Source organism: Amblyomma americanum, chromosome 6 (genome assembly GCF_052857255.1).
Source record: "Amblyomma americanum isolate KBUSLIRL-KWMA chromosome 6, ASM5285725v1, whole genome shotgun sequence".
NCBI lineage: Eukaryota > Metazoa > Arthropoda > Arachnida > Ixodida > Ixodidae > Amblyomma > Amblyomma americanum.
Genome location: NC_135502.1, coordinates 20,578,037 through 20,720,419, shown reverse-complemented (window position 1 = coordinate 20,720,419; position 142,383 = coordinate 20,578,037). Strand labels below are relative to the sequence as shown.

General features: G+C 45.2%; 6 protein-coding genes and 1 long non-coding RNA gene across 9 annotated transcripts in view; 4 read left to right on the top strand and 3 right to left on the bottom strand.

Annotated features, from left to right (window-relative positions):
• The window catches only part of LOC144094587 (uncharacterized), a 13,121-nt gene extending 7,818 nt beyond the window's left edge, over positions 1–5,303 (bottom strand). Inside the window, exon 1 of the long non-coding RNA XR_013306524.1 lies at positions 5,173–5,303. This is a non-coding gene — a long non-coding RNA (uncharacterized LOC144094587). The remainder of the gene's footprint in view (positions 1–5,172) is intronic.
• LOC144094586 (neural cell adhesion molecule 2-like) overlaps positions 1–23,874 on the top strand; it is a 54,581-nt gene extending 30,707 nt beyond the window's left edge. Inside the window, exons 6-14 of the mRNA XM_077628505.1 lie at positions 5,189–5,443; positions 7,707–7,991; positions 8,604–8,939; positions 10,963–11,088; positions 13,678–13,705; positions 14,331–14,422; positions 16,344–16,459; positions 18,226–18,393; positions 23,440–23,874. Coding sequence (XP_077484631.1) covers positions 5,189–5,443; positions 7,707–7,991; positions 8,604–8,939; positions 10,963–11,088; positions 13,678–13,705; positions 14,331–14,422; positions 16,344–16,459; positions 18,226–18,393; positions 23,440–23,466 — 1,433 coding nt within the window. The 3' untranslated portion in view covers positions 23,467–23,874. The remainder of the gene's footprint in view (positions 1–5,188; positions 5,444–7,706; positions 7,992–8,603; positions 8,940–10,962; positions 11,089–13,677; positions 13,706–14,330; positions 14,423–16,343; positions 16,460–18,225; positions 18,394–23,439) is intronic.
• Positions 23,875–44,733: 20,859 nt separating this feature from the next.
• LOC144094585 (uridine phosphorylase 1-like) lies at positions 44,734–53,326 on the bottom strand. Its single transcript, XM_077628504.1, has 8 exons — positions 53,247–53,326; positions 52,174–52,318; positions 51,562–51,726; positions 50,880–50,997; positions 48,981–49,051; positions 46,604–46,745; positions 46,073–46,219; positions 44,734–45,253 (listed from the first exon to the last, which is right to left on the bottom strand). Exons 1-8 carry the CDS (start codon positions 53,270–53,272, stop codon positions 45,099–45,101), a joined length of 969 nt encoding a protein of 322 aa, XP_077484630.1. The 5' UTR covers positions 53,273–53,326; the 3' UTR covers positions 44,734–45,098.
• A 5,088-nt stretch (positions 53,327–58,414) lies between these two features.
• On the top strand, positions 58,415–76,077 carry LOC144136435 (L-asparaginase-like). Its single transcript, XM_077668748.1, has 10 exons — positions 58,415–58,785; positions 62,413–62,530; positions 64,221–64,332; positions 66,164–66,289; positions 66,795–66,878; positions 67,316–67,442; positions 69,068–69,180; positions 71,936–72,121; positions 72,770–72,883; positions 75,872–76,077. The coding sequence occupies exons 1-10, from the start codon at positions 58,623–58,625 to the stop codon at positions 75,989–75,991; spliced, it is 1,263 nt and encodes a 420-aa protein (XP_077524874.1). The 5' UTR covers positions 58,415–58,622; the 3' UTR covers positions 75,992–76,077.
• A 4,994-nt stretch (positions 76,078–81,071) lies between these two features.
• Positions 81,072–88,500, top strand: LOC144136434 (vacuolar protein sorting-associated protein 26C). The gene is made up of 8 exons (XM_077668747.1): positions 81,072–81,229; positions 82,548–82,841; positions 84,291–84,371; positions 84,685–84,759; positions 85,577–85,657; positions 86,495–86,591; positions 87,674–87,799; positions 88,389–88,500. The coding sequence occupies exons 1-8, from the start codon at positions 81,176–81,178 to the stop codon at positions 88,469–88,471; spliced, it is 891 nt and encodes a 296-aa protein (XP_077524873.1). The 5' UTR covers positions 81,072–81,175; the 3' UTR covers positions 88,472–88,500.
• Positions 88,501–93,727: 5,227 nt separating this feature from the next.
• TBC1D5 (TBC1 domain family member 5) lies at positions 93,728–129,218 on the top strand. Of its 2 annotated transcripts, XM_077668734.1 has the most exons (19): positions 93,728–94,191; positions 97,493–97,589; positions 98,890–98,998; positions 99,879–99,968; positions 101,224–101,366; positions 101,984–102,086; positions 102,690–102,778; positions 105,147–105,167; positions 105,255–105,305; positions 106,731–106,797; positions 108,606–108,772; positions 110,617–110,759; positions 111,680–111,786; positions 119,297–119,406; positions 119,705–119,802; positions 122,834–123,105; positions 123,935–124,111; positions 125,836–126,045; positions 127,076–129,218. In XM_077668734.1, exons 1-19 carry the CDS (start codon positions 94,173–94,175, stop codon positions 127,109–127,111), a joined length of 2,109 nt encoding a protein of 702 aa, XP_077524860.1. In that variant the 5' UTR covers positions 93,728–94,172; the 3' UTR covers positions 127,112–129,218. The 2 variants fall into 2 exon arrangements, with proteins under 2 accessions (XP_077524860.1, XP_077524859.1); XM_077668733.1 differs by having other exon boundaries at positions 93,729–94,191; positions 125,836–129,218.
• Positions 129,219–129,315: 97 nt separating this feature from the next.
• LOC144136431 (acetylcholinesterase-1-like) lies at positions 129,316–140,089 on the bottom strand. Of its 2 annotated transcripts, XM_077668737.1 has the most exons (5): positions 138,346–140,089; positions 136,466–136,881; positions 131,593–131,742; positions 130,568–130,732; positions 129,671–129,745 (listed from the first exon to the last, which is right to left on the bottom strand). In XM_077668737.1, exons 1-4 carry the CDS (start codon positions 139,507–139,509, stop codon positions 130,576–130,578), a joined length of 1,887 nt encoding a protein of 628 aa, XP_077524863.1. In that variant the 5' UTR covers positions 139,510–140,089; the 3' UTR covers positions 129,671–129,745; positions 130,568–130,575. The 2 variants fall into 2 exon arrangements, with proteins under 2 accessions (XP_077524861.1, XP_077524863.1); XM_077668735.1 differs by lacking the exon at positions 130,568–130,732 and having other exon boundaries at positions 129,316–129,745; positions 138,346–140,086.
• Between the last annotated feature and the right edge of the window lie 2,294 nt (positions 140,090–142,383).

The following is a 142,383-nucleotide window of genomic DNA, read 5'->3' as shown; positions in this document are numbered from 1 at the left end:
TTCAACACTCCTGGCTAAGTTTTCAGAACACAAAAGCCAAGAAAGAACTCGATTTCTTTGAATACTAAGCCCGCATACCCGTGTTCTCTGCACGCTTTTTCGCGACCTACGCAGTGCACCCTTCTATACCAGACTGGTCAGTAAAGCTTTGTGCTGGGCGAGCTAGTTCATTGCACTATTAGGAATGCATACAGCGCACCCGAAAACTGAGGTTGTCCGTGTGCTGTCCTTTGTTGTCTGTGTACCGCTACATGCATTCCCAAATATCCAAATATCAACGGCAGGTCGCACCTCCAGGCGCTGAGTAAATTCAACTTTGTCTAGGTTTTCGTGTTCGAAAAATTCTGCGCGTATTGGTTCATACGAAAATCGCTGCAGGCTGCACGGCGCGGATTTTCGCGGAATGTGTTGAGTGAGCTTAGGTTTTGTCGTTGTGGCGACGCAACCGATTCACTACCGCTAACGAAATGAAGATGTTATCAACCACTTGTTAGGAAACGGAGAATTCAACAAGAGCCCTCTACTAACTTCTCCGCACTATTCACTCTTCAAAGAAGTTCGTGGTTATCCCTTTATCAGAATTAGTGTCGCGTTCGAATTTGCAAGCAAAGCTTGCTTGACAATCTGCTATTACGTCCTCCAGGCGGCCGCCCCAATTCATTGCAAGTAAAGAAGCGAATGCATGGCTCACCAAATGTAAAACAAAAACTGGAATGTGTGGCGTCTTTTTACTGCAATTTTTACGCGATATCGGCGCTGTTTCTGGTGAAATATGTCGAAACCAGCACAATGGCGAGCAGTTGACGCTGTGTTCAGCTTTTACTGCCTTGTGGGCGGCATCCAGCCGGCATAGAGATCTTCTAGTTTGTTTCTCCGGTGACCCTATCATCGCTTTGTTGACCATTGTACACTGGGTTCAATCCTGCCGTTCCGAAAAACAATGACCTGAGCTTCATAACTAAGACCGAACTATCCTAAAACGCTTGGAAGGAGTAAAATATACCGGAACAAAGCATGCCTCCAGGGAGAATCGACGAACGGAACTGCATGATGACACAGCCGCTCAGCAAACGAAACAGTAACGTTTGCTCTAGCTTGAATCAAATAATCCAGGATGTCGGAAGCTGTCCCATGGCTGTACGGATTATGTACGCAGTTTTCCGATCCGTACAGTGCAAGACTGCGTGCATCCATATTGTGCCGTTGTCAGATGCAATGCGTAGGCCCGACGAAATCCCAAGAGCGGGTGGCTTCTGGCGTTAAAAAGCCAGACAAATGTCAAGTTGCGTTGTTTCTTTTCTATTTTCTTCCATATATTAGCGTTAACTCCGAGCCACGCCTCACCTCTTAAAAGAAACCCAGAAAACAACCGCGGTGAAAACAAAAAAAAAGTGTTTCCTGTGGCATTTTGCCTACGCTGTCGTGTACTGCAAGGTACAGTAGACGTTAAAGCTTCTTTTATTTTATTTTTTGTACTGGGACTGTTGCGAAACGGATGCAACAGCGCGTGCTGTGCTTGCGGTAGGTACACACGAGTCGATCGAGCAATATGCGATGCCCGGGGAGCACTGTTTGGAAAACGCCCTATTTTGTATACGTGGGGAGGAGGAATGAGAAGAGGTGAGGGGGAATTCAGTACCAGTCATATCGCTGGGCGCATCAGTAGTCACGCTCCCGCTATTCCAAAAAGCTTCCATGAGAGATGCCAAGAGCGCTGAAGCAGCTGCTCTTTCTTTGTGAATCCTCGGTCGGAGGTTTCGCGGCTTAAACCGCACCTGCGGTCGCCAGACATAAAATCTTCCGTCCGAGGAAATGCCGCTTCGTACCCCACATTCACGCACTATATATTACATTCAAATATCTGCACGAGAACAGGTGCATTCAAATATGCGCAATGGCTGAGCGGCCAGCTGTCAGTTCAGTGGCTTCATTTCTGTCAGGCATCCTAGAGGCAGGCTTATGACCAGAGCCGCAAATATTGGCCTCTGTGGTGCGTGCTTTCTTCCTCCCGTATCTCTATTCTCCGAGCAACAGTCGCTTCTACTTAATGCTCGCTCAAACGCCCAGAATATTTACTCCTTAGTGGGACGACTGAAAGAGTAAAAGCAACGGTGGCAGGTGTTTCATCTCTCAAACTACAGTCCCAGTTATCCAGTCTTTTCCTCCGTCGCCACTTTTCTAGACTGTGTTTATTTCACAAATTTTATTATTCCAAACGGAGACAATAACCATGTATATGCGCACCGCCATCACACACGTCTCACAGCATTGGTCATCATTTGAAATTTTAAAGCCAACTTGCCCGTACGACTACGTTTTCCAAGTCATTTTTTCTCCAAGTATCAACTGACTGGAACGACCTTCCCCATGAAATCGCAGCCATCACCTGTCCATCACCTGTCGCAGCCATCACGTCGCACGTGTCATCATGAAGAAAAATGTTATACAGACTTATGCTATCCCCACGCCTTACGTAATACCCCCGAAAAAGGTGGTCTTTAAGGAAATATAAATTAAGTGGAATGAAAAACCAAAAGCTATTTTTTAACCGTCATCCACAGGAGCTTGGAGCGGAGGAGGGCACGACTATGAAAAATTTTCCGGAAAGGGCTCGAAAACTTTCGCACTCGATTGTCGGTTCTCCGTTGCATGTAGAAGTGTAATATTTGGCTCAGATGTTCAAGACAACACATCGTAGTGATTTAGCGAGTTTACTTTCCTCAGAATGTCTTTCAAGGCCCCTTTAACTTCTCAGCCAAATTACGTAATTACGAAACTACCGAACCATGGGGGCGCGGGTTTCTCGCCCCTAGTCATTGATCCGTTGTTTTCCACTTACCAGGTTATCCAGTTTGCTTGTTTTATTTACAAAACTCAATTCTTTCTTTCATGCCTATCACGAATACATCTTCTACCAAGCGAAAATTACTCGCACGGTCACGTCTTTGTCTTCTTCATCACGTCTATGTGAATGTCACGTAAGAAGAGCTGAAACAGCAAGCAATAGCGGTGCCGTTCATGTCGTCGAAAGAGGGAAAATTAGACACGAGATTCAGCTGTCGAAATGACTCCGAAGATCAAAATTTGGATAGGTGTTTTGGTCCCTGAACAACTTCTTGGTGCAACGCTTCAGTGTGCGATGATCAGTAAGGGTGGCACCGTGTCATGAATCCTTGCAAACGTACAGGGTCGATAATGATAATGACTTAAAGATGAAGCATCATCTTGTTGACTTTCTGCGTATCTAACGGTGGGCGCCATAAGCTACGGGCCTGAACACACTCCAGCGAGAGCACCGGTCGCGCCCAAGCTGACCTGCACGTTCTTTACTAATACTGTGCAGTATATTTATTCAGGTACCCTAATAGCCCGAGCCGGCACAACATAGGCACGAGAGAAGAAAGGGGAGGAGAGGATGGAGTAACGATTTAGAACACGCAGAGCAAGAACGCATTCAAAGCACGCAAAAATTGATAGTTTCTACATAGACCAATTTGTGCATATAGACATTTAGACAACAACCCTAACATTCCACAGTGTTTAACAGAAATTCTTGCTGGACAGGTGATTGTATTTCCTCAGACGTTCTAAGAGAAGAAGCGGTGCTTAATTGAAAGCACCTTGCGAATAGTACACACGCCTGCTAATCTGTAGAATCTTGTATCTTCACGCGTGGCTGCGCAGAACTTGTTCAGTTTCATTCTGCTGCAACTGCGTTAGCTTCGATTGAACTAAGTCAAATTGCATCAATCAGTAAATGGCTGTGATAAAGCACTGCAATACTAATCGAAAGCACACCCTCGCCTATGTCCATGCGCTTACGCTTGGCCTCATTTCACAGTAGCAAGTCGCTTCGAGCAACTCCTCTGGCGGGGATTTCAGCCGGACACTCGGTTGCCTCAGGAGCACGGTGACCTGAGGCAACGTCGTACTCTTCGCAACCACGAAGAAAGGCAAACAAGGGGCCAGTGATAAAAGCAGCCAATACTAGCCAACCAAAGCACAACAACAAGCATCCGAGCGAGATGCCTGCAAACAAGCCCCGAGATTGAAACCCCTCAAGCAACATTCCCTGCGGGATCAGGCAGCCGGACGCACGAAGATGCCAAAACTCATGTTTCATGGCACGAACAGCGAGACACGAAAGCCACGCTCGCTGGCTTTGGCGCAAAGAACGCATATGCCTTGGGGCCCGAGTCCGATTTCAATTTACGCGTGCATTTCTGGACGTACAACTTCTCGCACGACGTAGCAGACATGAGTTCTTTTTTTATTTTGTGTTATTATTCTGAACGACTACAGGCCAGTGCCAAAACAGCATAAGTCTAAGAATAAAGTTCGGTCACAGTTGATTCTTTTCTGTCTACTGCTGTGAATGGCGCCGCAGGTGCAGAGTGTGAAATGACATGAAGCATCCAACAGGCATGCGTGTCACGTTATTATGACTGCTTCCATTTTGTTCTCATCATGTCGCTGGATATAGAACTGCGAAAATAAATAACCTTTCACAAAACCTTCTGCAAAGCTTCCTTTCTCGGGCACCGTCTCAATATAAGCGTTGCGTTGATAGCGAGCACCTCTGTCTCCCAATAATCATGGTTTCATCATCACCGACGCTTTCATTATAGCATAGCCTTCGGTAGTATGTGAAACCTATAATAGTTGAAGCTTGAAGCTTGGAATTGTACTCCACATGACCTCCTACGACGTCATACGCAGCTATTCAAGCTGTAGTGCCTCCTGATGTTCCCTTCAACCTTTTGTTAGGAAACCAGCGCACTGGTTGAAATACACTGGTCACTTGCACTGCTTTTTCCTGCAGCCAGTCATGAGGCAAGGTGCTGCCTCGCTGCCTACGGCTGCCTTGTCTGCGGGTCTCAATTTTAACGCATCAGTCCGTGATCCGCCCTGCCACGGAATAGGTTCTTGAAAATTTGTTTACGAAATTAGTCGTAATCTTTACAAACTTTTCTGAGCCTTTTTGATCGTCCGTTGCCCGAAATTTGATTCTCACGGAATATTTCTGGTGCCCTAAACGCCCTTGTTTTGATAACAGCATAGCTGGCCCTTAGTAATTAGTTTCTAACATAGCAATGTCGTTATAGTTCAGAAAAATGCAGTGGGTACGCCTTGCTAAATGAGGCTTGTTTTTCTAACACCCTCTCCACTTACCAATGCTGTTCCGCAGACGCACCCCAGATGTCGCTGGTCGCAACAAACTTGCGACCACGCGTCGGCGACAATGTCACTCTGCGCTGCGAGTGGAAAGCCAACCCTGGAGTAACCGATGTCTTGTGGCGTCACGATGGTCAGCTACTGTCGTGGCGTGGTGCAGTTGTGGCCATGGGTCCCGTGACAAGGGCGCACGAAGGCTTGTACGAATGCTTGGCCTCCAATGAGCACGGCGAAGGCTTCAGCAACCAACTCCACCTGTCCGTGCTTTGTAAGTAGCCGCGTGCTTTCTGAAGTAACAGCTGAGGCCAATGGACGTTTCCTATAATGAACAACTTAAACCAAGTGTCACTCCACGCAGGAGCTATTCTATTAAATATTGTTTATGCATATTGTGCTAGGAATATTGTGTCCAAATCATGGATGGAGGTTTACCAGTACCCCTCAAGAGAAAGGTGTATAACAGCTCTATCTTACCGCTGCTCACCTGTGAAGTAGAAACGCGGAGGTTAAGAAATGGTTCAACTTAAATTGAGCACAATGCAGCGAGCTATGGAAAGGATGGTGATGGAGGTAACGTTAAGAGGCGGGAAAAGTGTAGGGTGGATCAGGGAGCAAATGTGAGTTAATCACACCCTAGTCCAAATCAAGAAGAAATGAGCAAGAGCAGGGCATGTAATGTGAAACCAAGATAACCAATGGTCATTAAAGGTAACGGACTGGATTCCAAGGGAAGGCAAGCATAGCAGGGGGCAGAAGAGAGTCAGGTAGGCGGATGAGATTAGTAAATTTGCGGGGATAAGGTCGTCGCGGCTGCCATAGGGCAGGATTAATTGGAGAGATGTGGGAGAGGACTTTTTCCTGCAGTGGACGCAGTCTGGCTAGTGATACTGATGATGGTGGTGAATATGATGTTTGCGTTCGTGCAGTTTTATCAATCTGTGGAAGACTTTTAAAAGGTCATCTCATCTGTTGAAGCAGATATACCCACACTAAGCGACGGAAAGCAAGTTTAAACCACTAGAAGCACCGATACGACATCTCCTGGGTGGTATTCGATCTGACCGTTAATATCTTGCATGTTTGCGCATTCTCTTATAGAGTGGCTTGCCCGGGCATTGATTCTGTCCTCTAGAGCGAGGTAAACTAAAGCAGTAGAAAGACGAACTACGAACGATGGTGTCATTGCTCCACCTGTTCAAACGTCCAAACGTTTGGTCTGCATAGAGGTAACAGTGTGAACTGCTCTGCGGTTGGTACGGAGAGAGTGAAACGACAATAGGCTCAGTGAAAGGCATGCTCGGAAGCCGGCTGTTAAACCAAGACGGTTGCTGGAACCCTTCTTTTTTGGCGCTATACGTTTGTATTTACAGCTTTTATGCGCTGGCTAGACCGAACACAGCTCTGGGCAGTGCTGGGGTCATGTCTCATTGTTTGCATGGTTCACGCCGTTGCCTCCTGAAGGGCTCCTACTTGCACGCGGCAGCAGTTGCGCACACTCAAGAGCTTTCGGAAGACTGGTTTATCATGTTTTATTCGACCCTTTATGACAGAAAGATCGCGAACAATTCTTATCGTCAAAAATAATCGATAAAGCTTGATGTGCTTGCATCGAACGCTTTAGCTCATACAGCGCTGTACCAATATGTAGAAATAGAAGCCTATTTTCAAGATCGTTCAATGTAAAATTGTGTTTCAGAGGTCAATAATAAACCGTAGGAAAAGTCATTGGCAATGTACGTTTCCGTATCCTTCATGTTGCATGCCTTCCTTGATGTTAAATTGCACTCGATACATTTCTCTGCGCACAAAGCCGGATACTGACCACTTTCAACTTTTAACTCCATCAACCTGTTAAAAAACGTGTGGACCACATCGCCCCTTATCGTGCGCTTTTCACGCATATGGCATACTTGCGTGGCTGATGGTAATAGTTGACCCTCGAAGTAATACGCTGACGCCTTCGAACTAGTTGCCCGTGGAGATAATTTTTCGCCGCCTTGCTTTCTCTAGCAAAAAAAGAACGGTCATCACCAAAATGGTTGCAGCTATCATAGCTTTGCATGCCTGAGTTGAAGCTGGTGTACCTGTCTTGTTGTCAGCGTTCAGCCGAACTTAGGTTATTCAACATCCGGTGGGTCATAATTGTAATTTTTTTGCCAGCCTTAAAATTACAGTTATATGTTAACTTGGTAAATGCCTTCTTGGTCTCGTTGTACCCGACATAACTGCATCACCTATATTCCGATGTAATCGCCTACTATTCGTGGCCAAGACGTAAGGAAATGTGTTAGCTACAACCGCCTTCATGCCCTTAAATACACCCCGGACACCTGCCGCCGGCCACTTCTAAAGAAAATCTAAGGCTTCCAAGCGAGTTGTGCGTGAAGAGCAGGACATAACAGTGCAGACATTGTTCAGCTTGACTCTATCTTTTCCCTTAGTACAAGCACAACTAAAGTACAGGCAGCGCCGTTTAACAATCTTGCTCTTTCGCCAACACCTCGACCCCTTCTAATCTCATCCTCGCACAGACGCTCCGGAGTGTGCCGAGGGCGGGACAGCAGAATACGCAGCTGCGCCCGAGCTTCGGGTCGCGTGCGAGGTGCGCGCCAACCCCGACGACGAGCTGCGCTTCGAGTGGCTGGCCAACACCACGAGGCGCGTGGGACGCATCGACAGCCTGGCAGTGAACGGCACTCGGGCACTGGCTCGAGCTGTAGCCAGCAGGGAGCTTGAGTACGGCTTGCTCCTCTGCTGGGCATCCAACAGCGTGGGAAAGCAACCGGAGCCCTGCGTATTCCGCATCGTACAGCCCGGTACGTGTTGCCCTGGTGCGCGTTCGCGAAAAAGTTTCGGCTTTGGCATTTTAGATATCACTAACCGCATGAAGGAGTAATCTTATGACTTCGTGTTGACACATCGCCTGCTCAGTAAGGCATGTTGCTGGGCTAGTTGGTTTAGCATTTTTTGAAGCTTGAAGAAAAAAACCACCTTAACGCAAATAAATTCACACAGACAAAACAAAAGAGACGCCTGTACCTTGTCTCTCTTGTTTTGTCTGTGTGAATTTATTTTTGTTAAGGTGGTTTTTTTTCCCGCTTCAAAAAACACCTGCTACTTAGCTAATGAAGCAGTAATCTTTTGATTTCGTGTTGTCGCATCTCCTGCTACCTAGAGCATGAAGGAGTGATGTTATTAGTTAGTGTTGTCACGCCTGCTGCTACTTAGCGCTTGAAGGAATAATATTATGACTTCGTGATGTCACGCCTGCTGCTACTCATAATTTCTAGCTTTAAATCCTCCCTTTCTATAGTCAGGTCTTTTCCAGAGGATCCATTGTAGGCTTCTGCATATGTGTGAGCAACAATAATATAGTCTCATCTTTTCTCACATGCTGACACATTTTTCCGCATTTTTTTTTCTTTCAGCCCCGCCTGGAAGCCCACACAACTGCACAGTAACGCGGCAAAGCCAGGATGACGTCGTGGTCAGATGCCTGCCTGGCGTCACCGGCGGCCTGCCTGTGACCTTCTTCGCTGAGCTGCATCGCGCAGGACCCGCTTCGTCAATCCTGCTGCTGCCGCTACGGCGCAATACGAGCGACACGCGATGGCCCCAGTTTGTCTTTGCCGGTATTCCGCAGACGGGTCCCCTGTTAGTTCGCGTGTACGCCGCCAACGCGCAAGGGCGTAGCGGAACAGCTGAAGTGCGTTTCCTGGAAGATCCACGACAGCTGCACGACACACAAGGTTCAGCCGGCTTGGGTGAGCGCCTTCTGGCATTCTTTGGTTTCCAGATGTTTGGCGTCGATGGAGCCAAGCCTTTGAACATCGCTGATGAATGTCCGCTACCTAGAGTTTCCTCAATAGCCATGTTCAAAAGAAGTAATTCTTTCCTACTCGGAGTCTGGCCGCGGAGCTTCCAGTTCGGAGCCGAACGCTGCGAACGAATTATTTCGTCTGCCGCTCAAACGAAAGGCGAAAAAAAATTGTGTTGCTCTGCGGCATCGGCATTCTAGGTCACTCTCCACTGTGTGGTCTGAAAGCCAAAGCATGCGCCAAATACTTCTCTTATGTCCCTCAGTGCCCGAAATTCTCTTATAAATGTAGCCCTCCGGGGCTCTATGAGAACACCTCAGTGTTCTTAACATGTAAAAAGTGTTAAATGTATGTAGAACATCTTCGAAACGCACCAAGGAGAAAGCTTTTTTTTTTACTTTTTTGCCTAGCGGTCAATAACAATACCATCCTTTCTTCTTTTGCCCAGCTCTTTCTGATGTGAGCTGAGTTTATTGAAGTACCTATCGAGATCGCGTAAAAATCACAAAACGGTAAACAAATGTAGCTTTAGTGACATTGTATCCACCCCTATCTATGGGCATCCTTAATAAGCGGTGCAATTTTAAGAGTGGAACGCTACATGCAGTGTGCACGTCGAACCCCATCAGTACCCACAAAGTGTGAGACAGAATAAAATAGCTTTTCTGCCTTTGTATAACGGTCTTAAGATGTATACAAATACTTAAGTCGGAAGCAAGCCAGAAGTTGCCGTGCGGCAAGCGAATGAATGATTCGAATTATTCTAATCGATTCGAGTGGTTTAAATGAATTTATGAATTCAGCCGTATGAGCGAGTAGAAAAAATGTACAGCACGTCGCTAATGTATGTGCACGAAAACATGAACGTAATTGTCGCCTGAGCAATGGAGCTCATTTTTAAGAAAAATTCGACGTGTTATTCCGGAAGAATCGGTGCTTGAACAACTCGTCCTTTCGTTCTCATGGAACTCGCGCGGCGATCCCATGCGAATGCTATAAGCAAGCCATAATCTTGGTCAGGTTTTGTACTTTTTGTCGATGCAGTGCTTTCAACTAGAAGCAAACTAATGCTGGAGCTAGAGCTAGAAGTAAACTCAGAATAAAATTCATAAACAATGCGACCTCCGTGGTGACATTTTCACTTGCGTATTCTGTAGTACACCGGTGCACAATGCAACCACCAAAATAATAAACAGCTCCTATGACCACTGGGTGCCACGTGAACTGTTATCGCACAAGCTCAACTGTAATCTTTTTTGTAAGATGAGAACAGCAGATATTGGGATGCCTCATCTCAGTGAGTTGACTATAGCAAAATTCTGTTAAGCGCTTTCATCCAAATACGCAATCGGTGCAGAATGAAATTTCCGCGGCTGTTAGCCTAAAACTCCTCAGCAATTCAGGCTTACTAAAATAGCGCAGCAATGCTCAAAGTGCTGTGCACTTAAAGGGACACTGAGCAAAAAAAGAAGTTTGCCTGTATCGATGGTCTACGGCATTATAGCGACAAAGGAACCGCTCTCCCCGAAAACGGACGTTCTATAAGCTACAAAACAATTTTTTCAAAAAACGAAAGCAGGTGTCGCCATCATCGGCCGGTTTCGCAAGTAAACTAAATGCGTCAGCACCTGATACCATTACTGATCTCGCAGGCAATGCTACACTGCCAATCTCTTCAAAACGGCGGCAACCAGTTCATTTCGGTGCAGACGTCACGAGTTTCAATCGAGTGGCGGGAAAACTTTTAAACTAAATTTTCGCATGCATAACTTTTTTTTTCTGCTGTTGAACAGCCGTTAAATCGTTAAATTACCCGGACAGATCCAGATAGTAACTCTTTACTCGGAATATTTAGATTGAGTCCTCAGTGTAATGGATTGGAGCCCTAGTAGCACATGCTAAGCCTTTTGTATCATCCAGTGAACTTATTATCGCATGATCTGACGAGTTTGTCGCTATCTATGCGCAGACACGAGCACGGCGAGACTCACCAGGAACCTTCTGGGCTTTCTCACCGCGGTGGTGGTCGCGCTCACTTGCGCGATCGTTTGCCTCATTGTGACCAAGCACCGAAAACACAGCCGCAAGCGAAAAGGTGGGCGTCGACCGCAGTGTTTAAACGGGTCCGCTCAAGCCATATTTCTCTTACAGCGCACTTGTTATCGCGGGTTCTGCACAGGTGTCCACAGAGCATTGCGAGGTTTAGTACCTGGTTCAACCCAATTGGGTTGAACCAGGTACTAAGGCGAAGCTCTTAGCCGCCTATTCGTGGCTCGAGCAGCGTCGCCGCCGTCGGTATAAACGAGTGAAACCATAAATAAATAAAAATATTACCGCGACTAGGATTCGAACCCGCGGCGCCGCGAACACATAGGCTTTGCTGGCCACTGCACGAGAACACTAGGCAATCGACGCAGTGATTTATGCCACGTGTTGAACTGCAACACACTCTCGTGCTGGGCATTGCACGTCGTCGTCTTCTTCAACAAATACTGCTATCGGGCTAATACACAAAGTCGCGCGCGCGGTGCATTCCTAATCGTCGTCTTATAAACTACTACTATTATCAACTACTACTATTATCAAGCTGATATCGTCGCCGGACGGACCGACGACCCACAAAAGCAAAACAATGAGCCTACATAGACACTGACAAAGCAGAGCTCAAATTTCGTATGAGGGAGAATAGTAATCGCCCTTAGAATTTTTTTATTCTACTTAATAAGTTAATCAGCTAAAATTATTTGTGCAAAAATTTAGTATTTCCTTTAGGATCAAGCGCATTTCAGTAACAAGTAGAGGAGGTTAAGAAGCAACCAATCCGATTTTTTCTGCCAACGTTTCTTCTCGGTGGTCCTTTTTTCCAGCACTTAAAGAAATCCCGAGAAATATTTTGAAAAAAAAAACACGCGATTGCGTTCTTGCGCTACCGTACTGTTCGAACCCGACCGCGGCGGCTGCGTTTTTATGGAGGAAAAACGCTAAGGCGCCCGTGTGCTGTGCGATGTCAGTGCACGTCAAAGATCCCCAGGTGGTCGAAATTATTCCGGAGCCCTCCACTACGGTGTCTCTTTCTTCCTTTTTTCTTTCAGTACCTTCTTTATCCCTTCCCTAACGGCGCGGTTCAGGTGTCCAACGATATATGAGACAGATACTGCTCCATTTGCTTTCCCCAAAAAAACAATTATTATTATTATTATTATTATTACCGTACTATTATTATTATTATTATTATTATTATTATTATTATTATTATTATTATTATTATTATTATTATTATTATTATTAATATTATTATTATTATTATTATTATTATTATTATTATTATTATTATTATTATTATTATTATTACCGTACTGTAGCTCCGCCAAACGGGTTTTTAACGAACTAAGCGTGCGCGCTGACCGTCTCGAGGTGAGCGGCCGACGCCGGTGTAAGCATTTTTGAAAGCGCGTCAGCACATTGCCGCGCGCCGTCATTTGCGATAAGTGATGGGCACGCCACCGAGAGCCATTTCAGATTGAGTTTTCACTGAGCCATCGCACAGACGAAACAAAAAAAAAAGGAAGGGAAAGCAGTGAAGTTGCGCAGTTAGGGGTAGCCTGTGTTTTCTTTTATATCCCTGTATATTTATATCGATGTGCAGCCCGCCAAACTGAGCGGTGGCCGCTTACTTGGGCGTGGTCAGCGAGCACGTTTCGTTCGCTCAAAACGCGGTTGAGAGCGCGGCAATATTGAAGCGCGTGTGCGTAGTCGCGTGATATTTTTTTTTTTCATATTTCGCGGGCTCTCTTTAATTGCATAAAAAAAGAGAAACACGCAGGAGGTACATTTACACACAATCTGTTCGCTTGCTTCCTTGTTTACTCTTTCTAGAAGTCACCAAAACGCACTTGGCCCCAACGTGAACATTAAAAACTTTGCATGACTCATTTTGGTTAATTAGGCAATTAAGGTAAACAATGTGTCTTTAGTTTCACCCAGCGGCGGTTTCCCGCGTTTTTTGATCCTTAACTCAAGTTACGTGAAGCGCCCTTGAGCAGCAGCAGTTTTGGCGAAGTTAGTAGAATGCACCTGTTTTTTGCTTGACTGATATCTATTTGGTAGTTCAAATATTTTAGCTGTGGGTGAAAATTTTTTTGTGCAAAAATATTTAGCATCAACTTCTTTTCAGGGATGCCGTAGTGTTCGCTCTAGTCGAGGAGTTAAACATTTACAAATTTGACTGGAAAATAAGAAATTAAAAGTTTACGTTACTGAAGGATGTGAGCAGGCAGTGTTAACAGCGAGCCTTTTAACAGAAAAAAGCTGTCAAAACAGGCACAGCTGATGCATGCAGTAACCATAGATGAAGACAGTCTATTAATGGCACACAAAACTTTGATCAAGTACCTTCACAATGTTGATGTATTTTGGTGCAAAAAAAAATGCTTTCAAGTTACAGCTCGCATGGCCTACTTGGCATGTCAACATTCACTTCAGCTGCATGTCAACGGCTAAGACCGGACGTTTATTACAACCCTCAAATTATATACCATGTAATACGACCGATGACGAGAGAACTCTGCATAACGCTGTCCTCCATTTCATCGCATTCGTAGAGTTTTGGATATATTGGAAGCCGCTGCTATCATTAACGTCTGCTACAGGGCATACATGTCTTCGTATCTTTTTTTCTGTCCAGGTTCTAAAGGGATAGTCAAGCTGAAAAAGTAAGTCGCAAGCTCCGCAAGGCAAGCGCGCACATTTTGTATATTTGGTCGTTTTAGCGCCACGTTTTCATTTTTTGGAAAATCGATTGTTTTCTAAATGTGGCTGCATATGCGCATGAGCATAGTTGCACCAGCTGGCGCTGCGAAGACGCAACGTGAAAACGACGAAGCAGCAGCCAACAAAAAGAAACTGGATGCAACTCGAACGATTGGAGTACTTCTCACCCCGAAGGAAGGATTAGCGAGAAGATTAAATGAAGGCTTAACACCAGGAGCGTCGAGTTCGGAACAAGATTTAACGACAAGAGCGTTTACTCTCGTGTTCGATTATCAGCGACAGTATGGTCATTACGGCTGAAGCCTTCGCGCGCGCCCCTTTTAACATTCTAGTATGTAGTTTAAAAACATACGGAACTAGTGGCACATAAACCAGCACAACGCTGTATCGATCCGCAGCATATATACGCGGTGCTCGAATCGCTGTCTTTCTTAACGCGAGGCGCGTTAGGAAAGACGTTGACTGCTTCGCTTTTGTATTTTCTATTATGCTTGACGTCACACAAAATCGAATCGGACTTTCTGTAAAAGGCAAACACCAAGAAGAGTTGACGCTTGTCTTGCGCAGATGTTCTCAAGAGGAAACGTTCCACGATTGCGCTTCCAGCGGCATCGTTTGCTTGTCACCAGATCTAATCACAACCAAGTACTGCATGTCAGGCGAGTAGCACAGCACATGCCAGCATGATTTTTTTCCCGGAATCCTGCATGTGTATGCGCGTGCGTGCGTGCGTGCGTGCAAGATTACGTGCGTGCGAGTCTGTGAGCACAAGGCAGCAAAGAAAACAGGCCACCTTGGTCTTAAGAACATGACTGTTTCAGAAGGAAAACCTCCGTGATTTATAGAAAAGACATAAGCCAACCTCTGGCCCCACATTGCACTTACCTCGAAGTGTCTTGTTAGCAGATATGTATGGAGATGCTTCGGACTTGCGTTCTACTGTTGGGGAGAAAAGTGTCCGGAAGCGCAACTGCCCGCAATACACGCATCGCTTGAGGCGGTATACTATTGTATCGCCGTGTTCATTCCTGCAGAAGGGACGATTGTCCGAGTGTGTCCCCGGAACAGTGTTACAGTCCTTTGGCTCCATACTGCGTAGGAACGTTCCGCAGGTTGCCGGCGCCTTATCAGAGCGGCGTCATACGCCTAGAAGCTCAAACTTGTCGACTCATAACGTAGGCAGCATCTCGCACCAAGCCAAAGGAATGCAGAAAAGAGGCTTCCAAACGATCACCCTTTGGCGCGCTAGTGGGCGCGCCATTCTCGGACCACTAGGCGACGCTGGTGACGCAGCGATACATTCGAGCCACCGGCTGCGCGTCTTGAGCCCTTCTGTCCCAGACAGTACGCCCGCCATAGCAGCAAACGAAAGAACACCGGTCTGGCTGTCCGAAAATAATAGACCTCAGGAAAGCAATAATTATTTCAGTGCCAGATCAGCAAAGCTAGTCCCACATAAGAACAAGTCGCGGTTGGCCGGCGCCCATGAGCTGACCAATGAGCTGCCCGAAAGGATCGGGGCTTAAGCTGACCGGCAAGATATGCTGCAGGAGTACCTTTATTCAAGGGCACTTAAAAGCGCCATTTGCCGATCACCCCCGCCCCCTAACCTTCGAACAGCTTAATGAAATCGGGCTTAGAATAGCTGACGCCAGTTACAGCCTCTAGGGCGGTGCATGCAGCATGCATAGGTATGTATGTCATTCTACCACCTTGATGCATAACGATGGTTAGCCTGTTTAGGAGATAGAAAAGGTGATCGGCGAAACGATCGGGAACGTCGTTGGTCGTCTACCTGGAAAATCCGTCGAAGTGAAGTAGGTTTCAAACAAGGAATCAACTAGAATGCCTGCGCTGAGGAGGCGCTAACTGCACTTAATGTTTTGTTTGAAACACACTGTACGTGAACCGCTTTGGGACGTTAAACCCCCATAAACCAAACGTGCTGCTCTTTGGCCAGAGTTGCCACACGCCATTAAAATTAATCATAATCATTATCGAGTACAACCAGCTAGGTTCTCTCACTAGTATAGCTTATATCTAGAGCGAGTTAATAAAAAATTACTCTTTCTTGGTTTTCTGCTCTTTTGCTAATGTTCTGTTTTCAGGTCTGCAGCATAATTAAGCTGTGACAGGAAATTTCACAGTGACTTCACTCAGGTGGCGCAGCGGTCAGAGACAATCGCACTGAGAGGGAGGTCACGGCGCTAAATTTACCGCGTTTTTTCTTAACGTTCTTTAAATTATTCCATTGCGTTGTTGCGATCTACTATGCAGACAACCAGGCAGACCTCTCCCGTTACATTAAAGTTCTCCCCCTCCTCCTATGCGGCCAACTAGGCTTGTCGAAACGACAACCGACACACGACGCAGCGCAAGGTCGCCCAGCAGATGAAGAATAACACAATGCACTTCTCAGTACAGCCGCTTTATTTATAAGCCCTTAGTTTCTAAAGTCGTCTTGACTGTCTGTTCTGTCAGGCGGTGCAAGCAACGCGATTTATTTCATCATCATATGTGCCATAGCGTCACCCTTATAACTATTCCCTGTCTTGAAGTGTGCAAATTTTACCTAAGCAGATAATCCTGACACGGAGGCACCCTCACCATTGATGCATGACAAGATGGCGGCCGAAACAGCGTTGGATGCACGGTACATGAGCAAGGATTCCCTGCACCCTGTCGCGTCCCTTCAGGTGAGCACTGGTTGGAGCGGCTGCTTCGCAAAGAGCTTTTAAGCGTTTGCTTCATCCCGACGGCTCTGTGTACCTCGTACTGATACCACTGCAACTTATTGCCATTACAGTCAAACGTGAGGATATTTGAGGTGCTTCAGAAGTAAGCACTAAGATAATCTTAGGTAGCGGACGTTCGCGCACAAGTGCAGGTGTTGGAGCACGTATTTAGTCTCATTCTTGCCCTTCGTCTTACTCAACCTTATTGTTTAGAAATAATTTTATACCAGTTCATTGCAAAGCACTAATGCTTGTCTTTCTTTACGCCTTGCGTGTGTTCTTATGAAACGTGTGGTGAGCAGTACCATTACTAAATGCTGAGGTTAAGCGTATATAAGGTTTTAGAGCAGAGTTCTTAAGCGCCCGTCCCTGAGTTCCGCGTCGTAGTTGTCGGCGCAGTCGTCGCCATTGCCGGCGAAACCGGTTGTCCAGGTAGAAAAGAGAAGCACCACCTGGAAGGTGGCTAGCAGCGTCATACGCCACCTGCCAGCGGTGGAAGGTGGCCTATAAAGCGCTGCACTCAAATTTCACATTACCGACTACCGTAATTATCTGTAAAATTTTTTTTAAGTACGAATAGCAATTAGGAAATACAACCGAATATCTAATAGTGAGGCTCAGGTGCATTTATTCAGGGAAGCATTTTTATTTGCACGCGCCGCAACATTAAAGTGCAGCGCTTGTGTTGTCTTTTTTTCTTCCACCGTACATCGTCTGTTAAAGTTGTTGCTTTCAAAATCCAACAGCAACTGTCTCGGCTGTACGCATTGCAACAATTGGTTGTTTGAAAATTGAACAAGTAAGCCTTAACGCTAACTTCAAGCCCGGATCGGTAATATAACAGGATGAAACATAATTCTTAATCACAAAAATATATCTTAATCTCAAAAGACCCCAGTGCAGCTGAGAAAAATATTTCGGTTCGGAGCACACTACTTTTTTTTTACAAAAACTGCAAATACCAAGTTCTAATTATGTAATGTAAATCAATGATCACAGGCTTTCATGAAAAAATATATGAGCATTTTAAACTTATATACCGAAAAATTTTAACCGTGCAGGACCAAGGTGTCCATGACGCTCTTGTGCTGCAGATTACGGCGTCTAAATCTTTACTTACGTCTATCGGGGCTATCTCTGACCAACTTCTGTGAGTCTCATTGCGAAATTGAGTCCATAGATCAATTTTTCCTCGTTTGCCGGCGGCTCGCTTCTCTCCGTAGTATATACTCGGAGATCCCCCTCGCTCGACTAGGGCTTCCTCTATTCCGATTGTCTTCTCCTCCGGAGCATGCGCCAAGGAATATGCCCTGAAGCCAGTGTGCGATTATATCCACGACAATATAATTGCATCAAGTCGACTCCTCTACTAGAATGAGAATTCACGCATTTTTCATTTCTGTTTTTCTTTTCTTTTTCTTTTTATCCAAATTCCAGTCTAGGACACCAAATAATGCAATTACTCCACTCCTTGCCCATTAGTGCGTTTGTATCCGCAATGCACCCTGGCCAATCCCCCGTCGTGGGTATGTACCGTTAAGCCTGAGGTCATCATCATCATCAACCCACAACTCTTGCCAGCACCTACTGTTCGCGCCAAAAAATCAAGTTCCTCTTCATCTTTCTTCTGAATCACTGCTACCTTGCATGAGTGTTACAGGAAAAGGTCATCTTATTTTACATTCTTGAGCACTGCTCTGCTTTTCTTGCTTTGTCCTTCTTTTCAGTTGACAACATTCGTCGGAAGCTGCTGCACCAAGGTGCGCAGGCCACTTCCAGGTTCTCCTGCTTTCAGTGGCTCCCTCTCGTCGTCCAGTTTTCGGCGCCATCACGAGCACCCCTCCGCAAGAAACCAGGCTCCATACACTATTCGCGTGATGCACACGGATCAGGAGGTGAGGGTGTTCAATTTCCCAGACACATAGTCTTCTTCCTCGCCAGTTAAAATTGCTTTTCTGTCCATCGCTATGTTTTTAGATGTGTGCAATTGAAATGAAGCGTGACATGCAATGGACTATTTCAGTTTCACGTAAGTAATGGCCCAATTCCAGGACTATCGACATTTATTGTTGGTGCAGATGCCACAAGTCTAAAAAGTACTTGATATCGAAGTTCTAATTATGAAATATTTCTTTACTTTTTTCGTGCTTGTTCTTTTAATACCCAGGGAAGCAGTGGGGGAAACAAACTACTCCTCATATTGCTTCTGAGCGAAACAGAAATCTAAACGTTACAAGGTCTGAGCGAATTCCCCTTTGTACCGGCACTAGAATCCGTAAGGAATAGAGGATATTTGAGAAAAGCAAACGGAAACCGAAACCAATAGCTTGATCCCCGCTTCGCTCAACCTCTCGTGTATTTCTCCGCACGTTTATAGACTCGAACGAAAACAGTACAGCACATGCGTTTCAATAGATGTCGCACTGTTACGATGAGTGTTCTTGCACTCTCAACCATTTTGCGAATGTGTTTATGTTTCTTCTCATGCAACATCATCTTCAAAAGATATCATAGCTATGCGCACAAGAATAGCGCCTACAGTACTAGGTATATGGCACTGAAGAAAAGCTTTGTAATTTTTACAAACACCAACAGCGACAGCCAGCCCATCAACATCAACAAGATGCAGAAGCGCAGAGAAGATATCGTTACGCAAAGAATACTGTGCCAGTACAGCAGGATAAAACAAAATTCTCAAACACTTGAGAGTAGTCAGTATACAATGCGCCAGGAGACTCCCGCCTTCCATAACTCACGATTACTTGCGCGTGAACTCGGTTCCGCGTCGGTTCCCGTGAGAATCCGCAGAGTGCATTCTTGGCGGGCCGTTTCAGCGGCGCGCTCACCGAATCGTAAATCAATAAGCCGGCGCGGCTCCTTTCTAGAAATAACTCCGCGGCTCTCGTGTCCCGATCTCGTACGCGCGGCGAATGCGCGCTCGTCTTACGCAGATGCCCTGAGTGCTGTGCAATGCGCCGCTGTTGCGTGCCTGCCCGAAGAACTTTGACACGATGTCGCTCTTTCGGGAATTCCCAAGCGATTTCGAGATAGCACGTTACTACGGGGACGTGAAAGCCTCCGTATTAATTGAGAGGCCTACTGGCCATTAGTGCAAATTCAAAGATGCCACTTCAAGGTACTGCAGAGAATAGAAAGCCTGTTGATTCATAGTGCGCGTGCGGTGTTCATTAGATAACGGAGCAACATGAGGAGTGCGCCATAGATTTTTCCGGAAGCAACGTGTGATGAAGTACAGATATCTATATAGCGCTTTAGGGAAATGTACTCACTAATGTATACTTAAAAAGTGGAGTTTGTAAATATACTGAACGCGGTATGGTCTAAATATTGCCCGACAAGACTCGAGTACAACTGTCACCGGTGTAGTAGTCTGCAGACAATGCAACCCGCGGAAGAGTTGTTCCTGGTTGCGTGTCTAGCAACCGGAACTGCTAGCAGTGGGCACTGTTTGCCATAGTTGCCATAAATAAAACACCTGCGTTTCCTCTCCATTGACTCGAGTGCGTGTGCAGCTCCCCGAAATATGTATGGCGCCTAAGGTAACGAAGGGCTGACCTTGTACGGCACCAATTGTTTGAAGATTGCAGTCTTTCATTTCGTCTAAGGTTACAAGATGACAACGGTCTAAATACGTTGCCTTATAAAGTCGAAACCTTTCTTGGCCCCATACGTTACGAGGTATGTGACGTTGATGGCATGAGGCCCATTTAAGCTTTTCATGGCAGCTTTTCTTCTGACGTAAATCAATGAGGAAAGCGTGGCACTTTCTTTTTGTATTTTAAATTTGTCACTTCATGCAGACTGCTGAGAGTCTTGTGCTGTCCAGGATAAGGCACACTCCTTAGGAATCTGGCACCACCCTTAATGCTCCTATATAGCGCAGGATTAGTAGCTTGAGGCCGGCAATTTTTCTCACATAACAATCCAACTACTCACTGCTTCGCAGTGCGCACCTCGGTTCGTACATCGTCATTACGTGCGGCGTATTTTTCTTACTTGTCGACGATTGTTGCCAGGTGCTGTGAAACTGAGAATCCAGCATATTATCTATCTTTCCCCCATTAAACTTCGTCTAAAGAAGATGACAAAGACAAAGCAGATGACTCGTGACGACGAAGAAGATAGCCCTGCGAGTCAGCCGTATTGCTATCGCCACGAGTGTCTGTGCCCGACATGGTTGCCCTCAGACTGCTTTCGCCGCTTCTCCCGTCCTCCCAGCTCTTTTAAATAAACCACCGCCTTACATGTGCTTCGGTATTGCTCCTGTGCATAGCTTCGGATCTAATATTCTGCGTGCCCTGATTAGAGCACTCAGTGAAAGAAATGCTGTGACCTGGTCCCAGAAACCGGCCACACGTTCATTGTGTACCTGGTTTTTGGTGTCATAAGAGACTAGTCCTAATCACTGTAGTTGGATCTAGTGGAACGAAGGCGCCTAAAAATAAAATTAATTCGCTTTGTCCACAGTAATGCGGCAAAGAAAGGAGCACTGATTTCTAGAGATCAGGCAACAGAATTCGTTTCTTTTATTCGTACGCTGCTCGGTACGACGAAAAGTTATCCCGTAAAACCTCGTTATTCCGAACCTCGTAAATCTGAAAAACCTGGGTGATCCTGACAACCCCTCTGGTCCCATTAAACACATATACTATTCTGTGACGTCAAACTCTCGCTAATTTGGAGGAATTCGGCCGCGCTTCGGTTAATCCGGACAGACGGCGGGGCTCACATGTTGCTCTTGTCCTCTGCACAGAGCCAGGAGATGGGATGATGAGGATGGTGAGTGAGCCACTGAAAGGTCTGGTAGCACTAGTGTGTCTGGTGCCCAACCAAAATGCAAAGCTGCAGTGTACTCATCGCCATGAACATGAGTCGCAATACCTGAAGCTGTTTTTTTTTTCTTTTGTGAGCGCTCAGCCATTCCCTTTGTTTTTGTTGCGTGCATGTCGTGGACCGTGCTGTCAGCGTTCTTCGCATTATCGCTTAGCCTGTAATTGTTTTACATTACGTCGTGTGCGGCTTTTAATGACTCGCGTGTCCCAGAGGATAGCTCTGTCGGTTCATCCAATGTGCGCATATTGTATCAGCGGGTCTGACTGCAAAAATAAATCGTAACTGCTAAGTAAATTTCTCGGACAAGGCGATCAACGATCGCAGTTCTTATTTTCAAGAAATAAAGATATGTTGACGAGGTACACATTGTCGCTTTTTGTTATTTACTCCGATAATTCATAATTCCTATAATTATGACATCCTGCCTGGTCTTGCGAAATCATAACTAACGGAGTTTAACAGTAAATAACAACGTTGCGCATAAAGCGCTTCCCCTTTAGTGAAGAAAATCCATTTTTCAGGGCTGCGGCAGGCGTTGGTTCTTTCATACCTTATACCACCATAGCTATTAATTTGCTGCCTCGCGTAACTATCTTCAGAGTCTTATAAAAGCCTTGCTCCTAAGACGTTTATAATTTACTTCCCCAAGTCTGTTTGCTTTTTCTCCACATCTGTACAATAACAAATAACTATGGCGAGATTTTAACCGCAGCTTCCAGCCGTCCATAGCCATTTCTGAAACTTGAAAAAAATTTTGTAATTAGTTACTCGGTCATCATAAGCTAGTCTTTTTCCTGCAGTATGTTGCGCAGTGTTGTCTTCATACTTCATAAGGTAAAATAACGAGATAACTTGCCTAGCTCACATAATCATTTTATAAAATCCTGGAAAAATATATTTTAGATATTTATTTTACGGCCATACGCCAAGTGGCTTTTAAACATCTGCATCACTCAACCTGAGATTTTCCTGTGTCTCAAGAGCGATCATTAAAACACCCACGAAGATTCAGACCTTCCCTTGCGGCGAATCGCTTAAATATCTCCCTATCTTATAACGTTCCGCAACGCTAGCTTGCCCCAGGTAGGACATGCGCAGTTGGCACTTCATGCACCATACAGCCTCACGAACTGCTGAGACGTCACTTCCTGGGGACAAGGCCTCGTTTTGAGGATTTCATTTCTGCTTATTTCTCTCTCTTGCGCGGCACCTTCTTACACGTGCATTGCCCCTTCCGATGCGCTTGTCTGTCATGTTCGCAGAGGCCCAGAGATGTGCGAAATAATCAGCAACTGATGCGCACCGAAACTCGCAGGAACTTGAAAGGAACACTGAAGGCAGCTCCGTGTAATTATTTTTCTCGGTAAAAATTAATCCTCCGCCTCTTTCTGCAGAAAAATACGAATTTACGGCTGAAAAATTGGTTTAGACCGTTTTCTAGACGCTCCATTCAAACTCGCTATGTCTACGCCGAGAAGGACTGGTTGCTGCCGTTTCGAAGTGAATGGCTGTATAGCATAGCCTTTGGGATCAGCATCAAAATTCTGTGCCGAAGCACGCAGTTTACTTGTCGAATGGACCGATGATAGCGACACCTGTATTTATTTTTTTGTTCCTTGCTAGAAAATAAAAGCCCCGTTTTCGGTGAAGTGGTCTCTGTCGTTATAATGCCGTAGTCTATTGACAATGGCCGACTTCAGTGTGTCCTTCGTATCCTTTTATTGTTCTCAAACACCACTGTACTGATTTTTTTAATATGGTTAGAGTAAACGTATGGCCGCCACTTGGAATACGAAATGAAAAACCAGCTTTATCTGTTAATTTTCCTGTCAAGTTCAAGTCATGTATGAAGTCATGAAGTGTTGCGACACAACCTTCTCATGACTATAGTTCAGACGCATGTTTCCGCATCCAGTTCAGGACAGCAAGCTGCCGGGCTAGTTGGTGCTACGGGATGCGAGATGTAACTTTCATCTTGGCGTCTTTTCTCTTCTCTCTCGTCCAGCTTTCGCGCAGACTTTCTCGCATCATTCTCGTAACCAGATACGTGTGTTACAAACATGTGCCTTCGCCTTCTCTGCTTTCAGCATGAAAGATGCGAGACACTTGCATGATGACCCACATCCCTAAGCGCCCGCCTTAAAGAAAGAAGGATTCGTCTCTGTTGTTCCGGCGCAGTCGGCAAGACCATCTATGCTGGACTGTGGGCACAACGCTAGACGTCGACGCATGACGCCCTGTACTGCAAGCACCTGTTAAAATGCTCTCAAGAAATGTGTTTCGTGCGTTCAGACTGCCATAGGATTAACTTCAAAGTAGGCCCCGCAACAACTGAATCACCTTTCGAATCTTCAAAAAGCCGTCGGTTTGTCTTTCATTATGTGGGTGCTTACTACCGATGCACGGCGTCCTCTGATCAAAATGGTACTGCATGCTCGCCACAGAGTTCTCACTCTCGGACATTTTTGGTGGGAAGACGAAACTGAACCAACTCTTTGAGCCAATAAAATGTTTAACCAAGTAAACAGTCTTTTTGTGTTCCTAAAGCACAATTAAGCGCCGAGTCACCATTCTTGCATCAACATGCGTTACAAAACAGCGACCAGTAAGCGAAATCCGCTAAACATCCTGCAACGCGCGTCACGCACGACCTCTCATGTCGAACAAATTACCTTAAAACGTGAATACTATGTATTATAATGCACAAATTATATTAAATATGTTTCGCTTGCTTTTCTAGAACCAGCTCCCCACGGCATTCTCATGCCATAACAAACGAGATCCGCAGAGACCATGCACTAGAGACTTCAGATATTCAACACTGATGTTTATAATCTTCAAATACACTCAAACGGCACCACACTTTACCCTACATTTTATTCCATTTCATTCCGTATTGCTCTACGTCTTGTTCTTTTACGCCCCCCTCATTCCTTTCCCCCAGTGCAGGGTAGCCAACCGAAACATTCTTCTGGTTAACCTCCCTGCCTTTCCTCTACCACATTTCTTTCTCTCTCTCTCTCTCATTCCAGCGTCCCTAGTGCATGCTTCTCGTGAGTGATCAATGAACACTCTGTATAGCCCGAACACGCAGACTCATGTTCACCTATAAGTCTAGATGAATACAAGCCTTCCCGGGATGACCCAGGCGGCTTTACCACAACAAATACCTTGTCAGTCCTCACAAAGTTTCGTACAAATATCCTAACACGAAACTTACAGCCGCCGCGGTGGCTCAGTGGTTATAGCGCTCGGCTGTCTCGAAAGACACCGGCTCGATCCCGGCCGCGGCGATCACGTTTCGATGGAGGCGAAATGCTAGAGGCCCGCGTACTGTGCGATGTCAGTGCCCGTTAAAGAACCCCAGGTGTTCGAAATTACCGGAGCCCTTCACTACGGCGTCCATCATAGTCTGAGTCGCTTTGGGACGTTGAACCCTCCTTAAAAAAAAACTTACACCCCAACCCTACTCTTCAAACAGTGCTTGTAATCCTGTGAGACCTGTCACGTTTTGTACAGTGACCGCGTAAAAATATATTACCTGCCCCTTTAACCAATTACGAGTACTATAGCTTAGAGCCTCATAGTTGCTGTACACAGGTAGCTACAGGTGCCCAACATTTGACACAAAAGTCAAAGGATCCTGTCGGTATCTCATCTTACAGTTACGAGTTGGAAAATTTTTATTATTGTGTTCACAGCTCCTAAAAGCCGGAATGCATATGGGAAAATTTACCTCTCCACGATTTTGTCTGGTAGCACCCATTAAAAAAAAAGGAGAAGCACCTGCAGCTGCGTGAGCATCGAAGCACGTCGAGCATTGGCAGCAGAAAGCTTCGAAGACGCTGCCATCGTTAATAATAAATAACAGATGCAACTGTCAGGAAACACAAAGATTCCTGGAAAGAAAAAAAAATTACCCGCGGCACTTAAGGAACTTACGTGCGAGTAATGCAGAAGCATTGCGGTTCTATTCCAATTATTTTCGAACTCCATTCAAATTCTATTCTAATTATATTCCTATTCTGTTCAAATTTTACTTAAATTCTATTCTTCTCATTTGCAGTTGGCGCAGTTGTAAGTACTAATACTAATTAATACTGGCTAGTATTTCGTAATCGCGCGCCTTTGATGACGTCACGCCGTTTCGACCAACCGCGAGTTTTGTAACGCCGCCACTTTTCGTGCAACGCCAGGTTTTACCGTCGATGAGCATTCTAATGCTTTCTCGTCAGTAAACGAGGCAGGGCATAAGGATTACATCTTCAAAAATTAGACTTTCAGACTATGGTATTAGTATGGCATGTGGTGTTTAACGTCCCGAAGCGACACCTAAACTAAGAGGGACGCCCTAGTAGAGGGCTGCTGAACAATTTCGACCACCTGGGGTCCTTTAACAGGCGCTCACACCGCATAGCACACGGCCATTTTTGCATTTCGCCGGCCGCCGTAACCGGGGTTCGATAGCGAGACCTTGGGATCAGAAGCCGAAGCCAAAGCCAGTGAGCCACAGCCACAGACGGTGGGTGTTGGTGAACGAGTAAGACATACTCTGCATGTTTCCCTCTTCTCTTAAGCAAAGCATTCAGGGCGACGATTCCAGTGTCCACACCAGTGTCCACAGCGGGAATGCCCGTCTGGAGCTAACAACTACAGGGCCCGCTATCGACAGCAACTACTCCCTTTTTCACCTGGTTAGTATTGTGATGTGCCGGCAGATGAGTGCAGAAGTTTTCACTCACTACATGCTATACCTCCAGCTACGGGGACGCCGACGCATTTGTACCCAAGCCAAGGCATCCAAACAGCTACCACTGCGATACCATCGACCAGATTTCGCTCGGAAACAGCTATGTCACAAGGAATAACGATAAATGCCCGCTAAACTCAAAAAATCTCGTTGGTTTCAATGCTGGGCACACGTATAGTCAGTTTTCAATTATGACTTATACGTGGAACTGCTGGTTGACCGAAAAACTTTTTCAGCACCACAACGGCGTCGTAATAGAGTAGGCTTGATTCCACAGAGGCACACAGAGCAATACCGGCGGTACCTTACCTTTCTCTGCAGGATTTTCTACAGGGCCCATGCGGCCAACAGCTCCAGCCGGCAAAGTGGCAACACAAAGGACGTAGAAAAGGCGCCGGTGGCAGTGGAAGTTTCTCTGCCGGATATCGACTCTTGCTTTTCTAAACTCCAGGTGCAGAGCACGCGATACGGGATTGAAAGAACAAGCACAGTGTGCTGACAAAGACCAGTAGGTTGCTCCTCGTGCGCTGATAAAAGGATTGTACAGGTGCTGTTACTTTTACCTCACAAGTTTTATCTCTACAGACGCACACTGCTTCTGGCTGCTTTCGAGTTTTACTTTGCATTTTTATTATGTTACTCTGCTGCTGTTTTGATGCGCCAGAATAAAAGCCTTAAAGCCGTGCATTTTGCTGTTATTCTGTGGTTCTTTATGGTTTAGTAAACCAATGACCGCAAAAGAAGTGACAGCTTCACAACGGTTCTCTTTGTGTGAACGTCGAGTGTTCGAGTAAATAGTGCTTTCAACTCTGCACACTAAATTCGTGCAATATTTTTCTTGTCGTACCTTTCGCAGTGACAACTTGTCGTGATAGCAGCGCGGATGTTTTGAAAGAGTTTTTGCTCATCGACCGGTATGTAGCGATTCTTGTTTCAGTCCTGCAATAAAGGGAGACAAACCTGCGCTTGTAGGAAATTATCAACACCGCTTGCAACGTTCAAATTTTATTTTCGCTACAATATCACCCGTGTCTCTGCTTTCTGCTAGTGGATAAAAAGCACGCAAATAAAAGCTATCTGTATCTATTCAGGGCTCTAAGCTCTTATAGTTGGTGGAGTATACAACCTATAAATAGTAAATAAAAAGCGTCAATAAAAACCCTCTTTACATTGCATTCAATGCTCTACTGATAGCTTCTGGCTTCTAATTATGATTGCCGCTAAAGACAGCATTGTAATTTGTACACAATTTGGCTGTTGATGAGACTGATCACTATACCTTAGAAAAGCTAAGTTGCACGCAAAGCTGACAATCTCCGCTTGTTCCTCAGTTTGAAAAATCTCGAAATTTTTTCTGGAAAATGTGGCACACACATATGTCCTCATTACAAGCGTACGATTTGGTTGTATCCATGCTACGGCAACACAACTCTTCATGTTCAGAGACGAGCATCACACTAAAGCCCTATTAACCGCAGGGAAACACCCATAGCTTCTATTTCGAGAGGTTCTGCTAAAATACGTAGAATTTTGCGCATTTCGTTCAAGTCCCGTATTGGTGCAGCTGGCATCTTCGACAATAAACGTATCCGAGTACAGTGCTGCTCCAAATGATGACCACATTTTTATCTTTTAGTAAAGCACAAGTAAAGATGGATTCCCATAACTAATCGCACCCAGTTATGACCCGCACGTCACCCGTTAAGTTGCACAATGACACCAAATCGCATCATCCTCAGGCTTTTAGCCGATGAGCAGCGCGATTCGACTTTCATTCAATCGACATCGCCGAATCGCACGACGCATACCAGCGTCCGCACATGTTCTAAGCTAGAAAATTGTTGACTTCCGTGTAACTAAGAAAACGGCACCACTCTTCCAAAGTCTGCTGAAAGGGTCTCATCCGTTTTTAAATCTCCAATGAGGTCAGCAGTCTCTCCACTTGAACACTGGTCGTCGGAAATACAGACGCTCTCCAACGCCGCTAGTTTTCTTGCTGAATACCCTAAGCCGTTTTATCGCCGTCCTGTCGGCGGAAAGAAAGTGGCTGTTTCCACGTCACCGTTGCATATATAAAGAGCCCAGTTTAAAGAAATTTGGAGGTGCAGAATAAAAGGCCAAAAGCCGCTGCTAGAATCTCTGCGGGCCTGCTGTCTGCCCATCAGTCATGGGATGACGCGTCGGAAGATTGCGTTTTGTTGCTGCTGCTTCTTCTTGAAACTTCTCCGTACTTTGTGCTGCACCCCTTAAGGTGTTGCCCAGTGGTCTGAAACGAACACGCCATCATAACTGAAAGATAGAAGAGCAAGGAAGCTGTCTAAAAAAGGTGGGTTAATTTTTTTTTTTTTGCACGCCTTCCAAGGAAAATTCACCGAGCTTTACAAACACCTCTCAATGCTTTCGCCGCGTTATTCAGTTTTATCCTCGAAAAAATAAGCAAGGAGCACATTTCTTTTCAACGCAGTATGTTCTCTTTTTTTTTTCAAGCATAACTTAGACTCTTTAACGCTTAGTCAACACATGAGAAACAGCTCACTCTTTCACTATTGCTCTTATCTTAGGATGCTTTCACCTTACTATACCGGTTTTTTTTTAGTTAGATGAGCGCTTTTTCCGCATAGCATTGTGAGCGGTGTAGCGCATCAGAATACAGCTATGACGTGCTAACTAGTACGATAGTTGACTAATATTGGGTAGTTAACGTCTTAACTACTACTTTTCGTATCCTTATTTACTAAAAGGCATGCAGCCCACCCGAAGTAATGTACTTATTAGTTTTTTAGAATTTCTAAAACAGTTGCCTTCGGCGCTGTGGCCCAACAAATTTTGGCTCTCTCGACGAGTTACGTGCACTTAAGGGGTCCGCTTTGCCTTCAAGCTTCTGGAAAGCGCATGTATTTTGGCCCTATGCAGCCAAAATTTGTTGGGCCACAGCACCGAGGGTAACTGCGTTTTATAAATTCTAAATCTTGATAAGGATATCACTTACGGCGGGCCTCATGCCTCTAAATAATAATAAAGGAGGCTTGTAGAAGTGGTTGTAAAGTTAACTTTCAGTATTAGTTAACCAGTCTTCTAGTTAGTACATCTTAGCTGTATTCTGATGCGCGTCACCAGCTGACTGTGATATGCCAAAAAAAAGCGCTTTTCTAACTTAAAAAGCCCTTCTTTAAAAATTCCTGCCCATTTTAGGTGAAACAGCCGGTATAAAAGATAAGAAGAGGGGAAGTCTTTCTTGTCAGCTGCGAAATCGCGGAGGACGTTTTCGGAAGGCTTGACGTTATTCGAGGCCCTATCTGGCGCTGCATTTGGGCACAATGGCGTCCATGCACAATCAATAGCCAGCGATGTCAACGCTAAAGCTAAAGATCGAGCTTCGATCGGAGGCAAAACGTGCGTCGCGCAACAACATGAATGTGCAAGATCCTCCTTTGAAAATTATTGCCTGAAGTAAGGTAAACAAGCACGCGTGAAGCAACGGAACGGCGCATTTGACCGCTCTAGCTGCGTCAGCCGCAAGCCACTCGCGAGTAAAACACAACCGCCAAGTAAATAGCGCCGGGTGATCATCAGCGGCAACGCAAACGATCTTCCCTGATGACGCTCCCCTCGAGCTGCTTGTTTCTCCCGGCAGATCCCTAACAAACCTCGGGACACGAGTCACTCGTTGGGTAATGAGCGCATGGGGCTAATTTACCACCTTATTTAGCAACCGGATGATTTAGCCACAGCTACGAGGCAGCATCAGAGCGGCAACTATAGTGCGAAGCCAGGTCACTGCATAAAAAAAACTATGCTCAATGAAAGCAGCACTTAAAAGCAGCGTTTTCGGCAGTCGTCTACAAGCCGCAGAGTGCCCCACTGCTTATGCACTTGTAGCGCGAATGGCGCACTCTCCGACCCCGTCTAGTTGATCGACCCGGGTCAAACGTGGGCGCTCCGCATAAACACCGGTGGCTCGACTTTCGGATAGGCCTTTTTATACTGCTACGCGGAAGTTTCGTACAGTTCTGCGCATACAGGCATACATCAGTTGTGGACAGTTGCGGCTTTCTCAACGTTTAGAGACAACGCGCGCAAGTCGCAAAAGCCCGCTGTTCTATATAACCCTACCTTTTTGCAGGCATCCTTGCCTTGTACTGCCTCAGACAGACGTCTAAATAGTTGGGTTCCTAATGCGACGGTCAAGGGAATAAAGAAAAAGTAATCTGCAGACACTCCCATTCCGCCCACACGAGGCACTGTTCTGCCCAGTGAGTGGACTTGTGTTATCTGCGGAAACGTTGTTGCACAGAATTTCGGGCAGCGAACGAAGAGCCTATACGGGCTCAGGCCGAACGGCGCTGAGCCAGCAGGACAACGTTTTTCGCGTTACCGAGAACCCATCTCTCTGTCTCTCCGGGGCGCTGAAGTTTTACACCCGGTTGTCTAGACAACGCTGTCAGGACGGCAGCATCTGCCTGTCATAGTCAGTTAGGAACTCGGAAGTAGTTTTCTCTCTGCGGAAGCTGCACTCGTTTGCTCGTACTGTTCGAACCTGGTGCTTCTGTGCTAAACCGAAATCGCTGTTGCCTGTTTGATGCTCGCAAGGTGCGGCTTCGTTGCAAAGCGCTGAAGCGAAGTGGGTAAAAACGGGTCCCTCTCCACGTGCTAAACTGAAACTCGCTCCTGCAGGACATAAAGCGATAAAGATGGAAATGGAGGCTCGCTGAAGTAATGAAGTTGTGATTTTATTTTACCGATGCACATACACATGTCTGAACTAGTTTTCATTACTCCCACTGGTGAAGTGTTCAGCGTAAGGCCCCAAGAGACCACCATCATGGGCGATGTGCACGTGGCTAGCGTGACGTCGTCGAGCGCAGTTAAGGGACTGTAGACACCGCATTTCAGTTGCAAGTTTTCATCTCTTTAATGATGTGTAAGAAATTGGTATGCAATGGATCGCTCCACTGTGCTCAACTGCGACTGCTGGATAGTTTGTAATGCATTTCTTCTTGATTCTATTTCGGCTTCATCAACCGAACGATGGATGTGACGAATAAGAAGTGCTCACAAGTGAGGCATCAATAAAAACGCAGTATAACTGTTTATACGTCGCTTGTTGTCATTCCAGCTCTAGAAGCACACTGGCTCAATCGTCGTTGCTAATTAAAATTACGTATCAGCGATTATATTTCCTTTTTTTTCATTCCTCACGTGGCCTAAACTGTTATACTTCAAAGCCGTCGTTCGGCTGATGAAACCCATACAGCATCTAGAAGAATTTCAATTATTAATTATTTAGCGATCGTAGGGGAATACCACGGGGTGTCCGACGTACACCAATGCCTAACCCATTGTTTGAAAGAAGAAAACGCACAACCAAAATTTTGGTTTTATACTCATTTAAAGTTTCGACACACACCTGGTGCGGTGTTTCACAGCTCGTGCGTTGAACGCACCTAGAGCCTCGATCGAACCACTACGTGGTCACACGGTCATGTAGGTATTCGAAGCCCTTATTCGAAGCAAGTATCTACATAGTAATCCACAGCCGATGAGATCCATATGTAGCCGAGCAAAAAACTAGCTCGAGTACATATTTCCAGTTCATTAAATGTTAGACGCAAGTCAAAGTGACGAATATACACACGCCAGCGCTCGACCTGTATGTGTCCTTTTTTCGTGCGTCTAACTTTTAAGGAGCCTAAAATAAGTTTTAAAGCTGCAGCGACCCATCTAGGCAGTATTTATGCCTAAACAAATAACTAAATTTTAAGAGAGCTCCGGCTCATGTAATAATTTATCCACATTAACTCATATATGCCTTGTGCCTATTTATTTATCTGTTTACTTTTTTCTTGTGCATACCTTCAAGTGTCGTGGGCACAACAGAAAGTAGCGGTGAAATTATCACACGATTTTGCTGTACATAACGAAAATATGCATGACGTCGCTGTTTTGCACAGTAACTCTAAAGGTTTATTTTATGAAAGCTTCCGCCCCCTGGAGTAGGCTCAAAAGGCTCTAAACTTTCCTGTGCAAGCGTTGCTCTGTGTGTCTTCAGTTTTGTGCTTTGTATGCGCTCAAGAAGAGCCACCAGCCTTCTCTGGATGCGGGGAACGGATTCTACCGCATCGACTACATTGCGAGCCCGCATGGAAAGCAAGCAAGATCTGCCCACTGTCGTCTTAAAACCGCCCCACGTGATAAGAAATGTGACATAAGAGTCGATGTCAAATGTTTCTAGCTTTATCACATGCAATAGGCAGTGTATTTGCTTTGTGTCCAACATTGTAGTAGGGCTTAAAAGACGGTGTGTAGAAAAATATTCACGTCAATAATAGGATGGCTTTGAATTCTCATGTGAAATAAAAAAATTTCATCAACATATACTTAAATTATAAAGGGCTTGCGCTCTAATAGCGAGACCCGACTTTGTGGTTAAAGCGCGCGAGGGTTATAGCTAGCTGGGACAATGTAATCGTCGTGTTAAGTTGTGGCTCTTCCAAGAACAGGACTGGTACAATCTTGTAACTTGGAGAACACCCTGGCGCAAAAAAATTCACGCACACAATAGAGACGAGGAGACGGCGGAGAGGTGCAAACTTCCAACAGTTTATTGCGCGAGAACAGCACATACATTTATATCCTCAAGCTATAAATGTGCGTGACTGATACGTCAATCAAAATGTATGCGGCGGAGTACGATTTCTTGTGCAAAGATGATAGTGCGAGGCGATAAGTCACAGCTTTGATAAGGCACGTGGAGTGGAAGCGGGCGGAGCTTGAGTCTATAAATGTGTGTGCTTTTCTCGTGCAATAACCAGTTGGAAGTTGGCGCCTCTCCGTCGTCTCGCCGTCTCTATTGTGTATGTGAAATTTTCTGCGCCAGGATGTTTCAAGATGCTAAACCATCTAGCCCGGCAACATGCTATACTGTGGTACAATCTAACGATTGCATCTTTCAACTCCATTTCATTTTCTTTTTTTCCTCTTCGTGATTCGCTCCAGCGGCGCTATTCACTGAGTTCTCCCTTCTCCACGGGCTCACACCCAGAAATGGCAGGCGCATGGCGTCCCTTGAGCCAAGCACACAGAGAAAAAAAACACTAAGATCGGGTGGGTTCATCAATTATACCAGCCCAAAAGATACCAGAGCACTTAGAAGGGAGCCAAAAGCGCTCATGCCCCTTGCCACGAATCTTATGTCGCCAGCGGTGTTTTATTATGATTATCGTTACACCCACTCGGCACCCGCGCAGCAGCAAAACAAAAAAAAAATGCAAAGCAGTGAGATGTAGTATATCTAAGGGCTGCACCCATGACGTCATCATGGCTTTTAACGCACGAATGTAGTCCGACGTAACGTACGCGCGCCCGCCGCAATGTAATGTCTTACTGGCCTTGAACTGGCAGTGCGGGGCTCCGGTGCAGCTGTCCGTCTGTGTAAACGGTAATGCCGCCCTTCACACTAACTGCCAATGCCATTAAAACTAGGTCACCTGCCTGTAACATTGCACTGGTGGCAGATCCACTGAGTTCTGCCCGTTATAAAAATGTGTCATGCAGCTGGAAAGCACATAAGCTGTTCTCCTTAATGCATTGTTTTATGTTTAGGGAAGACCCAGGCACAAAAGTGCATGCGACTTTTTATTCTGAGCATTTTTATTTCCCCAATGCGACTTATCCGCGGCAACGGAGGAAGACTATATTGGAGTGGAAACTCCGCTGTCTGCGGTGACCAGAATAAGTCACAAGCCCGCGGTGCCACTATCATGCTGGCGGTGCCTGGCGGCCTGGAAAGAAACTACTGCCGTTTCGGTTGCCAAGGCAACCGGTCGAGCGTGTTGCTCCCGTTCGGCCGCCCGCGCCTGATTTCTGTTGAGGGCACTCTCGCGCGCTTCTTTACCGCTGGTAGCCCGAAGTGCAACTGGTGCTACGTTTCAACCTTTTGAGCACAGTAAAAAATAAAACGGGTTCTTTTTCATGACCGCTATACGATGATCTGTAGTTTCTGGCTTTACTCAGTGATTTCGTTTGACACCCGCGCGATGACTTTGATTGGATGGGCATAAGCGCTGCTGGCATTCGTCGAAGGCAAACATGCCTTCATAATAATAATAATTGGTTTTTGGGGAAAGGAAATGGCGCAGTATCTGTCTCATATATCTTTGGACACCTGAACCGCGCCGTAAGGGAAGGGATAAAGGAGGGAGTGAAAGAAAGGAAGAATAGGTGCCGTAGTGGAGGGCTCCGGAATAATTTCGACCACCTGGGGATCTTTAACGTGCACTGACATCGCACAGCACACGGGCGCCTTAGCGTTTTTCCTCCGTAAAAACGCAGCCGCCGCGGTCGGGTTCGAACCCGGGAACTCCGGATCAGTAGTCGAGCGCCCTAACCACTGAGCTACCGCGGCGGGGCCTTCACGTTCGTCGAGTATGTGACCACGCTAAGTTTCATCTCCTGGAGGAGAACACGGGTGTCGAACGGCGCAGCGTATATGACTGCACGTCAGCCGAGAAGGCAACAAGCGGCTACAACTTCTCACCTTGCTCACCTTCTCCCTGCAACACTTGTAACCGCTTTTGCAATTTTGAACAAAACACCTGCGTCCCATCTTAGTCTAGCAAATTCCGAAGGAGGCCACACTGCGTGTAGCAGCGCTGTTAGTATTACGGCCCTCGAACAGACACCGACAAGAGCTGTTTGACTTAAGGGCGCACAAATACAACGTCACGGCGTGCCCGCTGAAGCAAACACCCGCTTCGTCTGCTTGTCGTCTGCTTTGAGCTCGCGCCGCCGGAGCCGCCTGCCCGGGCGCTGCATATTTCTTTTTTCGCTGCGGCTTCTACGAGGCGCCGCATGGCGCCGCCACTGCATACAATTGTGACTTCATCTGGTCGCCTGCGCTCGCTCGCGATGACGGGAGTTTCACCTCCTATATAGTCTTGCTCCGTGTCCGCGGCTAAAAATGAGAATGGCTTCTGCGTCTGAATTTTTTCCCGCGTCGTCCTATTGTCCTAGTTTGGTCAACGTTAAAATGGCAGCGTGCTTTTATATCTTCTTGTGTCTCTTCTCTTGGACGGTTCTTTGTGCGAATTACTGCCAGACTGGCTTCAAGCAAAAGCTATTAAGTTACTTTTGGGCTGATGAAGAAGCAGGATCATTAATGACTAATGATCCATGAAATCTTTGCTGCATGAAGGTCTGAATGAATTTTTGTTCTGTTCTAACGTTTGTTTTCTTTTGGGATCATTTGTATGACACTGCGTTTCAGCCGTCAATGAAAATAAGTGTAGTATTCACTGAAGAACTGATTAGTATGGAAATTCTATCTGAGCCAACTCGGGTGATCAAGCTAGGCTGCGCATTCAAAGACAACGTTTTCTTTATACCCTTCTGGAGAGACCCACTGGTTCTACGATCAATAATCTTCCTTCTTGCTTTATGCGTGCCAGTTTTTTTACCATCATTCAAATACATCACGTCTCGAGTAACCTATATCATAGTTTTAGTAAAGTCGTTGTTTTCGCTAGCACGATAATCAAATAATATTCTATGGTGGTCTTGTTTTATGGTGCTCTTCTTTTATTTCCTAATAAATTGATCATTTTATTCAGACTAGGTATTGGCTTCATAACTACTGGAGGTTAGCAACAGGAGCCCACTGTGAAAAATTTAACGTCAAGAGAAAATTTAACGGAAGGCCCACCTTCATCCTGACCATTTTTCAAGCTCGATTAATTGAGCTCACATCGATCCCGGCCGCGGCGGTCGAATTTCGATGGAGGCGAAATTCTAGAGGCCCGTGTACTATGCGATGTCAGTGCACGTTAAAGAACCCCAGGTGGTCGAAATTTCCGGAGCCCTTCACTACGGCTTCTCTCAGCCTGAGTCGCTTTGGGACGTTAAACCCCCATAAACCAAACCAAACCAATTGAGCTCACAGAACGGCACAGGCACCCGGAAATGCGACGCTCGAGCACATTCATAGCAACTGCAGCTTTGCGATTGCAGCTCCGCCAATGTCCGGTACCATTAAATTCGCAATTGGCTGAGGGAATAAGTGAAATGCCCTTGTGAAGTCGTCACAACCTGCCCACCGAGTTGTGAGCAACCTAGATAAAGAATCGAAATAAAAAATCTGAAGAAGAAAAATGTGGCACATGCAAATGTCGGCACCATCAAAGCACAGCGGATGCCTGCTACTGATGCATCTGTCCAAATATGCGTTTTATACACCAACAATTCAAAGAAACTCACGCAAATACACTCAGAAGTTTCAGCAGAAACTGCGACAAATGTGAAATCTAATGCTACCGCAGTTCACACTTAGTTTTTAAGTTTCACTGCCACGTCCATTACATCTGCGCCCAGAAGCACGAGACTTCCAAAGGTTCATGCTACGAGTGATTTTGCAACGCGTTTTCTTCCCGCTCGGAATAAAAAATGAAGGTACCAGAGCGACGCCATTCGGAGGTTTTTTGTCGTGCTCATATCAGGTACCTAAAGCGTGTAGAAATTCGAATATTAACCCTAACTGTAAGTTCATTCCAAAATTGAAGAATGCTCCTAAATGAGCCGGCAGACATTAAATTACTGTTCCACTTCAATGTTTGCAAATTTCCCCTCTCCATTCCTCACGGGTACTTTCGTAAAGCATACATGAAATTCTCATCGCATAGGCCGCTTCAAACTTCCAACACTGATTAAAAATTCGGCTCTGAATATAGCATATGCGGTAGTTCTTATCTTGCATAATCGGCTTCCTTTGCTTTACTCTTTTACGCTCACTGAAACAATTGCTTCATAAGGGAGTGACTAGTATCTTTGAGATTTCTGGTCATCGACAGCGTACCGCGAGCACAAAAAAAAAATATAGCGCTAATAACCTAGCCATAAGCTGTGCCCCCCAATGCATTAAACAGCAGAGCAATAACGCCCTCTTGAGCAATTACCCTGTCACCCCCGGACCTAAACATACGTTCATTCGACTTTGACTAAGCATAGACGAAGGAATAAGCAGTTTTTATGCAATAACCTCAAGCTTCGTGAGAGGTTGGAGGTGCAAGGTTTAGAAATAAACAAGCACCCATAACTGGCACCGTTAACGCCGACAATATTTAACCTGTTTTTCCCAGGGCCTTCTGCTGTTTAAAGGCTCATAAGCCGCCTGCAAAGTGACTGCAGAGAAACCTGGTTCTCTTCAGTTGGGTTCCAAACTCCGCCTGACTGAACAGAACACCTGCGCCTGCCGGATTTAGAAGCAATACAAAGACGAACGAGCCTCTGATACTCGTTCTCACTATTACTGTGCACCGCTACGGAAGCTGCAGGTTACTCTTCTACCATTCAAGTGCCCGAATTGTAAGGCTGTTTGCATGTAAGGACGATTCGTTATTGACTAGGCGTCCGTACAGTGCCTTGTCGGGACACGAAACAGGGTGACAGCCAAGCCAGCGGCCAATCACGAGTCGCTCTTGAAGACGCCCAGTGCCACGGATTCGCATTCTGATTCGCTGAAATTGGCTCCAGCGTTCGCAACACTGCATAGTTCTATATGTAGAGTAAAAGCGTACACACGCTAAGGAGTCGTTGTTGCAAAGTCTCGAGAGAAAGAAAACCAAAGGAGAAAGTGGGAAGACTCCGAGCTGCGAGCACAACACCGGAGTTCCGAGACGCACAGAAGAGTGCCAGCTGCCTTCGGCGAAAACTCGGGGGCCAAATCAAATTGATATTGATTGACTAAGCGGGAAACAGGCAGGAGCACCCGCCTTCTAAGCCCCTGCTTGAAACTTAATTCTGTTTTCTTCGCTCAAAGGCAAGGCTCCATCGGCAGGTCAATTACTTACTGCCAGATGGAGGGATGGAAGATCAACAAAAGTTTGTTCCTCGCGAAAACTGAAAAATGAGCTAAGACACTTAGATAAAATCGATTGTATCTTTTGCACTTATACCTGTGAGCTTTTCAGCGACTGCCCTCTTCATGGTTGTTATGCTGGTATTTTAGCGCCATGGCGTTGAAAAAATATATATTGTGCATCAAATATTACTGTGTAAGCCTGTTATTCATTGGAAGTTCAGCCACTGTAATTATTCACCTATTCGTACCGCGAAGCCTGAGGGACTTGGAAATCTTGCTTTTCTCCTCCAAAGCTCGTCAGCGCTGTTTTTATTGCTGGAACAGTAATCTGGAACTGTAAATAAGCCCTGAAGATATATTAAGCATTCCTGTAATAAATACAAAATTCTGTCTACGGTCCCTGTGCATTCTTAGGGCCTTGTCTACATCGATGTGAGCGTTTTTTTTTTATCATTAACCGTTCATAGTGCATGACCAGATACTCATATTTCCTAATTATTAGGGGTTCCTATTTCCTGACAGTTTAGTCGGCACGCATGCTTTCTCGTCGCATTCACATCTATGCCCTCCAATTTACCTACAAGGTATGATGCATTAACTGAGGTGCACGAGAAGTGAGAATATTTACTTTTCTTCGATCACTACGAAGCGTTCTGTAGCTCTTTCCTCGTAATTCCTGAATTTTAAATCGATTAAGTGTCGGTGGGAAACTATAGGCATTTTTGCGACTTAGAAACAAATGTACAAGCATGAACAATCTCCGGAAAATAATTTGAAGAGCTTTCAGCAGCGGAGCTTATACTTTGTGTCGATCTCAGCAGTGTGTCTCCTTTCTCCATTCGACAGAGGACGAAAAAACAGTAAGAGAAGCTTCATCTCGATTCAGTCTGGAAAAGTAAGGTGTCTGCGGAATAAAAAAGGAGCACTCTTCTTTTTTTCAAGAAACAAGACAAGCTTAGCTTTGAGAGAGACTATGGAAAACGAAATGAAGGTGAACAAGGATTCAGCAGCAAACTACGTAAGCAAAATAAAGGATTTTATTTGCATGAGAAATGATGTAAAACTGAATTATTATGCACCGCGAGCACCCTATGGCGGTGCGTATTCATTATTGCTAAATAAACCCCTTATCTCTGCGGTGGCGACTACTGCGTGCCTTCTGCCTATTGTGTGCGCAGCTTTGTAACATGCCACACACAAAACCTGTTTGCACATTTCTGTCCCACTCGGTGCGATATGTGCGAATGTCCTGCAGCGAGAAGCCACCAGCACTTAGCCTAATATTCGTTCCAAATACATCGCTGTGTGTCAGAACTTCCCCCTCCCATCCAAATAAACACTTGACAGGCAAAACGTCTTCCTCTGTCTGCCTGTTTCCTCGTGACTCAAGTGCGACACACACTACGGGGCACTTTGACTGTATTCTTCACGGAAAGAAAGGAAAAAATAATTTTTTTCCTCGTTATTTATCTCGCTGAAGCAAGACTTGATTAATATATACGCTTTACTCTAAATGTGCGACATGTTGTGCAAGTGGCAACCAGTCTAAAGTAATGACAATAAACCGACGACAGGGGCTAGTTGGTATAGCATTACGAACTAGTTCCTAGCATTAGCATTAGTAATGAAGGGTACGATTCTCAAAGGATTCCCGCACAAATCAACTGCTCGATTACTAGTTTGGTTGTCCTGCCGTTGCCAGCTGGAACTGTCCGCCGCACTGGCGATGCCAGATAATTAAATGTTAATTTTATCCCATAAAAGTACATGTTAAAATAAAATTAAGTGTGACGACAAAGGAGTCAACACCATCTGCGTTGACACCCTCCTTTCTTGGTTTGGTTTGATGGGGTTTAGCATCTCAGAGGGACTCAGGCTATGAGGGACGCCATAGTACACGGCTTCCAATGATTTCGACCACCTGAGGTTCTTTAACGTGCAATGACATTCTAGAATTTCGGAATCGAAGGCACGTATTTCAAGTCAGCAGCCGAGCACCATAATCACTGAGCCACCACGGCAACTTCTCTCTATTCTTCAGTGGGTCCATTTTCGCGTTACATAACTCTCTTTGGCACCTCGGACCACAAGCTCTATTCTATCGCCGTTTTTACACGCGAAAAGCTTTGTTTGGTGCTATTACGTGCCCCAAATTCCGAAACGCTGCTTGGTTTTGAACCCAACGTGAGGGTGACGCGCGCACAGAGATGACCATCGGTTCGCATTTTCCTTACCATCGTCACTTTAGGAGTTAAATTTTTTAGCTGTCTTTCTCTTCCTCACAGCGTATTTATTCCGGCAGAACCGCCGAGAGAAAGTTTCTTGTAATAAAAGTGGGCTTCATAGCCAAGTCAGCAACTGCCAATTTATCACTTCTTTTGTGTGAATGTGTGCGTGCGTGCGAGTACGCACACGGCATTTCAACAGGCGCACCTAATGCAGAAATACAGAGAAAAAGTACAATCTTTTGCGCAGAATGTTCCAGTGGAAGTCGGGCGCTCGGAGGTCACCTTCACACCAAGCGAGATAGTTCAACCGCAGGATTACACTTTGCGGCAAGCGTCTCTTCAAGAAAGTTGCGGAGTCGGCTCATGCATTAAAGAATGAAAGTGGGGGCGATGGGATATTTTTAACGTTAACTTGCAGATTTAAAAAAGAAGTCGAATTTATGCGGCCTCCCATTGGGCTCTAACTTCTGGCCTCATGCGAAGAAGAAATTGCGCTTGGTCTCTTTCACTTAGTTTCTAAATCCAGGGAAAGGAGAGCTCGCCTTCGTCTGCAACAAGCATGCGAATCAGCGAAACAGAAAACTACTACTAGAGAAAGCGAAAAATAGGCATGAAGTGGCGAAACTAAACCCAGAACTAAAATGAAAAATAAAAACATAACAGAACAAAAAAAGAGAAAGGAGCTTATTTACGAAGCTAGAGTACTCAAATTTTAAGCTAGCCTTTCCAAATCATTTTCACCTAATAATGATGTCTATTTATCGCTTTTTGTGCTCGTAAGTGTCGCCAAACCCACTTTACTGCGCTGTTTTATTGACGGCTTTAAAGCCGCTCCGCATTTTTAGCTTTCCTGACATAAAAAGCGTTTTTTTATGTAAATAAACAATAAATGACAGCACTAAGTTACGTCGGCACGTAATATTAAAACCAACAGTTAAATAGCTAAATTTCGAACCGAAAAGGACAAACTTAACGAAATACGTAGAACACGAAGAATAAAAATCACAGAGACACATAATTTAACTATGTCAGAAATGCGATAACATTCGAAGCTTTTGTTGCCTTTGTTGGGCATGACTGGTGGGGCTTGAGGGACCCAGGTTGCTGCTCTTCCCGCTCGGTGTTCTTCCCGAGCTCTCCCCGTACACCTGCCACGGTTGACAGGTGGCAGGCAGTTAGGTGGCATGTGACGTCACCTGAGAATTGTGAGGCCGCTTTCTAATCTCGATGTGGCTTTTAATGATATCGCATTAGAGAGAAGGTTCAGCAGGCGCGGACCGCAAACTCTAAAAAGCTGGAGCAAACGTACAACCTTTGTCAAAAATATACAGCCCAAGGGAGGGTTGAAGACTTAAGTTCCTCCCGCCTTCGTGAGATTAGGGTTACTGAGTATGCAAGAGGATCCGCGCTGCATGGCTCAGAAGCAGACCCCTTGGGCTGTATACTTTTGAAAGAGACTGTACATCGTGGCGTATTCTTCGCGTGTATAGACCGAACGGCAGCTTTGTTCCTCGCGTGTACCTTGCATTTACCAAAAGCAGACGTCAAAGTCAAACGCGAAAAAGACGACAGGACGGCGACGTCTGAAAAATAACGACCCTAGCCGGTGCTACAGTTTTGGACACCTGCGTAATGAAGCGGAAGCTTCTGTCCTTCCTGTCTCAGCTTTGGGCTCCGAGCGGCAATTCCTTGCGCCCTCTGCGACAGCGCACGGCACGCTTCCTATAGAATACGAGCAGCATCGAGCAGAGGAAAACGGAAGAGGTCCGGAAAGGTGAGAGCCGGAGATAAAGGATGGTGTTCGCAGACAATGAACAACATCAGTAAGGCCTCGCCGTTAACGGTTTGCCGCTTTCTTTTTATTTTTTAACAGTTGTCGTGTCACAGCACCTCGCAAGTGGTCCATTTCCTGAACTCCCCTTGCGTCCGCTCGGAAACGCCAACCATTTGTCAAATAAGGGCGAGACAGTTGTTGGTCGTGTCGTTTTCAGCTTTATGGCTCGGACTAGACACGGCACATTCACGTTGTGCTTGAGGTGAACCACCATTGAAAGTTTTTTTTTTTTTCACTTTTGATGCGTACAAAAACTTTCACTGACGCAGTGTTCCTGCGGCGATTCGAGTTGCGCGCATCCGTCCGTTTTTGTTCTATTGTGTCGCCCGATGGTTGCAGTTTTCGACAACAGTTGTCGAAGCCACCTTTAAGGGTTTTCCTTCGAGTTAATATGAATAATCTTCAAAGCACCAGTGCTTCTTTGACGTTTCTCATAAGCGATACAAACCGCCTCTCGCTGCGTAAAACTATATAAAACAGACAATGAATTGCAGAAATTCTCGCTTCACAGAAAGAAAACAAAGGTGTATTTTGCAGACAGCAGACACTTTTTCACTGCACCTGATTGGCTTCTTTCTGTCCGGTAAGTAGCCTCAGACGTTGTGTGCATTACATTACTTAGCATTCGTGCTGAAGTCGCTTCATTAAGAAATAACCTGACTTTTCAAAACTCTTTAGAAATTCCCACCCCCGTGAGGTGTATATGCACAATTGAGACTTCCCTGCTCCCGGAGAAAAACTAACATATACATGCTCCTGTAGATGTTTATACCCAGTGGCGCGTTCACAGCCTATTGTTGATAGCAAGCAAAAAAAAAAGGTGGGGGGGGGGGGGGGGGGGGTGGATTAAAGACGCTTAAAAGTTTTATAAAGAATGGTAATAGTCACGAATATTTGGTGTCAGTTGAAAAACCACTTAATGAAACGCTTACAAAGAGGCGGCCGAAAGACAGGTAACGAGCTCAACACCAATAAGCTTTAAACAAGATAACAGCTTGGAACAAGTGGGCGGCTTCAGATTCGCGAGACTCGAAGCGGCTCATTCGCGTTTCGGACGTAACGTGGAGAAGTGGTGGATAAGAGAGCTACGGAAGGGTCAAAGGCAAACAGTGAGGAGAGCAAACTTTGTTAAAGAAGCGAATTCGGTACCCAGTTAAGCAACTGTCGCAGAGACTATCTTAAAATAACTTCAGCCTTTTATACGCTTCCACGAAATTGGCGATGTCATTTTTTGCTCGCCTCAAAGAACTCGAATTCCTAGCAACTAAGCGCCTCCTGGTAAACTTCTTAGTATTTATTGCGAACGAAACGCTGCGTCACTATATACGTCGATGGTAACCCGGGCTATTCTAACAGAAGGAACACAGCAATCCATCTACTCCTTTTTTCACGCCGTGCTGCTCGAATGAAAGGAGTAAATTTACCTGAGACAGAAACCAGAAATCTTGAATTTTTCCTTTTGAACGGCGTGTATCCTTGTTGGCTCACATTTGCTTGTTCTTAAAAGCCCTAATAGTGCAATACGTAACAGTTCACAAGAAACTGCATGTCCTCTTTTTAGAATATCCTTTTTTTTACATTAAAACCTCAAAGGCGCATCCTTGGATATCTACCTCTCTGGTCTCTTCACCGTGCAGCGTTGTAAGCTGGCTTTCCAAGCAAGCAGTGCACTTAAGCGCGGGTTGCTTGGTCTATATATTGTACTACCCATGGTTCATTGCTCCTTGAAGTCTATAGACAGTTTTAGCTGTGCGTACGCAAAGAGTTAGCGTACGCGAGGAGTTTGCGGGGACGGTAGTGCGCATGCGCAGAACGCAAGCGCAAGCCTTGCGTCTTGCGTACGGTAGCCTTGCGTACGGTAGCCAGCGGAGTTTGCGTTGCGGCGCTTGCTTGGCTTGCGTACGCTAACTTTGACAAGATGGCGGCGCCCTGCTCGCCCGCTTCGGAATAAATACATGTCGCCGCTGGATTCTTCGACGCAATAGCTCGCTCAAATGGTAGCGGTTCGCTTTTATTTCGCTTAATCTTGCCCACACGTAGTGGTATAAGCGATAACTAGCCCCTGTTTTTCAGATAATTTGGCGATCTTCAAGCTCCTAGGCCTAACTATATTCAGTGTGTTTTCCTCGTAGCAACGACACCTGGCGAAGCAGTTTTCTAACTTTTAGCCAGATCTTGCATTTTCTTCGGTTTGCGTAGTTTTTCTTCTTGGAACAAAAAAGGCTCCCAATGCACTCACAGTAGTTATCAGTAATCACGGATGAAATTTTCTTCAACCGAGCGTTGATGTGGTTTGACTTCTTGTCACTAGATGGCGCCACGTGCGCCTGAGGGACGCTACGGCACGGTTAGCTAAAACTATACTTCGGAGCGGACAGCGTAACGCACGCAGCGCCGTAGCTCTTTGGGTACGCAAGCACTTGCGTACGCACAGCTAAAACTGTCTTATGACGAGCGCCGCAGTTTAGATTACGGCATATGATTTCGCCGGTGTTGTTCCTGGGGCTGTAAAGCCCAAAAAATGCTGCATGAGTACAAAACCTACCAAAGCGTTCCATATGTCACCGATAACAAATCATGCTCTAAGTATTACCAGCATATGAAAGTGCGAACTCGTTGTTGTAGTTCTCAGCAAAATCAGTTTTCGTATTTCGGCACCAAAGCGTAGTTTTGCTGCATTCAGCCACGCGTTACAAAGTTCATGTGCCTGAAGATCTGAGGCCAGCCGCAGCTCGAGAGTAAGACAAATTTATTGCATTCGTGTGGCTCGCATACCGACAGTTACAGCAAACAAGTACGCAGCCTCTACAAGGCTCTAGTATATTTATACCGGCCGAGCTCAAGCTGTCAAGTGACGCAGACGTTGACAATGACCACAAGCGGTAGCACTATTATTTGGAACGGAGACCTTCCACCAATATGAATGGACGTCCAATGGGACTCGGTTCATTTCGCTTCGTGCTTGAACTGCTCGGTGCTCGGCAACACGAAGCATATTCCAAATCATGCCGCCATCGCGGGACCATGAGACGGTAGCCAACACCGATGGCAGAGGAGCCCCGTGATACGGCGTCTCACACCGTCTATTTTTTCGCGGTGGGTTGCAAGCCTAGTCTGTTGCGGATGAACTGGAGGGCAAGCTCTTGTATCTGATCCTGCCACTTGGTCATATCCGTGGCGGCGGCGGTCACCTGGTCGCCCTTCATACGGTCCACAATGGTCGCGCACACCACGGCCCCTGCGCGCGCCAGTAAAGAAGAAACCCATGCTGCTGACATAACAATGACGAAGATAAACGTTTCCTAAACTACAGGCTCGACACGTTTAACTGTTCAAGCTGCGGAAGACACCGTGTAATGGTAGCCGCCGTGAGAAGAGTAGAAAAAAATTTACGAAACGACATTACTGCAGAGACCGCTTTCTCGACGAAGCTAGCGTGAAAAAATTGAGTAGAGTAACCTCACAAAAGAAGAAAAAAAATAGGAAGAACTCGTCTGAGCGTACGCCGAAGCGCGAAATCCGGCATTTTGTAAACACTTCTGAACTTCAAACTTGAAGGTGTACAAAATGACGAATTTGCAGGCGTACATGAGCCCAGTCTGCTAAGCACGACGTCTCATTTTGAATTAGCTTAACTCAGTGTCGTTAATTACTGGCACGATGTCTAGCGTCCTGAACTGGCTGAAGCAAGGCCATCCCACTGTCAGCGATGCGTGCAAGGTAAACAATGAATTGGTACAGTAGAATCAGCTTGTATTGATATTTTTCTACTCGCCATGAATCTTCTGTGTAACGTATGTCTAAAAAAATTAGCAGAAGGACGAGGATGATGGAAAATACAAACTTGGGCACTCGCCTCCTCCCTTGTCCTGTCTGCGCTACGCGTCGTCTATGATGCGTGACGTCGCAGTCATGTCGCGTCATGTTCTGTGTTTCGCTATTTTTAACTACATAAAACAACTCTCAAATTCGCGTAGTTTTGCATTACCGGATTGGAAATTGAGTGTCACTGCAATTTTTCTGCTCGCTCTCATTTTCGGACCTGAAGTGCCCTGACCTTTGATTCCTACGTGGTGGCACATGGCAGCAAATTGGCAGGCCTCCATCTCGATGTTGCACACGCCCATGGCTCGAATCTTCTCCATGAACTTGCGCTTAGCCTCCTCCGTGTATTCGCACACTGCGCCGTCCAGTCGACCTTGGCCTGCGCATTGGAACACTTTTAAGACGTGTTGCCTTCCACTGTGGCGCTCACGTACGCACAAAAAGGGGTACGCACGATACAAGGCACGCTCGTGTAAGACCCTGATATAAGACATGCCCAAAGGGCGTCAAGTCTTGTGATGAGAAAAAAATATCAATAACTTCGTTTACTTCAGTTTCACTGTGTCACAGGAAGGTTATTTGGGCTGTGTTTAGAGGAAGGCGGCACTGTAGACGGTAAACATACATCGCACCTAACCCTACTGAGAGAAGTAGTCAGGCTCAAATGTACAGTGAACTTCGTGAAGAATTAAAAAGCGAGTCGCACATTTCCTTTTGCGCTTGCGTATCTAAGGCTGGCACGTGTTGAGTGAGGGACACCTACCTTCGTAGAAGTCGTCGGTGGAGAGCGTCTTGCCTTGAACCAGCCGCACGGCGGGCAGGAACCGGCCGCCAACGTCCATTATCTCTCGCACCAGGTCGGCATCCAGCCGACAGGGCCGGGACACACGCTCGCCCAGGATGAACTGGGGCAGCAGGACACGGCGAACAGCACTGTTTACCACAACTCATGCCGCTGGAAGGAAAAGAGAGTGGCTAACAGAAGCATGCTCTAACACTGGCCGTGTAAACACTTTTACACCCATCAACACTAGAATTCTGAATGGTTCATAAAGAGTATCGATGGATAAAACGTGTGTCGGCGCCATAGGCAACTTCGTCTTGCTCGCGTGGCTATAAGTGATGACGAGCGTTTGATGACTGTAGCAGATCCAAGGCTAGTCTGACGACGAGACAGGTTTCTTTCTCGCGTAATGCCTCCAAAAAAGCACCTCTGAATATTTTTATAATGCTGTCATATATAGCGCCACCGGCGCGGGAGACACAAACTCTACATTCAATGCGCGTTTATCGTGAAACTTTGAACGTGTACGTACTGAACGCAGTAGGCGTGATCTATCCTAAACATGAATAAGCCTATAGTGTGTGTATATATATATATATATATATATATATATATATATATATATATATATATATATATATATATATATATATATATATATATATATATATATATATATATATATATATATATATATATATATATATATATATATATATATATATATATATATATATATGGTGGGAGTAGAAGGGGAGTAAGCTGTCCTCTGGCACAACACTCCCTCTTATGGACAGGGTATGCTGCCAAAGCTCTTGAGTAGATTTCGATCACTAAACATACGAAATGATTACACTCGGCAACGGAGGTATATTCCCACAGCAATGTTATGAACGGGATGCATAGCAGCCGAAGACGATTAAAGCGAAGATTCCATCGACCATGATGACCACGAGGTAGCAGCAATTTCGACCGGTCGTTTGTCCCCACGAGGACCCCTCGAAAAAAAGGACGTGCTGGGAACCTGCCTGCGGAATCTTTTCCACGCTCTTCAGGAGGACGGGGAGACGACCTTCCCTTTGTCTGCAGTTCCTCACAAGACGCGACCGACGGTGTACAGTCGACGGGGGAAGAAGGGAACGGTGACTTCCAGTAATTAACCGTGACTGACAAGACCCGTCCCGACCGGAGAGAGCCCGCCGAAGTTGTAGCCACGGCGCCATATCTGTGTTTGGATGGACACGTGCGGCTTGCGGCGAAGTAGCAGCGGACCTCCGAATCCTCCTCGCCCATTGCCACGGTGCTCCGCGTGCTATGTGCTGTGTCACTCTTCCGATATGTGCCTCGTGTTCAATTGGCCACCGCCTTGTGAAGGGGCGGAACCTTAGGGTATTTAACAATCGTCCTGAGTAGGAACGTTCCCTCTGGCCTTGGCCATAAGGCCCATCAGGTCGCCCGACGCTACGAACTGTTAATTCTTGACTCTTTGTTCTTTCTTTCGTAAAATATGTAAATAAGTTTCCCTAAGTGCCAGTAAACCTGTTTGTGTTTTCGTTGCCCCAATTGTCAGCTTCCATTCTTCCTCATCCGTTCTCCGGCCAAACAACGCTACTCTGCATCACAACAGCAGGTCTTGCTACCCTCTGCCCTATAACAACTGGTCGCAGCGGTGGGATGCTGCTACCCGAGTTATAACAGCATAATAACTTGATGGAGTTAGCAATCGGAGAGGGTTTTTAAAAGCGGCACCGGAGGTCTTGAGGTTAGCAAATAGAAGAGGTTGAAACTTCAGGTTAAAATCTTCCTAATTGCTTGAACCTCACGCGTTTTCAAAAACGAATTTGTTTCCGTCTCTAGCCTTAAATATTGTGCATTTTTAGCGGTGGAAATCTTCCCCGGGGCTTGGGCAGCATATCCTGTCGCGTAAACGGATCGCCCTAGAGTGGACAATATTTTTTTTTTTTTTGCTCACTTCGTGTTTGCACTGTAGATACTCTAAATCCTCTTTCTAGAAGCAAACTTAAGATGTGTAGGATAGAAGTTTTTATTCTATTGCGTTAGCATCGATCCAGCAAACACGGAAACACACATTTGCTGCTGGCAGACTAGCCGTATTGTCTCGCTTCTGATCACCGCAGTGTATTAACATTTTTAATACACCGTAGTGTATTAACTTCTGCATTAACAGCCCGAGAAAGTTGTACATGCTGATACAAATCAAAATGCCTGCAATGCATCAGTGACGTGCGACAAAGATTTAGCTACCTACGCTCCCGAATCAGCCGGCAGACGGTCTGGTTCCCGTATTTTAACCGGAAGTGATAATACAAAGCCTGAGAAAACACAAAGTGCTCACGACTTCCAGCTCTTCCCGCAGGAGCCCGTTCACGACTCCTGTGCTGACGACGACCGATCCCGGGGGAATACCTGTGAGAGAGGATAGGTGAGGTTATTTGTATTGGCGACTAGGCTATGTGAGCAAGCGCACTGGAGATATAATCAATAATCGTTCTTTTGTGCGCGTTAAAAAAAGCTGCATTCGGGCTGGGTTAGTCGCGGTTACTTCGATATCATTAAAGAGCTTTACTTCATATTATGTCCACCTTAATATCGTTGTTAGATTTGCAGACGGGCAGCTCTCAATAACTTCAGTGAATTTCCAACTTACGCAAGAATGCTTATTCTCGTCAAAATCGCAGACCTGATTTGTATGCACCCTCCTTAAAATGCGCTGTTAAGTCTGAAAACAACTTTCAGGCCTGAAGGAACATAGAAAAGGCCTTGGAAACTTTGAACAAAAACGGTGACAGGAGAAACGTTTCTTCGGCTATTCAGGGTACTACCACACAGGTGCAGACAATACGAAAGGAACCACCTTGATTGCATTAAAGTTATCAGTGCTCCTTAAGTATGCGTTAGATACTTGTGTTTTTTTCTCTAGATACGAAAGGAACCACCTTGATTGCATTAAAGTTATTAGTGCTCCTTAAGTACGCGTTAGATGCTTGTGTTTTTTTTATCTACATAGTTTTCCTCTGAAAAATGAATCCCAAGGCACTTTTTTTTTTCAAAATTAGCACTGAAGTAAATATTATTTCTTTTTCCTGGGTGCGAGCTGAGTGCTCCCGTTCGTATTTCTTGTAACTGTATGCCTCGCCTCATGAGAAATGAATGGGGTGATAAAGAATTTCCAGGGATCTCCAGAGCTTGGACCTGCAGTCACAGATTGTTAACTCAGCTACATTACCAAAGTGAACAACAATATCATGGGCCAAGTATGAACTACTGTTTTCGCTATGGTTAACGGTGAATCAACAAGAAGCTCTAACCATTTCGTGAGGTTTCTTCGGTGTCCTATGCATATTTTGCCACTAATAACCTGAAGTCGGAGATCTGGCGTAAAAAAAATAAACAACTGACTTTTTTCTGGTCTTTTCCCGAGAAGCTAACAAATGAAAAATGTACGCCAAAATATTCACATAAAATGGCTTAACTTTTACAGCGCTTTGACCTCTAACAATTACAGATAAAAAATATTTGTAATAAAAGGGTGAGCCTTAGGTAATGTTCGTCACGGAGCATTTAAGAAAGTGTACATTATCATGATCAAAATGAAATTTATCACTCAAGGAAAGGAGAAAAAAATGCAAAAGGTTCAGTCCTGCCAAAGACTCGTATGGAGCGCCTGGGGAGTGCTTACTTTATGCTGTATTTTTTTTTTTGAGAAGTAATAAATTGGGGTATTTTCTATTTTATTGGCATTTTTTTTCTTTCAGCAAAATAAAGGAAAGAGCTTAGTGGTGCGAAGTCCCGACATACGTCGAGAGTGAAAATGCTAAAAACGACGAGCGAGGTATACTGCTCTGCAATGCTTTTTTTCCCTTAGCCTCCATTTACTTATGCAAGTGACAGTATGATACTAAAAAACAACGCGCAATTTCTACACCACCAACAATTAGAGTTACTGTGTGGCTATTTCTCATGCGCCATTTCCTCACTGACAGCAGATAGCAGGCACGATATACAGCTTTTACATTTTCTCGACTCTCGACTGCAACTAACGCCTTCCCTCAACAAGAGGGCAACACTAACTAATAAGGATAGACTGCATGCCTTCTCCGGAGATTTGCACTATCTGCTTGATTATAGGTGCACTTGCTGTTCGCTTCCGTGCGTCAGTTCTCCAGCGTCATCAGCGTAGCATCTCTGGAGCACTTTTGCTGGAGTTTGGTATAATTCGGCGCGCGATGCGTACCGATGCCACCACAGGTCCCAAGGCGCATCATAACCACGTCAGCGGTGCAGCGAGAGTAGTGCAGCAGCTTCAGCAGCTCGTGCATCACGATGGACAGCGAAGGAGAGCCCATGCCGTGCTGCGCCACAGAAAGTGATGTGAGGGGGCAGTTTGCACAAGCATAGTCGGTTTCAGTGCTACTGTTGCATGGCAAGCTTGTTTGCAGAAAACAGCCTCAGTAGTGACGTTTAATTGACTTTATCGCCGCATCACAGATGTCGTTCGTTTTACGCCAGCCCCGGACAGCGTCTGGTTCCTGACCTTCTATTGCTAAGGTATTGGAGAGAACTTTAAAAAAATTGTTTAATGCGAACAAAAGACTAATAATCATATAAGCTGTACCCGCGGAACTGCAAGGAAGTTTTACTGATGCCTCACTGAACTTGAAATGTAAGTAAATGAGGTAAAAATTGCAGTGACAATTTTTTGCACTCAAATGTACTTAGATACCATCTGCTGCTAAGTTCTATACGCCAAAGCTTCAGTGGCATTAGTAGGAGCTGTTTCCCGCTGCAGTAACGCAGTGATTGTGTCCACTGGCGTTAGAGCCCTTTAGCCCGGCATTTACGGCGCCCGCGTTAGTATGTTTCTGGCCACGAGTAGTGACGACCCGTCTAGGAGGCCCGCGACAGGCAGCACTCACACTGACAGAGAGCACGGGCCCGATCTTGTACATGGAGTAGCACTGCGAAGAACGACTGCAGATGTCGTACAGGTCGGCGCCCGTCGGCAGCTTGATGTCCAGGCCGGCCTTGATGAACTGGGCGAAGCGATGCATCCGCGTCGAGGTGCCGCCCATGCACACGAACTGCGAGCGTGTGCAGCAATGGCTTAGAGACTGCACAGTAGAGTAGCGGTATCTGTGGTGGCTTTCTATGGTGACAGTGATTTGAAAGGCTGCTCGAGAGCGTTTCTGTAGACAGTGTCTACCAGGGGGAACACAGGCACAACACTGCTTCGTACAGGAGCCTGTAAGGTATTTATAATAAACATAATAAATCAGACAGGGCGCATAAACTGTGCACATTCGGCCGTTTCCGCGGTTAATAAGATAAAGTAAAGAAAAAGGCTAGAAATTTTGCATCCCAGTTACAGGTATGCGATTGTAAGTCTTTATGTTAATGTAATGTTACGAGTCAGAGAAAGGGCCTGTCAGTCTGGTCACTCGTTACCTACTCAAGTTTGCTTTCTATTATTTTTTCAAAATGGACACCTTTTTGTTAAATTATCGATGTCCACTGCCTCTAGACGCTACCTTGATGTCGCCGAACATTTCCTTCAGGTTGTGTGTGCCGGTGGAGAGTCCAAGGTAGTAGAGGACATCCACTTTCATGTCCTTCAAGTGAGGGTTTCGTGGCTGGACTGTGCGGCCCCCGTCTAGGTCAGTTCGCGTGTGGGCCCTGCGCAGCACAATGACAAAAAAATTATTGTGGGACTCAAAAAAGAATGAAGAATAAAGTGTCCCGGCCCGTACCACTAAGTATAAAGGGCTTAACAGCACAATGACAGTAGATTAACGCGCTTGTTTTGCCTTGACAAGCACTACGCTTTCTCTTATAAAAAGGGGGCGCCATTGTCAATGCTGAAGTTGGCGCCAATCGACTAAGAGTAAAGTTCACTAGGCTGTCTTCGTGTAGACACGGTTGGCGACTGTCTAGAGCCCATGGGTTTGTCTGTGACGATGGCTGGCGATACGACATCCAAAACACAAAATCTGTCGCGAGCCGTTCATTGTGTGAACAGCTCCGTGTATTCAGCTTTTCGTTAATCGATCCCAGCAGTAAATTCTACGGGGCTTAATGCTGCACGCTTTCAGCGTAGGACAATACAGACCATTGCTATGTCTCGCTAAACATATTGCACTTGCATTCTCTCTCTCTCTCTCTCTTTCAGTATAAAGAGTTAAGCTAAAGCAAGTTAATTCCATTGGAACTAAAATCGTACAAATGGTGGATAAGAAACGGGCAAAGAGAAAAGGACAGGGAACAGAAGATGAAGGGCAGTGCTGTGTCCTGTTCACTTCATCCTTCGGTTGTACCAAGACTGAGCGTTTCGGTATACAATGGAACAATTTAACTAAGCGGCCCACCTTCATACTACGTTAAGCTAACTCCGTGCTATTTCCATCCCCGTCGAAACACGGCCGGTGCGGTCAGGAATTGAAGCTCCGAGCTCACTCTGAGCACCAGAGCTCCATAGATGCCGAGACCCCCTCCCCTTCCAACGGTTCGAAGTGGCCTCTCTTACAGATGCTTGAAATATACAGCTTTCGGGCAGTGGCTCAAAGTGAAAGAAAATTCAAAGTTGTTGCAGCGTCGATATACGCACGACTCCGGGTCGTTGTTTGTTGCCATGGCCTTCTAGGGGCAGTGAATGGAAGCAGGTAATCTTTCAGGGCTTTGTTCTGGCAAGCAGTCTTCTTCTTCGCCGATACTCGCTCACGCGTCCCACAATACGCATTATGTATGAAGGAAACCAACAATCACCGAAACGAAGGAGCGTTGGGGAATGTCCCTATCATTTTTTTATTTTTGGTGCTGATTAGTGGCAAATTAATAGGCCTATTTTTATCGCTGAAGATTAACTGATCCCAAAATAAAGGAAAAGCAGCCACATGCTGCATGCAACCTAACCTTGAGAGTGTTCAACTGTTCAACAGCGCCACCCTCGTCCATAGCTACGGACGTAGTGCGTCCTACATTACCGCGGGAGTCACGCGGAACGTGATCGACCGGTGAAGGCGGAAGCTGTTCGAGAACTCTCTTATGCTACCTATGGCATCAAGACTGCCAAAACCGAGACTCTCGTTAAGCTATTAGCAGACAAGGTAAAGGAAATGAGGGGCTCGTTATGACATACACATGAAGGAAGCCAGCATTCATCGAAACCAAGAAGCATATTGGAATGTTTCTGTCGTTTCTTTTCTTTCCAATGTTGATCGATGGGAATTTAGTAGAGTAATTATTTCATCGCTGACAGTTAACTGATTTAAGAGAAGAAGAAAAAACAACCACATGCCGCCGGTGGGTTCAACACTACGTGACAACACGCATTGACATCCGCTCTGATACTTTCTGTCAATTTCAGCTCGAATTCACCAAATATTATCACTCACGCAAGCAGTTCTCTAAAAGCGTCATTTTTACTGCGCATAAATACAATGAACATAGTTCAAACGTGGCTTGCCATGGTCCTGAAACTGCTTCCAGCTGAAATTCAAAAGCACACGCTCTTTGCACTTTTTTGTTTTTCCTCTGAATGAAGCCTGCTGAGCGACACTTACTGCGTCGCTCGATAAAAAACAAGCAACACTCTCATCAAACATGGCCCCGAAGAAAGGAAACGAAGTACTGAAACGATCAAGTCATGCTAACTTCCGTCTTTTGTGACGAGCTCTTAGATAAACGTCCTAAGCTGCAGCGCTGAATTGGACACGACTAAAATAAAGTGGCGCACCGGACATGAAAGGTCGCCGCCGATCTGTGCAAACTTCAAAGCCACGACCACGTCTTGACTAAACAGAAGTAAGCAGTTTTCGAAAACCTGGCGCCTTCTCTGTTGTGGCTTGTTAAATACTGGATACCAACATAAAATACGTCCTAAAAATTACCACGCACCACCACTGAGCTTTAAATTATCTTCGTGCACTGCTGAAATTGTAGCACCATAATGTTGCACCACATTGCAAGCTCATTCATAAGTCAGAAACACCTGCTCCGGTGCGGACCTTCCCCAGGCCGACCACCGGAAGTAAAAGTCTGGATTTTTGGTTCGCACCACCTGACGTTGCTGGACTTCCTACGAGAGTCCAGTGTGTATCTGTATTTGTAAATAATACTTTATGCCAGCAGGCACAGTGTCGCAATAAAAAAAAAATACCGGAAGCTAAGCTAATGGCTCTGCAAGAGCAGACGCCCCACCGGATAGTCGCCTGTGAGACCCCCAAACGGGCCTGTGAAACGACACTGCAGTTCGGACCTGCGGTGCCCTCGGCAGAGGCGCGACTTTACCCCCATGTCATTCAAAAGAACTCGAAAAGGCGCAAAAACAGTGCATGTAACTCGCGTTTTAAGTATTAAGCCTATTTCGATGAGAACAGAGGTAAAACAGGTTCTAGCAAAATAATTCCTGAATTAGTCAAAGTTCTTTATTCGCTTTTTTTTTTTATGAGTAAGGAACGTAAAGACAAAACTCTCGGCTGCGCTCCGGCTGCCAGCGCTGGCTTTCAAGCTAAGCTTTGCGGTCGGGTGAAGCTCTGAAGTCAAGCGCATAGCCGACCCCTCAATCCCTCAGTTGAGAGTCGCTATAAACGTATGACACCTCTCGGTGTAGTAACAAATACTGTGACGTGGAGACGCAAGTTATTCCCGTTGTAATGTTCGAAATACAAGCGGATGAAAGATCGTAGGAAATAATATCACACAATTCAAGTCGCAAGATAGGCCGCTACTGCTCAGTACCGCGTTTTCAACGATCGCAGCAGGCATTTGCATGTAATGATTGAACCACCGGGGCACCAGTAACCGACGACATCGTCACGCCTTTTTCACTGCGTATACGTGGTTCTCAAGCGTACAGGTGGCGCGAGCGAGGATTCACGAACACAGCTTGGCTTCTCGGTCCATGCATATATATATATATATATATATATATATATATATATATATATATATATATATATATATATATATATATATATATATATATATATATATAATCCTCTGTTATAGAGTGATTGTTGTTGTTGGTGGTGGTGCCCACGAAACATTATTGTTGTTGTGGTTCTTGGCCTTATATAGTAGTGCATTGTACACCTTTTTCCTCCTCCTTCAACGCCGTGCCTTCTTTATTTATTTTTCATGTCCCCGCTCTGGTCAACCAGATTTCTTCGCTGTCTTCGCGCCGTGAGCAGCTCGTACGCCAGCTCTCCGCTGTGAACAGAGTTTGGAGCGAATTAAGAGAAACCATTACTATTTCTATTTGTATTCTTTTTTCATATGGCTGTAGTGTTCCTTTTGATATTGTTTCCCAGACGAACGAGCTATACAGCCGAAGGCAAAAGCAAAATACTACATAAATGGGATTCCAAAAGTCCAACTGATTACCGAGGCAGTTGTCAAAGGCTTCGCCACTTCAGATGCACTGCCTAAATTTACTGTTACGAGGCGACACCATCGACCTGTAGCGGGCATATCCGGAGCGGATAAAATATTTTACAATCAAAAATATTTACAATTACGATATCGGTACTCCTAAGGGGCTGTAGGCAACACCGGGTCCTACGCTATTCAAACAAATGATACCAACTCTAAAACCACCTAGAGTACAAAGAAACCACTGTATATATGATATATGAAAAGTGGTATGCGATGAGAAACATTAGTTTTCCAATTACTATTAGAAATCATTCTCGGCATAAATACAGTACTCAACAGGATGTGCCCCTTGGGCATATCTCGGTGATGCAGCCAGCCAAAGGATGACGGATGATAAAGAAAAACTTCGGGAGAAGAGATTTTTCAGAAACTTTCTCAAAATATGCACTGTAAGCGACTAAATGAAACATCTAAGGAAACTGTGACAGTTGAAATGGGAGCAGCAAGACAGCAAGCTTTTACTTGGGACAGACAGACTATTAGTTCATTCGGTTTTAACTTTGATTGCACGGAGACCACTGCGCATTAGTTTTAATAGGCCCTGCGTGCATTCCTTCTCCAGCAGCAAATATTTTTGAGTTCTTGTTTTGACACTTACGTTTTCTTGTTCGCGTTTTGGGCATACGCTGATGGTATACACAAGCCGCTGCTTACTGAGAATCTGCGTTGCTTTAAATGAAGCAGTCAGCAGAGATAACAGAACGAAACTCACACAACCAAAAACAGGCTGCAAGAACAATGCATTGACGCAGTAGGCGATCAACAGTTTCTGAAAGATTACAAAGACAAAGAAGTGTGACGCTAAGCGATTTTCTCGTATGAGAGCTCAGAAGAAAAGCGCTGTGATAACCGATTTGTGTATTTGTTATTACCCCCTAAACAAAGCTTGATCGTTACACTACAATACAACTTGAATGAACTTACTGTTCGCTGAATTGAAATGAGCACGCAGTAAGCCTTATATGTTGAACAGAAGTAAATGGCAGACATAAAAGTAGTTCCTTAAGACCTAAGGTGACTTTACTGAAACTTGACTTTACTGAAAACTCCATGTATCTACCGTGTACTTGGCACTTTCTAAAAAATTCAGTAATTTTCTGCTCAGCTTTTGCATTCATCCTACCCAGCTTCGTAAGCTTGGACAGTTCGTCGATGCATCTGTGCACCTTTTTTTTTCTTTGTTTCTTCAGAACGGCACAAGCTTTCAACTTCCACACACACACAGTATGTCTCCCTCGTTGAAACCCCTTTTGGCTTTCTTGAAAAATAGGTTCTTTTAGTTTTAATCGTGGGACTTGGAGATAGGCAAGTACGATGGCGAACAGGTTCCGCTACTGCTCAAGCAGAGAGCTCTAATCGAATACAACTCAAGGACGAAGCGGCTTTTCCCTGACAAAGGACCCTCTTCCAGCCACTGGCGTCGGCCGATTCTCATGGCCCTGCTAGCGTGACAATGCAAGCAGCTCTCTCCCCCCATGATCGGGGATAGTGCCTTCCCTGGATCGTCGCACCGCTCCCTGTATTGCCACTCTAACAGGGCCCCACCCTCAGTTTTTCTAATCATCATCAGGAAACACAAGCAATGAGTGCGTCATGCAGGATAAATCCTCCGAAATTCCTGCACGGTCAATAATATTTTATTCGCATTAAGCCAGATGGGTATCTCATGCATGCGAGGAGCGCAAAAAGGCATTGCGACCCTTGCCACTGAGAGTACGGCAGAAGTCACGTGCTACACGGAAACGCCTCAGCGCCGCAGTCTATGGTGGCATCAAGAACTGGTTCTAAATGCAAGGCATCAGGATCCAGCAGTTCCGAGAGGAAAAATGTTATTTTTACTTCATGTGTACAACGAACGTGGACACGTACAGCCGTTCTGGAAAGTTTATTGGCCTCCAGTAAATTTTTCTGAGTACGCTAAAAAGGCTGAACTCTCAAATAAGAGAAGAAAACCAACAGTACACCGGCATGCGTGCTCCCTTTCTGTTCTAGTGCAAAGCGCCATGACAGCTCAAGCAGTGAGGCAAAGCGAACAGTTTCAAGGATTGCGCTTTAGCATCAGCACTTTAAAAGTCACACGTGGACAGGGGCAGATAAGGATGTCAAAGCGTCTAGTTGGGCTACATCGTGATGGCGAAATAAATATTCCGCGAAGCTGTCATCTCGCTTGCAGTGCGTCCCGCAACAATCTTTGAAACAGCAATAACATGTGAGCAGAGCGCGAATGGCAAGCACTTTGACGATAAACATAGTCTGCGCTGTCATCTGTTTCCTGTGTCACCCCGCATATTTGAACGCCTGCAACTTGTGTACACGCTTTTTAACGCAGGGAAAACTGGAAACTACCTCTCGAGGCGGCCTGCAAGTTTCCGTATCTTTCCTATCTTCTGAAATCTTTGCCCTGGCCTTATAGGGGGGCAAAGTCCCGCAGCGCTGTATCGCTCTCCCGCACCGAGGGGCGGAGCCGTATTCGAAGCCTACATAACCCCAGGCAGCTCGCTGTTCGCACTCACTCGGGCCGCCGCGTAGCCGACTTCCAGTTTCCACGATGGCTGTCGTTGCTCCTATGGACGCCTCGTACGTCCCCAAAGTTCTGCACTCGTTGACCGACGAGAGCGAGGGGTGGCGTCATTATGCCACCAATGACGAGTCCCGCGTCCTCGTCATCTACACCGGAGGAACCATCGGCATGGTCAAGGACGATGACGGAGGTAAGAACCGGGCATTATATTCCAGTCATTCGCTAACGGCAGAAGAAACGGTAGTTTTGAAACTCATTCAAGCTGTACGCATACTCGGAGTCATTGCTGGGAAGAGCAGTGGGTTCTGGTTTCGCCAACCTGTACAGCAGCCCGCCTGTTCGGAACAGCACTGATGTTTTGTTTTGTTTTTTTCGGTTGGCTCTGAAAATTAGTTTTATTTTCAAAGTTCTTCGGGGGCAGTAGTTGGGATGTCCAGCACAGATTCAGTCAAATCGCAGGCCAAGGACGAAAGTTTGGAGCTTCAGAAAGGTGCGTCGTGGCCTGCATGACACTATGCGTAAAGCACTATGCAGCACCGACAACAACGCGCTTTCTTAGCCTGAGTTTTTAGCCGGTAACTGTGCTTTAACAGCAATACTCATGCAGTGTTCGCATAGGGCCCATCTGCGACATTCCCTGTCTCATATTTGGCCGTATGATTGCCTAATATGGAAGCGTTAGCGGCAATACCTGTGGCGCCTAGCTTTGACTGCTGTTTTTAATTATCGCATTCAGCACCTGATAAAATGCCTGCGCATGCATATCCCCATACATCTTGAGGGCCTTGAAGACTCATCGCATTATGCTCTTCACAACTCTGAGTACGGTGCAATGCTTCCACAAGCAGACGCGCGAGTAATGACCACAGCCCAGTGGTTAGAGAAAGCCGTCCGCGGTCTGCAAGTCACTGGTTGCTTTGCGCGACTTTTGTCGTTTTTCTTTCGGGCTACGTGCGATATCTTCGTGTCAAGGATCGCAGACCGAACGAACCCGTGTTAATCGGGGCACGTGTCCTCGCTGTAAGATGTCTGCCTGGTGCGCGACGTTAGTGCACGTTAGAGCTCCCCAGGTGGCCGAATTAACCTGGAGCCGCCCACTACGGCGTCCAACACAGTGGTACAAGCATTGTACGATCCGGAAGTGCGTGAAGAAACATGGTCCGCTACATTTCCTGCAATGCGTCCGAGTTTAAACAGCTGTTTTATATTACATGCAAACTATTGCACCACGTAGACTGCTAAATCCACGTAGAGAACGAACACCAGTGTAGTCGATGCCTTTATTCGGGACGTTTTTCATCGTTGTTGATTTATTGTGCCATCTACTCCCGTTTTTTTAATATAATTCCAGCCGAGAGCACTAAGCTCTCCACTGCATATCATTATTGCACCTGAATCCGTTTCCCGATTTTTCTACCGTTGACGTGTGGCGCCAGCAGAGTTATCCCGAGACGGACAGCAACAGTGGCCTAGTGCTTGAGCATCCGCCTCGCATGCAGCAGGTGCGGGGTTCGATCCCCTGTGCCCTGTGATACAATGGCTACAAGCGTCTTCTAGCCTGGTGCTTGACTTAAACAGGGTTAAATGCTTGGTAAATGGGTATTTGACCCCACCTTGTGTAAAACGAAGCTACCTTGTGCCATGGCGCTCTTTGGCCGCAGATACCCTTGAGCCATAAAAATTCATCATCGTCTCCCGAGGCGTACCAACTATAGGAGCCAACCCACCCAGAGGAGCTCTCCTAACCTACTTGCATCATCACAGAACCTCCTCGGATCTAAGACTGATAACGCCTTCCAAAAATGGATTCCTTTGTCGCATTATCGCTCGTGGGCTGACTGCCTCTCAGGGTCGCTAGGCATCCTGGGTAAACTAAGCGTGGCATTCGTGGGGCAGTATCGCTTGCCAATACAAGCTTCATGTTTTCGCCAAATTCGCTCGAAAACATCCTGCGGAAGCACCTTTCTTGGGCCACCTTGGACGCAAGACGAAACTATCTGCGCTAGATCGACTTTCAAGACACGCTGGCCTTGAATGGCTTCCAGCCGCACACGTGTCCTCATTCGCGTCCGTCAAGAGACTCATCGATCACTTGCTTATCTAATCTGTGCTGCTATTTTCTCTGTCCCCTCAGTTTCACGGTACATAAGCTTCTTCTTGTGTCTCTTCGTATTTTCCCTGGCGAGAAGCATGGATGGCCCAGAACACTGCTACTGATGCCGACGCCTCTCTTTTGTCTATTCTTCTTTCTCCTGAATCCTCGAAAACACTGTCCACTCAACTGTTTCCAGTGGGCGTTCCAGCTAACGTCGCTGCACCATATCGGCTTGGACAGATGGATGAACTGGTCCTTTGTAGTAGACACGTGTGCTTGAAAAAGCAATAATTCGTCTCCTGCTGTGTCCTTGCAAGGAACAATGAGTGTAGCGGCGCCATAACCCTTATCGATATTCAGCGCTAGCACTAATTTAATAGTTCATGGCCTGACTTCCTTATTTTCTGACTTGCTGAGAACGCATGTGCTGGCTGATGACTGGCTGACCTCACTGCGACCTGGGATTCAGACCAAGGATGAAAGGCCAGCTCGAAGTAGTCCTTTGCGAAGTTTTCTAGTTGTGAGGCAATTTTTTCTGCTCGTTCAACGGAAAATTATCATTTCGGGTTTAAGGAATAATGCGCAGTTTTTAAGCGCCACGCACTGGCGGCGAGACATGGTCTGGAAGTGGAAACTGGACACGTAGACTTGCAAACTTCGTACAGCCTGCTCTCTTGCGCGCAGCACTTGGACATACAGAGTAAGGGTGGGTATTAAGGTGGGCTGCTGTATTTTTGTAGCACGTGGTTCTGTGGGATTGATCGCTGTTGTATTAACTGCTTCTTTATCAATTCTTTATTTTCCTGCGGGCTTAGCCCCGTGCGTTTGTTTGTTTTTCGCACACTAGTTTGTTTGCTGTGCATAAACTTCGCTTGACTCTTCAACTCCTCGAGACGCTTCGCATCAGACATAAACAAAAATAAAAAAGAATTTGTGTTATTTTTTTCGAGAGACTACGTTCAAACGCAATAGCATTTCTGGAAAGCTATTCTTCTACTCAATTATTTGTCTTGAAGTCGCTGGCGAAATAATTAAACCTAGAATAGCTGGCATACAGGAAACCTACTGCGCGTCAATAGCGGGATTTTACCTACTACTTGAACTTAATACTAAACGCGTTCAAGCAGGCAGTAAAGGTGCTGATTTTGCATTATGGAGTTGTTTTTTCACAGTTTATTCTTTGAAATCCGCCTTAGGCTCCGAAATTTTCTGTAGGAACAACGGAGAGTAACGGTCGATGCCGAAGCACTTAGACGCCCTTACCACCTGAATCAGAGATAATTTTATTCGCTAATTATCATCATTCATAACCCCTCTACGGTGACAGCTATTGCTCACTGCCTGAAAGTGACAAACCGTTAAATATGATATTCTCGCAAATTATACTTACTGCTCATTTAAAAACTTTCGCTAGATGCTCGCAAATTATTTCAGCTCGGCAATATTTTCATCCCTAGCATATTAGCTACACTAATTAGTTAAGCGAAACATAACTTTAACCTCCCCGGTCCCCCCCCCCCCAAAAAAAAAAAATGTTGCATAGCGATTCATTACCAAGACGGGTTCACTCCCATCGCGCTAAAAGAAACCCGATCTGCCTTCCCAACCAAGATGCGAGGGGGGCTCAATCTCTGCCACAGCAAGCAGAATGTGACGTGTAACCATGGTGCTCCCTGCGTCGCGTATATAGAAAACTCCTCGCTGCTGATTCCTTGCCCACAGTTCTCAAGCCGGCGCCGGGGATCTTGGACAAGCGGCTGCGCGAGTTTCCGCAGCTGCACGACCCCGAGTACACGAAGAAACAGTTCGGCGACTGCGAAAAGCCTCCGCTGGTCCTGCCGTGAGTGAACGCATTGGGAGATGCTGCAGCATAGGCCGCACTTTGTGCCAGAGGAATGAACGGCCATATTTAGGAAAGCAGAGCTTAGGGGACGCAACACAGGAGGAAAAGAAGTCGACAGGCAGCACGCCTCTTGTCAATCTCGTTATTTGCGTCTTTTTTGCTGTTTCCGTGCGTATAAATACTTATAACGACCTCGTCTTTACTTCCTTCTACAGTGATGAACAGAGGAATTTGAGTGAGTCAGATACACGTCGATCAATGATCCCTATCGATTTTACCAGATATGCTGACCAAATCAACGGTCCACCGTTTCCTTCAAAAAAGAAGGAATTAGATTCCTCCACGTTTCCATTGCGCTACTGTGTAAACACTAAGGCTCCGGGCTACCTGCCAGGCTAAAACACTATCCCAGATTTCGCTCGGAGAACCACTCTACACTTGATTTTCAAGAAGCAAAAAATAATCGGCTTCCACCTTGCAGGAAAAATTAAAACCGCCGAACCGCATATAATGAGCGGGCGCATGCGTGTGGCCATATTTAGTACGCCCTCTGCTGGGCCCTTCTTTCACAACGTTGCGATAAATATCTTGTATGTATTCTTTTTATAACTACGTTGTGTTCATGTTATTTCCTATCGGGATGAGAAGAAAGGTACAACTGTAAAGCAAGGTTAAAAAGCAAGCCGGGCATATGCGCACGTAATATTTTTGGGAACGTGGGTACAGCTCCAAGACTCAATTCCTACACAAAAGTCACGCACGTATCGAAACCTACAGCCTACGCTTATACGTCATTCTGCCTCGGAGCATCACCTGCTTCCAGGACAACGCTCAAAACTCAGAGTGAAAATTTCTCCCTCTTATTATTTATCTCTTTCCACTTACATGTATTATCCCGAGGACGCGTGCTCCCCGCTGTACACGAACAAAAATAATTGGATCCTGACCTCGAGCAATCAATATGCTCCAGAATCGCTGATCGCGTTGTCGTTTACAGACGCATTTCTTCCGAGAGCCAAAGTTTTCAGCATGTTGCGCCGTGTATGCAGGCGCCGTCTGGAAATTATGAAAGCTTGCTTGATGTTTTTTTGTGCATTCATATCTCTTTCAGTTATAGCATGCTAGATTCGATTTTTGAACGCAGTGGTCGTAATAAATTGCTTTGAAAATGCTTCTTGGAAAACACTGCAGTGACTCTATCCAGGCTGCTAACCTATTTCTTTAATGCATAAGCTACCAGAATAGTGCGTCGTAAGAGTGTTCCATGCATTACGTCCACCGTGCTTTCTGCAGGTAGCGTTTAATGCATTTTCAGCGAATAATAAGGAGTTTGCTGAGAATATTGATTTTACCTTGCCCTGACATATTCTCATTTCTTCACAAATTTAATAACGTGATTATTGCGTCCAGTGGCTTTCCAGCAATTGCTGCTCGTCTCTAACTCTTGCCTTTGCGTGGAAGTTGTTCTGCCCATAGCTTGAAGCTTCCAAAAGGAAATGTCATTTGAAATTAGAAGTGCATAGGGCTAAAAATAGATAACTTATGTTCTACTCCATATTAGATGGCGTTATGCATAACACACTCGAGTAAAGAAACAATAAGTGCACCCAGAACTTGGCGGTAGTACCTAACCCACCATCACGCATTCCTGTCCCATGGTGCACGTTTATCGGTCTTGTTCACTCAGGGCAACGGGAGATCCCCGGCGTGTCATCTACACCATCTCCGAGTACACCCCACTGCTTGATTCATCCAATGCCACCATGGACGACTGGCTCCAAATCGCTCGAGACATAAAGGTAAGAGAATCGCGTTGCGAAGAAGGAATTCGTGTGTGACCTCAGTGTAAGCTTCCGTCATTTAAAGCTTATCCAGAGGCGCCCACTGTACTACTTAAGTTCATGTCCACAGTATTTTACGCCAAGTAAACCCAGCCCGGATATATCGATTTGTTGTTTATATCCAATAGTAGCAGCACCCACTTGAAATTCCGTGCAGAAATATATCGCTATTGTTCGCGTTTATCTAACTCTCTTTCGCCGGAACGTTCGATATATCGAACAGTCTGCCGCGCCCCTGTAAATGTCGGTTCTCCTAACCGCGCTCTTCGATCACTTCTCGCGCACGGAGACGGGTCAGTTGTGCGGCCTTGGGCAGCGCTGCTAGAAGCAGTAAAATGGAAAATAAGTCGTATCAATACCAGAAGCCCCTTCCGCGATCAGGATGAACACGTGTGCAGCCCGTCTATCGCACTTACCAAAAAAATAAGTGTGCAGTCTGCAATCGCGCAGCCAAGCCTCCAAAGAAAACGTTCCCAACACTGCGCCCACGTGATTGTTGGAAGAAAATGCTATTGTGCGTGCCCCTCCATCTGGAATTAAGCGCTCGTCCGTTTTGTATTCTCTACTTCGTCAAACTTCGACAAAGGTAGCACTGCCTGCTGTTACACGGCGTACCAAATAGCCTCAACCGACGGTCTTTGGCTGGAGGGTATTGGGGCAGGCATGCCCCAATACCCTACAGTGCCTCTTCAGCTCGTAAAAGTCCATGAACAGTAAAGACTAGTGAGCCGAAGGACGCAGCGATACACATCACAGATTGTGGTCTGGTGACATTCGGCATTTCACATATATATACTTTGTGCAAGCACGTACACAATATAACAAGCTTAGAACTTTTCTTTCCAGTGGCGCTTTGGCTACAGGAAAGCAAAAGCTATATTTTCTTATCACTGACACTGACGCACATGATAGCAGAAATCGAGCGCCATGGTGCAAAGACAGGAAAAGATGGATTTAGGACACCGGGGTTCGCTCAGTTTGACTTTGATCCGTGCCTGTGCTGTACTCGATAAGCTTCAAGAAAAATCACTGCATTGCGGAAGGGCCGAACTGAAGCTACCTCTGGCCCCTAGAAAGAACACCGTCGAACAGTATGCGCCCACATCATCATGTGATCAGAACCATAATTTCAGAGCTGTTGAGCACGGTTTGTGACTGCCAAACTTCTTCCCTCTCTTATCATCGGCTGTTGCGTTCTCCTATTAGGCTCAAAGTGCGCTGTAAACTCTGCTCCGGACTGGCTAACGCAAGCTCTAGTTTCGGCAACGCTACACAGCTTCGACGAGTGAGCAGTGATAACGACTACTGCGCTGACCCCTTGCAAAAATGGCGGCCGCTGAAGTGAAAGCTGCAAGTGTGCCGATGAGCTATGCGCGACAGCGTATGCAGCTCGTTCGGTCGGAAAGCCGTCGGCGTAGTAGTAGTAGTCGGCACCGCTTGTCGGAAATAATCGGGGGCTGTGTAACATAAATTTCATCATGGTAATCTGTCGCTCTAGTGATTGATGACTGACTGGTGTGTGTGTGATAGGTGATGACAAGTTAATGAAATTCTTTTAATACTTGATTAATTAAAGAAATGAAAAATAAAAACGCAAAAAGAGGGGTTCAAAGGTGTCGGAGTGCTCAGAATAAAAAAGCCAATGCTCAATGGTGGTAATTAAGATTATTTCACAAGTGTAAATGATCAACAAATAATTGAAACAATTGAAGAAAAAAATGAAAAATACGTTCAAAGGTATTTCCAACGGGCGCTAATTATGACACGTCGTTGCTGTGATTGTGCGCAGACTCAATACGACAGCTACGACGGCTTCGTCGTACTCCATGGCACAGACACTATGGCGTACACCTCGTCCGCTCTGTCCTTCCTGCTGGAGTGCCTCGGGAAATCCGTTGTCATCACTGGCTCACAGGTATACAGCAGCATAGAAAAGGCGGTGTCTTTCCGTGTTTCTTTTGGAATCGTCATATAAAGAGTGAGGTCTGTGATATCGACTCCTAGTTACAGCACGCTCAAGTTAACATTCTCATACTGTGTATTCCGCAGGAACCTAGAAGCTAAAAAAGAAAATCTGCTTTAAGAATGCTGGGAATTGCTTCACTAAGTGTCCAAACATAGTGTCAATACAGGTCATCTAGTGGGAAATTCTTGACACTTATTGCCGAGTTAGTCAAGTCTAAAATATTTCCTGTAAGCGTTCCCCGGACCTGGACTTTGCAACCTCAGCTTGTCAATAACTCATAGTGCTTGTTCGCGCGCATTGAAAATAAATGGTTACATTCATTCAACAGGGGCCATCAGTCGTATGTCGCTCCTTTGCGAGGCTCTCTACGTTAAACAATCTGCGCCGGTGACAGCGTCTGTGTTCTGCAAATTAGCCGCGTACTTTTCATGTATTTGATGTATCTTGTTTGCAGATACCAGTTTTTGAGCCCCGAAGTGATGGACGAGATAATCTTCTGAACGCACTTATCCTGGCTGGAAATTACGTCATACCTGAGGTGGGTGCACTTCAGTAGAGAGGTTTTCCACCTTGGCTACCAGCTGTGCTAACACGCGTATCAAGAAAGCGATCACAACTACCTCCACTATAGCATTCCATCTCTAGTATTTATAGCTCCTAGCAGGAGCACACTTGCAATTATTGCCGATTTCATGCTACCTTTGGAATCCCCGAACATTTTTACTGTTCCATTGCCTTCAACATCACAATGCCATCCGAAGCAAGTGTGCCCCCCCCCCCCCCCCCCCCACCTTTGGCAAGCATACAGCTAAAGCAGCGTCCTTTCTATGAATAACTGTTAGAGCTTCAGCAAGGACCAATGTCTTTGATGGCAAAGCATGCACTTATTTTTATCTTGTCCAGACAGCTAACATCCTCCTACAACACTGACAAAGCATATCGCCTAAATGAGCCACTCTTCTATACAACGACCAGGTGGGGCTCATGTTTCACAACCAGCTGTTCCGCGGCAACCGCGTGAGCAAGTTCAGCGTTGCCCATTTGGACGCCTTCGCATCTTTCAACATGGCCCCTCTCGTCACCATTGGCATCAACGTGGATAGTAAGTCCTGTGGAGTGTTCTACTGAATTATACACTTGCCTACTCTTTCTTCGTCCCCGCCTTCACGCTTTCGATGAATAATGCGCTTGGCGCAAGTCCGAATGGAATATAACTTCCATCATCCGCACTCTTCAGCTCCTGATTCGATCAAGCGTTGTTTTCACAAATATCTCAAACATTAATTGCCATCAAAAACCACATGCATGTTTCGTTCACTTTAAGCTACTTGTATCTGCACCAACAGTGACAGAAATAAGCCTTACAGCGCTGTCTGACTTACCGCCTTGCCGCACTGACAACTCGGCGGGCCCTTCGAGAATAACTTCATTGCGGTCGAAAGTAGCAAAAAAAGGTGGCGAGGTGTTTAGACATATGCGTCTTCTATACTTAAAATACCGTAACCCGCATTCACATCCCTATCCGCATTATGTCTCCGTGGGTCTTTCCGCATAGTGGTCGCCATCTCGATATTAGGCTCGTGTCCGCTTCCCGCAAAGAAGCGGCTTGCAAAGACGAATGCTTTAAGCGACAACATAAGAGGTTTTAGAATTCGACAAGCCTAAAGAGTGCCAATATCTGAAACTTGCAGGTAAAGTCTGCGCTGTCTTCTCTGTGCTAGCATTTGAAATGATGACATAATCGCCAAATAAAGCCGCGATGGCGTTCAGGTTTCTTGAATGGTAGCGCTACATTTCCAACGAAGCAACTTTTGCTCGAAGGAAGAAATCCAACGCCACCGAACGTATAGCCCATGCATGAAGCGGTGCTTGACGGCATCAGATGACTCACGGAAAGACTGCAGGCCGAAAAAAAGTGTTCTAGCTCACAAAGCCTATTTTTAAAAATTGTGTACAGTTCTAGGTGAAACAGCCTGTATGTGCGTATTATGAACGGACCACCCCTCGGCGCTGATCAAACCTCCTTCTCCGCGGTTTTCAAACGATCATTGAAAAAAAAAAAACCTACGGCGTGCCCTATTTGAACATCGTGCCTGTTATTCGAAAAGTGTTCCATACCTTGAGAGCGAATTCGATTCGTTTCTAATACTGCTTGGTTTTATGGTTTGCGTTTGTGGGGTTTAACGTCGTGAAGAAACTCCGGCTCTGAGGGAAGCCGTAATGGAGGGCTCCAGATAATTTTGGCCTCTAGCATTTCGCCTTCGTTGTAATTCCACCGCAGCAGCCGGAATCAAACCCGCGTGTTCTGGGTCAGCAGCCAAGCACTGAAACCACTGAGCCATCGCGGCGGCTGTACATGGCCTATTTTCTTTTGTTGAGCAGGTCGAATAGAAGGATATTCAATTCACTTTTTGTATATTCACGCACCCCTGCTGAATTTCGGCAACAGCGACGTCATCAACGGGCTTGTCCGCATTTCTGCACTGCAGTGAGAAGCCTGAAGATCCTCGAGGCTTTAATCTGCAATTTCGTTGCCATTTTAATTTCTAGCACTAAACTACTTGGACAGCTTTATCTAGAAGCTTCAGGCGTGAATTGCGTCGGATGTTTAACAATAAGCACCATTCCTGCTTCCCTTTAGGAAAACAGGTATCAACTTGGTAGGCGATTGATTCTCTCTCTCTCTCTCTCTAAGGCTTGACTTTCTGTCGTTTTTTTTTTTTTCAGTCAACTGGCGCCTGATCCGCCAGGACCCGATAGGGAAAGAGTTCCGCGCCCACGACACCTTAAGCAGAGACGTGGGCCTGCTGCGGCTCTTTCCCAGCATCACCGTCGAAGTGGTTAGTCTTCAAGAGCGTTAGCTCTTCTTATCTCTTTCCTCATTTTCACGCTGTTGTCCGCGGCGCCGTCCGCAACGCACATTGAAGGGAAGGTGATCAAGACCGAGCGCCAGCCGCACTTCGATCGTCGTTGATAACTTGCGCACAGGTCTCTTGCGTGCGCTATCCGGTGGCTGCTGCCCTATCTGCCTCAGCTGCTCTTCACTATCAGTAAATCGCCTTCTCAAACTGTAATGTTTTCAGGGCCTTCTCTCTCTTTCGCTCGCCCCTCTGCTGCAGACGGCGCCCACGCCGAAGGCACTGCAATACAGACTTTGGCATCGAGCGAACATGCTGCGCGGCAGTAACCGCATGACGTGTTAATGCACTGATGGCAGCGCCGGCGGCGGAACCTCGCTCTGCGAACTTTGCAGCACGCCAGGACGCTGCTGCGACAGGCACGAGGCCACACGTGTTGCATTACATTCGCTCCATCATTGAAGGCCTCGCCTTACTACATCGTTTTTAGCCAACACAATACCCGAACAGATGCTCGTAGTTCCCCTCCCTGTTTTGTGGGCCTGCCAACATCACCCACTTCTTCCACCCATCCCTTCCCCGGAAACCTGGGAAGCCGCGCTGCCGAGCTCAGCTCGCAACTTGGTCACCTACGTCATCTTAAGTCTAACGACCCAAAGCGGCGGTCCTCAGCACTGGAGCCGTGGACTAAGGTCCCCACCCGCCATCGGCCACTTTTGTGTGTCAGTGATAGTTTTCACCGTCACCACTGAGCTTCGGAGAATCTAGCAGTTTAGGCCAGAATACAACAAAAATTATTTGGTGTCTCACCACAACTAACGTTAAAAAAAATCTCGTTACACATTTTTATTCGTCCAGCCACCTTTTTTTATTTTCTCTTTTTTTTTGCGGCTTCAGCCTAATATCCACCACAACAGCAGCCGACACCTTTCATTCATGCGTCACGTGCTTCATCACAAGAGCCAAGATTTTGTCCAGCTGCCTCCCGAAATGAGTGGCATGTGCAGTAGGAAAGCGAAGCATCTCAGCAGTGGTACTATAGGCTCCATAGGCATGGGAAACTGCTCCTGACGGTAGCATTAGCATTTCCTGAACGAAATGGAGTCAACCATTGCCATTAACAAGTTCCTTCCTGTTGCACTACATGTTTTTTGCATAAAACATCCATATAGGTCGCGTACAATCGTGGCAGCATGCGTTTAGACCTCTCATTAATGAAAATGAGAACCAGCTAGACTATCCCACACCTTATGTCAACGAATTTATGACCGGCTCGCAGGTTACGACTATGAATTAGGCTGATCTGTTACTTGGATCACATTCATTCGCTTACTCACTAGCACACCTGTGATGACTTGCCGTTTCTAAAAAGCAGAAGTGAAATTTTGTCCGCTGTGACATGCTGCCGGAAGTGAATGCCTCATGTAAATTGCCACAATTATACTGAACTAGAAATATTCCTAGATTTCCACCCACTCCACACAGCTGAGTGTCTTGTGAGCTGTGCTCCTGGATTCACGTATATATTGATAGCGTGCACGCTTCCTCAATCTTCGGAAGGCACGTGATAAGTTCACTGCTCGTAATACTAAGTTCCTCTGCCCGCCTTTTTCTTGTCATCAGATAAGATTCCGCCGTAATAACAGAAGGTTTAGTTCGGTACGCGTCACTTAAGCGCAATGGTGATGGTTTTCACTAGTAACATCTAATAGTACACTTGGCGGGAAAAAGAGGGGGCGGAAGAGGAGGCAGGAGGGCAAGGAGGAGCGAATAGAAGTCACTCTGCCCTCTCAAATCCAGAACAAGCAGTCGTTCTGCCTCTCCGGATGCATTTGGTGTAAAATACGCCTGTTATTTCTTCTCATTGTAGTCACAAAACACAAGGGGCAAGAGAAGGAGTGTTCACGCCACAACGACTGGACTATCAACTGAGATTTATTAGACAAAACATAGTCTCAGCAAGGCCAGAAGAGCATGCGCAACAGCCGCATCACAACTCACAGCGCATATGACACACAAGATATATACGCACCTACCGTGACCGGCCTAAAAAAAAAAAGCGAATTCCTTCTCGAGTAAGCGCACCGAGGTTGTGCTAATGCAATCCGGTCACGGTAGATGCGTATCTTGTATGCCCTATGCGCTGTGAGGTCTGATGCGGCTGTTGAGCATGCTCTGCTGGCCTTGCTGAGACTGTTTTGTCTAATAAATCTCACTTCTCCTTCTTTTGTACCTTGTCTTTTGTGACTGGTTTTTTCTTCAAGTTACTATGAACCAACTGGCCTGCATTGCAACCCTTTTGCAAATACAATCAGTTCAGCCTACCGTGGCAAAATTTCTCAAGGTTGCTGAGAGCTTTGTTCTTGCATTTACTTCAGCATGAATGTTGTTGTTTTTTCATTTTTACTGCTGTGCTTTCTTCCAGTTTTGGCATTCATGATATGCAAGTGTCATTCTTGTTTTATGACTTGATTCATTCTTCTATGTCACACGAGTTGTCTGTATCATCTTATTGTTAAACTTCAAACTTTGGTCAGTGAAACTGTATTTGTATACGATGTCCTTGTCCATTCCTGTAAAAATCCCAAAAGAAGGATTGACAGCCTTCCGAAATAAATATCTAAAATTAAGATCAGCAGCAGTCCACAGCGCTTCCAAGCCAGTGCTGGCGATGTTGAACAGTACGGCAGCTGTGCACATCCTCCTCACCCATGTTCAACTGTTGCATCCCTCTTAGGTGGAGGCCTACCTGCAGCCGCCCGTCGAAGGCGTCGTGCTGCAGACCTACGGAGCCGGCAACGCGCCGACCGCCCGCAAGGACATCATGGACGCCATCCGCAAGGCCACCGAACGGGGCGTCCTCATCCTCAACTGCTCCCAGTGCCTGCACGGAGCCGTGGACCCCGCCTACGAGACTGGAAACGTGAGCTGTTGGCTGCCGCCGGCCTTGCGCTTAGCACACTCTGCGAATAACGGTGGCGTTTCGCTGAGACTTTAGTTATTTATGGTTATGTTAACGTTAGTGGATGATCCACATGAGGCGCTAATGGAAGTAAGCGCTTGTGTCCTGTCCCTTCGGTCGTTGTTTTGTGCTATGAAACCTCATATAATTGACTTCCGATTATTGTTGCATTCAATTTATTGTGTACTAGCTTGTGCCTATGAGGCAAATAAGGTAAATCAGCTAACCACATCTGCTCAACCTCATTTTCCGTGCAACACCATACACACGGATATTTTTTTTTTAATACTTCAATAGGAGGCAAGCAACGGACAATTCAGGGGGCTATATTTTGCTTGAGCTAGCTTTCACGGCATCTGTTGTATGGCTGTGCTTCAACACCTCTGAGCATGAGATGAGAACCCTGAACTTGGTAAACCAATGCTGCTGACTAGTAATTAGACGCACTTTTTTCTTTCTGGCTGACAGGTTGACGCAAATCAGCCGCTACTTCGAGCAGCATTTCACAAGTGTGGGCGTCCCAACGTAGAGACCAGGATATATGAACCATGCGTCTCGACTGCTCCTTGTCCAAAAGTTTTTAATTTATCCTCGCATTCTGACATCCAGGACCTGCTCCAAGTTGGCGTAATCCCCGGTGCAGACATGACCCCAGAGGCCGGGTTGACCAAGCTCAGCTACGTCCTCTCGAAAAGTGAATGGACACACGAGGAGAAGAAACAGGTAACTGTGTGCAGCTACTTTTGGGGCACCAGTTTCATTCTGTATCTAAAAGCAAGGCATCGCGCCTTCTATGCGTGGTCTTTTTTTCATGGCTTTCCTATAATCAGCGAAATTTTAGCGCTTGGAAACGCAAACGATCTTGTTTTCAGGATGGCATCAAGACAAGGTCACCCACTACTCGTCCCACATGTCCTCTTCGGCTAGGCCTAAGCTCGTTGGCCTCCATGTGAACGCGACAGTTTTTGGTCACTGCATTCTACTACGCAGCCGTAAACGTCGCACGATGTCCCCCATACAAAATGACTTTAGAAAAGACGAATTAAAGACAGACAAGTTAAGTACTTTCTAAATGCCATTTCCGGTATTTGAGTTTGCGTCATAATGTTTGGCGCTATACCATTTTCCTGTTGAACTGAATTTCGAAGTTGAATCTCTCCTCGGAACGCTTCTCGAGTTGTAAGGCCAAGTGTATTGGAACCTTAGAACCATTGCGGTGAGTCCGTGTCTGTTTCCTTGGCGATGTTGTCTGATCACTAAGCCCAAGGCCGCGAGAGCGAATCCGGGACGCCGGGGCTGCATTTCGATGAAGGCGAAATGCGAAACCGTTCACGTGATGTGCGATGTCAGTGCACGTTAACGAACGCCGAGTGGTAAAAATTAAGTTCTAGCACTCTACTGTCGCGTCCATTGTAGCCAGCGTGCAACTTAGGGCAGTTAAACGTCGAATAGCATAAAGCATAAACCTCGCTCAAGCGAGTTGATGTCAATATGATCCCTAGCGGCCCTTCGTAGTCGTTTCGAACAGTCGCCTCACAAACTACTTGTATAGCTTGCGCCGACATGTCCAAAATTTTATGGCGCAAGCGTCACTTCAGGAAGGACACGAAATGATGTTTATGAATACTAAACCAACAGGATAACGATGCGGTCTATTTGATGTGGATAAAACGTACTGTGACCAGCAACGCGAACGGCAACATAAGTACACAGGTCAGCGCAGGACTAAAACTGACGTGAAGAAAACATAAATTGTTAGTCCAGCTCTTTTTGGTGTGCTTCTTGAGATCCCGGTTTTGTTGCTGGTTATACTGTCTGAATAGTAAATAGTCCAGTACTCAAGTAAAATGTGCGCCCTTTGGGAGCATAAACTAGGAAGGCGATATCGGCTTTTATCTTTGAGAAGCACTGTCTGCAGCCTGTGGCCAAAGCTAAACTTTAGTTTGAGCTGGTGTGTCATCTATAGCTGTTTAAATGTGCCAGAGCGGATTCAGTGAATAGGAAAATATTTGATCATGATGCTCTGCTGACACCAAATTAAATGAAGTATTCAGTTGATGCGATCACCTGTCTCCCTTGCGCATGGACGGCCACATGCAGGTTCTTTTCCTTTTTTTCCTGGCAGCATTGCTTACGCTTCCATAGTTTTTAGACCTTCTTGAGGCTTGCATGCTCCCTATTTTTTTTCCTATTCTTTTCTTCCTTCAGTTTTTTTTAGGGTTTCCTGCTTTTTTTTCTCTCTTCTATTGCCTTCCGAAAAAGAAATGCTCGCTCAATTGGTTCGTGCTTTGTATTGTGTCACTTTCTACAGCACACTGAAAAGCCGCTTTCTGAGTTTTACTCTGTCCGCTCCTATCACAGTGCGACTACCAAATGTGGGCTTAAAAGGATCCAATAAAACTGGCCAAGGCTCGTAAAGAGAATGTTGCATACTAGCAAAAAATTTTGCCTTATACTGGTTTATGCCGGCCATACCATCATTCCAACGAGAAACTTCGGAACTAAAACTGGGTACAACTTGATGATGCGATGTTCTCCAAAGCATAGACCACGGGACCTCCTATGTACAGAATCTCCTTCTGATAAATTCATTGCTTCCTATTCTCCTAAAAAAAAAAAACTTCTTTTTTACATTTTTCAGTGTTCAGGCTTTCCTCAGAGCCTCTTCAAAAGGGAAAGGTGTCCATAAAAACTGCGCTACTTTTTAGTCAAAATTTGAACCAAGGAGGCAGCCTCCATAGCATAGCTGTGCGCAGATTGCTTTTATACGCACGTATGCATAAAAGACGCACAAGCGTTGCTTATGTATTTACGTATGCACGGCAGAGCCCCTCAAGCACATGTCACGAGAACAACCTCATCGTTGAATGAATGTTTCCTTGTGTTTTATTCAAACAGTAGAAGCCGCATTTGTTTGTTTTGTGGCTTCTGGCGTCGTGCGAACGTTATTGGGCTACTTTATCATTGTTTCCAGCATTGTATACGTAAAAACGAACGTCCACTGATAAAAAAAAAATTATTAAAGCTATGGCTTCAGGTTACGACGTTTCTACAGAACCTTGGTAGATATTGAAAAGTCTGACCCCGCTTTTCTTTAATACACCGTTACAGCCACCACAATAGGGACGCAACGGGCTGTATGTTGCGAGGAAAAATGTGTTACTTAAAGCATCGTTGAAGAAAAAAAAAACTTGACATGTCGGCCTAGGTTGATGGATTGCACATTCTAAAGACAATGCGGCTTACTTTTACTGAAACCAGTTATTATAAGGTACATAAAGGCGAAAAATATAAGCCTGCAGGATCGGCCCGCAAGGTTTCTTCAGCTTAATTGGCATTGTTTTTCTAGAATTAAGGACAAAACTCTGTTAGTGGGGCATACAAAGATCGTGTCAGGACTAAAAAGACTAAACAGTGCTTAGGTTTGCCCATAGTCCTGACTACAAGGCCGCTGAGTTAGGATGAGAATAGTAAAATATGCTCAACCAATTGCGGTATTTGCATGCCGCACTGTCATTATGACGTGAAGAATGTTTCTTTGCATTTATTTTTTTTAATGATCGCCGACAAATTTGTGTCGTTTTCCCCTCAACCCCACCTGCTTACCACTCAGTGAATCTGAGATGAATGCAGTTATAAACCGTAAATTCAGTCCAAAGAGGCGCAGTTAGTTTTTGTTCCGAGATTCTGAGCACTTGTTCGTTCTTTCAGAAACTGCAAGAATCCCTGCGTGGTGAGCTGACCACTCCGCTGGGAGCGGGCGACGGTTGGGAAGATCAACACAACGTGTTCAACCTGATGGGACCCTGGAAGGCACTGTTCATGCGCTGAATCTCATTCTCTCCCAAGAGATTGGCAGAGTTTGCAACCTGTATCAGCGCGCTCGCAGAATCGATAATAAACTAATATCGTCTTGAGGACTTGCTCGTTTCGGTCAAGCGATATCAAGAGAGCGCTGTGGAAAATGAAGACTGCACAAGCATGTCGTTGTCATGCGGAGTGTGCACCGGATGTTTCAGCGAACGTTTTCAAAAATTTTCAAAAATAGGCTTTTTGAGGTAAAAATATATCTTTTGCTGCCTAGTATTGCCAGGGTTGGCGGATACCAGAAAGCCGATGAAATGTTTTTAGTAAGCTGGTTAATTAATTTTTAATACCTTTTTCACTAGACGAGTTAGGCACCTAGTTGCAATTAAAAATTTGTAGCAGTCGTTAGTAATCGCCATATCAGTTTTCAAAAGAATTTCGAGAACTCTATTACCCTCGACGCTGTGACTCGACAAGATTTGGCTGCATTGCGCCGAGCTACAGCGGCGCGGGTAATCGCGTTTTTCAAATCCTAAAAATTGATATGGCTATTACTAACGACCGGCTACAAATCTCTAATTGCAACCAGTTGCCTGTACGTCACAGTTAAAAATAGTTATCAGAAATTAGTTAACCAGCTTACTACGTAAGACAATTCACCGGCATTACGGTATCCGCCAACACTGGTATTATGCCGCGAAAGCCATATTTTTAGCCCAAAGAAGCCTACTTCTGAAAAAAAATTTCAAATCTTCACTGAAACACCTTGCATATCAACGGGACAGGTCGCATCTAGGCGCAGCAGCAGCGTCCTGTCCATATCGCGAGCACATTCTAATTTTCACATTCTAATTCTTAAGCCTCAAAGGGATTTATTTTTCTCCACACCATGTGGCAAAATGTGACAGCTCAGCAGAAAAGCCCAACAGCGGCCTGGACTTGCCATCCTGTGCGGGCTGCTGCTGCTGCTGCGCAAACAGGACAAGGAACCAATAACGAGTAGACACACACAGCGCTAACTTCCAACAACTTCATTAGAAAAAAACACACAATTTATACCTGCAATTATTGCCGTGCCATCACAATGCATGTGCAAAACTCAGTGCCAACGTAGGTAGGCACTTCTTACCTACGTTCGGTCAAGCGTCGTGGTGCTACTTCCTCTACCCTCGTTAACCCGTAGACTTGATGTTGATGATTATGAATTTTATTAGCGCTAGGGCAGCTTGGCCAAAAAGCGAAGTGGCACAAAGTGGGGCCAAACGCCCATTTTTCGAGCATTTCATCCCACAGAAGCCGTATACCTGGCAAGCCAAGGGAAAGACTGTACTTACTGGAAACCGTTAGGTACCCGGCAGCAATGGGTGCAGCTAGGCTTCCCCTTGGTACGGTGCTCTACCGGTAAAAAGGTGAACGCCTGGACAATTCACCCTGGTGGACAGGGTGGAAGGTCTTGGTGAGAGACAGACTCCGATTTCTGGTGATCTCAACAAAAGAAATTCAGCAAGTCAAGCCGATGCAGCGGCGCAGCGCTAGCTCTTCCTTCGCCCCAGCAGAAAACTTCTGTATGAATCATCTGGAGGACAATCGGTTCAGCATCGACAGCAATGGTCTGCGCCGAATGTTGGGCATCACTCACCCTGAAAACCTCTGCATCCATATCTGCCTGTAAATCTTCTTCACTTAGTTCTAAATATAATTTCAAACAACAACCGGCGCCACTGGGGATAGAAATCCGCTCTTTCCGCGTACAAGACAGATGCTCAAGCCATAGGATTTCTAAATATTAAGAAACATCTATGGCTCAAGCCCACCTTATAGTGTTCTGGCCTATTTTTATTTTTGAATACTGCGCTTGACCTTTCCTAGCGATTTCTGTTCAGGCTAGACGAATGCTTCATTGATCTAAAAATACGCGTTTAAGAAAAATTGTTCAATCCTGAAATGTAAAATGTTCATATACACTCTTAAAACAAAATCCATAAGTTCTGAGGAGGCTATACTTCTGTTGTAACCAGTCCTCTAATCGCTTCTTACTTGTTATCGAGCATATTCTGGCTGTTCAGAAGCCCTAGTGCTTCCCGGATTCTTGCGGTGGCATTGTGCACTGAGGGTTGGAGGGTCTTAAACTGGATAAGAATATGTTCTATCGTTTCTCTGTCTTGCAGCAACAGCAAACGTCATTCGTGGTGCGAGCAATCGCGAAGCTTTCCAAAGCAGCAGGTGGGAATAGGAGGCTTACCTTTTTCACACAGGCTGGCATGTGGCCGCGGCCACAGGGGAACGGGAGCGCCAGGCCCCCGAAAAAAAAAATGCTAGCACTCTCCGTGCGTGCGCTAACCAAGAGAAAAAAAAACGTGTAAAATTGACCATGAGAAATGATATTTGTCACTTGTGGTGGGGGTGTTGTTTACCGCGTACCGTTGGCTGTGGCCATGAGTATATGAGCAGATAGGCAGATTCGTGAACAGCAGGTTAAAGGAATGTGAGTACAATATTAATGAGAGCAAACAGGGCCGCCTAAGCCTGCACTGCCTTCAATACGGTACCCAATCTAGGCCCGCCGCTGCGGTGGCTCAGTACTTAGGCGCTCGGCTGCTGACACGAAAGACGCGGGTTCAACCTCGGCCGCGGCGGTCGAATTTCGATATAGGCGAAATTCTAGAGGCCCGTGTGTGTGCGATGTTAGTACACGTTAAAGAAACCCAGGTGGTCGAAATTTCCAGAGCCCTTCACTACGGCGTCCCTCATAGCCTGAGTCGCTTTGGGACGGTAAACCCACCATAAACCAATCTAGGCAACAGTGCAATCCAAAACCTTGCGTTTTCTTGTTTGAATGGTGTCAAATTATCAACCGCCACAAAGACGAGCAGGTTAGGAAGATTATCGAGGCTATGAATATTCAATATTGCACATGAGCGTGGCATCACTTTCCAGATTGATGGCAACCAACGAAAGGCTGAGTTGTAACCGCGTGTCAGTTGGCCTGATTGCTCCTTTCAATTTCACGCTGGCGGTTCCTGTGTGTATTTATATATTTATACGTGGCAACGGCAAGAAATAAGCAGTTGATCAATATCTATGGGCTCCGTGCGTTGCAGTTTGGCGTGCGCGAGTGGCGCCACCTGGTTAACAGCGGTGGCGAAAGGCGGACGCAGCCAAAGCAGATCTCTGGTTCAGTTTGCAGTGAGCGAGGCGAGCGGTGAGGTGTTTCGTCCGAAGGCGAGAACAAATTTGGATAATTATGGGTGCTCTACTTACTGCTGTGTTTACTCAATGTCATAACAGCTATAAAAACACTGCAGTCAAAGTACCGAATATATTTAAACGCTTTTCCTGGACATCGTGCATGCTCGCTCATGCACAGAGGGTATGCTGGAAATGAGTGCACTGTGGAATTAAATTCATGGGAGTGAACTGGGAAACGGTTTACATTGACTGGGGTGTTTCGAACGTGACATCATTGGTAGGAGCTGGTTTATGTCTTTATGTAGAGTGAAGGAATGCGTTCAGTCAGTCACAGGAAATGGCTTACGGTGAAGTTCTTGGAGCTAACATCTGAAGTTTAAGTCTTCGATTGTTATGCTCATCTGTGGTTCAGCGTGTCAATTTTGTTTCTAGTTTTTTTTTTCGAGCGTGTGTGTATGCAGTGGGAGCGACGTCGTACTTTTGAGGGTGCTTATGTCGTTTTTCACATTGTTTCACCTAAGCTTTTGTGTATTTATTTGCATCATTTTATTTCCTTCAGTGGTTTAAAATTTTGTATCTTTATTTGTTGCATTTATGAGATCTCAAATCCTGTTCTAGACGAATAAAAAGAAAAATAGAGAGTGGTTCAAATTTCTCTATATATTTCTTGGATTTCACAACATCACTAAACCCTTAATTTCGGGAATTAATCTTTTGATTTTAATTAGGTTTATCGTCCCAATGCAACGAAGACTATAAGGGGCGCCATAGTAGGAGGTTCTAGATAATTGCAACTACTTGGAGTTCTTTAACGTGCACTGACATCGCGCAGTACGCGGGCCTCTAGAATTTTGCCTTCACCGAAATGCGACCGCCGCAACCAGGATCGAACACGAGTCATTTGGGTCAGCAGCTGAGCACCATAACCGCCGAGCCACCGCGGCGGCCTTTCTATAGTTAAGTATTTACCAAAAGAGAAATACGACCAAAACAATTCATGTAATTGGTGCCTTCATGAAATTCCTGAAATGAAACTGCTCTAACTGTGGAAGATACTTACCAAGAAACCCATCGCCTTTTTGTATGCTTAGAGCTATGCTCCTCTGAGGGAATATATAAAGTAAAGCAGGGTCAATCGTGCAGGATGTAGAGCACTATCATCTCATATTTATGTGTAGTAAGTTTGCGTTTTTCGCATTTCTAGCCGACCATTCACATAGTCGATGTCACAGTGGATGTAAATTACATAGCTGATTTCATTATTTGGGTCAGAGCCTTGTTTCTCAAACTGTAAAGGTACTTAATTAATCTCAATAAGCTCAACTGCGCTGCCAGATATTGCAGTGCCGTCGGGGCTGCAACACAATCATGGTTGCTCGGAATCGGTGATCAGCCCAAAAACGAAATGCAGCAGTAGTGGCGTCAAGGCTTTCAATGCGTTGAAATCCGCAAAGAAGATGGCGTTGACTTAGAATGGCATCGCGGTCAGTGCGCGTCTGCTATGCGGCCGGGCTGGCGCTAACGCATTGGGCATGGAGGAAGGCGCAGGGCCACCACGGCCAGTCTCGAGGTGGGCGCGCGCTCTCTCCCTTCGAGAGACCGGCCGTGACTGAGCGTCCGGTTAACGCGGCGAGTGCCACGAGGCGGCGCTGGCGATGTGGTCGCTGCTAGCGCCACCATACCAGCGCACGGAGCCCATAAACGTTGTAGTTGATAGCGCTCGGGTCGTCCGGTGTTCCTTCTGTGTCCCGTATTTTTACGCGCTGTTTTACCATCGACTACTTTATAGTTTAAAAATCAAATGTTGAGTATTAAGCTGTGCGCATAAATAAATGTGATTATTGTTTTTTTGTTACACAAGAAAAGGACACGTAAAACTGCGTTCGAAACAAAATCCTGCACATTGTCAATGTAAGCCGCTGTAAGTCAAGCACAGCCAGCGTCGAGCCAGGATTTAGCCAGGTGTCGGTGTGTAGTACGCCCACAGAGCGAAACCGCAGAACTGCAACTTCTGCGACCATGACTACGTTGGATATTCGGTTGAAGAAAGTGAACAAAGTGTATCACGAAGGTGTAAGTGAGCACAGAATTTTCTCAACTGTTTGCTGCAGGATCTCGGCCTCGCCCTTCTGCCTCTTGAACCCCTACTTAGTTATCGCGCAGTTGTGATCGTCCGCCGCGTTCTCGAAAAAGTGCTACAGGAACGTCTATCCGTCGTCAAGTGCATGTGCGACGCGATTTTAGGGACACAATTACTGAAAGCGTTCCAAGACGTATTGAGATGTATCTATTATATACGCTAGCTCTCTGCATGGTCTTACGTAGAAGATCATATCGTTCGCGGTTTTCCAGGGAGCTAGCGTATTTTTGAATTTAATGTTAAAAATAGGTCCTGTGCTTTATTGGTCGAGCCTCAGAGTTAGGAAATTCAGGTTTCATTTCCAGCTTTATGACTGCTCTGCATTTGATATATTTTTATTCTGCATTCTAGAGTTGTTTATGGCCCGGCTTCCGAAAGAAAAGAGAGTCCAGGCAACGGGAACATGATTGGTGTCGGGGATTTCCTCCCGCGTGCACCAGTTGTTAAGAAACCACTTCTGTGTGCATGCCCCGTCAGTGTGCAACAAGTGCGTTAAAACGGAGTGGAAACGCAGTGGCACTGGCATTGTTTTTTATTGTTGCGGAGGACTTAACTCTTGTTGCGTAAATGCCTGGATGCCAACACAACGACCGCAAGTGCCAGCGGGTGGGCAATATGTGATCGTCATGCTGTTAATATGTGTAACCTGTATATGCGGTATATGAACAAAGGATCATGAAAACATGGCACTGACAATTACCTATTCTATTCTACTTATGTAGGTATTTAAAGAACAGATAAGAGAAAAGTCTAGCCAAGACATATAGTAAAAAGTGTGTCTAGAAGTTTAACTGATTATTCTTCGAGTTATTATGCTTTTAAAATCTTGTCCGCATCAGTTCTACAAAGCTGTTTGTATGACATGCGACATTTTAGATTGTTAATACCTTATCTGTCATGTTTTTGATGATTTTTTTTGGCTAGTGAATTAACTTTCAATTTCACGCACAAGCCTGAAAACAGTCTTGTGAATCTGTCGATCATCAGGATAGCAGTTACTGTGGTTCAGTAAAGTGGCAGTGGAAAGCCTTCTCAGTTCAAGCGCCAAGTGATCTGTTGACCTTTTATTCTTACTAATTTCATGTGTAATTAGAACACAATGTGATCTTTAGTGGGCTGCTCCCTGTGTTGCCTTCTGCTTTTGTTCATGTTTTGTATGTGTTCGAACTCACGCAAACAATGTGTCTGTGAGTCTTGTCGTCATGCTTCATGCCTGTATTGTGATAAAGTTGACACTTGCCTTTACTCCAGGAGATTGTGGCTGGTGTGGTGGTGGTAGAGAGCAAAACTGAGATCAAGCATGAAGGCCTCACGCTGTGGCTGGAAGGCAGTGCCAGCATGCAGCTCAGTGCCAAGAACGTAGGCATCTTCGAGGCCTTCTACTCATCTGCCAAGCCTGTGCAACTCATTGGCTACTCACTTGAGATTGCCAAGGCCGGCCGCCTGCCTGCTGGCCGCACGGAGCTGCCCTTTGAGCTTCCCTTGAAACCTCGGCCTGGCCGGACTCTGTACGAGACCTACCACGGGGTCTTCATCAACATCCAGGTTCCCTGTTGCTATCATTGTGCCTCTTGTGCCCATTTTCTAAGTTGAATTTCTCAAGGGACTCATCTCTCAAAGCGGCCGCTAGTTGGCAGAAGTGGATGTAGTACTCAGCTACTGCTAAACTAGCTAGCAAGGTAGCAAGACATACATCACTATCAAAATCCTTTCAATTGAGCAGCTGTAGTCCTTGCTCTATGTCCTCTAACACTGCAGATGGGTCTGCGATTTCGTCTCTCTGTATATCGTAATGAGCCCCTGATTTCCTTACTCTTATGTGCTTAAAAGTCTCAAATGCGTGCCTGTTCTGAAACAAATCACCTGTTGTAAGTGCAACTTGGATGTTGCTGGAGCTACATATTGGTTGCACTGAAAAGTAGCTACCAAAAATGCTTCATTGTTTTTGCTAATGACCAAAAATATATTGAGATGTATTTTAGCAGGACGATGATGATGGTGATAGTTTAAAACATATGGTTTTGTTTTTTACTGCAATATGTTTTTTCCTGAAGAAACAGCTTATGCAACAGCAGCAAAATTGGAGCTTTCTATATCCATGATTGCAGATACTGCAACTAGTGCAACTATACCACTGCACTTTTGGATTAGCCTGTGGACTTACTAATGTACCAGCATATTCTTCTATGCCAACATGTAGTTGAGTCAGGAGCATCTCCTCCTGATATGCTTGGTCAAAGTGTGTTTGATTTCGAGTTCGAATGAAGGAGTTAAGCAGTTATTATTCATTTTATTTATTCATACTGTCAGCCGTGATCAAGGGCTCTTGCAGCAGTGGATATTCAAACATGGCATGAAAAGCAACAAGAAAGTATAGCGAACATTGAAACCATAATAAGCTCTTACACGTCTCCAAAAAAACTTTTAATTTGAAATGCATGTTTCAAAGCTGGCTCGGCTCCTTCTTCAGGGGTGACTGGAGGCTGTGGCTAGCGCTTTAATTAAAGACGTGTCAGAGCTTGTTATGTTATCAAACCCAACCAGACAGGCAATTCTGTTGAAATGCTTAGTTTTCACAGTGAAACCACCACTAAATTCCATGCAAACAGTGTTCTCCACTTAAACAGAATTAAACACTGAGATGGAAATCATGTGGGAGACAAACACTGTGCAGCTTTTCGACAAATTTGCCAAGTGATCAACATGTCACAACAGAGTTTGGTAGCATGTTCCATTCCAAGTGGTTCTCGGGAAACTAGATTTAATGCAGTCATTTTGAGCAGTCACACATACTGAGCTGCGGTTAAAAGTGTGAAGGGAGAAGCCTAGGGGTGATATTGTAATTTTTTCCGTTTTACAACGCACGAGCAGTAAATGTTTTGTATGCATTCATTATCAGGCGATTAATAATTCATTGCTGCTGTGTACATATGTTACCAAGTTCACTTGCCTTCCATTTGAGTTGTATGCCTACTTGAAGCCTTTCCCTTGCAGTACCTGTTACGGTGTGAGATGAAACGGTCGCTGCTCAGCAAGGACGTCCAGAAGACACTTGAATTCATCGTCGAGCTGCAGGTTGGCATCCTTGCTCTTACTCCCAGCCTTTCCTGTTTAATTTTTTGTATGTTTCTAGGAAAAGGTTGCTACTGTTAAAAAAATAAATATGATAAATCAAAGAAGCTATACTATAAAGTACTAAGCTAGTGGATCTTGCCTTTTTTCTGTAATTGTGCGAAAGCAAATAATTTCATGGCACTGTTCGACCTGATAGTGCTTACTGCACCATGATGCTTCTTGTGGTCTTTGCTTTCTCTGTGGCTTTGAACTGTGTATGTTATCATATTATGTTGTGTTATATTCTACTGTAATGTATTTTGGTTCTATGCAGGAGGGTGCCGAGAAAGCTACACCAGTGCCAGTTAACATCAATATCACACCAGAGTCATTGCAGAATGTCCGAGATGTAAGTGTTGAAACTGTTTTGCCCCACTGACTGGCAAAGAATGCTGTTAACTTGTGAACGCAGAGTCGCAAACCAATGCCGGACAAAGCTTGACTTGAAAATGCCCTTTAGTGGCATTAGTCATGTCAGCATGTGCATATTTTATGCTCTTTTTTGTTCTTTTGTGTTCTTTTATGTTCTTTTGTGTTCTTCTGGCTTCTGAACCTACACATTGTGGTATATACTGTGCCCCTGTTCCGGCTTTAGGCATCTTCTTAATATTAAGCTGCAGATTTTCTTAAATAATCATCATTTTGTCACAGCCACCGCGGTGGCTCAGTGGTTATGGGGCTCGGCTGCCGACCCGAAAGACGCGGGTTTGATCCTGGCCGCGGCGGTCACACCGAAAGCGAAATGCTAGAGGCCCGTGTTCTATGCGATGTCAGTGCACGGTAAAGAACCCCAGGTGGTCAAAGTATCCGGAGCCTTTCACTATGGTGTCCCTCATAGCCTGAGTCACGTTGGGACGTTAAACCCCCATAAAACCAAATCATTTTTCCACCTTGAAAATTACACTAGGAGCAATTATGAGTGCTAAATGCAAGCTTCGAGTTGAAGGAAAGCTGCTTTGAATGTGTACTACTTCACGTAATAATTAGCAATTTTGGCCGCCTCTCATGCATAGTTTGAAATTGTTTAAACGAGAATTTGTGGTCCAGGGAAGATTAATGAGCCCAAGTTAATAACTGTATTTTGCTGCCGTTCTTTTTGCTTTGGTCCTCATCAAAAATTTCAAAGGATCAGGTGGTGATAAGCATTGTTGAATGCAACTGTGCAGCATTCCCGAGTTCCTCGTTTCCAGATCAAGGGACGCATTGACAGTACCTGCTGCTGCATCACGAAGCCCTTCACTGGAGTGGTGAGAGCCATCTTTCTTCACATCTTTTTATCATCAGCAGACGCAACTGAGTTGACCCTTATTCATTACAATAATGCGCCCTCTAGAACTCTGTTCACTCTTCCTACTAGCAGTACAGAAAATGCTAACAATAATGTGATCCGCAAAAAATTTTAATTGGTTGGAGGCGAAAGAATACGTCATAGATCAAAACTTTAATTTGATACAGCAGGAAACAAAAGTAGCTAAGCAGCTGTGTGTTTAGTATTTCGAGGTTTTTCTGAGCCTTGTTGCCTGAATAACAGTTCCATAATCAGTGAAGCGGGCAATGTCTTCTTTGCATTTTCTGTGTATTTTGCAACTTGTTTTAGAGTGCAGCTCTTAGATGCCTGTTCCTATGTTCCTTGTCGTAGCTGTAGTCATCGGCGTAATCGGCGTAACACGCCACCTGACAGGTGGCTTGCGTAGGCGTGTGACAGGTGGCATGTTGGCAAGTAGTAACAGAGCAGGATACCACCTGCCGCAGCGAGAGCGGAGGAATGGACAGCCAGAAGGTGACTGCCACGGGAATATTCTGGAAGGTGGCTAGCAGCTTAGCACGCCACCTACCATCGGTGACAGGTGGCATGTAAAGAGCTCTGCTAAAATTTAACATTGCCAGCTATCGTAATCGTCTGTTCATTTTTTTTTTCATGCTGCTGAAGTTTTGTACAGTTATGAGTTACGAGGCATCACTTAGTACACTGGTTCCTTGTTGATGTGAGCGCACAAGTAGAGAATACCATTTCTTCATAGAGAATAGCTTTTTATTTTCACCTGATTCTTCATGTTCACTATACATGCATTTCTTACCACCAGTTGTCAGTGGAGAGCTGCGATTCAGCCATCCGGTCCATTGAGCTCCAGCTGGTGCGGGTGGAGACGTGTGGCTGTGCTGAGGGCTATGCCCGTGATGGTACGTATCTCGAGTTTGATGGCAGTGCTTTGGAGGCTGTACGTAATTTTAGTCCTTCTGATGCATTACTGACATGAAAATAATGGTTTTTCAGTACTACGATATTTCAAAATAACGAATCAAATTCGGCGGTCCCGTGAAGTTCGTTGTAACGAGATTCTACTGTACATTTTATTCCGTTCATAGTAAAGAAACTAGTTGTGAGACAGTGCTCATGTGTGTGCTCTTCCTTGCGTCATTGTCTTTTTGTGCTGAGTTCTAACTGTGAAGCCACTCCAACTCCCCCAGTTCAGCATCCTATTGCAGTATTTCATGATAGGCAGCGGCTAGTTCCAAAGAACTGTCTGCTGTGGCTTCGATGTGAAGCAGGCTAGGCCTAGCAACGCCTGGCGAGTGGTGTACTTCCAGCACGTCAATGGGAAGCATGTCACTGCAATAAGCATGACACTAGTGTGGGTGAAATGTATTGTTGCTTCTAGGTTACAGATTAGCTTGTCTACTGTGATTTTCATGCATCGAATTATCAACTGTAGTACTATGAAATGGTTTCAACCTACCTTTACTTAAGAAAGATGCATAGCAACATATAAAGTGTGCAGCTCATTATTAGCAACAAAATAAGTGCCAAAACTGACTGATAACAGTGGCCAGTTAGATGATTGAATATACCTACGTAGCACTTAATTCGAGATATTTGTTTTTACTTGCCGATAACAAAGAAAAATTTTTATCTGGTAGAAGCCAAACTTATTCTCTAGTGCACGCGATGGTACCTAGTATATATTACTATTGACAGTAACTAGTAATTGTTTTATAAATATATGAAGAGTCAGAATTTTTAACGACTGTTGATATTGTTCCACACTGCAGTCACTGGGATGTTGAGCTTGTGCATAATCATAATTAGCATATGCTAATTGTTAGTACTAGTAGTCTTTGATATGCGTCCTGGCACTCATTATGTCTCTGTAGAAACGTGTCATTGCTCCCAATAAAACACTTTATCACAGGGCAACCAGGTTGTAGCAGTGGGAAAGCATTGCTTTACAGAAGGGCACACTTGCCATGATTTGCGCATGCAGCCACAGAGATCCAGAATATCCAGATTGGGGAGGGTGACGTGTGCCGGGGCATCGACATCCCAATCTACATGGTCTTTCCAAGGCTGTTCACCTGCCCCACGCTCATCACCAACAATTTCAAAATCGGTGAGTACATTGTTGCCTGCCAGTGTCCCTGTGTTCCTGTCTCAAGAGCACATTCAGCATTTATTAAACCACTGAATATAATGGGCCAGTTACACGTAAAACCATACAGTAAGTTTTTGTGTTTGCTATAGTATTGTGTAGATTGTAGATTTATTATGTAGATTGTGCCATTCAGAGAGGAAACTCCCATCTTGCAGTAGCCAGTGCCCAAGTAAGCAAACTTTAGCATTGCATACTGTTCACACATTTTCCCAATTTTAATGAAGCAAAGCATTGATGGAAAAAGCGACGGAATTCATTGCTTGCTGAAGCTGATACTGTCGTTTGTCATCTGTTTGTATGATGCAGGTCTGTGGGGATAAGAATAACAGTTGAAACGAGAAACGAAGTATAGAAGTCATAATTTGGGCATTTTTTATTAGGGCAGTGCTTGAAGGAAAAGTTGTCCTGATCTGCATAGTGCAACTTGAGAGTCTGCTTCTATCTGTGCTTGTTTGTCCACCTGTTGTACTCATGTGCCAATACAAAATAAACCGATTGCCATGTTTTCATTCCTGTGCTTGTTTTTCTTTTTTTTTCACCTTTACAGAGTTCGAAGTCAACATTGTGGTGGTGTTTGAAGATGACCACCTGATGACAGAAAATTACCCAATAAAGCTCACAAGGTTTTAAGATGAAAAAGCATGTTTGTAATAGCAGATGATGGATTGGGTCTTGACTGATTCTACTAGAAGATTCTATCAGACACCAGAGTGACTGCCAGCTGATTTTCAAGGGACCGTAATTTTTTTTGACACGATGGAAAGCTTGGTGTCCAATTGCCTGGTTCCTTAACAGTTGAAATAGAACTGCAGTAACAAATTTATAAGACTAATTCTTTAATCAATAAAAACATTTGTACGTGTCTTGATGGTGGAAACAACAATCGGCAAACAAAGTGGTGATGGCATGCCAATAAAAGTGTCAAACTGGAAACAAATCCAGTCCTAGCCAAAAGATTGTAATTTCTTGCTCAAAACAATGCAGTTCTGATCTTGGCACATACCACAAGGACTTGTAGGTCTGCCTCAAGAAAAAGTCATTTCTACAGAGAAATAACCTTTTCTTGGCAAACAGGCCAATTCAGGTACTAATTTTATGCTACCCAGCATATTTGTGGTGGACAAACTGGTGCAGCGCCAGTTTTCTCCCTAAGTACTGATCTTACCTGCGCCTTCTTCACAACTATCCTTCACTTCTAATAATTCCTAGCATGCTAGAAGGTTTTTTTCAAGACTTTAGAAGAAGGTTTCAAGGCAATAATGTTGTGATTTGTTTTCTCACATTTTTATTTTGGCACATTGCCAACATCCAGATACAAAACACAGAAACGGGTGCAAGCACAGTCTCCGCTAGAGCAACACAAATCACATGCTTTTGTGATTTTCAATGAGGTAGCATTTAGGTTTCTTGCAAAAACCTTATGGTTTCTCAGTAACGAAACTCTCTGATTGGTCGAGAGTGTCGTGACATAGTCATCAGTACCACAAATTTGAAAATTTGGACTAGAATGTTTGAGTGCCTTCCACTGAATTATTATATGGGATTATGCTAACCAGACACACTCTTCCTTTTTAACCCGCTTTAATCCACCGACTAACTTTCCACTTAATCCATCCACTAATCCACCTTAATCCATTTTCTGGGGTGGGCTTACTTCCAAAATTTGGGAGGTCCTTTGGAATATTTGGGAGTGTGCCAACTTCTTGTGCAATCTCTTTTTTTTTAAGAATTTGGTTAGGAAGGCCATTTTCCTTCTTTTCCCTCTTCCTTTTTTTTGCTCATTCTCTTTTTCTTCCTTTTCTTCTTTGCATCCGGGCAGCCTTGCTTGAGATTAAACGATTAACTTAGTGTTATGTACACTCAGAATTAGGCCGCATTTTTTTATTGATAGCCGCATGCTAAGACTGCAATGAAAATCAGTTTTCTTTTTATTTTAGTATTTATTATTATTGTACATGGTTAAATGTGCCCAAGTACTAAAATTCTCAAGGTATTTCTCTGTCCTTGCTAGACTCTAGGCATATCTGAATGCCATGCATTGTGCACTTTGCAGTCCTAACAGTATCTTTTCAGCATTATAGAGAAGGCTGGTCTCAGCCTGTTCGTAGTGGAAGATGAAAATTCCGGTTGCTATAAATTCTTCGGAAACGAGATTTGCAACTGATTTGAATTAAGCATGTCTGAAGTGCACAACAGTCTTCTATTTGGCATTGATATCTTTTGGGCTCACTTGATGAGACACGACTGCGTGATCACTTGAGGAAATATTTGACTGCTAGCTTCCAGACAATGCAATAGTGGTGCGTGTTGCATTGGTGGAGACTTATGCCCTGTCACTCAAGGCGCACCAAACTGGCTAAGTGTGTAGATGGCATCAAGGAACTGTGCACTGTTACCACAGCATGATGTGATGTTCCAGTAGCTGTCCAAAGCACCATCGACTGTGGTATTTCTGTGCTGATAGCTGGTGCAGGCCGGCTTTCCTTGGTGCAGATATGCAGAAGTCGCCCTTGTTTTCGATGCCTCCTCAGTGGGTGACCTGTTGCAGTTGCAGAGGTTGCTGAACAAGTACCTGCAACCAAGTTATAGATAGCAGTCAACACAGGACAAGTAGCATAAGGCAGGAAAAAAGTTTGGGGAGGGTCAGCAGGCCGAAGGTTAAAAAGAAGTACCTTCACAGCCCTATATCATCACCTCTACTATGGAAACAAACTTGCTGTATCATGGTACCTTAAAAGCGAGCTGCTGCACATCCTACAGGCAGCAGCAAACAGCAATGCAGCCTATACATCTGCCCCTGTATTTTTTTATATTCCCTCGAAACTCTACAGGTGAGTGCAGAGGGGTTCAGCCGGCACCTGCTACATACTATGTACATTTATTTTGACTGAATAGATTATTCCCTCATTGCACAGATCTCAGAGGACTTGTACGGCATCCATGTCCAGTGTCCAGGTGAGATGTGGACATACAAGTGGTCATCGAATCCGTTGAAATAATTTGTTTTATGTATTATGAGGTTTCATGCCCCAATGTGACTGAGGCTAAGAGGGACGCCATAGTGGAGGACTCCGGATGATTTAGACCACCTGGGGTTCTTTAACGTGCTCTGACATAGCACAGTATACTGGTCTCTAGCATTTCGCTTCTATCGAAATTTTCTTTTGTCCCCCAGCACAGCCCCAATTGTCGCCTGACAGGACCCGCGAGTCGAACCTCGCATGTGTCTGTCATCCTTTCCCCTTGCTTTCAATAAAGCTTTTTCTTGCAATGTCTTAACTCTTTGCGCAGCAGGGGGACACATGTGTCCAATTTGCTTCAAGTGCCTGTACACGGAAAACGATATACCTATGTTAACCATATTTTTGCTTGCAGAATACTACCGAATTACCAAGCAAGCCATTCACTGTGCTTTTATATTTCAATAATAGGTCTCCTTGGTGTTCTGTGCATTTTTATAAGTGCGGGTGTACCCCATCCTGGCAAGGAAAAAAATGTTTGGAAAATTGTAGAGCTTTTTTCTCATGACACTGCGCCCAAAAGACTGAGGTAAGGATACATGTGAGGCCTTTTTTACGAAGCTAGGTGCATAGCACGCCTTTTTTTTTTTTTTGCAAAGCCAGTAGCCGAAACGGCTAGAAAGTGATATTCAATTCCTAGAAGCATTCTGAGTGCAATTTTTCCATTTCTATGCATGGTACATGCATGTAGCTTGAGCTTTAGAAAGGGTTAAAGTATTCCCACTACAAGTTGAGTGTTGTCATTTCATGACGCTGTCCTGGCTTTGTCTGTTAATGTGCGTATAAGCTGTTCAGCTGTATGGAACAAAACACTAAATTCATCTGCGTGGCGCTCATTTCCGAGCAACGAGACCGCGTTTCATGGAGGCGAGAACGCAAAAGGCGCCCATGTGCTGTGCGATGTCAGTGCATGTTAAAGATCCCCAGGTGGTCGGAATAATTCCGGAGCCCTCCACTACAGCACCTCTTTCTTCCTTTCTTCTTTCACTCCATCTTTTATCCCTTCCCAATATGTGAGACAGATACTGCGCCATTTCCTTTCCCCAAAAGCCATTATTCATTTCATTTTTACTTCCCCCTATCTTCTCTTCGGCATTTTAGAAGTGTCCGTACCTTTCTTGTTCATCAGCGCCAGCGCCTGAACAGTACTTTCCCAGCCCAAGCCATTTTGCAGGTACTGTTCTTCCTAATCACTGTAATTGCTCGCGTTACTGAAGGGTGAACAGGTCGACTTGCGCACTTTTATGCGAAGCATAATAGGGACACTACTTAGCTCAACCATAGCCCAGCCTGGCGCGGCCGCGACCACCATTGACCTTTAATGACACGCTTGGTGTGACGTCATAGCCTAACTCCTGCTCCTCCCGCTAGGGGCGCTGCAGCCAAGCGCGTGGTCTGACGTCACGACAGCTGAGGAGAGACGGGGCTCAACTCGCGCGGCCGCGACCACCAAGGCTAACTCCCGCTCCTCCCGCTAGGGGCGCTGCAGCCGAGCACGTGGTCTGACGTCACGCCAGCTGAGGAGAGACGGGGCTCAACTCGCGCGGCCGCGACCACCAAGGCTAACTCCCGCTCCTCCCGCTAGGGGGCGATTGTCGTCGCGGCATTGTATATATAAAAGAGCCCCGCTCCTCACGCCGAGGCAGTCATACAGCGAGATGCCGCCTACAGACAGGGAAGCTCGGCGGAATGAAAAGCGTAAGCTTCAGCGAGCCACCGAGACTGATGAAGAACGAGAAGAACGACTCGCCAAGCGTCGTGCCCAGTATGCAGCTCGACGACAACGTTCCTCTACGGAAACAACGGTAAAGGAAGAAGTTATGAGTTTGCCCGACAGTGCTTCTACCAGTTCGGAGCGCCGAAACGCAACCAAACGGCAGATGCGTGCTCAAGAAACTCCCGAACAGCGACAGCAGCGGCTTGAAAAGGAGCGTGCGACCAGAGAGAAGCAAAACGAGAAACGTAGGAAACGGCGTGCCAAAGAAAGATCTCTACTACAGACGCAACAACTTCTCACCGATGCCGATGTTGCACAACGTGAGACAGAATGTCGTGAAGAACATACATTCATACCAGGAATGCCGGAGTGGCCATATATGTGAGGAAACCTCTTCAGGCTACCGTTGTGACACCTCCGGTGCCAATGGAACGAGGAGAAGCATTGTGTATAGAGATTCCAGCCTTGGAGTTAGTTGTGGCCGGGAATGAAGACGCCATTAATATCTTGGTGAATGGACTGCCTGAACGGACTGACAAGAGAATGCTGATTTGCACGGGGGATTTCAACAAAGATCCAAAGAGAGATGCAGCATTCATAGAAGCCCTCGAAGCCAGGTACTCCCTCGACCTGTGTTCACTACAACCGAACTCTACGACCCATTGGGGAAGCAGCTTGGACTTGATCCTGCATAGAAATGTGGGAAGAAAATATGAAATCAGTGATGTACAAACGAAAAGTCCCTACTTTACAGATCATCAGAGCGTATTTATAGGTTTGAAAATAAAGGATGAAACAGAGTAACACATGTGTTGTCATTCTTTAATCTATGCAATACTTAGATATTACCAAGTATATCCAAGCATTACCAAGCATAAACCAAGTGTATCCAAGCATTACCAAGTATAACCAAGTGTCACCAAATCTATTATGCTTCGCATCCTAGCCAGGCCATTTTTTTAAAAACCGCGCGCGATGAGCGATGTGTAACGTCATTGATGTATGAAGCAGAGCGGCTGCAAAATTCTTTTGTGACCTACATTTTTCAAAGTTCAATGCAGAAAGTACGTCGCAATTCAGAACTTGCTAATTACTGCACCGCCTATCCTCTCCTGCCACTTTAACAACATCCGTTACGCTTTCGACGCTTTCGGTATGCTGCGGGAGTGGGATACCAGTGAACTTCCGTTCGGCTTCCCTGCTGCCGTGCTGCATCCGTAGATTGGCGTTGTGTTTGTGTTGTGATGTCACTCGTCGTGGCTGTGCTACTGGTGTCATGAACCTTGCCACATTGCTTCGTTTAGCATTGTCGTGCCACCTTCGCCTTTTGATGGGTTCTGCATGTGAACTCGAATAAGTCACGGTACGCTCTCTGGACGATCACGTGACCACGGCGACGGCTATCACTGGACTGTTTTTGTGTACAAACCATGCGGCGTGAGGAAAGCCCTCATTACTGGAGTCGACAGCTAGTGACCTGCTGATTCATACAGCTTAGGCCGTGCCAGTGACGCTTGAAGCTGAAGTCGCGCAGTGTTTATATATGTGTGCATTTGAAATTTATGATGATGAATAAGCAAGTATAATTACAGTAATGGACACCAGCTTACTAGGTAAGTGTTGGCCAACACTTTCTTTTGATGAGTGTGTTGCACGCACTTGCTATATACGCTTCCTTTATTGCGCCGCGAATGATAAATCAGTTGTGGAAGCAATGCATGTGAAACCACAATGTCCAGCGCAAATTTCAATTCCACAATGTTATCGCTGATGTTGTCCATCGTACTATCGCCGCCCAGTGTGGGTGCGCACTGCGGATTCCTTTAATGCAACTTTCTCAGGCTGTTCTAATTATGTATACCCAAACCTTTTCGTTAGTTAATCAGTAGATTTGTCTCTCGAAGTGCCATGTTCTTTACTGAACGAGGTGATTATTTCCTGTGCATTTCAGCGCCCTGTAGCACGTATCGAAGAGCCGAATAGCTCGCAGTGTAAATTACACCTGTACGGTAGGTCTAGTCGTTAACTGCATCCACTGCGTGACCTGTTGTGTGAGGCATATGGCTGAGCCCTCCAACGCACACTTTAGCGTGTTTTGGGTGCTGTCAAGCCAAAGAGTTTTGTTTGTGCCCTAATCAGGTTTAGCCTTCTCGGAGGCTTTGTTTGTATGTTTGCATGCGTGTGTGTGCGTGCGTGTGTGCGCGTGCGTGTGTGTGCGCGCGTGTTGAATCAAAGGAGGGGAGGGGGAACTATAGAAGCGTTATATGAGCTAACGCTGATTGAGGGAGGTTTTTCTTACAGACGTATGTACATTTGTTTCTTCGCACTTATATCTAAATCCTTGAAGCAGAGAAGTACGCGAAGAAGGCAAAATATAAATATGTTACAGGGCAGTAAAAAGCAGTAATAAAAAAAAGGGCAGAAAGTCCCAAAGGAGTCAGTCATGCCAGAAAAGACGATTATTTGCCTGCCAAATTAATAGAAGAGTTCACACATCACTCATGTATGCTATTACTGCTACTTTGATTATGTGGTCATATCCCAATTCCATGTCATGTTAAGATTGCACTTCATTTACATACTTGCAATTTTGATGTTTACCTCTATCAGTTATAGTGGCGATGAATTTTTATGGCATAAGGGCAGCTTATGCAAAGGGTACCGTGACACAAGATGTTTTGCTTTACACAATGTAGGTCAAATACTTTTTTTCCAAGCATTTCACCCTAGAAAAGCCGAGCACTAGGTCAAGGGAAAGCTTGTGCCTGAAACTGGTGGGCACCCGGCAGCACTGGGGGTCTACTCTCAGTTCTGACATGCACAAAAGGTGCAATCGCAATGAGTCTTAACCTTAACTACGGCTACTCCATCAGAACGAATGATCCAAAATTGTAGTACAACTGCTCCAATTTCAGTAGAGGCTGGCTACTGCTGTGATTGCCTGCAGTTACTTTTGCAGTTAACTTTTTTCACTTCTGTAAGCCTGGGAAGAATTAAGGAGGTTTGCTCTTGTAGCTTAATTTTTGACTGGATGCAGAGCTCATCACTGTGTTCAAAAATAAGGGAATGGTCATCATTTCGAACAAAAACTGCTTTAATTCACTCCTAATTCAGAACCTACTTCACTTTTTGAACTTGAGGCCAACTGGCAAAGATAAAGCAAACAGCTCAGCTCATAATTTACAAATTTTCATGTACAGGCCATGTACAGCTTCAGTGGAAAAAGATTAACAAGTGACTGGTGACCAGCTGGGTGGAAAAAATGAGAATTGAAAGAATTATTTGTAAGCAGTGACTTCCATTGAGCCTTCCACAAGACTAAGGAATGGGAAAGGCATGATATTCATGTTATTGGCGTTTCCGTGAACCGCTGCGCTTTGATTGGAGATTATTTCGCACCAGTCATCAATCACTGGTGCTAATTTTTTTCTGCTGCAGCTGTACATTGGTGTTACACTATGAAGCATCAATGCGTCCACTGCAAACTGAAGTTTGAAAAAACATTTACTTCACGAACTGGCTCCAACCCCTAAAAAGTCTCGGTAGTTGTCGATCTGATGTAGTTAGACACAACTACCGGAGGCTCTAATTGCCTTATGGCATGTTCAAAGCAGCACCAGTTACATCAGCTACAAAGCATCAGAATCAGACAGCACCAATTTAAAGTGTAATTGTTCTGCAATGTTAAGGAATTGCTTCATAGGTTCATTGCTTGCTAAAGAACATGAAATGAAGGTGCAGAATTAAAGCAGGTGCTGATAAGGTGACTGTTAGCAACAATCAGCGTAATCAGCTGAGCTTTGCTCACTGCGGGACAGAGGCCTCTTCCATAGCTCTCCAATCAGCCCTATCCTGCACCACCTGTGGACAGACACCCTGTCCCCTCAGAATTCTTCGTATCATCTACCCATCTGATTCTTACAGTTGGTGAAAAGAATCTTAATGTCCTTCATTTTCTTGAGAGATGCATTGGCAAGTCTTTGCAAACATTTCCTACTGATATTGATTCATCTCACACATTCATAGAATGCGACTGCATTATGCTGTTATTTAATTTCCGTAGAAATGAATTCCATAGTTTGTTTGACTTCGACAACTGTCAAAATGGCCAACCAAAATTCACTTTGTCAATCTACATACAGAGCCAACGTATTTGCGGGGTAACTTTTTCTGCTGCAAGTGCAGAGTGAGGAGGAGAGGGAAGTTGTCGTGATTGCTAGGTGTAAATGCATGTGAGCGTTCATGTAGTAAGGTCACAAACGCTTCTGTAACGTGATCGGTTGTGGTGTCCACTGCCCATCACGTAGTGTGCTGCCTGTAGGTCCTGTAATAACAATGAAGCCATATGGTAACCCCCCCCCCCCCTTCCCCTTATTGTCTACAGGCTGTTTATTGTCACTGTCCTGTAGTAGAAAGAACAGTCACCTTTTCTTGACACCTGTCTTGGTTGCCATGTCTGTGTTGTGTATATTTTACTCGGCTGGATACACAGGAAAGCAAAAAAGGAGGTACGGTCATTGAATGATGCTGTATCAATCATTTGACATCTGACCCACCCATTGTTTCTTTCTTCTCATTGCATGTATACAGTGGTTTTGTACGTAGCCATTCTTTGCTGCTTTTGTTCTTTGCTCACTGCTGTGCGTTTTAGGGGTGAATTGCTTGATGCATGAATAACGGCAGTTTACAGCAAATGTAGAAAAATTGAAAAAAAAAAAACTTACTGGGATTGATATATGAACCATTGGAGTAGCAAAATTGTAAAAGCAATCTGTTGTAGCATTTCCTTTGTATTGCCGGTAATTCAAAATTTTGTGTTTGAAAATTGCATTTTTCTAGGCTTGCAGTGTAAAATGTGAACCTTGTGTGTATGTTGGTACCTGACGCTGTGTATTAATTTTTTTTTTTTTTCAGGTTTTGACTCCATAGACTCACTTTCTAGCCATCATGCCAGCAATGGCCTTAGAGCGGCTAATTCAGACAACTCTCAAATATGCTCAAAGAAGTACAGGTACGCTATGTTGACACAACAGCTTTCTTGTTTTACTAACTTCAGGGCAACATTCAGTGTCAAAGGGCTCGTAAAAGAATTTCGGAGGTACTGCCAAGTACCTGAATAAGGTGCTTTTTGGCATTTTAATGACTGAACAGTTTAAACTGTTGCGTAAGAAAGTTGCTTGGGAACTCGTGGCTTAAGTCTTTGTCTTAAGTAAACAAGTTTGGCTTCAAATACATGCCTGGATGGTAACAAATACTGATTAAGGAAGTTCGTAAGGAGGCAGCGTAGCATGTTATCAAAGCACAAGCTTGCAGTAATTTAAACTTTTGACACACTATGTACACAATTGTGTACAAACACAGTTTGCAGGTTTTTCTGGCAGTGTGCTGCACCTAGCATTGATGTCCTTGTTTTGGGCGAATAGTGCCTCTTTCATGTCTAAAATAAGGTGGTTTATTGTGCGAAAAAGAGAATGGAGTTAATAACATTTCGCGCAACAGTGAGAAGGGTAGCACGTCGCCCGCCATTTTTATGCAGGCACATTTTGCCCTGAGTAAAAGAATCTGTTTTTGTTGCACATTTTCAAAAGTAATGTACATTTTTGAAATAGAAATTGATTTCACGCTGCTTTGGGTGTTTTCCAGATAGGTCATGAAATTTGGATGTCAAGATTTCGGATAATTGACACCTTACACAAAATATTGCACATCCATATAAAAAATTAACTGCTTATATTCGGCACTGCAAAACCAACCAATTGTCTTTCTTACGACCTGTGAATGCTATTTATGTGGAAAAATATTTGTTTTCGATGGAAACAGAACGGCATGTGAAAGGGTTAATCTGTGTATGCAGCCTGAATGCTAGGAGATCCTTATATAGCACACACAACGTCTGCAAATGTGGATGTAATAGAAATGTGCTGAAGTCTGCAAAAATCTTGTGTGATCCTTTCTATAATTCACTTCCAAGAGGTCTGCTGATGATGTTTTACGCACTAAATAACTTTCCCCCTCACCAGACCTTGTTGGTACTTCAAGGGGATAGGGCTTGCAAATATCCTATCTGGCCTCCAAGTTGCTTATACAAGCTCTTTCCCATGATTACAGAGAAGTAATGATTTGTGCAGAGTAAAGGCTGCACAAAAGGTGGCTACATATTATGTGTGGGTACACTAAGAATTGGGATAAAATATAGTGTTCGACATTTGTATTTGGTTTGTAACTCTGTGTGCACTTTCCAAATTGCTCTTTGTTGTGGTATTATTATTTGCTGCCCTTTACTGCATGTTCTTTACTGCTTGATCCTTCAGTGAGGAGTGGTTCTCACTGTTTGAGAGAGGAGAGATCTCAAGGAAGCTGAAAGAGAAGGCTCTCAGACTGGAACTTGCAGATTGCAGATTCAGGAGCATATGTTGGAAGGCAAGTGGCTTCAATATTGTTGCATGTCTTGCTAAGAATTTCTGTGCCCCCCTTGCGGTTGTTGCGTGTATGTCAAGAGGAGCCAGACCCAGAAACCAACATGAACAGTTATTAATGTGAAAGCATTAATTGGGTATGTTCGCGGTCTCGTGTCAGATGGAAGTAGACGCAAAACATGTCCGTAGCCCTTGTATCGTTCAAGGAAGAGTTAGGGGTAAAAGAATGATTGTATGAGATAGAGGATGACATAATGTCGCGGTGTGCCAAATTTGGTTGATGGGGATTAATTAATTAGGGGCAAAAAAGTCAATTAGCTGTCAAAATAGCCATGGACGTCTGTATAGTGGGGGGGGGGAGAGACTTCATAACTGCCTTGGAAGTCGATATTCTGGGGAAATACGCAACCAAGCCGGATAAAGGTTTGATATAGATTAAAGGGTGATTAATTAACATCAATTAATTAAACAAAATGCTATGGTCTATGTGGTGTAATTAATTCAGTTAGCCGTCAGAATAGCCAGAGACGTCGAGATAGTGGGAGGGCGTCAAAACAGCCCCGGACTTCGAACTAGTATAAAGCGAAAAAGAGGTTGAAAGGAGTAAACCAGGTTAAAAAAGTGTTAAATGATGTAAAAATAAAAAAGTAAGTAATGCAAAAAAAAATGCACGTCATCCGGCGACGAGTGTGGAAGAGGCGTCAATGCTTTCGCATTCCCCCATTGCAGGTTGCTGCAGTGATCTCTAATGTTTTTAGTAAGGCATTACCTGCTGCCTGGTGTTGCTCGCGTATTGTGCTCTCAGTATGAGGCAGATAGTCAGTTTTGTTGGCAACAAGCTTTCTACAAGTGTTGAATCGGGTTTTTCTTTTTGAACGCTGCAGGTATTTTTAGAATGTCTTCCAGACTCCAGGAGCGACTGGATCGTCGGAACCAGGGCAATGAGACACAAGTATGAGTCAATGCTTGCCAAGGTAGGTCATCTACTTGGGTTTGCATATTGCACTGTTGACATGCAGTCTTGGCGGTGGTGATGTGTTTGTTTTTTTTTAGAAATCCCACTGTCATGACACAAAGTTTTATGTCACCTTGTCACAGACCTGGATATTTAGCTGTTCGGCTTATTCTCCTGTGAAAGGTAGAGATGAAGTGAAAATAGAAATAGGTAACTAAATAAACATTGAATGGCATAGTCAAGAAACAAAGTGATATTGAATGTTTCTTGTGAAGGTTGGGTCTTGGTCCTCTTGATCCCCATCCGTTAGTGGAGATGAAAAATCCTTAGACAGTGGCCACAGTGCTAGTAGGCCTGCCAGGAATTGCTTCGCTTCCCGAGGGCTTAGTGCCTAGGTGATAGGTTGTGGCTTTGCAATGCATGCATTCTGATTTGAGATCCTTCATTTTTAACTCTCCCCTGTGTTCTCCTCCACCTTTATATCCCCCTCCCCCAGTTCGGGGTAGTAAACTAGAATCATCTTCTCGTTAACCTCCTCGCCTTTCTTTCTTCACCCTTTCTATCTTGGCCCATGATATTGTGCTCCGTGGCCATGTCTTTTTTGTATACAGGTTTGAATGAGTGCAGCTGGTGCATGTACAGTCTTTATTTATAGTTTTTATGGTTTGCATTTCTAGACCTACTAGCTACCAAAGAGCATAGCAGCTCCAAGGATGGAAAAGTATTTGAATCAACTTGTAGTCAGGTGTTGTGGTCCTTGGCATTACTTGTGTCACATATGAAATAACGATGGACTGCCGTCTGATTTTTTCTGCTTTGTGCTTGCTGTGTTTTATACTAGCTCATTTCTTAGCTTCTGTCTCTAAGATTTAATTTTCTACTAGGCTGTGCTGAAATTCCGTGTTAGGACTGTATTGACTATAAACAAAAATAATGATGTAAAAAAAAAACAAGGAACAGCTGTTCATGCATTCTGGATTCATGTTTTGATAAGGCTGGGCTTTTTGTTGTTGTAGCCTATTGATGCTTTTTTGTCTTAGCAGCACAGTGTCACTCCCTCCTTTATCCCTTCCCTTACGGCGCAGTTCAGGTGTCCAAGGATATATGAGACAGATACAGCGCCATTTCCTTTCCCCAAAAACCAATTATTATTATTAGCACAGTGTCACAACAGCTGTCTGCTCAGCCCGTATCTCATCTCTGTCAGTGCAGCACAAGCAGTGTTTGGAAAACATGCTTGAGGGGAGAGCGTTCACTTGCTTTTTGTTTCGTAGACATGTCACAATCCAAGGGTTGAAGTGGAGGACCTTGATCTGGCTTGCAACAACCCGCTGTCACAAGAGGAAAGAAGCCCGTGGAACAGATACTTTGAGGACAGCGAGCTGCGGATAATGATCAAGCAGGATGTGATAAGGACGTACGTTCATGCTTGCCGTGCTTGCTCATTGTTCTGCTTCTTTTTCATAATTATTATAATGTTGTGTGAACCATTTGAGAAGCAGCACACCCGTATTCCTGAGTTGCTATGTAATGTATATGGAGGGCTTAATCTGTTCTATGCCATTAAAAAAATGTGCTGTCTGGATAGTATCTTAACATTGTTCATTGTTCAAAGAAATTGTTCATTGCAGGGTGTAAATCTGGAAATCTTTATAGGCATATATTTCTTTTTTTTTTTCATACACACCTTTTTTAGTACTTCTTGATTCCATCAGGTTATGGACATGGGTCTGCAGTTTACGTCTTGAGTGCTTGCTCAGATCCTTGTTTCTGCCACATATTCTGATGCATCAGGTTTCACTTGTATCTCTCAAGAGGCATTGTAACTGATTAACTGTAATGGTTTTTTTTCTTTCAAGAAGAGTAATAAATTACATGTTGCTTTGTGGTCCAGTTAGTTTGCTTTATTGAGTATATTGTTATGCCTGTCTAGCTTGCAAGAAAAACATTTTAATACTGTCAATAGTGAGAGCTGTACTTGCAGCCCGTGCAAGGTTCCTTGCTTGGTAAAAACTGCAGTCTTTGTTTCCACAGGTTTCCAGAGATAGAGTTTTTCCAGACTTCAGATGTCCAGGCAATGATGGTGAACGTGTTGTTCTACTATGCGAGGCAACATCCTCAGATTTCATACCGGCAGGTTTGTACAGTTCCAAAGGGATTATCAGTGGTTGGTGTTTCTGTGGAATTGATGAATAAAAATCTATAGTGCACAGTAACCGTCTGTGAGGTTTGTGCAAGCGGACACTATTTTCCTCAATTTTCACTTTTCTAGAGGTGAAGCTCTAGCACAGAATATATTCTGGGATGTAAATTTGGTGCTTTGCGCAATAGCCTCTTTTGCTGAGGTGTCAGCCTGAGCATGAAAAGCTTAAAGGTAGCCTTTTACAGGTTTTGCAGAGCACATCCAGTGAAACAGAGGCAGACCATTTAGTGTAGCTCATTATTTATCTTGTCAGCATGTCTATGAAAGTCCTACTACGAAAGGTTTGGAGTAGTGGCAATAAACTGGCACTGTACATATTGGCAACTTGATGTGTTGTAGAATTGAGATACTCAGAGGTGGGAAGTCTGAACTGTAGTATGCCACATTATGCCATGAGTTAGTTTGTTTGATCAGTACCAGATGGTACTAAGATACCCTCTGCAAAGTTTTCTAGTCTAGTGCTTTCTTTTCCCTTTGCCATTTGCAACTCCTGAGATCGCATTGAGACATAAGACGTGCTTTGTTTCTTTTTCGAAGGGCATGCACGAACTTCTGGCACCGATCATCTTTGTGCTGCACAACGACCAGCAGGCATTTCTGCATGCCTTAGAGCTTGACTATATTAGGTAAGTGCATGTTTCATGCTCGTGTTGTTGTTGAAGGAGATCTTGGTGACTTGCAGTGATGGTTCGAGCATTAGGATGAGGCATGGCTTTTGGGTTGATAGTGTTGAAGGTAAATTTAAAATGCCGTTTCTTTCTGTATATTCAATAACATGTGCTTCGAGGTCTGATCATTAGTACTTGAGACCGTAAGAAATGTCTTGTCATTGAGATTTACTTGGTTTAGTGTTCCATTTTTAGTGTAATCAATGTACCGTATCTGATTGTTTTTTCTGATGTAAAACAATGTTGAGCTAGATGGCACGTCATATTTATAGAAACAGTGCAAAAGACATTGACAAGCGCTGTCCAGTCTACTTGCCTGTCTATCTTTCACTATAAATATACTATAAATATGTCTTTTTCTATAAGTACATTTCTACAAGTGATTTTTTGCTTTGTTGAAGGAATAGAGATCCCATATTTTAAGGGTGCGAAAAGCTTACCAAAGGACTGCTGTGTCCCAGGAGGCACATGGGCAAATATCAAAAGTGTGGATTGCATAAAACAAATTTATTTAGGTTTTAAGGTACATATACGCAACCAAGCTTGACTTACTCTCAGAGCCTGTTGCAAGCAGCATCAGCATGGCGGATGAAATGGTGTTTAGAAAACGTAGTACCTCTCCTGCCATCTTTGCACATAACTGATGTGCTGGGCAAGGAATTTGGCTGAGCATTGTACTGCTTGTGCAGTGGAAAAGTGCCCTTGTTGCATTTCCCTAGTTGCAAAAGCACCAATGAAATGAATAAATACATAGATAGCATGAACAGGACAGGGACAGAAAGGGGTGTTCTGTGTGCATGTGTCCTTTCTGTCCTAGTTTTGTTTGTGTTACGTATTTCTTCATTACTGACACTGTCTCGGAAACCTAAATTGAAACTTCTGTGTAGAGTTACAGGATAATAAATTTTTCGAAGTGTGTTTCTAATTAATGCGTCATGCCCAAAGCAAACAATTACAGCGAATGAATTGTTACTCATAAACACTTAGTAGTTCTTGTACTGGCATAAATCTGTTTGGTATCTATCATACAATAGTTTTTTAAACCTAACTGATATGGGTCTTCTCATTTCATTTCAGTTTGTTACCTTAAAGACTCATTTTTTAAATTTGTTATTGAGAAATACCTGCTTTGCCCAGTATGCATAAACAGAGGAGTTACAGCCTTGAAAGGAACAAACCTTCATAGGTACAGCTCACTTGGCTACCAGACAATCGCATCCAGTCTGTTACGGTTCACACAAGAAATTAGTCAGCATAAAACCTCATCTTCGTACGATATTCTCATATTTTGAAGTCATGCACTGTTTGTTTGGACATGTAATTTGGTTGGTTTAAGTAAACATCTTTAATGGCACCCTTGTTGTGAAATGGTCAGAACAGCAATTTCAGATGGAGTTTTCTTTGTTGAGAGCAGAGCGGTTCCCATTCTAACTCACTTTTCACTTTAGTTCAGCTTTCTCCTCACTGATACCACCTTAGGACGAACCTTACCACTCTATTATGCATTAGCTCATTTTGCTCAGTCCGGGTTTTCTGGGATGGGTCCCAAACAACACGCATGCTCCAGAATCGGTCGAACAAAGGAAACATGAGCAGTTTTTTTTTTCTTTTTTTGGGCCAAGAGGTTCAGTACTGCTGAATGAAATTTTGCTGTCTGGCTGCGTTTATGACTACAGCATTTACGTGGGCATTCTGTGAACAGTCAGTCTACTGTGGATGCACTCCATAAAAGGTGGGAAACATACAGTAGCATGGAAAGGAAAATGATAGGTATAACGCTAAGAGACAGGAAAAGGTCAGAGTGGGCCAGGAGCCAAACGTGGGTTAATGACGTCCTAGTCAAAATCAAGAGGAAGAAATGGGCTTGGGCAGGGCATGTAATGCAAATGCAAGATAACCAATTGTCATTAAGAGTAACAGAATGCTGACACTGTTGCAGAAGGTAGATGCACAAGCGGTGGCTCTAATGTGCTTCTGCACTTCACTGCACCATGCATAGCCCAGTTGTCAGTGTGTCACAGCTTTCCACCTATTGTCTCCGTGCATATTTGTTCCATATTATCAAAAAGCATTTTTAATCATTCTGATAGAGTTCTATTCTCGTGTGAACTGAGCATATCTGAGGTTGTAACATGTGCATGATAACCGCTGCCCATGTGCTCACTGTTTGAAGTGTTGGGTGTCTGAAATTATTGGTCGGTCAGGATAGCTATAATCATTGATCTAGTAACGTGTTACTATTTTTCTGTTTGTTTGTGAATGTACTTGCCATTGGTGTAGTGTGAATGTAATTGTCATCTGTATGGATTTCTTTTTCTGCTTGTAGGGAATTCCCAGACTCATTAAGGTAAGTGCCCTCCAAATCGTCTTTCCCAAATAATATTGCTGTGTGGATGCTGCTTTTTCTTTAACCTGCTCCAAAATTTTTTCCCAGGGATGACATTAGGGAGCTTCTGAACCCTGACTACACGGAACATGATGCCTTGTAAGAATCCCTTTTTTAGTATTTATCTCATTGTGAAGTATAACATATCATTTCATGGGCTCTCTATCCTCTCTTGAAAAACAGTGTAAGAACAAATGCTAAGCAGGGGATGGAGCATTAGGGTTGCAAAATGTGCTCCGAGAATTATATCTTGCAGCTGTTTTGCATATTTGTTAGATGCTATGGCTGCAGGAACCAGAATTCTGTTTCTTCTAGGTTTTTCCAGGTTGGTTGCAGTTCAACCTCATGCATAGTACTAGGTAATTAGAATCTTTGCCTGAATGTGACATTGAAAAGGTTTTGAGAGGATGGTAACAGCGTTGTCACCTGACACCTTTTACTTTCCAATTTCAATAGCAGTACATGTTGTGATATGAGTGCAGTTACATTTCTATATGACAGAGTAATAACTTGAGTGAATTAAGCATATAAATGCATGCACAGAATTAAAATGTTTTTTTTTACCTTCGTGTGGCATCTCATGTGCAGTTCATTATAGAAAAGTGTACAGTTCAACTGTTGTTGTAAATTTTATAGGTAATGCTGTCATAAGAATGCATCCATTGCAGAACAAGACGGGAGTTTAGGCAGCATTCTGAGAGAGTGCGTCATTTGCACATAAAGGCACCAGATGGCTCATGGTGTAAGTGTTTTACGAAAGGTCGAAGTAATTAGCACTCGGCACTTTAAAGGTCAAATGCAGGAGGAAATCGCACCGTCAAATCTCTTGCATATTTGTTTCTTTGGAAAAATGAAAGTGCCTGCCTAGTGCAGTTTTGCTGGCAGTGCCAGTGTTATGAAATCATTTTATACAGCTGGAAACCATGTGACAGTGAATATGTTTAGACTTGGGCTAAATGAATTGCAGCTTGTATTAGAGAGAAGGGGGAAAAGTGAATTAGTTTAGTGGCACATCCTTTTCTTCTTGTATTTTGTGTGGGCACTTTTTTTTTCTAGGAAAGTGGCTCACTGTTGCCCCAGGGAAGACTTATTACTAGTCCACCCTGCTAAACTCTCAACCAGTCACCATCATATAGACCCCAGACTCTACTAGCTTCTTACAACCTGCACTTATTACTGAGACCATAAATTTGCAAGCATGACTAGCAAAAAATATGCTGGACTCTCTTTGAAAGCAAAGGTAAAAGTTAGCCTCAGGGGAACACTGGTTTACGTTGACATATAGTTTTACAGCTTTACGCCATCACTCCAGGGTCTTGGTGGTCCGAGGTCAAATTTTTATTTCAAGCTTCCCATTGCATCACGCAAATTTTGAAGCTCTGGCTAGTGCACTATGTTTGGAATTGCTGGTTAATTTTAATAGCGTGGTTTATTCAGGCAAAGCATTACTATTTAATGGCACTAAGGTTTTATGGAGGGAGGCACACATTAGTGTTTGTGCTTTTTCCTTTTTTTATTTTTCAGCTTCTTGTTCAGTCAAGTCATGGATGCTGTTGAGTCTTGGTACTCGTGGAATGAAAATTATGTGAAGGTAAGCCATGGGGACTATTTCAGGATTGTTCAAAACTTTTTGCAAAATTTTGTTTTGTAACAGAGGCTAATGAAAGCTAAAAATGTTGACAGATTTGCCTGCCTGGCTGGGTTTGATGAGCCTGTCTGGGGGCAGACACTAGCTACTGCCCCCAGTCACCCCTGAAGAAGGAGCCGAGCTGGCTTCGATACATTGGGTTCTAAATTAAATTGTTTAATATAAATAGAGGCTAATGTTCACATAGTAAAGGACACAAATTTATGGCTTGAAATTTACCTGTGCACTGCTTGTGCACTGTCTCATTTGAAGGAGTATAGACACCTTATTTTTCAGTGCGTGTTTTCTTGTTTGTAATGATGCGTAAGGCAATATTATACATGGATTACCTCCTGGTATTCTTCTACGACTGCTAAATAATTTATAATCACATTTCTTTCTCGTGCTGTTTCGGTATTAGTTTCAACAGCCGAATGATGACTGTGACGTCAAAATGTGCTGACGGGTCATGTGAGACATGAAAAAACTGCAGTATAATGGCTGCTTCCACATTCTTTGTCATTCCGGCCCTTGAGGAAGGCTGGCTTCAGCACTGCAGTAAATTAAAATTGATGAAACAGCGATTATATGGACGTTTTACCATGCCTCGCGTGACACAAAAGCACTCTTTGACGTCACAGCCATCGTTCGGCTGTTGAAACCAAAACCGAAACAGCATGACAGAAAAAATTCCACTGTAAATTATTTTAGGTGAATATCGCATGGTGATTCATGCGTAGTAGTGTCTTCCACATCATTGTAGAGAAGAAAACATGCCACCAAAGTTAGGTGTCTATACTCCTTTAAAGCATGTGAACATCATTATTCACTTAGCTTTGTTTCATTGGTAGTGGTGGTAGTAAGTGGTAATATAGTGCCTCTTCACAGCTGTAGTTTGAAAGTCACGCTTTGAACAAAACTACTGTATTTGGAAGTTCTGAGAGCATGTTCTTTGTTAGTTCAGTGTGATTGCTGTTGTCCCAGCAGCCATTTATCCACAAGATGATCTTAATTCTGAACATGCAAGTTAAATTTTCCAATAAATAACAGTTACCTTTTAGCTGTTGTTAGGCGCCGCGCATGACACTGAAAGTCATGTTTGCTGCCACCGAAATCAGCAGCAGCAGCCAGATGTCATCCACTGTAGGACAAAGACCAGGGCTGTATACTCTGCATTGAACCTGGTGTATGCATGCTTGCACAAGCGATGGAGGGTGTCCATGATCAAACTAGCTGTCTGTGACTCGGTTTACAGTAAACATATTAAGATGTTATGCTGATTGGTCTAAGTGGTGGTACTTCGTGCATGCAAAAGCATCGCAAAAAGCATTTGTACGAGAGACCAATTCAAGTAATCCCTATCTGTATGGGTTTTCTGAACAAAGAAGGTGCTGCAGCAGGCAGCCTATATACTATAGTGTAGTTTGTCATCCTAGTGAAAAGTCAAAATGTAAAAATGGGCTCGTGTAGGATACATGTAATGCAGAGAACAAATAATTGATGGCCTGATGGGCTAACACAGTTAAGCAAAATGCAAAGGCAAAATACTAAAGGTGTGAGCAGAAGTCAGTCAGGTAAGGAGATGAGATCTTCAAGTTTGCTTCGATAGCGTGCCCATGGTGACATACGAAAGGGCTAATTAGAGGTCATCAGGAGGGGCCCTTTCTCTTCCTGCAGTGTATGTAATCGTGCTGGTGATGGCGACAGTAGAAACAAACGCATGTGCTGAAACATAAATTGGTTCTGTCTTGTTGCTTTGTGTACCTGTCCAGCTTGACCAGTTCAGCTTCATGCCGTTTGCCAAGACAAGCACGCTGGGCTTGCACAATGGCCTTGGTGTGAAGCTATGCCGAATCAACCAGGCGATGCTGAAGGCACATGATCTTGCCATCTATACGCACCTGGAGAACATGGAGATCCCGCTGCATGTCTTCGGAATGTACGTTACTAAGTCAAGCTTACTTATGATCAACGGAAATTGTATGATTCTACTCTGTGAGAACCGTGTCTTGACATTTTGGAGGGATGATGTGAGGATCCTCTTCCCGTGGATCTCTGGTAGGATGTTGGTGATTACAAAAATCAGTTAATTCGAAGATTCTTGGGGGTCCTAAATGTTACCATGCATATTTGACCGGATAAATAACTTACTTGAGTCCCAGCCTCCGAGGCTTCAGACTTGGCGAGAGCTGGGCTGGTTGTGTGCTGTTTTGGTGATTTTGTGTCCCCAAGTTTGCTACTGAAATTAATGGTTCTGTTTCCAGCTTGCTATAGGATACACTTATGCACCCCACGGATTTGCCAGTTCCAGGTTGCTTTGGTCTATATTGTGAGGCTTCGCTAAGCCAGCTTTCCTCACCTGTTTCCACAGCAAGCTGCAGCACAAGCACTCATGCATGCAATTTCTTTTTCTTTTTCTCTTGTTGAAAGCAAGCAACGTCCTTGGTCACATTGTATGAAAAGGCTACAGTGTAGAATTTAAAACTTCGTGCCTAACAGCAGACCTGAAGGTGTGCCCCATTTTAGGAACTAAGTCAGTGTGTTCAGAAATTTGGCACTTAAGGCGCACATATAAACTCTGAATGCCCTCTCATTTAAACGATGAGCCCCAGAGGAATTTTAAGGCATGGCTTTTAAGGCATTGGCTTTTAACATTTATGGCAACCTCTGGGACAAATGCCAGCAAACTTTGCTGTTCATTGGGTTACTTTACAGGATATGCAGAAGCGTTTTGGCTTTAAAATGCAGTTGAAATTCTGGTGTGACTAATTGAAGCAGAAGTGAAATTCTGGCTATTTGGGATGTTGAAAATCATGAGCCCAGGCAAACTTTTGCAATGGCGGTGGTTAAGCAGTAAATGTTGACAGCAAAAATGACTGCTAGTTAGTCACATTGGCAACTGCAGCTTTGTCAAGTGTAATGGGTGCAACTGCAAAGTAATGTGGGTGGTTGAAGAGAGCTTTGCGCTTCTTTTTTTTTCTTCTTTTTAGTATTATTTTTAAACTTCCTTCGTTTGAATATTTCCCACAGTCAACGAGCCTGCAAATAAACCAGGTTTTACCGTGCATTCTTTGCTTCATAATATATTTTAACTTATGTTAATGTGTTTGATAGTCTGATTGCACTATGCAAATATTTTGCTTGCACAGCTTCTTCTTAAAATATGGAGAAATATGCACTCTCTGTGGAGAAGTAGCCTAGATGTTAAAAAGCATAGAATGCAAAGATGGGTTTACTGAAATGGTTGTGAATGAATAGGGCACAGAAGAAAAAACTTTCATTTGGTAGTACTAGAAGCATTTTGAGAGAACCTACGTCCAAAGACGTAACGTTTTTTGGGTAGTCATAATGTTTATTAATGTTTGACTGAAGTAACTGCCCAACTAAAGTTGCGGCTTCAATGCGCCACACTCACAAGGTGGAGTAGGTTTGCGCACAGTATTTTAGAGTAAGAACAAGTCTTGGCATTTGTGGCTACGTGACCTTTTGCAGATTTTGCAATTCAGTGTCTGATGTTGTTAGTTGTTGAAGACTTCCCTCATGGGCCATTACTGCAACACTTTCATGAATGTCACGGAAGAAGGATTTACTTCCTAATTAACGGGGCCTGTATGTTGTGGTACACTCATATTGTGTGCTTAAGATGCCAGAATGCAACATATCAGTGCAAAGTACCTTTTTCTAGCCATATCCTTGCACTGTTTCAGGAGAAAGAGAATGGCAGATTTCCCGGAGTAGAATGACCTGTCATTTTTTCCTAGCATCTTTTGCTCTCCTTTGCAGACGCTGGCTCCGACTGTTGTTTGGGCGAGAGTTCATCCTTCCTGAACTACTCATCTTGTGGGACGCCATTTTTGCTGACAGCTTGGCCTTCAACTTGGTTGACTACATATTTGTCTCCATGCTCATCTGCATTCGAAAACCTCGTAAGCAAATTTATTATGCTCGTGAAATAGGCTAGACAGGTGGCTATTTAGGTCTTTGAGGAAGCCAGCTTGATTTGGTCAGTTGGTACCGACTTTCCAAAGTTAGTTGAGCAGGAGAAGTGCTCTCGTCCTACATATGTTATCCGCATTAGTTCAATTAATTCACCTCTAAGCATCTGTGAACACTACCTCAAATATGGTGGTGTATTTTGGTAAAAGAGAATAACACAATGTCTGCAAATAAAACTGCTATGTAGGCTCTGAACTTGTCCCCAGATCTGTGTAAGTTGTCTTTGATTTAGTACCTAAATAAGTAAAAGAATAAGTGGGTGCCTAAATTCATGTAAAAAGTATTCAGTAATTGTACCAGGCGAGTTACATTAAAAATGTAATTATTTCCACCGTCTTATCTGCGCCTTCCATACCTCGGCACCATGAGAGGTGGCTCAATCACTGTCTCACTCACGGCTACTCGCACTCACATCCACTCACTCACACTCATGTCCAGTCACACCCACAACCACTGACTCGCACTCATGCTCATGGCCACCCACACTCGCATCCACTCACTCGCACTAACACGTCCACTTGCTGTCACACTCACAGATGTGAGGGCTGTGAGTGAGATGTGAGTGTGAGTATGCCGATATGAGTGCACTCATGAGTGAGTGTGCCTTCTCAACATGCAAGCTTGAATGCAAAGTAGAACTTCTGCACACAGCACTACATTGTTAAATTTGCTCAGATCTGAATGCTTCACATTTCATATTTCGTGCTTGATTGAGCTGTCCAGGTTCGCTTTCATCATTTATGAACTGGGGCAAAATGTACTCTAGCTGCATCATTAACAAAGCACAAGCCTGCTGGCCTTAGTAGCGCTGCCCCGCAAGCAAGATTAAAAAGCTTCTAATCCATTACAGTGCTGAACTCCGACTACGCCAAGTGCCTGAGCTACTTGATGAAGTATCCTGCCGGTCGGAACGTCACCTACATTCTACAGTTGGCTCTTCACTTAAAGGACCCAAGGGTATGTTTACTGCTCGCTGTTCTTCTCCTCTCAGACCAAAAATGATTACCTGCTCTGTGACCTGTGAACATTATTAGAAGCAAAGGTGTCAAGAGTTGCCTCCAAATGGAGGAATCAAGGATTTGAAAAAAAGATAGTGTGCACAGTAGCTCATTAAATTTGCAGTGTAATCCACTTATAACGATACCAGATATAATGATATATCGCTTAAATATCAAATTGTTTAGATTTATCAATTCTCCCATTGCCCCTATGTTAAAATAAACCGTGTACTATAATGATTCAATTATCGGCAAAATAACTGATACAATGATAGGATTATGGCTGCCTGGAAAGTGTCTACCAGCAAAATTTGTCTGGAAGCTTGATAAAAAAGTAAAATACTTTGAAGCGAATATACGTAAAAACTTTGCGAACAGACCAGCATCGCGAAATTCGTGAGCGTTGCCTACGGCCTTGGGAACCAGGCACTAGCATCGTTACAATCGCTGGATGGAGGAGCTTGCTTGGCTGCTTCTGCGCAACGCAACGTTGTCTCACACAAACGTAGTTTAGATGATTGGGAATATAATTTTTTTTTAAGCATTCGCTTTTCTTGCGTGCTGTGTGCAGCAGAGTCCTTGGCAGTTTGCCAATATGTTTTGTGCTGATAACATCCCAGCGTTTTTACACTGTGGTGTGTTTACCTGCGTGCCCTTGACAGCACTGTTGGCGGTGGCTACATGCATGGGGCAATACTTACGTGCATGGGGGAATACATGGTTGTGTTCTTTTTGCTTTTTTTTTGCCGGTCTACATATTTATTTCATTTATTTATTTATTTCATAAATACTGCCGACTGCCCTTTGGCGGTCAGGGCAGGAGTGCACAAAGGAAAAAAATTACAAAGTGGCAACAACAAAATAACAGCGACAAAGGGCGATTACAGTACGAGGACAAAATTCAATAAGACCAACGGGAAGCAAAAAAAAAAAAAAAGTACAGGCAAATCATTCGACGTCAAACAGTCTAAGTGAACAGAATAAAAACAAGGAAACCGAAATACACTGTGTACTAGACACGCTACTGCGATACATGAGCCGAAACAGCAGACAAGAAGGATTCTGAAGATACCAGGTTGGTGATATCGCTTGGCAGTCGGTTCCATTCGGAAATGGTGCGTGGAAAGAAGGAACAAGAATATGCTTTTGTTCGGCATCGTGGCATCAAGATAGTCCTTTCGTGTTTGTTACGGGTGGGGCGTGTTGTGTTGTATTGCATGTAACTCTGAAAATTCAGTTTTGTTTTATTATGTATGATATTGAACAACATTTTTAGTCGGTGCTGCTTGCGACGGGATTCAAGAGTGGGAAGCCCAGATCTGTTGAGCAAATCAGACACCGAGACCTGCCGACCATAAGCGTGGTAAATAAACCGGAGTGCTTTCCTCTGGACGCCTTCAAGATTTTTTATATCCGTTTTTGTGTGCGGATCCCATACAACGTCGGCGTATTCGAGCACTGGACGCACAAGTGATGTGTATGCTGTCAGTTTAGTTTTGCTCGTGCAATGCTTTAGGCGGTGCCTTAATAATCGAAGTTTTTTGGACGCTGCTGAGACAATAGACTGGATGTGTACGCTCCAGTTCAGGTTGGATGTCATGGTTACCCCAAGATATTTCACCTGAGTCACTGAGTTGATCGGAAGGCCATTGATTTTGTATGTGCATTGGAGCGGTTGTTTCTTTCGTGTTACTGTCATTTTTCCGCATTTTGAACTGTTTATACCCATTTGCCAAGTACAACACCAGCTGGAAACTGCTGTTAAGTATTCGGCTAGGAGTGTCTGGTCTTCGACTGATGTGATACTATGGTATATAACACAGTCGTAGGCGAAGAACCGACAGCGTATGGGTGAGTTGAAGGACAGGTCGTTCAAATAAATAAGGAAGAGAAGCGGCCCAAGGACTGAGCCCTGGGGAACTCCTGAAAGTACCGGCGCTTTTGTGGAGTGAGATTCAGATATTTGAACAAACTGATGCCGCTGTGTAAGATAGGAATCTAACCATTGTACTACTTGCCGATTATTTAAACACCACCTTATTTTTAACAAAAGATTGCCATGCGATACCCGGTCAAACGCTTTTTCGAAGTCAATGAAAATTAAATCTACCTGTCCATTATTGTCAAGTGACATCATAATTTCATTTGTGATATGAATAAGCTGCGTCACTGTCGACAAGCCTTGCCGAAACCCGTGCTGGCTTTCAATAAAAAAACCGCTTCCCTCTAGGAATGAACTTATGTGCTTGAAAATAAAATGTTCTAACACCTTACTGGACGTACATAACAAAGAAATTGGCCTGTAATTCTTCACGCAAAGCTTGTCTCCTGATTTGTGAATGGGTATCACCTTTGCTGTTTTCCAATCGTTTGGAATTTCTCCTGTCCTGAGACTTTCAGTAAAAATAATGAAAAGGTATTTAGCGCACCACTCAGCATATCTGTACAGAAAAGCGTTAGGAATATCGTCTGGTCCAGAGGATTTTTTTGTGTTCAACTGCAATAGAGCCGAAACAATACCCTCCTCGTTAATAATTAGGTCTGGCAGATTGAAATGGCTAGTTCGAGATTCGGAGACTGAGTTGCTGTTACTCAGGAATACAGAGGAAAAGTGCTCATTGAAGGCAGTCGCTAAGCAGAGGGAGTCGGTAACAACTCTGCTGTTAAGGAGAAGTTTGCTAACCGGGTCTTTTTTCTGTGACAGATGCCTCCAGAACTTTTGGGGGTCAGTTTTTAGAAAATTGTGCATCTTGACATTAAAAAAGTGGTACCGTGAAGATTTTATTTTTGAACGCAGTTCAGCCCGAAGAGCCGGCAAAGCACCACCAACTTTGTTGCTTGACCTTGATAAGCGCTTCACGCGACGTTTTAACTGTATGATCTCGCGTGTTATCCAGGGACACGCCATTTTCAGCTTCTTATGTTTAAGCGGCACGTACTTGTTGATACATTGATGAACCGTACTTTTGAATTCTAACCACAAGTCGTTCACACTTGTACGCCCATCAGTGTATTTTTTAGCAAAGGATTCATACGTCAGTTCAAGCTGATCTAGAACGCTTTCATCCTGAGCATTGTTAAAGTCGCGAAACGCTTTTCCTTCCTGATGAACAGCTACTGGTCGCATCAATTCGATCGGATTTTCTGGTTTTCTCAATATCGCTATAAGTGGATTGCACTGTAGTTGTAATTGTGTTGTTGGCATAGCTGGAAGGGTTTTGCGTTGCTAATTGACAAGTTTCCGAGCTGAAATGTGCTAGTATTGAGATTTTTTTTGTACTGCACATGATGGGGCTGGCGTTCAGTGTTTTGCTCTTATTTACAGTGTCAGTCTAGTAGGTGTACCTTTCAAATTGCCCTCCTCATTTTGAGGGGTGCAGAAACCCTTAGTTCAGGGTTCTCATTTTTTGACAAAGTCACTTGGTCTGTTACATAGGGAAATACAATTGATCAATTATATATCGAGCTAGGAGGGGATTGCAAAATATAGTTTGATGAATCGATAATTCAATATAAAAAAACATGGTAGCAGATAAGTTTATCTGTAGCCCAGAAGCATGGATACGTTGCACTCATGCTAGCGGCACGCTTCCTGCAGCGACGTGCTGCCTGCTAGCAAACTGGCAGTACACTGCTCGCTGGGTGTCACAAGGCCTAGCTCACTTTGCACCGAAGCCGCAGTGGACAGTGCATTGGGAAAAGCCACCGCCATTCATGAAAGGTCCAATTCTGTTACTGGTACACTATAAATGCAATACAGTTAAAACTCGATTTAACGAAGTTGAGGGGAGCCGTGAATTATTTCGTTAAATCGAGAACTTCGTTAAATTGAATGAGGCATTTCTTGGGCACATAATTCAGTACATTCGATTACAGTAAAACCTCGTTAAAACGTACCCGCTTAAACAGTACTTTCGTTTTAAAAGTAGTAAAGTCAAGTCCCCGACTGAGCACCCATTGAACATACTGCATTTTGCATCCGCATAAACCGTACCAGCTTATCGCGGTCGTATCGGTTAGCACGTACCATTTTCACTTTTCGTCGCACTCGCGCGTGACGAATTCACGCCGGTAGCACCGACCCAAAGGACGGTTCGGCTAGCGGCGCAACAATCTTCCCTAAATACCGCCGACGGGACGGCAAGCCACACAGCTAATGACAAATTGGCGCCAAAGTTGGTAATCATACAACTAGCGCAATCTTTGGGGGTCCGTATGGTCATCGTCATGACCCCCCGCGCTACTTTCGAGTGGGTAGCGCCAACACCACGACCGGCGCCGCTAGCGCGTATGAAAAGAAACAACAAAACTTCTTACTCGACAAGAAAGGCCCGAGGGGACTACAAATTTATTTTCCGCCAAAGAAGTCGGTGATCTTTGCCTGCGTGCACTTTGTGAGCAACGGCCGCACCGATTTCTCGTAGGTCTGAAGTGCGTCCAGCGCGTCTTCCGTCCCCTCGTGTGCGCCGGCAAAATGTCGCAGCAGATCGAGAGCATCCATCACCTGACCTGGTGTCGGCACGGGAGCTTCGGCACCTGCAGGATCGTCGGCAGCGTCTTCAGCCGTCACTCCCTCCACGCTTCCTACAAGCCGCATCAGTCAAAACTTCCGTTGTGACTGCGTTTGCGTCGGCGTTCACGTAGTCTGAGAAACTTATGCCTGTGGGCACTACATCCACTGAGCGAAGGTGTTCCCAGGCATCTTCATCCTCGTGCACGGCGCTCGCGCAGTCCGGACCAGCTTCGGCAGTTTCAGGGCCTAGTGTACCGAAACCGGCAGTCCTGAAGCAGTTGACAATTATCGACGGCCTCAATGGTCTCCAAGCTGCCGCCACCATCTCAACCGCCATAAAAAGGCACGGGGAAATCCGCACAAGAGCGAACACAGAGCACAACACACAAACACACACAAAAAAAAAACACTCAAACTGCAACAGCGCCATCTATGAAATGTGGCACGAAACTTTTTTACTGCTGGCGCCATCTTGTGAGCTCGACTCAAAATTAAAACTCGTTTTGCGCCGCGCAGTTTGAAAACAGCGACGGGATGAAGATGCTCCGTGCTGTTACCGCTTACTCGTAATCAATAAATTTTGGGGTGCTGTCTACAAAATAGACCAAAAATTAACACTTTTTCACCTTTATTTCTCGAAAAAAGGTTCGTTAAATCGGGACAGATCACGGAATCGGTTTCGTTATTTCGGGTTAGTCAAAGCATTGAACCCTATGGGCGTCTGAGGGGGAATTAGGATACCTTCGTTAAATCGAGATTTTCGTTAAATCGGGTTTCGTTAAATCGAGTTTTGACTGTACTCTCTCAAACGTTAGGGTGCAGATCTTCTCTGCACTGCCTTCAGCTATGAAGCAGGCCATGCAAGATGTGCTGGAAGCCTTCAGTCAGCTAGGCTAGCTTCACTGCAAGACAACCAGTACACCGCACCTCAGCTTTTCCACACAACAGCAGTTTGGCATTGAAAATAAGCATGGCAGAACGAAAGCCTCTCTCAAATGCACCCCATGTTCACCTTGTCACGTGGTAATGCGATGCTGGCGCAAGCACCCAAGGCCACACAGCTGACCCGGCTCCCTGCATGGAAAGTGATTGCGGGAGTGCCATTAGGAGAAGTGCCACTTGGAGGGGCACAGCACGCAGTTCGTTATATTGAATGTATGAGAGCTCAATAAATGCGAACACCACTGCTATACTTCCTTCGCATGAGATTTTCAATGAATATTTGTACAGTTTGATATAAGCAGTAATTTGATATATCTAGGTTTAGTATACAGTAGATTCCCGTCGAACTGGGTAGACTCCCATCGACGCCGTCGAGAGTAGACTTCTGTTGAAGGCAAACTCGTTTAAGATGAATTTTCGGGTAATATAAACAATGTGAGACCTTTGGTTGGTTTGCCATAGGACTCCATATAAAAAAAAATCTTTTTGAGATGAACTGTTTCGTGCGTGACAAACTTTCACGGCGACCGCGAACCACGGCGGCCTCGTACAAGGGTGCCCGAGGATGCCCAGTAAAGGAAAAATTTGTAAAATTCTTCGACTCAAGAAAGCGCACTCTGACAAGATAGCTTCCGCAAAATTTCGTGCTCTTGTGCGGAGAAGCTGTCTTGCGGGGGCACACATTCTTGCGGGGAAGCTTTCTTGTCGTTGCGGAAAAGGCAGAGCATCTGCGCTCCTGCTTGTGCACGGCATAGAGATGCCAAATCTCGGCATCGTGCACACGTCACAGGCCGCGTGCTGCCACCGGCGGACCAAAAGGGCAAGTAGGCGCGAAGTGCACCTGCTCGTTGACTTGGGAGCCAAATTTTTCACTGACACGGCGATGCAATACGTGTTATCACGACATAGTGGGCAGATATCGGCATTTCATGGGCACTACCTGCTTCGGACTGAAAGGCACATGGTACACCTGCATGGTACACTGCGAAAGGAGCAAGATTAGAGAAAGATGCACAGCTGCCAGCTGGGCGGCACTCCGAGCCTCAAAAAGCATGTCAGGAACAAAAGCAAAAAAGGAAAATCGATAGCATTCGCTGCTGAAGAGAGAGAGAAAAAGAAAGGGTGAAAAGGAGACCAGGCCAATGCTGCTTTCAAGTAGGATAACGCGACTTTGTTTCATGCCATCACTGTTCAGCCCACTTCATGCATAGTGCCTTACATATGTTCCATTTGCAATTGTCCTCTCACATTAAGGTCATTTTATTTATTTTTTTCGTGTAACACATATTTGGGCATGCGCAGCATTCTCACATATGTTTTTTGAGGTCACTTCTGGTAAGATGAACTTCTGATAAGGCAAACAAATTTTCTTATCCGCTCCCCTTCAAGTTCATCTTGGGAAGTCTACAGTATTTGGGATCGACTGTATAAGCAGTTGGTTGACCACTGTTATTGAGCCTACATCTACATGTGGTATGGTCACTGTGGCTTGTGCTAATGCTGCGGGTGACCAAAAGGGATGGATGATAGCCAGAAATGGTCACTGAAAACTTAAAGGGACTGATGGTCCTCTAGCTGCCTTTCCATGGCTGCTAAGCCGCTGTCTTGTGTGCTGATGCTAGTAACACACGCCTACATGCCTAGACTCCAACCACATGTTTCAATATTTGCATTGCTGTTCTGGTTGACTATGTAAACAAGACCCTAGTTAATATTCACTCGGCTTTTCTAAGTCCAGCTGCTTTCACTCGTGCTAGTTGCATAAACACAAAAACATAGCCAGTTTCTTAGCTCAACTCAGAAAGGAAAACTTAGGCAAGCACTTGTCCACATCTGTCAATCCGACAATTTGCTATGAACTTAATTTTATGCCTGAAAAATGCACTACTACTACTGCTGGTATCTCCACAGCTGTTTTCCGTGCTTACAAATGTGACTTTTTATTTAATTATTCATATAAATATTGTGTACTCAATACATTTTGTGTGCATTTTATGTCTCACACTTGTTTCAGAAATACTTGAAGCCTGTTGAACAAGAGTTTGATGTGTACAGCCCTAGCTTGGTCACAAAAATATCTGGAAGGGGCCTAGTGGCATCAGAAGCCACGAGGTCCTTTGGCAGGTAAGACACTCGAAAGGTACTGTCCTTTGTTTGACCTTAGGTTACAAATGTTGACCCATCTTGCTTTTCAGCATCTCTGGTGTGTTTTTTTCTTCCTTTGTTAAAAAGTTTGACATACAAGTGTCCCCTGTTGTATATTTGGAGTGATTGCCCAGTGCCCAAGTGATTTCTCTCAGCATCAAAGATCTCCAGGATCGAAATCAATCTGGAACTTTTTATTACAGCATTACCTCACAGATAAGGTCTAAATTCAGTGTGTTAAACTACACCGATTATTCCACTTCTTTGCTTTCTGTAGGTCCTCGGGTCGACCCACCACCTTAGGAATCCAAGCACCAAGTTCAAGAGCCAACAGTGAACCGACAACCTTAGAGTCTGGATCTGAAGTTTCTGACGGTGAGAGTAAGACGTTAAAAAGATTACAAAAAGTAAAGATTAGCAGCTGGCATGTCTTCTTCAAACGTTATCTTTGCTATTTTGCTTTATGTTGCATCATGAGATTTTTGAAAGTTTCTCGTAAAATGTGCTAAATCGTATAAGGGGTATGCACTAAAGCCACAGTCACCACCATTTTGGTTTGCATGGAGTGTGACATAAAACCGCGCGCTGTCTGATCAGCTTATCAACATATGCTCTAGCCTGCATTGCTGTTTTGCCACTGTAGGCTAAAATAGTACCCATGACATCACGTGAATACCACTTTTAGTGTAGTTAAATAAATTATTTTGCGTTATCGCCTCTTGCTACTGTTGTCCGCTGCCTGTCATACGCATGAGTTCATAATTAACGTGAACAGTTCAATGAGTTAGTGTGAGTCCATTGTAGAAAGTGCAAAAATGGACTTGGACAAAACAGGAAGTACACGAGGTGTGTGCTACTCTAAGCTAAATTTTTATTGAAGTAGAGTAATGGAATGATACATAGGGGCGCTACTGTCTTGAGTTTCTGCTTGCTCAACCCTGTGTTTACTTACTAACCCTGTGAGCACGCCGTAATTTTAGCACTTCATTAGTTTCTGGTGTCAGGCTTGCTTACAAAGCAAACTGGCACTATCCCGCTATGCTCGATTGCACATCATACAGTATAACCCCACTATAGTAAAATAGTAAAGTGAAACTGCAGTCCCATTTCAGTTTCCATAGACTCTAAATTTTTTTTCAGTTATAGTAATGATTTTTTTCAAGGAAACATCTATAGTAAAGACCGTCTAGCCATGTCAACGTATTTCCCGTGGAATGATTGCATCGCGGCAGGTGCGAAGCCTAGGATCAAGAGGCCAACATTCGGAGGCAAATGGATACTGGAGACAATAAAAGTGACTTTTTTTTTTTTAATATGGCATCACCACCAAGCTCGAAAGCTGCGAGGAGAAGCAAAGTTTTTCGAAGGCCTTGGTTGAGGTCATAGCGAAGAGTAACACCAACTATGAATGTAGAAAGAAGGCGGTGCGAGTCATTGAGAAAGGAAAGCCTGTAAAAGTGTGTGGAGAAGGGAAGGAAAGGGCGAACGTTCACAGCACACCAGTGCAAAGCGCAGGGAAGCGGCAGCACTGCGTGGTCGGTTTTGCTGTGCTTGACTGTGTTGCATGCGTTTCGTGACTATTGCCTCCTAATTGACACTGAAGCTGTGGAACACAACGCCGTGTTCATGAAAAACTTTGGTTCTCACATGGAATAAAACACGCAATGTATTCATAGTCACATTGTATTCATGAAAATGCAGTACTTGCACAAAATGTAAACAAGATCGAAAACATGATAAAATACAACCTGATAATCCAAAATAAATAATTGTCACATAAAGGGATGGTAAAAGCAGGATGGAAGGTATTTTTGAGTGTTTCTTTTATAAACCAGTACTTTGTGTTTGGTAAGTAGCCAGTTAATTACGAGAGCATTCTCTGAGCCATGCCATTACCAACAACTGATATACTAAAGGTTTTTGCTAGTCCAAGTTACAACTGATTATACTAAAGGCTTTTGCTGGTCCGAGTTACTTCATTACAGAGGGGTCCTACTGTGCTTGTCTCTGTCATTGGATGCCAACATCAGGAGCAGTGCACTTGTAGCGACAATGCTCTTGATTGTTGTAGCTGCACAAATGACTGCAGTCGCACCAAAGTGCTGCAACCAGTTAATGATCATTGGGAACTGACAGGCTTGATAGGAAGCAAACTGGTTTTTTGGTCACTGTGAAGTATAGTCGAGAGAAAGCCGAAGAAAGTAGTTTATTCTTTCTTTTTCTTCCTTCCTTGCATGTGCATTTTAAGGGGGGAAGCTGGTCTTAGAGAAAAAATTTTTATTAATGAAGTCACAATTATGAAATCTTCAGGGAACATGTATTTTTGCGTGCTGATTCCAAGTATGGAATTTATTTTAATGTACAGGTCCTTGTGGACTTGATGCAGTATATTATATAACTTTTTGTGGAGAGCTTTAACGAAATTTTGCTGCAGGGAACTTGCTAGAATGTATGCTGTCCGCTTGTCTTGACAACAAGCTATGCAATAAGGGTAAAATTATTATCCTGCCTATCACTGAAGTTGAGTTACAGGGTTTTGAACTTCGTACTTCACAAACGGGAAGAAAAATTTGTCTTCCTGTTTCTGAAGTGCCAACTTCAAATTCTATAACTCAACTTCTATGACAGGCAGGATGATAATTTTATCTTTATTGCATAGCTTGTTGTCAAGACAAGCGGACAGTATACATTCTAGCAAGTTCCCTGCAGCAAATATTCATTAAAGCTCTCCACAAAAAGTTACATAATATATTGCATAAGTGCTCAAAAAATTGTTGCACATGAAATTAAATTCCATATTTAGAATCAACACGAAAAAATACATGTTCCCCAAAGATTTAATAATTGTGACTTCATTAATAAAAATTTTTTTCTAAGACCCTCTTCTCCCCCTTAAGGTTGCCTGAATGTTTAGATTATGCTTATGTAAGCTCCTGTGTGAATCTGGCTAGTTGGTCCGTGGCAGCACAGGGTTCTACCAGGGAACATTGCAGAAACTAATTTGAGTGACTTTACTAGAGTCTAATGTCATCAGGTTGAACTTACTTAATTCAGACTTTCAGCTAATCAGATGGATATTTTGGTCCCGTGAACATCGCGTGTGTTAAAAGCCTCCTTTCATTTCAGCTCCATAAAGTTAAAATCTGTTTTAATTCCCCTTCGGGTTCAAATATCGAATTTACTGTATTTGCACAAACTCTTTCAATGTGAAGTTACAAACGGCTGCATTGAGCATTAAAATGCTAGCACTAAAAGCTTGAGCTCTGATGAGGAAACTGTGTTGTTGGCATCTTCTGGGATGGTCTTGGGAATGTTGCATTAGTTGACGCAGTGAAATTTGTAGCTTTGTTGTTCTTGTTCTGAGTCACAAACCTCCACATTCTGTTCACGTCTTGCCTTGTTGCAGAGGAGAGCGTTTCATCCAGAGGAGGCAAGGGACGTACACTGCAGCACCGGTCTCAGCCAAAGGCCAACAACCAGGTGTGGTCATTTCGGGGCATCAAAAAGAATCCGATCACCCAGAGCCTTAACTTGCTGGCCGGCAACGGTGGCAGTGGTGGCGATCAGCATGCCAAAGAGATGGTGCAGCTCAACTCTGCTGTCGTCCCTCGCCATGGCAGCCTAGAAGGGAGTGAAGTCCCACCCTGGCAAAGACACGACTCTCCAGTGGAATCTCAGGTAGTTCTCACTAGTTATTTCACGCCGACACAAGTTATAAGTGGAAAAAAACCTGCTAACGATTACCACGCCTGTGCAGCACAACATTCAGTAACAGCTGTCTATGGTGGTAAATGCGCTGTTTACCGTGCTATGCAGGGGTGTCTTTTATGCTCAGAGGTGCATTGGCGCAAGCAGTAGTTACTGCCGATGTGCACAAAGAACACCACAAAACTGTATTATGGCGATTGGCACCACTCTGCTTTGCTCCTCAATGCACCTCCATGTTATGCTGCCACCATCCGGGGCAGTTGTCTCTCTGAAAGATAGACAGCCAGACTAGTTGGTGCATGTGCTTGGCACATTATGGTGACTGCCTGCATTACAAGAATTGTCTATTATGACAACTAGTCTATTTTCTGGGTGGGATATGCCTCTTTTCTTTTTTTCTCTCTCTCTCTTTCTTTATTCCTCTTTAGTTTCCTAAGAAACTAGAGGGTTGTCAGGGACAACAGGGGCTCTGTGCATTGGCTAGGTCCAGGGCCTCATGCAGTTATATGTTATGAGGAAACATAGGCAGTATAGAATACGCAAAGAAGTTCTAGTCTTATTGACAATCATGTGGCAAGCTAGGGAAATATAACAATAATTTATAATGTTCACATCTGTACTACAACACACACAATCATACAAGTTAAAAAATGACGGTGTGACTCTCTTATAGCCTTTATTTTATTTTTTTCCAGTGTGCAGAAGGTCCTTTGTAGTCCTCAGCTTTGAGTCTTGCCCTTGAGCAGTATCTTTTCTTTTATGCCAGCATGTTGAAACAGCACTTGTTTTGCACCTGCAGAAAACACCATCCGAAGAAGTGCAGCTACTGCGCAAGCAGGTCTGCGACATGCAGCAGGTGATGGAGTCGTGTTGCCGCCAAATGAGCGCCCACTTGGCACTGCTCCAGGAGTCGGTGCTCTTGCAGAAGCTGGAGAGGGAAGACGAAGTCATGCTGGCCATCGCACGTCTCAAGAGGGTCAGCACTCGTGCATTCTTTTTCTGAGCCTCTCTCTTTTTTTTCTTCTTTTTTTTTTTTGAAAGTACAGTAGCACTACTAGGCACATTTTCTGGTTTCTGGCTTACATACGTACATGTCTGAAGCCAGCTTCGTGGCAGGCAGCTGATCTGCCCACCGTGTTGTGAGCGACCTGCCAGGTATACACGCTTGGTAGGCCTGGGTGTAGGGTACACATAAGTGAAGGCTTTCAAGGTAGATGCCTTTCAGGTAAAGGCCTTTAGGTCAAATTCTTTTGTGGTAAATGCCCTTAGGGTGAAGGTTTTCATGGTAAATGCCTCCCGGGTAAAGGCCTTTGGGTCAGATGCCTTCAACGTGTAAGGACCTTGCACGGTAAGCGGTTTGGCAAGCGTGAGATCGGGAGCGGAAATGCCTAACCCTTCATACACCACAGCTAACACTAAACATTTGCATTACGCATTGGTAACCATCCTGCGAGTTTTTTTTTTTTTTTTTAACCTCGCCGTGATTGGCCAGCACCATCAACTATCACAAAATTATCAGATTGCTCCATGATATAGCAAACACCTTTCAAACCAAACAATTCTAAACACTGAAGTGACATGAATGCTGCTGACCACATGTCTTTGTTGATGATCGATAGACAGACATAGGCAGGCCAGCGTGCGAGTGCATGTATCATGTGAAATTTTGACTCTCGCAAAAAAACTCTGACAAAACTTTTTTCCTGCATAATAAACCTTCCCCCCAAATTGATGTCAACATTTCTGGAAAAAAGTGGGTTCTTTAAGCAAGTGAATGCGGCACTTCATGAAGTATGGCTCGCTAAATAAAACAAAATGCAGTCTTCAGAACTGTTTCATGCTGAAGATAATAGCGACCCATAATACTGCCTACGTACGCAGGTTGAGCACGAAGCCCAACTGCAGCAATCATTAATATGTCGGATCGAACAGAAAAACTCTTCGTGACCAGGTGTCGTGTCAGTTAGTTCTCAGATTCCTTGTGGAACATTCTTATTGGCTGTTCATCCCATAGGGTTAGGTATATGTAGATGTATTGAAAATTGACTGATGGCACTTTCTAGTTTTGTGTGGTTGGTTTGGTGTTGAACAAAAATAGCACCTGCAAGCGTATGGGGTGCATTCTTTATGTTAGCACATTCATAGTGCATGAAAATACAGTACGATTCAATAGTCTATTCAATTTAAGCGTACAGGTACACAGTGCAGACAATTCAATCACATTGAGGCTGTGCTTCCGAGGTGACTGGGGTGATGTGTCCCTCAAGTATGCCATTGCCTGAACAAAGAGAAAAAGGCATGAACCTATAGCTTATCTACTTTCCTTTGCCCGTTCCCTTCCTGCTAGGCAAAAGAAGATGGTGCTGCAAACTTATAACCAGCCCTGTTAGTGGCATTTACCAGAGGTGAAAATAGGCATGAGTTAGCTGGAGTAATTGTTGACAGCTTTCAGAAAAGTTAGCCGAGCGAGTCAACTACATCTGTGGCTGCTAAAAGCCAAATTTAGTGCAAAATTTCTTGGATGCGCATTTGATAAGTGTTGAGAAGCGAGTTTATCAAGGCCCAAGGTGATGTCACCACAAAATTCCTCATTTGCCCTCCTTCCTTCCTGCTCTCAGATTTTCTCTGAGGGAGCTTAATTTTCGACTGGGGAGCTTAAGAAACGATCGCAATCCTAGTATCGCGTCCTTGCTCTTTCAGGTGCGGGACACCCTCAAAGGTGCCGTTGAGTGCATCGATGCTGGGCAAGAAGAGGACGAAGCTCAGGCTGAGTATGTGACTGAGGGCTGGACGCTGCTGTCCACTGACGACCCCTCTGGGCTGCTGGACCAGCAGCAGCAGGAAGAGCAGCAGTCCAGCGTACGGGACATTGATGGAGATTCGCTCGTTTCTTGGGACAGCCAGGAAAAGGTGAGGGAATCCGACAGTGGCCATCACGCCCTCGAGGCCAAGAAGAAGCTCTTCCAGGCTCTGGTGGGGCAGAACAGCCAGAAGGCACCAATGGCTGCAGACAGGCAGGAAGAGGCCAACACAGCGCCTACAAAACTGTCCTCGCTGAGCTGATGTGGCGCGCTGCTTTTGTTGCCTCGAGCCAGTCCGCTTGTTAGGCGTGGTGTGCCTCTGTCTGTTGTGCAAGTGAGGTTGTGACCCTTTGAACCGCGATCTGGCTGTTCCCGTTTCAAGGTGTAAACTAGAATCAAGAAGGAAGGATGGAGATCATGACATGTGCTTCAGCTTACCCAAGAGTCTCTGAATCAGCTGGGCACAGTCTTCTTTCAGCTACTGAAAATGCAAACCAAGGCTTTGTGCAACTTAACAGAGGAGTGGCGTCACCTCTTAGCATACCTTGACAATGCGTGTGTCCCAGTGTGCTAATTGGCTAGGAAAGTTATTTGGAAATGGAGGCAGGCCACTGCTTTTAAGGTATAGTTTGGATGCTCTGTTTTTGCGGAAGGCGGTTTCAGTTGTCACTTAACAAGCAGGCACACTCTTTGTCATTGCCACAACAATATGTGTGTGTTTCGTGTTAGACAACTCCGGCAAAAAGTGTGGCTGTTTCTTAATTTCTTGGTCAAAACGAAAAGCCCTGGTACCTGTGATGTGGACTACCACAGGCATGCAAAGCATGTAGCGCTGTGAAACTGGGCAAATTTTTCGTGTTCAGGCAAGCATCACTGATGCAGTGTTGCTCATGGAGATGCTTTGTGCACAAGTGCTGATGAAAAGGCAAAAGATATTTTGCATATTTCTGCATGCCTCTTAAGACGATTAGTATGCATGACTCGCAGAAGTTTTGTTGAACGTTAGTGGTGGGTTATGCTGTGCACAAAGCCTTTGGCAAGCTGCCCATGCTCAACTGTAGCATGACTGACTGCGTGGCAGAGCACTTGCGCTTTTCATTCGACTTCGCTCAAGTGCAACCTTGCCTCCTGATTCGCAGGTCTGCTCTCCTGCTGGAAGAACCAAAGACCGTTGATGCTCTATGCTTGGCCCCATTTTTGTATCCTGCAAATCTCTCGCCCCCCCCCCTTTTTTTTATGATTTTTTGCACCGCCCAGTTTTTGCCCATTTCAAAGTTTACTCTGCAGCTTTGTTGGAGCATCAAGAAGGGCTTTGTTTCTGTGTGACGGCTTTGAGTACTTTCAAAGTCAGTCAGTTTTTTCAGCATCAGTAGCTCGTTTCGTGGTCCGAAAGTTTCCTGCCTTGAAGTGGGAACAGTTTCAGCAGTTACAATATGCTAACCTTCTGCTGAACAGTTAAAAGGTGCTATGTTTAAGAAAAGCAAGAGACAGGGAGAGCAGCATTGATAAACATTTCTGCTTGTAAGGGCCAGTGCTAGGTCATTTTTCGCTCTGTTTGTATTTCTAAGGTCTAATGAGTCACCAGGTAAATGTGGAATATAGCACAGGTGTTTGATGTAACACTGTTGGGAGTGAAAGGCAGTATGTCTTTCTGCAGCTGTTGGGTTGCAGGAAATGCTGGTTTCTTGTAGGGCTGTTTATCATTAGCAATAGGTTAGTGAATGTGTTAGAACTTGTAAAACATATCTGGAGGCATGTGATTATCTCTTCTTTTCTTCTGTTTTGTTTATAATTGCCCTGTAAGTACCATATAATTTATGCACCCACTTTCAATGCAGTTTTACTTTTTTCGAATAAGCAATATAGTTTGCATGTTATAGAAGGACTGTATTGGATTCAGTTGTCAAAGTATCGCAGATTGATTGCAGGAATTTAAAGCTACGTCTTATACATACTGTTTTTTTTTTTACATTACCTGTGCTTTTACGGTGCGGCCTTGTGCAGGCATAAAAGTAATGCCTCTGCGTTGAATTCTTAATTACCTGCATTCCGCAAAAAAATGGAATAAGTGCTTTCCATAAGTCTCAAGTGCAGGTCCCTTAAAGGGCTGCACATAAAGGAGAGGTAACTGTTAGCATTACTATTCGTTCAAGTTACCTCTTATGGCTTGCAGCGTTTCATAGTTCTCACATATTTTTATACTAATGATTAACTATGCGATTCTTTATTTAAATGATACTTTCCTCTAGGTGGATGCTGCTTTTGAGCATGACGGTAGCTTACAAGACTGCTAAGGTGTGAATTTTTTCATGGTGAAGTGCCTTTCTTTTTTTTTTTTCTTCTTTTTATTCTCGCTCCTATCTACGCATACTTGTTGATGCAGAGGTGGCGTAAATACCTGAATCATTTTATTTCTGTTCCTTGGAGCCTTCAGCAAACTCAGATCAAAGGTCCAGGGCCTTTCAACACTGCTTGCATGCTTACATGGCACTGGGAAGTTCTCTGGTCCCATTTGCTCACACTGTCAGAGTGGCTTATATGATTGTGTATTCTGGCTGCAGGTAGCAATTAATGTGTTTGTAAAGCAAAGGCTGCATTTGATTTTCAATTAAAGTTGAGTGATCTACGTACGTAGTATACACTACATGCTTATTTGTGATGTAGACTTGCAAATGGAGTGGTACATGCTTTACTCGGAAGATGTTAGTGCTGTGTCTCTGCTTAGGTTTGCTCTTGGTAGTTCATGGCTGCTGCATTTGAAAGCTTTTGCTGTGGGACATGATGCTGGGTTGACAATTGTGCTGTACTGCAGTGAAGGATCTTCACAAGTCTGGAAACGGCTGGTTACGTTTTCCATGTCTTTCTGCTGCTGTGTTCCTGTTCTCTTTGCGTTCCTTCTCGTACTTTGTTAAGAGAGTGTGATCTTAAAACTATGTAATATAAGGTCCCTTTACCCACATGCTAGATTGATATAATTAAGCAGTGCTCTTTTGAAAGCAGTGCATGTTTTGTTATGGGCTGTATGATTTTGGACAGTATTCCTTTTTTTTGCTGCTGTTGCTGTAGAGGTGTAAAAACAGCAGCTGCAGTATCACCGGCAATGTGTGGCCACAAGTTATTTTTTGCTTTCTTGACATTTGAAAGTTGTGGAATATTGATGTGGGCCTGTGTACAAACGGTGTTGGTGTGCATGTTCAGGCTTATATGGATTGTGCATGCACTGCTGCTGACTCAACCTTTAACCCTATCCAGCCTAGGTGAATAAAATATATAAATAGTTGGCATGCAGTTTCTTTTTCCTGTGCTTGTGCATCCTGACCTCAGGCTGCAGGTCAGAAGAAAACTTCTTGTTGCTGCTTTCTCGGCAGAGATGGGACGATGTAGGTGAACCATGTTTTTATTAGTTGACATGAATGTGTTTGCAGCTGCATTGGTGCACTTGGTGTGGTATATACATATCTGTACAGGTCTCTTTTGCTTCACTGCAGCAGCACTAGAGGACTGGCCTGCCAACTATGAATGCCGCTATTGATGACACAAACAGCAGCGGCAGCTGTAGGCAGCCATCTGCCGACTTGGGGACTCCGCTGCCCGTGCGGTTCAGCGTCCTTTCTGGCTGAAGTGCAGCGGGGCTCGGCTTCGGTGTTTCCACTGGCGTCTCTTGTGCTATTGCATTTTCAGAGACAACCTCCTCCTCCTCCTCCTCCTGCTCCTCAACTTCAGTTTCTTCTTCCTCCTCTTCTTCTTCTTCTTCGTCCTCTTCATTTGTGACTTCTGCTTGTGTTATGTTCTTCTGCTCGGCAGGATCCCTGCAAGTTATAGTGGTGTGCGTAAGCATACGGAGAGTTAATGGGGCACAGCAAAGTGTTGTAATACCTGTTGCAAACAAATGACAGACATCACTTGGCGTGTGGGTTTGATATTTGGCACACATTTCACTGACATTTTTATAGCGGTCAGCGTGTGAAAAATGCAGTGGTAGTTGCTCTCCATATTGAGATTTTGACACTGTTATCATTTCTATAGCTTCAGTGCCCAGTTGCCTTACTGACAAGACAAACTTTTTATCTTTGAGGTGAAACACATCAGCTACTGATGGCAGGCCATGGGCTTAATGGCCTCAAATTTTATTCATAGTGCTTGCTCATGCAAATAGTAACCTTGTGGAGTTTGGAACACTCGACACTTTATCCAGACTCTCAGCCCATCCATGCAGCTCGGTAATTGTGGGCCAGTAGTTTAGGTGATATTTTCGTGCTGCTGTAGCGCATTTATTTTTCCTGTCATACTTCCTTTTATGCATAAGCGTTGCATGCATTGGGTCATAGTGGCACCTTATCTGTTCAAACCATTGTGCAGCATCTCAGTAATGTCATTGCTACAAGCCAAATTACATTTTGGTTCCGGAGCAGGCATTCGAATAGTAGATGGCATTTGATGTGTCAGATGTATTAACTGCACCCGCATAGAGCTTTTATTGAACCCCTGTGGATAACGTTGAGCATAACATGCCTTCCAGAAAGTGAAAGGGCTATCCCATGCCTCGGAGCCTTTGCTATATGCATGGCGTTGCCATTTAGTGTGGAACAGGAGTCATTTATAGATTGTGTAAAACCAAAGCTGAATCCTACGCGGGCGCTTAGTCGAAGTCGTAGATGTCCTCGTCATCCTGTCCTTCGCTCTCGCCAGGTGTCAGAGTGAGCCGAATTTTGAGCGAGACAAGCACGCACATGGTGGTCATCAGCGTCCTGGTTGTCTCTCTCCCTGAAGACGCGTGTTGGCTGTCCCGGTCACAGCTGCTAAGGAGAAGGACGTCATGTGTTAGTGTCACATACGTCCGACCGCTGCCGCCGGTCGGTCTCTTAATTTGTACTAGTGCATGTTTTCTAAGAAGGGTTTGGGTACAGCACTGTTTACTGTGACTTCCATATATTTTGGCCAACAGGTTTAAAAACTCGTGAGCCTCTTGCGGTGTAGCGTGAAGAGACTGTGATAGCGTGCGCCGGTGACCCTCCTCTGCGAGTATTTTTCCGGGTGGACTACTGTTATGTGTTCAGCGACTGTGGTTATGGCACTCGGCTGCTGACCCGAAAGACATGGGTTTGATCCCGGCCGCGGCAGTCGAATTTCGATGGAGGCGAAATTCTAGAGGCCGGTGTACTGTGCGATGTCTGTGCACGTTAAAGAACTCCAGGTGGTCAAAATTTCCAGAGCCCTTCACTCCGGCATCCCTCATAGCCTAAGTCACTTTGGGACGTTAAACCCCTAAATCAAATCCATCTACAACCGTACAGTGATGCACTATAGCTGCATCACCTGTGTGCCGCCTGTGTTACCCCTGTAGCTAGCTAGGAGCTGCTGATCCTCTACATCGCTGCAACTCTTTGAACAGCTGGCTCACATTCACACGGTTGACGCGCCTTTGTAGGTGCACGTCCTCAACAGGCAGCATGCAATGCCCAGACGGCTCTGCGACTGTCTTCAGCTCAACTCTGATGAGAACGGCTGCATGAACTGCCACAAACACTGGACATTATAGCCTGATTCATAGAGTTCCGCCTGCATGCCTTGTCTTCACCCGTACGGTATCAATGCCTGCTAGTAAAACACCAAGCCGACTCGAACTGGTGTCATCATCTGGTTACGTGGTGCGTACCTCTTGATGAGGTAGCGCCTCCAGACGTCGCAGACCTCTCGCCTTGGTCCCAGCCCTGTCGTGTGGCCGTTCACCTCCAAGTTCACAAACTCTGGACGGGCGGACGTGTAGCGTGGCCAGCTGGCATTGGAGAGTGGCACTGTGGGTGTCCTGGGGGAGACAAACAAGGAGAGCGGGTGCCAAAGCCACGCACTTTCAAAGATGAACTGCTCTAGAAGTGTCATCGCATTTTGTTGCGGAAACGTATTCTCCGATGTAGCCGTGCAAAAAGCAAAAAAGGGTGGACTCTGTCTTTATTTCATGTGTGCACTTTTCTTGTGTAACTTGAGGCACTATATGGGTCACAAAACTATACTTGGTTGACTGGCACCACAGCTAGCTGCCCTCAAAGTGCCATACAAAAGTTTGAAGCAGCTATTCGGAAATTACCAAGCCAATTTCTTGGAATTGTTGGGCACGAATTTCGCATGCAGCTCAACGCGTCGGCTAACATCTGCATCTTATCCAAACTCCAGTTCTGTTTGCAATTTCATTAACAGCCCTCTAGTGACTAATGCGTGCTATCATGAAGCTTTAGAAAAACATCACCCGAGGGCACTTCAGGCAACCTGTAGTTAGCGGCGTTTGAAGCTGTTGGCACTTAGTTTTCCCCAACTACTTCCCGGCTTCAGGTGTTCTTGAATTGCTGTTATTCTGTAGCAAGCGAGCACACTGCGTAGCTTCTGAGTGGACCACATGCGACCACTTTGGCATGCTTGAGCGGTACAGTTAATGGAAACGATATGCTGTAACTCTCTTGATCCTGTGTGTTGGCACCTGTGTGCTGCACTTTGCGCTGGTATTAATTATGTAGTTTTATATAAGAAACACTGATGTGCGCAAAGCATATTGACTCGCGCTTAATATGAGGACTCTCGGAAGCAACTCCCTGAAGTAACTCAATCTTGCACGATCACTTCCTAGCGATGCGAACGCGGTTGGAAACAGGAAAACTCGCGCCGCAAACTTATTCGCACTGTTTGGAATGCTTTATCTGTTGCCGAAACCAGACGCTCATTCACACCGGTATGCTCCTAAAACGGCATTTTATCTGCAACAGAACACCCTTACAATGGATGTTTTGCTGACTGTAAACACCCATTTCGATCATGAGTGTCTTAAGCACAATTTTGCTTGTGGTTTTTGGGCTTCGTGCATTAAAGAAAAAAAGGGCCGCCGCGGTGGCTCAGTGGTTATGGCGCTCGGCTGCTGACCCGAAAGACGCGGGTTCGGTCCCGGCCGCGGTGGTCGAATTTCGATGGAGGCAAAATTCTAGAGGCCCGTGTACTGTGTGATGTCAGTGCACGTTAAAGAACCCGAGGTGGTCGAAATTTTCAGAGCTATTCACTATACGGCGTCCCTAAATCCCCATAAACCAAACCAAGCATTCAAAGAAAACGTAGCGTGAAGTTTCACGGGATAATGGGAATAGCAGTTGTCAGCAATCTTAGAAAAGGTAATCTTGCTAATAGCTGCGCGCCAAGTTCCATGTGCCCACTGGCACCACGAACACTAAACGCGTGCCTGTATACTGTGCCTTCTCCAATGGGGATCCGGACTAGGGGCTCCACCTTGCTATTACTACATCTCTGGTGCCGCTTTGGGCGTACAAATCTACGTACCTGGCCATAGCTGCGCATTCTACGCTCACAAGCTGCTCAGCGAAAACGAGGTCAGTGGTAGTTTGTTTCATTTGGGGTAATGTGCTACAGGCGCCGCACTTCCCGCGCTAGTTGTTCTTGCATATACATACTGTCAACTGCACGGCTCGTCCCACGCACTACGCTGCAGTGCTATCGGCCACGCACAGGCATCTTGGGTGGGTTTTCCGTGCTCCTTCAGACCGCTGTTCCGAAGTTCGTGTTGCTTTCCACGAAAGCTCGCAATCTGCTCGCAAGCCCGCAGCAGACGCTGCGCCTCTGCCAACCTCCATTAACGCAACCGTTCGTGCTGATCACTTACTACGTCATTTGGCGGCTTTATGCGCGTCCCTTTCACTGACAGCACACTATATTCCCTCCAATCTCGGTTCTTAATAATTGGTTTTTAGGGAAAGGAAATGGCGCAGTATCTGTCTCATATATAGTTGGACACCTGAACCGCGCCGTAAGGGAAGGGATAAAGGAGGGAGTGAAAGAAGAAAGGGATAGGTGCCGTAGTGGAGTGCTCCGGAATAACTTCGACCACCTGGGGTTCTTTAACGTGCACTGACATCGCACAGCACACGGGCGCCTTAGCGTTTTTCCTCCATAAAAACGCAGCCGCTGCGGTCGGGTTCGAACCCGGGAACTCCGGATCAGTAGTCGAGCGCCCTAACCACTGAGCCACCGCGGCGGGGAACCAATCTCGGTTCTGCGTATCACAGCGCAGCGGCTGCGTTCTTATGAAGGCAAAACGCTAAGGCGCCCGTGTGCTGTGCGATGTCAGTGCACGTTAAAGATCCCCAGGTGGTCGAAATTATTCCGGAGCCCTCCACCACGGCACCTCTTTCACTCCCTCCTTTATCCCTTCCCTTACGGCGGGTTCAGGTGTCCAACGATATGCGAGACAGATACTGCGCCATTTCCTTTCCCCAAAAACCAATTAGTATTATATCACAGCGCGCCAACGAACCAATGCCGCCGCTTCAACGCAGCAGTGATGCGGCGGCGGCTCGGTTGCACGACATTGAACATTCGCTCGCCGCCACTGCACGGCCAGCGACAGCTACGAATGAGCCGTGACCGCTTCGGCGCTTCCGTTCGCTTCAGTGCCTGCGGCCATGCTCGATCTTGGCGGTGCCACGGTCATCGCGATAGTGAGCGCAGGCAGCGTAATTCTCCCGACTTGGCGGTGCAGTTCCTATTGCGAAATGGGTCGCTCTCCTTCACCTTGCAACTGTTGCGCGTACTTACTTTTGTTGGTGCGTGATCTGGATTTATCTTGTTTGTTCCGTATCGCACCTTGATAGCTGGAGCGAAAGCTACGAGCGCGAAGCGACCGCTTCCAGACGGTATGGTTTGCTCGTGGACGGGTGCGAACGGTACATCTACGGAAGCCGTCTCGTTGAGCTCGTCGCTTCCACTGAACTCTAACTGAATTGTGGGATATTTGCGAGAAAGAGGGGAACATAAGAGGAGGGGGTCGAGGAAACACGTTGAATGTCTGGTAGACTAGTAGGCCAAGTTAGCCGTCAGTAAAGCTTCATATTTTTTTTTTTTTTGTTAGGTTTGGGTGGTCTTAGTGGAGGAGATATTCCTTTATGCGAGGCGACATTTCATTAAGTCATCGCGAATCCACTTGAAACATGAAAAGTAGCTATCCTTTTTTAAAAAAAGGATTAAAAAAAGATTAAATTCAATATCGCCTAGGTTTCGCCTGTACGTTGCACCTCTCAAATGACAAGTAGTGAAAGCACTGTTTCCCCACTGGTCTCCAATTTCTGCAACCCGCCGCGGCGGCTCAGTGGTTTGGGTGCTCGGCTACTGATCCGGAGTTCCCTGGTTCGAACCCGACCACGGTGGCTGCGTTTTTATGGAGGGAAAACGCTAAGGCGCCCGTGTGCTGTGCGATGTCAGTGCACGTTAAAGATCCCAAGATGGTCGAAATTATTCCGGAGCCCTCCACTACGGCACCCTTTATTCTTTCACTCCCTCCTTTATCCCTTCCCTTATAGCTCGGTTCAGGTGTCCAACGATATACGAGACAGATACTGCGCCATTCCCTTTCCCCAAAAACCAATTATTATTATTATTATTATCTCCAATTTCTTGTATTCGTATACTCGGGACTCATTCCTGTGAGAGTGGGAAGTTTTTCCACACAGATTACACTATTCGGTGTGCGCTACATGTTTTCGCATCTGACAACAGATTTTGCTCGTCCTGTTGTAGTGCCAGCACAGCAGGTGAAATCCTGAGCATACATTGCAGTGCTAAGTTGAACGATGCACAGGCAATAGACTTCAGGTGAAGGAGGGGAGTATAATATATACAGGCCAGCCTGATAACAAAGCGGTTTGTAACGAAATAATAACGACCCGCCGCGCGGTGGCTCAATGGCTAAAGCGCTCGGCTACTGATCCGGAGTACCCGGCTAAAGTGTACTAGTATACACTTTAACCCGGGCTCGAACCCGACCGCGGCAAGATCCCCAGGCGGTCGAAATTATTCCGGAGCCGTCCACTACGGTACCTCTTTCTTCTTTCAGTCCCTGCTTTATCCCTTCCCTTACGGCGCGGCTCAGGTGTCCGCTGATATGCGAGACAGATACTGCGCCCTTTCTTTTCCCCAAAATCCAATTTTCAACAATAGTGGAAATTAAGGCGGCGTATGAGAGGCTGTTGGACTGTTCATCCCTTCCTTCTTCCTGCATGTCTCTCTCTCTCTTGGACTGTTTATAGTATGAATAGAAACCCGGGCAGGACGCAAATAAAATTCTATAGATGTCAGTGTATACGGGAGACAAGCGCAATTAAATATGTGTACATTGCGTTAAAATGCTTCTTTTCGTGCTGGCGCGCATTTGCACCCCAGATGAATTGGTCTTTCGACAACCTGCTTTAACGGTGTCAGATACCGCGCTCTAATGAGACGATATGACTCTAATCGAACCACGAAAGAGCTAAAGCAAGTGTTTCGTGCAGGAGAGGCGACTTATACATTACCCATTCTGCGCGCTCAGCCCAATCTCGGTTACACCACCCGCATGTACAAAGGCGAGAAAATGTGAATCGGGTAATGCAGTTGTGATCTCGTCCAGTATATGCTTGTTGATAGCAAGTGCTCTGTGCTGTCTCTTTTCATCGCTGTCTGTACTATTCGCGCTGACATGCTCATCTGTCATTTTTGGTTACCCTGTCTTGGCGAAGGCGGCGATGGAGGCGACCATGGCCCGCATGAAGCGCTCCTCCTGCTCCGTGTACTCGACGGCCTCGTAGGTTGCGCGCTCCGGCAGCACGGCGTCCGTGTAGCGGCTCGGGTCCGTGAAGAAGGGCAGGGAGCCCAGGACGTAGGGCACGTCGTCGCCGTGCGACGCGCCGAACGAGGCCGGCCAGAAGCTGTACGAGGGCCGGTGCGCGAACACGTAGCGGTACACAGGCAGCCCCTGGTCCGCCGCCACCTCGGCGAAGAAGTTGGAGGCGCACACGAAGAGACCGTCGCCGACCGCCTCTTTGAGTACGCTCAGCACCTTCGTTATGTCGGCGTTGTTGTCGTCGTGGTCGTCCGGGAAGTACACCTTCGTCACCTCCTTGGCCTGGCTGCTGGACACCTGCGCGCGGCATGCACGAGGTATTGCAGCCAAAACTGACTTCACAGCTGTCTTATTGTGTAAATAGCTTGTCTCTATTCCTGCCCCCTCACCTCTTTCATTTCATTTCTCCATTCTGCCTGCTATCCTTTATTTCCGCTGCCCCAGCTCAGGTGCTTCGTTACCGATGGCATGTGCCGGGGCTAGCAAAAATCTTTTTCTTCCTTTTTTATTATTGTTTTATTAAAACCACTTACTACCACAGCTGTCTTAGGAATGAGTGAAAGAAGGAAGAGAGGCCGTATTCGGAGGCTACGTGTTAATTTCGACCAACTAGGGATATTTGACGGATATATTGAGATAGCACGTTACCGCCGGCCGACCTCTCCACCTTTCCGTTCATTAAATTGCTTTCTCTCTCCCTCTTGAAATCATACACGGTTGCATTTGTGCTCTTCGAAAATTACTTTTTTGAGGAAAGGAACAGGAGATGTAACTCTCACTTTCTAAGTGGACACCTCAACAGCGCCGTGAGGGAATATTGGCATTAATGATGTGCTCAAGGGGGACGAGGGTGTGTTTGAACGACTGGAAAGGCGCACAAATTGTGTCACTCATGGTTAACACCTGATTAGTGCTGGAAATGCTAAAAAAAAGACAGCTGGGTGAACAGGAAAGCACAGCCAGCCATAGTCCTAAAAATTCGCTGTCATTCCCTGACGAGGCGAACCGCTGCAACATCCGATTCCTGCGCAAAATGATCAGGCCAACTGCTGTGAAATAGTGTAGTCACGGTATGAATCGTAGCACTGTAACAAAGTAACATCGAGAGAAAAACCCTTATGAATGATAGAACGGATGGAGGGGGAGAGAAAGGGAGGGCTCTGGATTAATTTTGTCGACGTGGGGTTCAACGTGCGCTGACATCACACACCACACATGGGCATATTTGTATTTCGCCCCCAGAGTACGGTCTGCGGCTGCGATTCGATCCCGCAACCTCGTGCTTAGAAGCCAAACATCATAGAGCTCTTGCTACGCTAGGTCATGGGATTCCAGATATAATTCTAGGATTATCTACATCATTATGAATCACTCTGTCGCCAAAGTGGTCTCCTTCGGTGCCCCACTTGGTCGCCAGAAACAGCAGTGACCTCGGCGTGGGCGTCTATTTGCAAGCTAGCATTCTTTCGCCAGTTCGTCCTCTTTAACAGGGCGCCAGCATACTTGGAACAAACAGCCGGGAAGCGGCACCGCAGGAACGTTGGGACACAAGTTCAGAAGTATTCTCTGCAGCAAATGAAAACGTCAAAAAAGGAAGATAGCCGAGGACCGTTTGGCTGGCAAACAAGTTCAAGACGAGGTCGTCATATATGAAGAAACATCCGTAAGAATGTCCAATGCGCGCCAAATTATTCTATAGTCTGAGCCCTAGCTGTTGTACGCTTCGAGGCAACGCTCTCGCAGTTGGTGCGGCCTTCTTACCTTGAGCAGGGCGCTGAGGATGAGCGTGCAAGTGGTGCGGTGGTCGATGTCGACGTAACTTCGTATGTTCGGCGCCAGGTGGAAGGCGTTGTACATGAAGAGGGAGCCTTCGTCCTCCATGGTTCCGACCATGACCTCGGTGCTGCGAATCTTGTTCCGCCAGGTGCTGACGTACGAACAGTCGTTGGGCAAGTACTCGTCGCCGCTAACGGGCGCGTAGATGGTCTTGCGCGGGTCCACGCCGTTCACCAGCCGCAGGAATTCTTCCTTGTCCACGCGCCGAAGGCAGTCCGTGACTTCGGCAAGGTCAGCGGACTTCCAACTAGCGCAGCCCACGTGTTGCGCGAGACTCATGACGCTGTCAACGCCTTTGGCAGCTATGGTGAAGACGGTGTTCATCGGGCTCCCGCTCAGCATGACGATTCTCTTGAAGAGGCCCTCACTGTGCGGCGAAATCGTGTGGATAGCCGCCGAAAGGGCGCCGGCGCTCTGGCCCAGGAGTGTCACCTGATTCGGGTCACCGCCGAAGAACCGGATGTTCCTCTGGACCCATTTGAGGACTACATTCTGGTCCCACAAACCCGAGTTACCCGGAAAGTCCTTCGTACCCGCGGAGAGGAACCCGAACACGTTGAGCCTGTAGTTGAAGCTCACGAAGACTACGTTTGAGAGTGCAACGAAGTTCGCTCCGTCGTGAAGAAAGATGGCGGAGTCTCCCCACTGGAACGCTCCGCCGTGTATGAATATCACGACGGGTAGGTTCGCCTTGCAGGAGACGGTGCCGTTGCAAGCGGCGGTCGGTCTCCATACGTTCAGATAGAGGCAGTCCTCCGAGTTGACCTCGTAGTAGAGCGTCAAGTTGTCGGTGTGGAAGTGGTTCGTCTGAGCGCATGGCGGAGGCTTGGTCGTAGCCATGAACGTCCCGTTCCAGGACCCCACAGGCACTGGCTTGCGGAAACGCCGGCCTTCCACAGGTGGCTCGGCGTACGGGATGCCGTAGAAGGCGTCCACTTGCCGCCCGCTCACATTCAGCGTCTGTCCGGAGACGAGCCCGTTCTCCGTGCGTACGATTGGCGCATCCTCCGGGAGCGCCTTCAACGCGGACGACACCAGGAGTAGCGAAAAGAGTCTAGCGGCTTTTGCCGCGCTGTCGAGGGCGTTCATCGCTCCCTGCCGTCCAGCCTGCTCGGTTCGTTGTGCTTCCTTGACTGCGCGTGTCTGTGTGCGTGTTTGGGTGCCAAGAAAGACGCGGGACCGTCTATAACCGCGCGCACTCGCCACTTTATTGGCTCCGGTCTCGGGAAGCCTGACCGTGGGCGATAATGGCGCTGCTTTTCCGGGCAGCCTTCACCCGGAACTGGGTGGGAGAGGCAAGTGACTCCGGGATCTCCCGGCAACGCATACTTTCTAGCGCGCGTTTCTGCATAGATTGTGGTCGGCAGCAGCGGGTGTCAGTAGCGGGCGATGAACGTTAAGGGGTGTTTGCCAAGTTGTTTGCTTATTTGTGCGCGTATCCTTTCATCCGGTTGCGCCGCTGGGTTCGCGATTAACAAAAGCAGCTAATCGTTATCGGTTCCGACGATCGATTTCCCCTGGATATAGTCGATGGGGTGATGTAGCTACGAGCCTGTTTCTTTATCTTGAGAGATCTATTGGAAGGCTTGCCTAAATTATGAAAAGCTAAAATGAAACAAAGCACTGTGCGAGGGCCCCACGGTTTTAGAGAATAGGTTTCTTTAGTAACCGTGCACGGCGTAAGACGGAACGACTTGGCAGCTAATGGCAAGTACGGTTTGGCTGAAGTCAGTGTTTGCTGTGTCGGGTCTCGCCGCAGTGGCAGCAGGGCTGATTGTTTGCAAGCAACGTCAATCACTGGCCCTGGCGTCAAACTTGTGGGGTAGGGCTCCGGATTAATTTACACCACCTGAGATTCTTGAATTTGCATGAAATCGCTCAGCCCTCGAGGAGTTTTGCATCTCGCTGCTATCGAAATGCGGCCGCTGTGGCCTCGATTCGAATCGCAAAGTGGGCAGAGGAGTGCATCTTAAAAAGAATCGTTACACAATCATTGTGGTCTTGGGTTAGTGCCTGCACCAGATCGAGCAGGGTGAAGTTTTGTTTCTGTTTTTGTGCGCAATATATTGGTCACATTAGTGCCTACGCGAACTTTACGTTTCTTTTAATGTGCTGACCGCTACGTTTGGTGGTGAGACAGTCGGCTGTCGAAAACAGTTAATGTGAACAGCCGGCGCGGCATTGTCAGGATGTCATTTGTAGGGCGGGTTGTCGTTTTTGTATTCTACGCTTTTTGTAGATCCTTTTTTTTTTCGAATACACCAGAACCGGACACAATAAATCAGTAAGAGTTGAACAAAACGTTTACTGTACCGAGAGTTTTACAGTAAGCGGGGTCACTTATCCCGGCGGCTAGGTTTTTCACCAGCCCATAAACAAACATCAGGCTTGTTACGGTATTTTGTTTCGCCGATACTTTGTGGGCCCTCGGGAAGCTCGGCTTTCATGTCATTTGCGGATGCTGTTTAGAGCTCTCCTAGCGGTGGCCTTAGGCAGCGCTTCCCATTTCGACATCCGAACTCGAACGTCCGTACGCAGCTGTAAGCCGTTGTTTGACTGTGACGGCCACACCTTGAAGAGGAGGTTTGCACAGCGCATGACAAGTGCAAGGAAGAGGCATGGGACAGATGCTACTAACACCTGGTTCTTTGATTGGAAGAAACATGCTATATAATCCGGAACCCTCCACTACGGCGTCTGACGTAACCTATGAGCAGCTTTAGATCCTAAGCCCCATTTACCATATGCCATAAACAGGCTGGAACAACTGAATGATTGGAGTAAAACGTCCTTAGTGGTCTAACGGGCCATGAAAACGATAAAAAGAGAGCGTTTAACAGGGTGATGGCCTAAGAGCGATAAAATTAAATATTAATGCATTAAAAAGACAATAATTTATTTTGTAGCGATAGCTACACTGCGCCACCTCTTCGAACCTTCAGCGTGACATCACTTCAACTCCGTGGCGGCGCCGTTGGTCGCGTGGGTTGATCACGTGGTGCGGCCGTTGGGTACATGGGTTGGTCACGTGGTGCGGAGCTGCAACAGCTGTGCGCACGCGCCGTGTCAAGTGGGACGAAGATGAAGAAGGAACGCCCAGCGAAACGGTGCGGCGAAAGTCTGACTTTGCAATTAGACTGAGCTAGTTCCAATCGGCCAGATGTAGCTATCGCGTCACTCCAGGTTTAACCAGAGCTGAACCACAGCCATTTTTTTTATTATCTGCAGCCTACCTGCGTCCAGGGCATAAAAAATGCGTCCCATAGGTCTCCAATTAACCCTTTCCTGCGCTTGCCACGGACGCCATATTATTTCAGTAGATTTCTTAATCTTATTCTCCGAGGATATACCTATATCATTCCACAATAAACGCGGCTGGATATACCCGACTACCTCATGGAGATAAAGAAATGACTCTCTAAAAGGCTGCATAAAAGAAAATGACTTTTATTCATCATCGTCCAGTAGCATCTAGCCTGGGCTTAGGTCCGATTTTGATAAATTCCGAAAAAGAAAGCATTCAGAAGCTCGTTGCGTAACACCAGGCGGTTTCCTGCAGATCTACGCATGAAACCAGGATAAACTGGCGTGTAATTTAACGTCCAAATGCAGCATAACGAGTGCGGCAAACATTCTTCAAGCAGTAATTTACGGAGCAGCGCTTTTTTTTTTATCCTCGAAGCACGCCAAGAAAAGCGCTCAAGCCTAGGGATGCGACCAGAACACAGGACGAGAGTGAAATTCTCGGACAAAGTAGGCGGTCTAACATTCCAGGATTGAAGCACTGGCCAGTTGAATATTTTACTATAAGAACTGGGCCTCAGGTTGTCCAGTACGGTCTCACGTGTGCTGACTGGCCTCGACGTGCAGAATATAACAGCTTACTCCTTAGTCGTAGGTTGACGTAAACGTGAAATTTCAATAATCATCAAAACATTTGTTCACGGAATATTTCGTATTTTC

Excerpts from the sequence above, each read along its gene's own strand:
- LOC144094585 (XM_077628504.1), bottom strand. The coding sequence starts at position 53,272 with ATGGCAACAAACAACGACCCGGAGTC. Across the intron at positions 46,746-48,980 it reads TGCGGGAAGAGCTGGAAGTC|TTCATCCTGGGCGAGCGTGT; the intron begins GTGAGCACTTTG and ends CTGCTGCCCCAG. Across the intron at positions 45,254-46,072 it reads CCACCACGTAGGAATCAAAG|GGGCCGTGGTGTGCGCGACC; the intron begins GTCAGGGCACTT and ends TGGCGCGCGCAG.
- LOC144136435 (XM_077668748.1), top strand. The coding sequence starts at position 58,623 with ATGGCTGTCGTTGCTCCTATGGACGCCTCGTACGTCCCCAAAGTTCTG. Across the intron at positions 58,786-62,412 it reads GGTCAAGGACGATGACGGAG|TTCTCAAGCCGGCGCCGGGG; the intron begins GTAAGAACCGGG and ends CCTTGCCCACAG. Across the intron at positions 69,181-71,935 it reads CCAGCATCACCGTCGAAGTG|GTGGAGGCCTACCTGCAGCC; the intron begins GTTAGTCTTCAA and ends CATCCCTCTTAG.
- LOC144136434 (XM_077668747.1), top strand. The coding sequence starts at position 81,176 with ATGACTACGTTGGATATTCGGTTGAAGAAAGTGAACAAAGTGTATCAC. Across the intron at positions 81,230-82,547 it reads ACAAAGTGTATCACGAAGGT|GAGATTGTGGCTGGTGTGGT; the intron begins GTAAGTGAGCAC and ends CCTTTACTCCAG. Across the intron at positions 82,842-84,290 it reads GGGTCTTCATCAACATCCAG|TACCTGTTACGGTGTGAGAT; the intron begins GTTCCCTGTTGC and ends TTTCCCTTGCAG.
- TBC1D5 (XM_077668733.1), top strand. Across the intron at positions 105,306-106,730 it reads TACACGGAACATGATGCCTT|CTTCTTGTTCAGTCAAGTCA; the intron begins GTAAGAATCCCT and ends TTTATTTTTCAG. Across the intron at positions 110,760-111,679 it reads CATCTGCATTCGAAAACCTC|TGCTGAACTCCGACTACGCC; the intron begins GTAAGCAAATTT and ends AATCCATTACAG.
- LOC144136431 (XM_077668735.1), bottom strand. The coding sequence starts at position 139,509 with ATGAACGCCCTCGACAGCGCGGCAAAAGCCGCTAGACTCTTTTCGCTA. Across the intron at positions 136,882-138,345 it reads TCCTCAGCGCCCTGCTCAAG|GTGTCCAGCAGCCAGGCCAA; the intron begins GTAAGAAGGCCG and ends TGCCGCGCGCAG. Across the intron at positions 129,746-131,592 it reads AGGCGCTACCTCATCAAGAG|GGATCCTGCCGAGCAGAAGA; the intron begins GTACGCACCACG and ends TATAACTTGCAG.